At 38.2% G+C, this 144,179-nt stretch overlaps 2 protein-coding genes and 1 long non-coding RNA gene across 4 annotated transcripts; 1 reads left to right on the top strand and 2 right to left on the bottom strand.

The window, feature by feature from the left end:
* Window positions 1-2,991: 2,991 nt before the first annotated feature.
* Window positions 2,992-87,580, bottom strand: LRRC69 (leucine rich repeat containing 69). Its single transcript, XM_049632681.1, has 10 exons — window positions 87,401-87,580; window positions 87,197-87,338; window positions 81,677-81,897; window positions 67,438-67,564; window positions 63,482-63,554; window positions 56,810-57,005; window positions 54,031-54,102; window positions 24,705-24,806; window positions 12,909-13,088; window positions 2,992-3,272 (listed from the first exon to the last, which is right to left on the bottom strand). Exons 1-10 carry the CDS (start codon window positions 87,578-87,580, stop codon window positions 3,162-3,164), a joined length of 1,404 nt encoding a protein of 467 aa, XP_049488638.1. The 3' UTR covers window positions 2,992-3,161.
* Window positions 87,581-96,770: 9,190 nt separating this feature from the next.
* On the bottom strand, window positions 96,771-113,378 carry OTUD6B (OTU deubiquitinase 6B). 2 transcript variants are annotated; one of them, XM_049633596.1, is made up of 7 exons: window positions 113,084-113,378; window positions 112,307-112,458; window positions 109,511-109,591; window positions 104,418-104,730; window positions 102,526-102,587; window positions 99,910-100,016; window positions 96,771-99,116 (listed from the first exon to the last, which is right to left on the bottom strand). In XM_049633596.1, exons 1-7 carry the CDS (start codon window positions 113,163-113,165, stop codon window positions 99,032-99,034), a joined length of 882 nt encoding a protein of 293 aa, XP_049489553.1. In that variant the 5' UTR covers window positions 113,166-113,378; the 3' UTR covers window positions 96,771-99,031. The 2 variants fall into 2 exon arrangements, with proteins under 2 accessions (XP_049489553.1, XP_049489554.1); XM_049633597.1 differs by lacking the exons at window positions 112,307-112,458; window positions 113,084-113,378 and adding an exon at window positions 106,713-106,850 and having other exon boundaries at window positions 109,511-110,619.
* Window positions 113,379-113,380: 2 nt separating this feature from the next.
* On the top strand, window positions 113,381-115,438 carry LOC125924815 (uncharacterized). The gene is made up of 2 exons (XR_007458587.1): window positions 113,381-113,638; window positions 113,751-115,438. It is a non-coding gene; the product is annotated as an uncharacterized LOC125924815 (long non-coding RNA).
* Window positions 115,439-144,179: the final 28,741 nt, after the last annotated feature.

Here is a 144,179-nt window from a genome sequence, read left to right on the forward strand (position 1 = left end):
ACTCACGGACCGTGAGATCGTGACCTGGCTGAAGTCGGACGCTTAACCGACTGCGCCACCCAGGCGCCCCTTCCCACATCTTTCTGAGGCAAATGGGAGTAAACCAAAAAAATTCCAGAGAGCACCCATAGAAGAGACAAAAAAGGGAAAAAAAATTGAATCCAAATAATTCACAAAACATCAATGTTTCAGCTGCTTCAACTTCACCTGAATAAATAAAGGTTGGTTGTAATTGTTAGGAAATAAAACTATTTGGCAATGTTTCAGATTCCGATAGTGTCGAACGGGTTACAGATTGGCCAGAAGAGATCACCAACTCATGTGCACATACACACCCATGTACACATGGAATAAGATGAACTAAATTTCTGATTTAATTAACCAATGAACCAGAACATGGGGTGGCCCCACAGGGTAGAAGCAGATGCATCCTTCCCCAATCTGGTTGCCATGCAGATATTTGACACATGACCATGCATCCAGCAACCCTAAATTTCCTGACATCAGAACCGTGGTTTTGCTTTAGCATGCCATTGGTTACTTGGCACTTTTAGCATCATCCTGAGCTTTTTACCTTTCAAACACTCAACTTATTCTGAATCATTATATTCTATCTGTAGAGCTCAAGGTACATATCACCGTATTACTTGCCTATTTACACTTGTTTGCCTCCCCTGCCCCATTAGAATATAAGCTTTCTGAGAGCAGGGGCCCTGCCAGTGTGTTCTATTACTAGAACAACAACAACAAAAAAGACACACACAAAAAACAACAACAACAAAAAACCCAAAAAACAAAAAACCAGTGCCTGGCAGACAGTAGTGCCTCAATACATATGTGTTTCCTACATGAATGGTTTGACAACAATTTGTGAAGAAAAGAATCCGGCCTATTTTAGAAATGTTGAAGTGGCAGAGCTTGGAAATATCAGGTAAAACTGAAGAGACTGAGTGGCTACTCATGCAGGGGTGATAAATGAAGCTAAATGAAACTGGTAGGAATAGATGAGCTCCTTCAGGTAAAGACAAAGCACTAAGAGAGAAGAAAATGGTACTGGGAAGAGACTATCAGAGTCTTTCTCTTGGGAAGAAGATACAGAAGAGAATTCAGCTAAAGGTATGGGGAAGAGGCCACCAGAGTAAGAATGAATGAACCTACGGCATATAGTCCCAAGAGGCAGAAGATGGTCAACCGAGCTCAAACCTGCAGGGAAGCCCAGCCAGATGAGCAGCAGCAGGACTGGAAGGAAGTCACTGACAACCTCCAAAAGACCAGTTTGGGAATAGAGGGCAGAAACCAGATCTCAGGACCCTGACACATGAAGAGGATGGGGTGAAAAGGTGGAAGTGGAGAGTTACCATTCTGTTTTCATGTCACCCGGGCTTCAAAGGTACCTGAAATATTTGTTGAACAAATGAGTACTCAGATGAATGAATGCATACAATGTTCTCCCCAGAACCAAGATGGCACATAAACTGTGGCTGAGGTCATGAGACTCAACTGGTAAACAAAACACTCTTTTGAACAGCACATGCTGCACAAAAATATTTCCTTAATCAAAATCAATTTTCTGAGTGGTTTTCCCTCAATAAACGTGCAGTTTATTCCTGTAACTCATTTTTAATGAGCTCCTATGACTTTCGTTTGTACTTTGCTTTTTATCTTTGTTTAAAAATGCATTCTTGATTAATGGAACCTTTAGAAATTTACCTTGAGGCTCCATCTCTGTCTCAGTGGGGCCTAACTCTTGTATTCTTTAGGACTGAAGGCCTTTCAGCTGCGCTCCATTGATTTGGCTTCCCAGGTATGCCAAAGGCAACTCTGATTCATAAAGGATTCCATCCCGAAGTGAACTAATAAAAGGCCTAGTTAGGAAAGTGGCATGATAATAAAATATATGAAAGATGAGAACCCGCTCAGCTTTCCACCAGAAGTACCATCAAATACTTACATGAAGAAATGTATTTCTAGTGGAATGTCAATATCAAATTATGATTAAGTTTCTTGCTTTTCTGAACCTACAGCAAATTTCTCTTCGTCAGTACCTATGGTTCTCAAATGACAGCTTGCCTTGAAAGCACGTGGGGGATCTGTTAAAACACAGATTACTGGGTCATACTCTCCCAGTTTCTGATTTAGTAGGTCTGGGGTAGATAATTTGTACTCTAACAAAGTTCTCAAGTGATATGGCTGCTGCTGGACAGAACCACACATCCAAAGACCACTGGTCCGGGGCACCTGGGTGGCTCAGTTGGTTAAGAGTCCGACTTCGGCTCAGGTCATGATCTTGCGGTTCATGAGTTCCAGCCCTGTGTCGGGCTCTGTGCTGACAGCTCAGAGCCTGGAGCCTGCTTCTGATTCTGTGTCTCCCTCCTCCTCTGCCCCTCCCTGGCTTGTGCTCTGTCTCTCTTTCTCAAAAATAAATAAACATTAAAAAAAACTTTTTTTAAGAGACTACTAGCCTATGTTATGCTGTACATTTTCGTAATTTCTTTTTCTACTTTTCTGTTGTCCTTCAGAGAAAATGAGTCAAATTCTCATTTCAGTGCTACTGCCCTGGCTTCTGTAGGTTTCTTGTGAAAAACAAAAATAAAGATAGAATAAAACTTTAAAAGTGGAAACAAAGGGATGTTAGGAGTAACCAAGCCTGAGTTTCCAGCCTTCTACTCCGTTTTAAGTGGAATGGTTTTATTTTAGTCAATAAGACGTTAGTGCCTCTTAAAAAATAAGAGCTCAGCTGAAATCATACAAATGGGATACAACTGTCTAACATTAAAAAGTAATTCTCTTTCAATTGCAAAACATGCATAAAATAAATCCTTGTCCCCATCACAATCTCTCAACACTTATCTAGAAAAGGAGGGTGGTGGTCATAAAATGACAGGGAAGAATGACACTTGCCACACAGACCTTTATTTTTCCCTTCTTTATTTTGTTTTTAAGTCAAAGAAGAAACAGCACACCTAGAGTCTAAACAAGCTAACGGTAGACTATAGTGTTTAAGTTGGGATCTTTATAAGTAAATTATTTTTCTTCCTTTGCTTAATGTATTGGCAAAGAGAGGAGAGACAGCACGGTACCATAGTAGGGCATAATCTGACTTTGTGTGCAGAACTGATGGGGCAAGTCATGTGAGTCTCTAAATGAGCTTCTCACCGGCTCTACACTTGAGCAATTCCAAAGAGGTTAGGGCCGCGTTGATTAAAACATGTGTAAGAACAAATTAATATTTGAAGAGGTACCAGCTGTAGATTTCTGCTTATCTTCCATTTCTAAAAGGTAAAGATTAAAAATAACATTAAAGCAATATTCCAATATTTTTGAATAAAATAAATATTAGCTTTCCCAGAGATTTCACAGCATTAATTTCTAAAGGGCACAGTGTTCTATTTATGCTTGATGTGCTCCTTTCTCATGCACGAATAAACAAATTAACTAGCTAAGAAAGGCATATTCAACACTAAACAAAATTTAAATGGTAAAGGATTGTCTATGCTCTTATCCAAATATATTATTATACTATCTAGCAATAAAGTGTCTGTAATGAAGGTAAAAATACAGAATCCACACAAACCTGACATCTGTCCTACAGGATGTTAAATTGATCAGTCAGCAGACATTTACTGAACTCCCCAATGAATGTCCTCGTTTGGTCTGTCCATCACCCATTTCCCATGGAAATTAGTATTCTTTGCTCACTATCCATAATGTTGATTTTCATTGGCTGGATTTCATCAAGTTGCCCACTGCGTGATTTAAGTTTTTGTACTTCAAATCTCTGATTTTCATTCTCCATGCACAAAATAGGCAGTCAGAACTCTTAGCCAACTTAGTATACATGTCTTGAGCACGAATACTGGAAATAATGGCAACTTCAAAAGCTTGCCATTTACATTCTTTATAAACAACTTCTGAAGTCAACATAGCTATTAGTAAGAGAATCCAAAACAGAGTCACACAACTAGTAGTTTAATTGGTCAACAATGCTACTTTTATCATGAGCCCACTGGGCTGTCATCATCACAAGCCCCAGTGAGAGATTTCATTACTGTTTTGTTCACTCTTCCACAAAAGAACTGAGGGCCCATTTAAACGTTCAAATACCTAAGCACATTTATTAATCCATCCTTGAGAGAGTAAGAGCCTTTCAGCTTTGGTGGCAAATCGGTGGGGAGTCCAAGTCATACATCATATCACCTTCACATCCACCTCCAACCGTGACTATGAAGTGCTCAGAGGATACAGGGCACTATTCTAATGATAAAATATTTTGGATGAAGGTAGAAAATGGTATAGAATCTCTACAAATCTGACTCTATTCCTAGAAGGAGGTTTAGTTGATCAATCAGCCAACATTTACTGAAATCTCCAATAAGCATCTTGTTTTTGTCTGGCCAGCATCTATTCCCCATTCTGCTGTCACAAAAGCCCATCTTTTCCTTTTGGGAACCACCTTTTCACTGATTTCAGTGCGTATGTTATGAAACAGAGAAGACAACTGATCCCACTCCTTGGCTGAAGACTTAGCCACATAATTCAAGCTGGACACATAACCCAGGACAGTCCAATGAAGCCAATGAACATCAGCCCCAGGGCTTTGCTGGATCTACTGAGGGAAGCTCTCCCTCTACTGCCAGAAGGCATAGTTTAGCTTACAATAAGTGCAAAATGGAGACCAAGGAAAGCAGACACAATACACATAGAAGGAGAGATTCCTCATGATAACTTTGGGTTACCTGATCCAGCATGACTAAATATTCAGCCAGACCCATTCCTAAGCCTTCTTTATCACTTGCTATTAGTAAGTTGGGTTTCACTAGTTTGCAACCAAGAGTTCTGAAAAATTATAAGCAACCTAAAACTTGAACCACATTAAGCAACATGCCAAGGATACAGAGATAGAACAAATAATCTCTGCCTCAAAGAATCTTTTCAGCATCTAGTTGGAAAGCTAAGACATAAACACACAAAAAAACCTAGAAACAAAAGACTCGATACTATGATAGGTTCTAGGATATTTCCAAGAAGGGAGACACCACCATAGGCTGCACATTAAGCAAGATTTCACAGTATAAGAAAATAGTGAGCTGAGTTTTAAAGGATGACTAGGATGTGACTGCCTAGAAAGGACATGAAGGACATTCAGAAAGAGTGAGCTGTGGGAGCAAAACTTCAGGAATGTGCATATTGTATTGGGGAAACAACACAGTATAAACAATAAATAGACCATAAAATGTTGAATCATGGGATATCAACAATGTGACTACATTAGTCTAGGGGAAGAAGAATTCATAATCAGTTTTCTAATGATACACACATTATGTACAGTATTTTAAATAGACAAGAGATCCTACTGGTCGATTAGATTATAATGACAAAGTGTTGAAACTGCACTCAAAAGCTAAATGTGTTTTTTCCCTTTGCATATGGTAGACAAGCCTCTCATGCCACCAGCAACCTTGGCTTACTACTGAAGTACCTATCATCTAGAACTAAGGGCTATCAAAATAAGCCATGCTAACACACTTCACTTAGCTGCTGTTTAAGAAGTTAGAACAAAGAGTAGAGCCATGAGCCAAGAGGAGGTTATAGAAAGTCAAACATCTACCAAGGAAACAAATGGAGCCATACAGTTAATCTGATTTGCTTTGTCCAGTTTCTCCATGAGATACAAAGTTTACAACAGAAACGATGGATGGTATTTTCTATTTCCACTGTGGTTTTAGCCATTTCCCTTGTGCCAATACGAAGTGTCTGTATCCCTCTTTCCCCTACTTGGGGGTATTACTGTTTAGTTAGAATAAAATGTTTTATTTAACTTTTTAGAAGTTTATTTTACCAAGGGCCATTATCAGTTTTGTACTGAATGTGAAACTTTGTAATTATTCTGTAACTTAATTATTACTATTTCTGATAAAATATTTCTCAGGGCTATAAACTGTTTCCTGGAAATTTTACTGAGAAAAATGAACTCAACATAATTCCTTGGCCATATACTTTTCCACCTAGAGTCACTGGACTCAGTAATGTTTTCATAAAAAAAGAAAGTCTCGAATACCTAGCCTGTTGATAACCATTTAAATTTTTATGTCCACTTGTGGGATCATGATAGTGCTTTCTGCCAGTATGACACCTGTCCATTTGACATGAGCATGTCACGAAGGAATAATCACACACCCTCTTACAGAGGACCTCTCTTCACAAACATCAGTTAACATAACTTCAGGACTCTGTAAGATAACTACTGCTTTGGTCGCTGTTTACAGATAGAAATTGAAACACTTGAAAGCCCCTTTATGTCAAGTTGAGGTTAGGAAAGGAAAAGGAATTGGTCTATGATTAGACATACTTTTATTCTGAAATATCTTTGTAGCAAAAGCTTTAAAATGTAAAAAAGCTATACTACAGGCTAATTTTTCACTCTTTATAGTGAAATGCATTCTTTCATAAAGCAAATGAATATATGATTACATCTTCTCCCTATTTTAGGAAAAAGTAGCTCTGTACTTTAAATTTAAAAACATATATTCACTAAGTTTTATATTTATTGAATGGTGGAATTGAGATTTTTTTAAAAAATCATTCAACACATGCCTTATCGGTGATAGTCACTGTCATCTTTTAAACTGAGAAATAAAAAATTATCACAAAATATATATGTATAGCACACAGTATAAACTAAAGCTTTGAATAAGGTTTCAGTATTACATGAAGCATACAGAATACGAAAAAAGAGTAAGATGGTTTCCCGTTTCTTGGGAAAAGTATCATAGAAGGCAGAATAATATCCCCCCAACACTTCACAAAGATGTTCATGTCTTAATCCCTGGAAGCTGTGAATATGTATGTTACCTTACATAGCAGAAGGGACCTTACAGGTGTTGTTAAGATAAGGACCTTGAGAGACCCATAATTATTCTGTATTATCTGAGTGGACCCAATTTCATCAAAAGGATTGTTTTGTTTTGCTTTGTTTTCATCACAAGGATTGTTAAAAATGGAAGAAGGAGGCAGAAGAGAAGATCCAAGTGATGTGACATGAGAAGGACCAGATCCGCTAATGTTGCTGTGAGGATGGAGGAAGGAGCCATGAGCCAACGAACGTCAGTGGCCTCAAAAAGCTGGAAAGAACCAGAAAATGGATCCTCCCCTAGAGCCTCCGGAAAGGAATGTAGCCCTGCTGACACCTTGATTTTAGCTCAGCGAGACTCATGTTGGACTTCTGACCTACTTAAACTGCAAGATAATGAATTTTTTTAAGACACCAAGTTTATGGCAATTTGTTACAGAAACAATAGGAAACTAATACTGGTATCATGTTCCAAATTAGCAGGACCACTCTGACCCTCCCCCATTCATGCTCTGTCTCTCTCTGTCTCAAAAATAAATAAACGTTAAAAAAAAAAAAAAATTAAAAAAAAAAAACAAATTAGCAGGACCATGAAAAGCATGACTGTGACAGCCCCTCGGTCACTCTGGAGGTAGAAGAGACTTTGGTCCCATCTCTTCATGGTCCAGATAAGGAAATTAGTCCAGATATAGTGAGAAGGAATGTGGTTTACCTTAAGCCTCAGAGTTCAAGCTAGAGACCAGACTAGAATCTAAGTTCACCGAACTCTCGATCCGCGTTAAGTCATAGCGTGCCTCCCAGCTTCTTTTACCAAAGGAGGGCTCTGATTATGGTTTAATAACAATGTGCAGAACTCTCTGAAAGAATGAACAGTTGTTGAAAAGCGCACACATTTTCAGATAATGCGCAGAAGTGCGCTGCTTCGCTGTTCTAACCTGTCTCCACCTGGCTAAACATATTCACTTGAATTATCACACATCACTTGTAACAGTATATCGGAGATAAAAACTGGGGTCTTGCTCTCACAGAAAGCTTCCTCTGGAGTTTTCTGGTTTTCTCTTTTACACCCTTCTGTGGCTTCCCTTATCCAACCACTCAAGTCCTGTCATGCTTCCTTCCCCATGGAGGTTCCTTTCCTTGCATTTCTACTACTACGTCTTACACCCACGCTAGACAACCACTAATAGATCTCTTTTCTTCAGCTTCCCTCCTCTTCAACTTCCAATTAATCCTGTACAATACTGCCAAATGATTCCTTCTAAAATACATCTTTCTTTATATCCTTGGTTTGTCCCCACATATTCAGTAGGACTCCATTTCCCAAATGGGATCAAATTCAAACTCCTTATTCTATCCTTTGACAGCTTCATAGAATTTGACCTCATTTTTTAAATAATGTCTCCTCTTCCCATTTCCATCTATGAACCAATTTAATTGATTCACTGCCCTATGAACAAGATTCATTCTCCTCCATGTCATTCTCTTCTCCTAAAATATCCCCTGTGCTTCCTTCTCCATGTATCTGAATTCCACCTGTATCAAGGTCTTGTGAAGTCCCAGAATCTTTCTGGCATTTCCCAGGCCAGACAACCTACAATTATCTCACCTTCCACTTTGAAGCACTAAATCTCTTACCACTCATTTTAGTTTTTATTGCCAGTGTCTTCTGCATCTCTAGAGTTTAAACTCTTAGATTTTAAGCCATTTGGGACCAACCAGCCCCCCCCCCCCCACCTATTGGCACTGTACTTAGCACCCAGAGTTTCCCTTTTAAAGCAGGACCTCAAATATGTACGGAGCCACCAAAAACAATTTGAAAATTTAAGATGAACATTCAGAATGACAACTCCTCCACATCAACAGTGATAAAAGCCAGCAATGAGCACTACTCTAAAGTTAATGGCACCATTTAAAAAGTATAGCCATACATTTGAATTTGTCCAGGACAGTCCCGATTTCCTGCTGGTTTTCCAGTTCATGGATAATGTTCACTTCTACTCTCAAAAGCATCTTGGCTTAATTAATAGATTATATGGCTGTTCCACCCACAGGGCACTTTGAACTACAGTAAGGCAGAAACCAGAAAGAAAATCCTGCTCATGTTGCAGCCACCCATCCAGCTAAGCAGCATTCTCTCCTCTCCAGAGCGACCCTGCTCTCAAGCACCACCTCTGCGTAACCAATGTCCTTTGAATTTCACGTGGGAGGTTCAAACATTTTGGTGACACATAGCTTCAGAAAAATGTACTGAAGTTGAATGCAATTTGAGATTCTTTAGAAGAAAAAAATAATCACAGAGATTGAAGACAACTGTAACTCTACCCAGCAGTTTAAGAACAAAAGGGAGGTCAGGATTCAATCTCAGGATTCAAGCCCCACTTCTCCAAGCTGGGTGTGGAGCCTGCTTAAAGATTCTCTCTCCCTCTCCCTGCCCCCCACCCTCTCTCAGAAGAAAGAGAAGGAGAAGGAGAAGGAGAAGGAGAAGGAGAAGGAGAAGGAGAAGGAGAACAACAACAACAACAATGAGAGTTTTCTAAAGAAAAAGAGAATTCAATGAGTTCCCCTAGAAGTAATCAAGATACAGTGTGTGAGTTAATTTATACTATAATTGTTTTGTTATTTTCTGAATAAAATAATAAGGATCATTCACACCACTTCAATTTTTCTGAACAATAAATACATATTACTTTCACGACTGTTTAGAATTAGAAATGTGATGCCTTCTGATCCTCTTAGTGCCTAATGTACATTAAATTGACTAACCACTGCATAAATGTTTTAAAACCTACATTCATTTTCACAGTTGGCTGGTTGAAATGATCAGTTTCATAAATGAATGTCAGTGGTATCTAAACAGTAATAACTTTTTACTGCAAAGTAAGATTTTTCTCTATAAGTAATGAATAAAATTATTAAATGTAATCTTATATTATGTTTCATTACTGGCAGCTTGTCATAAAAAAGGAATTAAGGTTGCAAATTTTCATTTATTTTCATAAAGTAGATCAGCATTTTCATTCATTTGTAGTGAAACTTACTCAATCTAATCTCTTTTGAGGGTAGTTTTAATTACATTACATCATTCTACACAGGGTTGAGAGTTCATGTTCCAAACTGTTCCCTCCCTAAACTCTTCAACTTTAAAGGTATCTGGGGAAATGTTAAGTTCAACTAATGTAACTATACAAAATGAAAACTATCAAATGCATATCTTGGGCTCAGGATCACTCTCAAGTGTTTGGAATGGATTTTATAACACCATTTAGGTTACTTCTAAGTCACTATGGCCCAAGTTGGTAGTAACTAAAAAGGATTAATTTCAAAGATTTATATCATTAGCAGTTAATACTTAAATATCAATTACACTGAAATTATTGATAATTCTATCACTACTAAGGACTCACTGAACTCAGATGGCAACAGCTATAACATTTGAAAAAAGACAAAAGCATCTGGATGAATTATGGTAAAGGTTAATAATATTCGATATCGAGCAAACTCTTCAACTATTTTCCTCACCTCACTACTTCATAAGGTAAGTACCACATCATTTCACATTCACCTAAATAAAAGCAATTACAATTTGATATTTGGTTGTTTCTAGTTGTTTTATGTCAAGAATAAAGACCCATTTGTCATCACGTGTCACCCTCCTTCAACTGTGCCTTCAGATGGCAAATTCCATCAGAGACAGAACATTCTGTAAGGCACAATAGAGCGACCAGACGTTGGCATTATCAAATGGGCTCTCCCGTCATGATGAAGTATTTACTCTAAAGGTCAGCATTCTCTAAGTTTAGCTCCTTAAAAGATAATTAAGATATTAAAATTTTTTAATACAAAAGGAGGCTTCTAGGCAAACTAGTTTTTGTATAATCTCTTTCTGCTTAACTGGGAAAAGCAGCACAAAATCCTAAAAATATATGAAAGCAACTGTTTGCCAACATGGTTAATCTGATTATCATCCCCATGTATTTTGTGCACGTTTTCACTCCAGAAACAGGGAACTAAACAAACCCATGAAAATACCATGTTTCAGTTGCTAAGTACCTGGTAATGTATATTCCAATCTAAATTTTATTTTTTTGTTTTTTGTTTTTGGTTTTGTTTTTGTTTTTGAGAGCGAGAGAGAATATGAGAGAGGGGCAGAGACAGAGGGGGACAGAGGATCTAAAGCAGGCTCCTTGCTGACAGCAGAGATCCCAATGAGGGGCTTGAACTCACAAACCATGAGATCATGACCTAAGCCAAAGCCAGATGCTTAACCAACTAAGCCACCCAGCACCCCTCCCCAATCTAAATTTTCTGTATCCAATTTTTAAATATCTTTAATATTTTGGCATAATTTATAAATTCCTACTATACACTTATTCTAATTCCATGCTACATACTTTTTCACTATCACATACTTACTAAATGTTACTTTTTTAATTTTTTCAATTATTTTAATAAAGTTAGGATCAGTGGTTGTTTCAATGCAAAGCAATTTTCCTTTTCAATTTCTTTCTTCTCACAAGTTTCTGACACTCCCAGGTTTTTTTTTTTCTCCTTCCAAGATTTTATTTAAATTCAAGTTAGTTGACATATAGTATAGTATTGGTTTCAGGAGAAGAATTTAGTGATTGATCACTTACATATAACACCCGGTGTGCTTATCACAACAGTTGCCCTCCTTAACGCCCATCACCCATCTAGTCCATCCTCCCACCCACCACCCCTCCAGCAACCTTCAGTTTGTTCTCTATAGTCTCTTATGGTTTGCCTCCCTCTCTGTTTTTATCTTATTTTTCACTTCCTTCCTCTATGTTCATCTGTTTTGTTTCTTAAATTCCACATAAGAGTGAAATCATATGGTGTATCTTTCTCTGACTTATTTTGCTTAGCATAACCATTGCAAATGGTTCAAGATTTCATTCTTTTTGATGGCTGAGTAATATTCCATCATGTATATATACCACACCTTCTTTATCCATTCATCAGTCAATGGGGATTTGGGCTCTTTCCAAACAATTGGCTATTGTTGATAGTGCTGCTATAAACATTGGGGTACATGTGTCCTTCAACTCAGTATTCTTGTATCCTCTGGATAAATACCTAGCAGTGTAATTGCTGGGATATAGGGTAGTTCTATTTTTAACTTTTTTAAGGAATCTCCATACTGTTTTCCAGAGTGGCTGCACCAGTTTGCATTCCCACCAATGGTGTTAAGAGGGATCCCCTTTACTCTGCATCCTTGCCAACATCTGTTGTTGCCTGAGTTGTTACTTTTAGCCATTCTGACAGGTGTGAGATGGTATCTCATTGTGGTTTTATTTACATGTCCCTGATGATGACTGATGTTGAGCATCTTTTCATGTATCTGTTAGCCATTTTTATGTCTTCTTTGAAGAAATGTCTGTTCATGTCTTCTGCCCATTTCTTAACTGGATTATATAGTTTTTTTGGGTATTGAGTTTGGTAAGTTCTTTATAGATTTTGGATACTAGCCCTTTATCTGATAGGTCATTTGCAAATATCTTCTCCCATTCCAAAGGTTGCCTTTAGTTCTGCTGATTGTTTCCTTCACAGAAGCTTTTTATCTTGATGAAGTCCCAATAGTTTATTTTTGCTTTTGTTTCCCTTGCCTCAGGGAGATGTGCCTAGTAAGAAACTGCTATGGCCAAGATCAAAGAGGGTGCTGCCTATGTTCTCCTCCAGGATTTTGATGATTTCCTATCTCACATGTAGGTCCTTCATCCATTTTGAACTCATTGTTGTGTATGCTGTAAGAAAGTGGTCCAGTTTCTTTCTTCTATATGTCGCTGTCCAGTTTTCCCCACCATCTGTTGTTTCCCAACACCACTTTGCAATTTATAAATGTAGCAAATCCACATGCTTTATGCCTTAAACTTACATAATGTTATGTGTCAATCATATCTCAACAAAGCTCAATAAAAACCATTATACTATCATACAAGTCAATTCTTAGATAAAAATCTAGTTAGTATTGGCTCACTTAGAGAAGGACAAAGAAAAAGAGGAGATATTATGCTCCACTCACACAAAAAGCACTATTTACCTTTGATGGAGGAACAAATTCAACACATTCCAGCCATATTGTTAAAAAGTACTTTCCACATATTGCACATTTTCTTCTCTGAGACATTATGTTCTTGACCAGTGGGTGCCATGTTATAGCTTGCATTACAAAAGGATTCTTTTCTGAGAGCTCATTCATTATAAATCTTGATGTTATTTCCTAGATTAAAAAAAATTATATTAATTATATTAATTTATATTTTTGGCTTATTCTTCACAATTTCTGTTAAATTAGTTTTCCAAAATCTATATAATGAATTTTATTGCCAATGATGGGCATTATAAATTAGTTTTCAATAATATAAGAAAAGAGGGGTGCCTAGGTGGCTCAGTCGGTTAAACGTCCGACTTTGGCTCAGGTCATGATCTCACGGCTTGTGGGTTCAAGCCCTGCATCAGGCTCTGGGCTGACAGCTCAGAGCCTGGAGCCTGCTTCAGATTCTGTGTCTCTCTTTCACTCTGCCCCTCCCTCACTCATGCCCTGTCTCTCTCTCTCTCTCTCTGTCTCTGTCTCTCTCTCTCTCTCAGGAATAAAAATAAATAAATAAATAAATAAATAAATAAATAAGAAAAGGAAGTTACTTCCATCTTAATATTTCTATGTCTCTTACATAGAGGAATCCAAATTATTAAAAATTTACATAATTGGGGTACCTGTGGTTCAGTCAGTTAAGCATCCAACTCTTGGTTTTGGTTCAGGTCATGATCTTACAGTTCGTAAGACAGAGCCCTGTGTCAGGCTATGCACTGACAGCATGGAGCCTGCTTGGAATTCTCTCTCCCTCTCTCTCTGCTCCTCCCCAACTCACACCTGCTCTCTTTCTCTCTCTCAAAATAAAAACAATAATAATTTTTTTTAAAGATAAATCCAAGATTAAAAAAAATTACATTATTAAAGTTTAGGTTCAAATTTTATACCTCTCATTACAAGCAGCAAGGACTGTGCAAATATTCATACTGGACTCAATAACTGAGTCTGTCATATTTACTAATGTCTAAATCCTTAGAACTTAAACTGTGACTCAAGGACCAGAATCTGCATCATCTGGAAACCTATTAGAAATTCAGACTTCCAGCTACATTCCAGACCTACTGGATCAGAATCTGCAATTTAACAAGTTTCTCCAGGTAATCAGTATGCCTGTTCAACTTTAAGACGCACTGGTCTAAGTTACCTACTTCAGTGAGTACCTGAATAGTCATATTAGCAAAGAGCACTGATTTCTATTACTCAAATGTCTGAATTCAATCTGTATTAAACCTATCCACACAGCCATGTCCAGAAACTTAACTTTTGGTAGTAATTATAATATTAAATAACAAAAGGGTGGCTAGAAAATATAAGCTGGCTTTTGCCATGCCCATCAACAACGTCGTCATTTTACAGTAAAATACTATATAATACATAAAATCAAATCTTCACTGAGCAAGCAAATAAAACAAATATTTGATTTACTCTGCTAACTGAGCCTCTTGTGCTGGTAGCACGGAAGCCTTGTATAAATGTTCCACAAACATTGCATGAATTTTAATAATTTATGGAACTGTTTTTTTCTGGCCAAAGTGAAAGATTTCCCACTGGTGTTAAAATGGTCCACAACAGGCTCTAACAGGAATCTTTGGAAATACATACATACATATGTACATACATAATCTTCACTCATGTGCCCAATTAAAATCTTAAAAAATAACAACAAAATCCTATAAGTTGCTGTCTCCCTGTTCCTTATTACTCTGTCCATTCCACCTAACAAGCATCTGAGAAACTGAGAAAGCTGCCTTTATGCACAGTCTCCCTAACTTCAGCAGAATAACCTCCTACTCATTTTAGCTCTTTTTCCTGAATGGTGACATAAAAAGATTATCCTTTCTGAAAGAATTACTCTTTCACACTAATATTACCAGGACTTCTAAATTAGATGTCTATTATCACCTTTTCTTTAACTACTTACACACAGCATAGTGTGTGATTGAGAGTGAAATAATGATTTTAGAGGTTAAGTTTTTAGCTACCAGAACTCAAAGGCTAGGTCTCACTATAAAGCAGAAAACTAATAAATGAGGATTCACTCCCCAAAACAGCAGATGGTAGAAAAATTTGTTGGAATACATGGGACCTATAAAAAGGTCACAATTCATATAGTTCACTTTTTCCATTTATGATTTCTGGAACCAAACATGTTTGTTGCACTTGATATGTCTCTTGATAACTCTTATATTACCCATTAATTATATTATTCTCCTACTTGCTGCCAATACGTTACTTTGGAAGAATAACATATACCACTGAAATATAAAGTTATTACTTGGAACTGCTAGTATATATAAAGTAAGATACTATCGGCATGACCAACAGTATTTTTTAGGACATCTCTTAAAAATGAAGGTCTCTCTATTAAAAATAAATAAATAAATAAATAAATAAATAAATAAATAAATAAATAAAAATAAAGGTCTCTCTCCCAACTTGTGCACTCTCTGTCTCTAAAAATTTTAAAAAAAAAAAAAAAAAAAATAGAGGTGCCTGGGTAGCTCAATTAGTTGGGTCTCCGACTCTTGATTTCGGCTCAGGTCATGATCTCACAGGTCGTGAGATTGAGCCCGGCATTGGGCTCTGCACTGACAGCACGGAACCTGCTTGGGACTCTCTCTCCTCTCCCTCTATCTCTCTCTCTCTCTCTCAAAATAAATAAATAAGCTTAAAAATAAAATCCTAACCAAGGCATAGCCTAAATCAAAGCGCTAAAATTCTTTGACAGATAAAGTACTTAAATCAGGGCACCTCAGGGGCACCTAGGTGGCTCAGTTTGATTAAGCATCTGACTCGATTTCGTCTCAGGTCATGATCTCATGATTTGTGGAGACAGTGCCAAGTCTACTTGGGATTCCCTCTCCCTTCTGCTCTGTCCCTCCCCCACTCCCCAAAATAAATTAATTAATTAATTTTAAAAAATACAAACTGAATGGCTCAGTTGGTGGAGCATGTGACTCTTGATCTCAGGGGTTATGAGTTCAAGCCCCACACTTGTTGTAGAGGTTACTAAAAAAATTAAAACTCCTAAAAAAAATTTTTTTTTTAAAGTAGTTTAAATCAGTAACATTACCCAAATATCCAGTAAAAAGGAATAAGTACAAATATGAAATGTATAATAAATTTGGCACATTTCTAAGAAAAAAATCTTAGAGATACTTTTAAAAATACCCAAATCATTAATATATTATAAGTAAAAATCATTTTTTCTACTAAGTACAATTGACCCTTTTAACTTTTTTTTTTAACGTTTATTTATTTTTGAGACAGAGAGAGACAGAGCATGAATTGGGGAGGGGCAGAGAGAGAGGGAGACACAGAATCGGAAGCAGGCTCCAGGCTCCGAGCCATCAGCCCAGAGCCCGACGCGGGGCTCGAACTCAGGGACCACGAGATTGTGACCTGAGCTGAAGTCCAACGCTCAACCGACTGAGCCACCCAGGCGCCCCCAACTGACCCTTTTAAACAACACGGGTTTGAATTGTGTGGATCTAGTCATATGTTGATTCCTTTCCTCTCCTCTCCGCTCCTCCCTTCTCCTCTCCCTCTCCTTCCTTCCTTCCTTCCTATTTATTTTAAATTCCAGTATAACATACAGTGTTATATTACTTTCAGGTGTACAATATAGTAATTCAACAATTCTATCCATAACTCAGAGCTCACCACAATAAATGTACTCTTAATCTTCTTCCCGTATTTCACCCATCTCCACCTACCGCCCCTCTGGCAACCACCAGATTGTTCTCTATATTTACGAGTTTGGGTTTTTTTGTCTCATTTTTCTTTGTTAATTTTTTTAATTAAATTCCACATGAGTGAAATCATGCAGTATTTCTCTGACTGACCTACTTCACTTAGCATTATGCCCTCTAGATCCATCCATGTTGTTGCAAATGACAAGATTTCATTCCTTTTTAAGGCTGAATAATATTCGACTGTGTGTGTAGACACGTGTGTGTGTGTGTGTGTGTGTGTGTGTGTGTGTGTGTATTTCACATCTTTTTATCATCTATCAATGGATCCATAATTTGGCTATTGTAAATAATACTGCAATAAATGTAGGGTGCATATATCTTTTTGTTTTAGTGTTTTTGTATTCTTTGGGTAAATATCCACTAGTAGAATTACTGGATCATAGGGTAATTCTATTTTTAATTTTTTGAGGAACCTCCATACTGTTTTCCAGAGTGGCTGCACCAGTTTGCATTCCCACCAACAGTGCACAGTTTTCCTTTTTCTCCACTTCCTCACCAACAGATGTTGCTTCAGGTGTTTTTGATTTTAGACATTCTGACAGGTGTGAGGTGGTATCTCATTGTGGTTATGATTTGCATTTCCCTGATGATGAGTGATGTCGAGCACATCATTTCATGTGTCTCTTGGCCTTCTGTGTATCTTCTTTGGGAAAATGTTTATTCATGTCTTCTGCCCATTTTTAATTGGATTATTTGTTGTTTCAGTGTTGTTATAGAAGTTCTTTACATTTTTTGGATATTAACCCCTTATCAGATATATTGTCTGCATGTATCTCCTCTCATTCAGTACGTTGTCTTTTTGTTTTGTTGATTGATTCCTTTGCTGTGCAGAAGCTTTGGATTTTGATGTAGTCCCAAGAGTTTATTTTTGCTTTTGTTTCCCTTGCCTTAGGAGAAATATCAAGAAAAATGCTGCTACAGCCAATGTCAGAGAAATTACTGCCTGTGCTCTCTTCTAGATTTTTATGGTTTCAGGTCTCACATTTAAGTCTTTAATCCATTTTCAGTTTATTTTTGTAAATGGTATAAGAATGTGACTCAGTTGCAATCTTTTGCATGTAACTATCCACTTTTCCCAATACCATTTGTCTTTTTCTCATGGCATATTCTTGCCTCTTTTGTTGTAGATTAGTTGACCATATAATTATGAGTTTATTACTGGACTCTGGGTTCTGTTCAATTGATCTATGTGTCTATTTTTGTGCCAGTACCATACTTTTTGATTACTATAGCTTTGTAGTGTATCTTGAGATCTGGGATTGAGATTCCTCCAGTTTTTTCTCCTTTTTTAAGATTGCTTTGGCTATTTGTGGTCTTTTATGGTTCCATACGAATTTTAAGATGTTCTAGTTCTGTGAAAAATGCTGTTGGTATTTCTATAGGGATTACATTTAATCTTTAGATTGCTTTGGGTAGTATGGCTATTTTAACAAGATTTATTCTCCCAGTCCATGACCATGGACTATCTTCCCATTTGTTTATGTCATCTTCAATTTTTTTCATTAATGTGCTATAGTTTTCAGAGTATAGGTCTTCACTTCTTTGGTTAAGTTTGCCCTACGTATTTTATTATTTTTGGTGCAATTATAAATAAAAGTGTTTATTTAATGAATTTCTATTTCTGCTGCTTTGTTATTAGTGTATAGAAATGCAACAGATTTCTGTATATTGATTTTGTATCCTGAGAATTTACTAAATTCATTTATCATTTATAGCAGCTTACTGGTGGTCTTTAGGGTTTTCTATATACAGTATCATGTCATCTGCAAATAGTGAAACTTTTACTTCTTCATTACCAATTCAGATGTCTTTTACTTCTTTTCTTGTCTGCTGGCTGCAGCTAGGACTTCTAGTACCACGTTGAATAAAAGAGGTGAGAGAGGACATCCTTGTCTTGTTTCTGATCTTAGGGGGAAAGCTGTCAGTTTTTTCCCATTGAGTATGGTGTCTGTTATGAATTTTTCATATATGGCCTTTATTATGTTGAGGGATGTTCCCTCTAAACCTACTTTGTTGAGAGTTTTTTATCATGGATGGATATTGTACTTTGTCAAATGCTTTTTCTGCATCCATTGAAATAACTATATGGTTTTTATTCCTTACCTTGCTGACGTAATGTATCCTATTAATTGGTTTGCAAATATTGTACCACTCTTGCATTCTAGAAATAAATCCCACTTGATTGTGGTGAATGAATTTTCTAATGTATTTTTGGATTGTTTGCTAATATTTTGTTGAAGATTTTTGCATCTATGTTCATCAGAGATATTGCCCTGTAGCTCTCTTTTTTTTGTAGTTTCTTAATTTGGCTTTGGTATCAATGTAATGCTGGCCTTATAGAATGAATTTGGAAGCCTTCCTTCCTCTTCTATTTTTTTGTAATTGTTTGAGGAGACTAGGTACTCTTCTTTAAATGCTTGGTAGAATTCACCTGTGAAGCCATTTGAACTTTTGTTTGTTGAGAGTTTTTTTGGTTTTTGTTTGTTTGTTTGTTTTTTGATTACTGATTCAATTGCATCACTGGTAATCAGTCTGTTCCAATTTTTTATTTCTTCCTGATTCAGCTTTAGGAGGTATGTTTCTAGGAATTTATTCATCTCCTTTGGGCTAATTTGTTGGCTATAATCTTTCACACTCTTCTCTTATAATACTTTGTATTTTTGTGCTGTTTGTTATTTCTTCTCTTTCATTTCTGATTTTGAGTTGTATCTCTCTGTCTCCCTCTCTCTCTCTCTCTCTCTCTCACTCTCTCATCATGAATCTGGCTAAAGGTTTATCAATGTTGATCTTTTCAAAGAACTAGTTCTTGGTTTCATTGATCTGTTCTATGGGTATTTTTATTGTCGTTTGTTTGTTTATTTGGTTTTGGTTTTCTTAGTTTCTATTCCATTGTTTCTACTCTAATCTGTATTATTTCCTTCCTTCTACTGCTTGGGGCTTTTGTTCTTTCTTTTCTTTTTTGTTTTGTTTTGTTTTTGTTTGTTCTTCTTTTTCTTCTTTAGGTTAGTTTGAGATTTGTCTTGCTTCTTCATATAGGCCTGTATTGCCATAAATTTTCCTCTTAGAACAGCTTTTTCTGCATCCCCCAAATTTTGGACCATTGTGTTTTCATTTTCATTTGTCTCCATGTATTTTTTTTATTTCCTCTTTGATTTCTTGGTTGATCCACTCATTGTTTAGTAGCACATTAACATCCATGCATTTGTGTTCTTTCTAGATTTTTTATTGTAGTTGATTTCTAGTTCCATAGCATTATGGTTGGAAAAGATGCATTATATGACTTCAATTTTTTTTTTTAATTTTTTAAGACTTCTTTTATGGCCTCATGTGATCTATTCTGGAGAATGTTCTATGTGCACCTGAAAGGAACGTGTATTCTGCTGTTTAGGATGGGATGTTCTGAATATTTCTATTAGATCCATCTGGGCCAATGTATCATTCAAAGCCTCTCTTTCCTTATTGATTTTCTGTTTGGATGATCTGTCCATTGATAAAAGTGGGATGTTAAATTACCCCCCTATTATCGTATTACTACTGATTACTTCATGTTTGTTAATAGCTGCCTTATATATTTGGGCGCTCTTATATTGGGTGCATAAATATTTACAATTGTTATATCTTCTTTTTGCATTGCCCCTTTTATTATTATTATATAGTGTCCTTCTTTGTCACTTGTTACAACTTTTGTGTTAAAGTCTATATTGTTTGATATAAATATTGCTACCCTGGCTTTATTTTCGATTAGCATGATAAGTGTTCTTCCACACCTTCACTTTCAATCTGCATGTATCTTTAGGTCTAAAATGAGTCCCTGGTAGGCAGCATATAGAAAGGTCTTGCTTTCTAATCCATTCTGACACACTATGTCTTTTGATCAGAGTGTTTAGTCCATTTACATTCGAATTAATTGCTGGTAGGTATGTATTTATTGACATTTTGTTACTTGTTTTATGGTTGTTTGTGTAGTTCTTCTCTGTTCCTTTCTTCTCTTCCTCTATTGTCTCATGGTTTGCTGGCTTTCTTTAGTGATATATTTGAATTCCTTTACAGGGGCAACTGGATGGTTTAATCGATTAAGTGTCAAACTCTTGGTTTTGACTCAGGTCATGATCTCATGGTTCATGAATTTGAGCCCCACAGCCGGCTCTGTGATGATGGTGTGGAGCCTGCTTGGGATTCTCTCTCTCCCTGTCTCTCTCTGTCTGTCTGTCTCTCTCTCTCTCTGCCCCTCCCCCACTTGTGTGCACACACACTCTTTCTCTCTCTCTCAAAATAAATAAATAAACATGAAAAAAATTAATTATTGGTAGGCATGTATTTATTGACATTTTGTTACTTGATTTATAGCTGTTTTTGTAGTTGTTCCCTGTCCCTTTCTTCTCTTGCTCTCTTCTCTCATGGTTTGCAGGCTTTCTTTAGTGTTAGATTCCTTTGTCTTTTAAATTTTTTGTGCATCTATTACTGGTTTTTTGTTTTGTCATTACCATTAGGTTTATATATAACATGTTGTGCATATAACAGTCTATATTAGGTTGATGGTCACTTAAGTTTGAACCCATTCTAAAAGCACTAAATATTAACTTCTCTCCCCTCCATGTCTTTTGTATATAGTGTCATACTTCACATTCTTTGATTTTATGAATCCTTTGATTTTTATAGATATATTTAATTTTGCTTTTATCCATCCTACCTTTCTTACTCTTGCTTATATTATAGTGTTTTCTTTCCACTCAAAATTCCTCTTTAACATTTCTTACAAGACTGGTTTAGTGGTGATGAATTCCTTTAACCTTTGTTTGCCTGGGAAACTCTTTAACTCTCCTATAGAGTATTCCTGATGGAAGGTTTGTTGTTGTTGTTTTCCCTTTCAGCACCTTGAATATAACATGCCACTCCCTTCCAGCCTACAAAGTTTCTGCTGAAAAATCAGCTCGTAGATTTATGGTGTTTCCCTTCTATGTAACTGATTTCTCTTCTCTTGCTGCTTTTAAAATTTTCTCTTTATCACTACTTTTTGTCATTTTAATTACAATGCTCTCGGTGTGGACCTCCTGGGGCTGATTTTGTTGGGGGCTTTCTGTGCTGCCTAGATTCGCGTCTCGTTTCCTTCCCCAGATTTGGGAAGTTTTCCGCTATTATTTCTGCAAATATATTTTCTGCCTCCTTTTCTCTCTCTTCTCCTCTGGTATCCTTATAATGTGAATGTTATTATGCTTGGTGGTGTTGCTGAGTCCCCTTAATGTATTCTCAATTTTTACTAATCTTTTTTTCTTTCTCCTGTTCAGCATGTTTACCTTCTATTACTCTGTCCTCCAGGTCAACTGATCCATGCTTCTGCTTCCTGTAATCTATTCTCTATTTCCTCTAGTGTATTTTTAATTTCATCTTTTGAATTCATCTCTAAATGGTTTTCATTTTCTTTGTCTTTGTTGAGGTTCTCACAGAGATCTTCCATTCTTTTCTCAGGCCCAGTGAGTATCTTTGTGACCATTAATTTAAATTATCTACCAGGCATATTACTCATCTCCATTTTGTTTAGCTCTCTTATGATTTGTCCTGGTCTTTCATTTTGGACATATTTCTCTGTCTTTTCATTTTGTCTCTTTGTATCTATGTGTTAGAAAGATCAACTATGTCTCCTGCTCTTGCAGGTAATGGCCTTATGAAGGAAATGTCCTGTGATGCCCTGTAGTGCAATGTCTCGTGTTCGTCAGAATCTGGAGCTTCAAGGGTGTCTCCTATATATATTTTGTGCACCCTACTCTTGGGGCTGAGCTGCATTTGTCTTCAGTGGAATTGCCAACAATGGCTCACTTTCCCTGTTGTTGGCAAGGTTTGGTCCCTGTTGTTAATGGACCAATCTGGGGCTGCCTTGGGCAGAGATGCAGTTGCACCAAACTGCAGGATACTCTCCCTGTGTTGTCCCCCAGGAGGCTTTTGCTGCTGGAGCTGTAGTTCAACTGGTATGTGTGGTTATCTTCCAAACTTCCTGGGACAGAAGTCACTTTGGAGTGGTGCTGGCCCCTACTGGGGCTGCTTGCACATTGCCACACTTGTGGCACACCTCTGGACTCCTGTGGAGGACAGGTTGGTGGGGGTGGGTCAATAGGAGAATGCGAGGGTGGGGTGCACAGTGTTAGCAAGTTTTGTGTAGGTCCACTGTGTCAGGGGACCTGTAGTCACTTTGGAAAACTCCCGGGGAGACTGGGGCAAGAGGGGTGAGTCTGCAGAACTGCATGGGTATGGGGTACACTGTTAGCAAGCCAGGTAGTGTTCACACTGTACTGGTTCCTGCAGGTCTCCATGTATCTAGGCTAGGGGGTGGGGGAGGGAAATAGAGCTTGTCAGCTCTTTTGTTCTTAGAAAAGTCTCCTAAAGATCCCTGCCCCTGCTGCAGAGGCTCTGAGATAAGTAAACAAATAGCTTTCCCATACCCCTGGTGTTTTTCAAACCGCAGCTTCTATGCCATATCATTGGGGCTGTTTGTTATACTGCAGTCTCTTTAAGGGCAAGGAACCAGTTTTCTACCACCCTTTGGTTCCCCCAGACCCAAGCTGCTGATTTTTAAAGTTCCAGGAGTTAAGCCCCACTGATTATAAAAACTCACAATGTTAAGTCCCTCTGCTTTTCAAAACCAATGATTTTTTTTCAATAAATACAACATAGTAGTATAAATGTATTTTCTCTTCTTTATGATTTTCTTAACCTTCACTTTTCTCTAGCTTACTTTATTGTAAGAATACAGTACATAATACATATATACATTAACTCCTATTTGTTATGTGTTAATATGTAAATCAACTCTTTATGTTACTGGTAAGACTTCCATCAACAGTAGACTATTAGTAGTTAAGTTTTGCAGGAATCAAAATTTATGCATGGATTTTTGACTCCCTGGGGATTTGTGCTCCTAACCGCCATGTTGTTGAAGGGTCAACTGTGCGTGTGTGTGTGTGTGTGTGTGTGTGTGCATATGCACGCACATGCCTGCATAAAATTCTTGTGCTCCTGGGACCTTATAGTTTTAGAAAAGGGGGAAGAAATACTGCTCTCTCACTCTGCATCTTCATGCTGGACACACAGCAACATTCTTGCCCTCAAGGGATCCCAGTGAGACTACTGCCACATTGGGTTGACTGCTCATTCTGTCCCGTCCACAAACCAGACCCTCCTCCAGAAAGGGACTAGCCCTGTTTCCCTTTCCCTCACCTTCCAGCAGACTCTTTCTAAGACAATGGAGCTTTCCAAGCATGGAGTCTGAAGCCCAGCTTTTAGGTTGGCATCATCATACTAACACATACTAGCTCTGTGAACATGGACAAGTTATTTAACTTACACTGATCTCAGTTTATCAGTAAAAGGGGGGCAATAATGGCACTACTTTTTAAGGTTATTGGAGGACTAAATCATAAATTAGTTCATTCCTGTTAAATACTTAGAATCTGAGAAGTCCAAATTCATGATGGAGACTCATAATCAACTGTGGGAAGATCTGCAATCTTAATTCATCTGTCACTAAAAAACACACAAAGAGAGTCCTCTAATATGCTTTTCTATTCCATATTTTAATATCATCAATTTGTCTAATTAAAGTGAACATGATTTCTGGGTCAGATTCATTTATCCACTAGAAACAGGGACAAGTGAAAATGGGAAGGAAGAGGCAAAAACTTATGGTAAAAACAAATCAAATACACCCTTTAAATAATACTAAAAAAATACTTGGAAGGTTAAAGTGAAAACAACTTCCTCTCTTTTCTTTTCATCCAATAAAATGTTTCCATTTCTCCAAATTTGGTCACTCTAGATATCAGTATTACATTGGATTCTATAAGCCAGTCAAAGAGATTATGTCTAGGATCCACATTGCCAATGGACTAGGGTTGCTGTAATCATTTACCAGTTGGCAAGAATGCTTTAAAAGAAAACTCTTTAAAACTTAAATCATAGCTTTAGTTTCAAGAGCTGTGTGAATGGTATAAGGCTTCACCTGTAGACTCCAGACATCATCCTGTTGTACAGCGGTAACTGGCTCCTTCAGGAACAGAGGGTTTCCTTCACAGTAGAATTCCCTCAGCTTCAGGTTCTGAAACTTTCAAAACAAAATAAAAACTTCATTTCATCATAAAATAACAAACTTCACTTTTGAGGCTCATCTTACTTTATTTAGAACTTATATTCCATGTTAATATTTTCACATGGAAATACTCTATTGTTAAAAGCATAAAGGTCTTCATGCTGGAATGAATGGCATTGACCTTAGAGGTCCCTGGTGGCATCCCCAATACTAGACAGCAGAGAAAACTTGTTGAGGATAACAGAACTGATTAGTAATAGAACAGGGGTTAGTTAAATAATCAAATGCTGGGAATATTTTGCAAATAATATATTTGTTAGAAAACCAAGTATGATGAAAAATAACGTTCTAATTTACACCAAAATGCAGGTCTGAAAGACTGTGAACCATGACCCATTTATGTTCAGTAAGAAAGGTAAGAGAAACAAAGGAAAATCAAAATGCCCTATGAATAAAACCTAACTTCAACTGGACTCTACCATTTGAGTAGAAAAATAAGGGATTCTCTCATACTAATACTGTGCCTTGCCTCCCAGAAACTCATGCAGTTTTCAAAGTTAAACTCACTTTAGGGAATTACTTTCCTGAACTTCAGTTTCAGCTTTGAAATGGAAAAAAAAAGAAGACCCATCTTTGGTGGTGTGCTGGTAAAACAGTTCTCTGGAAAGAATATAATTTTTTTAAAGCCCTGATTTGTGGCATATTTTGGTTCCTTATTCCTTAGTATAACTACTTCTACCATGGCGATTACAGTCACAAAACACAGAGCTGGGGAGAAATATGGAAAATTGGTTCTTATGAGCCAGGATGCGCTGACATCATCACACCGCTGTGTCTCACACTTACAGGAAAGTTACAGATAGTTCCCTGAATTCTGCCTAGGGTTTGAAACATAGCAAGCATTCAATAAACTAAAATAATTGATTTAAAACATCTTTCCAGGGTGTCATGTCACTAGGTCTCAAAAGTCTCCAGAAATCTCTACAACACAGACAAGATTTTGAAATAAAACACAGAGCTCAAGGCCATGTTGGAATCACCTTGTCTCCTGGTCCCACCACAGACATTCTGCCTTTCCTAACGCAGCTTCCTATGTTGCCCACCATGAGGGAGCAACCTAGACAGTTGAATCCAATGGTAGCCCCCAGTCAGTGCTGAGTGTGTTGAAATGAAGAAAGCACTCCCTGTGCTTAACGGAACCATGATAGTTTCCTTTCTGTCCTAAAGAACAACAGTCCATAATTTATATCAAAACTCATAGCCCCTTTTTTCAAAACAGATACAAACTTGAATATCTTGGTATATGTAAACATCATTAACATCATTTCAAGTTGAACTGTGCTTCAAAGAGCATACATTTCTCTATATGGAATCATGCTTTTCTTCCTTCAAATCCTGTCACTACACTTCCATCATACATGGTAATGAGTTATTCAGTTTGCTAACTTACCACACATATTTCAAAAGGAGGTGATCCTAATGAAATTAATTACTGAAATTCATTAGTATGTGTTTTGCAAAGTGACAAAATCTCTCAATGTCCACTCTGAATATTCCCCAGAATATTCAGAAAAATTTTTTGTACCCTCTCTCTGTTCACTACTGGATTTCCTGTCAGCCTAGTAACTTAATAGAACAATATTTTTGTCCAGTAGCAAAATCAGTTACATTATCTTCTATTAGTAAAATGTTGTTACAGCTTGTCAGAGTCTCTTTGCACGCGCTTACTCAAACATTAAGAGCTATCAGTTTTGGGGCACCTGGGTGGCTCAGTCAGTTGGGCAGCCGACTTCAGCTCAGGTCATGATCTCGTGGTTTCTGAGTTTGAGCCCCAGCTGGGCTCTGTCCTGACAGCTCAGAGCCTGGAGCCTGCTTTGGATCCTGTGTCTTCCTTTCTCTCTCTGTGCCCTTCCCCCACTCATGTTCTGTCTCTCTCTGCCTCTCACAAATGAATAAACGTTAAAAAAAATTTTTTTTAAGGGGCGCCTGGTTGGCTCAGTCAATTAAGCATCCAACTTCAGCTCAGGTCATGATCTCACGGTTCGTGGGTTCCAACCCCGCGTTGGGCTCTGTGCTGACAGCTCAGAGCCAGGAGCCTGCTCCGGATTCTGTGTCTCCCTCTCTCTCTGCTCCTCCCCCACTCATGCTCTGTCTGTCTCTGTCTCTCAAAAATAAATAGACACTAAAAAAAGTATTTTTTAAAGAGTTATGAGTTTTATCCCAACTGGAACAATTTTGCCCCTCCCCCACAACAGAGATTTACAGACATTTTTGGTTGTCATAACTGGGTAAGGGGAAGTATTGCTGGCATCTAATTAGCAAAGGCCAGGGGTGCTGCTAGGCATCCTACAATGCATAGGACAGCCCCAACAACAAAGAATTACCAGGTCCAAAGCAGTGGTGAAGTTGGAACATCATAAGCATTCACTGACCTGTCATATCTGGAGAAGGGACTGGCAGCTACAGAGGAATAAAGGTTAAAATGAGGGTTTTTTTTTTTTACTTTTCTAAGATAAGGGTCACTTGAGCATGTAGAAGGTAAATGCCAACATAGATTAATGTAAAGGAGAAAAAAAGGATAATTGAAATAATAACGATCAGGTGAACACAGAATGACCTTTGAATACTAACATCTTTGCATTATTTCCTCCTCTGTGGCCACAGGAAAGGAGGTATAAATGCAGGCATGGATAAGTTTGAAGGTGCAGGTTTGGATCACTGAAGGAATCAGACATGATGCCTTCAATTTTGTCTTAAAAATAAAGAGTAAGACCATCTGTTAACTGAGTTGTGAAGCAAGGTGTCATTGTGGAAAAAGGCATGAAGAAGGTGGTGAAAGCTGGGACTATGCTACAGGTTTTTGAAGAGAAACCTGGCCAGAGACAGAGGTGCTGAGGGATGACCTACTGGAATCAACACAGTTGTGGTTTTTCCTGTCCATATATTTTGTGCTTCCATTTAGCACTTAGTAGCCCAGATCCAACACTGAGAATTTACAGAATATGTGCATCAGAAAGCAAGGGAATGAATGCATTGCATGTACTAAAGAGCAAATGATTCGGACTTTATGATCTAGACTAGATAGAAAAAGAAATGATAGTACAATGTTTCAATGAACCAGGAGTAAAAGGAGAAGTAAAGGGATGTGAAGTCTCAGTGACCCAAAAGAAAAGATATGGCTATAAAGCAATAGGGAACTGGAACATAGAAGGAACCAGTGCTCAAACTGCCATCTTGGACTTTAATTCTTCCAATTTAGAGCAGATGAAGATGATGTTAAGATCCAGACATAAGGGGCACCTGAGTGGCTCAGTTTGGTTAAGTGTCCCACTCTTGGTTTCAGCTCAGGTCATGATCTTGCAATTCGTGAGATCGAGCACCACATAAGGCTCTATGTTGACAGCGTGGATCCTACTTGGGATTCTTTCTCTCCCTCTCTCTCTGCCCCCCTCGTTGTCTCCCCCTCCCTCTCTCAAAAATAAATAAACTTTAACAAAAAAGAAGAAAAGATCCAGACGTGAGAGTGGAGGTGGTTTGTTGAAATAAACACTGAAAAACTCGTTAAAATCAAGGATTCAAGGTGCTCTGTGCTGAAGATTCCTTGTTTTTTTTAAAGTTTATTTATTCATTTTGAGACAGAGAAAGTGTGAGTGGAGGAGGGGCAGAGAGAGAGGGAGAGAGAGAATCCCAAGCAGGGTCTGCACTGTCAGCATAGAGCCCAACATGGGGCTCAAACTCACAAACCATGAGATCATGACCTGAACCAAAACCAAGAGTTGGTTGCTTAATTGGCTGAGCCACCCAGGTACCACAAGCTGAAGGTTGCTTGTATCAACCACCTTTACAAATGAACTTCCTGAGTAATTCTCTCAAATATTTGGGTGTCTATGAAAAATCTCCTGCTGGAAGTCCCACAATGACTAAAAAGTCTAACATCTGAAACTGAACTCATGTTTCCTCCAAATTTTCCTCTTTCCTTTTCCTGATCAGCCACGTCAAATCTCCCGCCATGTTCTGTCAGTTCTACCTTCTTGAAACTTCTGGAATCTATCCTTTCTTTCCATCTCGCTCTCCTACCAACCTCCTCACTACTTCTGCAGAATCTCCTCCTACCTTCCGACCCCAGCCACTAACACTCTGCCTTGATTAAAGCCTTCACCCTACATGAATTATTGCAATAGTACTCAAATTAGTCTCCATGCAAACCTCTGCTGCCAAAATTGTCTTTTAAAATAAGAATTTGATCATAATACAATCCTGCTGAAAAATTTTCAATGTTCTCTTTTGTCCACAGAATGAATTCAAAATCCTTAGTATGTCATAATTGGCTCTCCTCAGCTGGTTTCTCCAACCCTATATCCTGGTAAGCTCAACCTTTGCCCTTACATGCCAGCCATCCCAAGGTACTTAGGGGTCTCACAAGAGGCCTGTGTCTTATCTCACAGTTATTACTAATGCTTTGCCTTCTTCTCACCCCATTCCTGGAACACTTCTTCAAAATGAAAATATCACCCACCTAAGCTTCTCTGGCTTCTGCCAAATGTTTCCACGTCCACTCCTTGGGCCTTATATATAAATCATACCACCTACAAACACTATGAAATAATCATTGTTGAAAAGTATCTTCATCTACCAGGCTTTTGTCTCTTTAAGAACGATATCTTAAGTGCCTATAAATGCAACTTCTAAATTCAGTACTTTGAGCATAGCTGATGACCAGTAAATAATTGCTATATTAACAAATGTCTTCTCAGATATCCCCAGGTACCCACAGCTCTCCCTGGAAACTCAAAATTTTCAAAGGCCTCCTTCTCCACAAGGGGTCAATTGTGGTAACTGTTCCTCCAAAGCCCCATGCCTCAGGAACAATGTATACGTTCAGCAAGTCCTTCTGTTGCTTCCACTAGCCTAAAGTAGTGAGGGAGATCAGAAGGATCTGGTTTAGCAAGAACACCATTAACGTAAACAAGGAGAAAGGAGGCTGAGATTTAATAATAACCAAACCAGAAGTGATAAGTAGGCTAACAGCAAATTACTATGGACTCTTCAGACCATTTCAGAACTCATGGGGTTACCCATTAGGAAGAACTAGAATTTCTAAATAAGCTAAAGCCTAACTTGCAAAGAGGAAAAGATTTTAAGTGTGGGGCTATGGCATTCAAAAAAATATATGTTAACAATTCTAAAAGGGACATGAATAAGATTTGTGACCAATGAGAAATTCAAGAAAATAAGTGATACACTTCATATCTAATCAGAATTGTGTAATGAGTAGGCTGATGATATCATTTGAACATAAGAAAGCCAAAAACTCTCTTCTGGGAACCCTTGTCTCACACACCCTGTACAAGTGGGAGTGAAAACAGGCACAAAGTGACCTCAAGTGAGGATCCTTTAGTATCTGCTGGTTACTTGTCCCAAGAGAAGACCCTTAGAAGGAGTTGAAGAGAGGAGGCCAAGAGAAGCCTGGAAGGAGGGAGATAACTAAACTCCAGGCTCTAAACACACACACACACACACCCCTTCCTCAATTCTGGCCAGGGAGAAGCGACCAAAGGTCCCCAAGCTCAAGGCCCTTCCTGCCTGCCTTCACTACACTTGGCCTTAAAGCTGATGGGACAGTGGCTCCAGAGTCCTTGTCAGGCCTCTTGGTCTAAATATCACTGTAAAATGAACAACTGGTCTGCAAGGGCTTGTTTGTATCTTCTCACAATCCCCACCTCACACCTGCTTTAGACCCCACTTTTGTCCTCGTACCACCTGAGAACCAGCAGGGAAACAGGATTTTGTTTCCACGAGGCCCTGTGTGCTCCATCCCCAATGGTGTGATCTCCTTACAATGGAAATTAGATCACATCACTCCCTTGCTCAAAACCATCCAGGGGTTCTCACCTCACTCAAGATGAAACACAAGATTCCTGACACTGTCTTACATGATTCTTATGATTGGACCCTGCACCATCTTTGACCCTGAGCATTCATTCTCTCACTTTCTCTATTTCTCCCTCCACTCTGGCAATGTTGGCTTTTTTTCCAGAAATTCTGCACCTCTTCTTGGCATTCTGGTCTCAGATTTGTCCATACCATTAAAATTCAGAATAAAATGGAATCATACATTTAGGAGTTCAGATGCAACAGCCAGAAAAGTTTTCATTAATGCACAAACACAATGGAAAGGCATTCTCACATGCATGAGCTAACTACCTTAACCAAAAAAATTACTCAAGACACAAAGCAACTGAAAGAGAGTAACAAAAAGTAAAATTTTGGGGAATACATTTATTCTGCCTGCCAAAATGCAAACAATAAAAATTAGGAGGTGGGTGGGGAGGTGGGTGAAATAGATAAAGGAGATTAAGCGTACCCTTATGGTGATGAGCACTGAGTAATGTACAGAATTGCTGAATCATTATATTGTACACCTGAAACTAAGATAACATTGTATGTTAATTATACTTCAATGAAAATAAATAAAGTAGCTTCTTAGATCCATCTACAGAAAAAATTAAAAATTAAAAATAGAACACCCACGGCCCAATGTAAACAAGATTGGGGCAATCCGTTTGTGAGCAAATTTGCAATGTCATCAAAAAGCCTAAAAGTTATTCTTACTCTTTGTTAATTCTACTAGTAGGAATTCACCCAAAATAAATATTTGAAATGGGAACAAATGTTTATACACAAAGTATGTTTCTCAGAATTATTTAAAATTTAAAAATCTTTTCCCACATTAAAAAAAAAAATGACCTGGTAAGTTATAGGACATACCTGAATCCTCTGCCCTCTGTCTTTTAATTCCCTGTATTTAGGGAAACAAAACCCTGGGTCATCCCTGCCATCAGTTTTCCCTATCTCTGCACCCAAATAAAGAAGTCCCATTTGCAGAGTCACACATTAGGGTACACAGGAATCATAGTCACCAACTTCCAAAATGCTCTTAGTGGTTGCCAGAAATTCTCCTCTATTCAGTATGCTAGCCAACATTAATTCTATTTTTTCTTTGCTGGCCTATCATTCTTTGCCCAACCATGAAAGAGTCCACCATAGAGCTCACCACATTTTCTTTTCACTTTATTTTCTCTTCCCTAGGCAATTTTACCCAAATCCACAATTTCAATTAAATCTCTGTGCCAATGACTCTGGTTCCACACATGATAGCCAACTGCCTACTCAAAATCTTCACTTGAATGTCTTAAATACAAGTCAAACTCACCATGTTCAAGATTGAACTCATGATCTTCTCTCCTGAGGCTTGTCTTTTTCCAATGTTTTCTATCCCAGACCACAGAAAGCTTACTAGCCCATCACCATTTCCAAATTTACCTCTTAAACATCCCATGAATCCATTTAGGTCTTTCCACTCCTACTACTACCACCTTAGACGAAGTTACCACAATTTTTTTTACTTGGCTTTGGTAAACAACTACCAGAAGTCCACCCAACGTTCCCTCTGATCTCCTCCAGTATGTCTTCCACACTTCAGACAGAATGATCTTTTCAAAATGCAAATCTGATTATGTCACTTCCTCCCCCTTTGAGATTTGTGTTGCTCTTCAAATAAAGATCAAAATCCTTACCATATCCTATATTCTTTGGCCATGGCCTCCTCTCATCCAATCTCTGAGCTCCAGCCACACTAAATTATCTCCAGTTCCCTGAACATCCATGTTCCCTCCAAGCCCTTTTCACATACTTGTCACTCTGTCTGAAATATGTCTTTTCCTTTCACTTAATTGATTCCTATTCACTCTTTAGCTCTCAGCTGTCACCTCCTCCAGGATGCCTTCCTTAACCAATCTGTTGGGTCAGGCTTCTGTTTTCTCTCACAGACCAGTGGGTTCTTTCTTTTAGTGTACTGATTTCAGTTTGTAATTATACATTCATAATGTTAATTACTTGATTCATATGTCTCCCACTATACTGCAGCTCTGAGAGAGCAGAGATCCCATCTGGTTCGTCACTATTATATTCCCAGTTCCTAGTGCAGGACTTAGTATATAACATGTATGGGTTTAGGACGACAGACTTCGGAATCAAACTGCCTTATTTAAATTTCAGCTCCACTGAAATTTATACTGGGACCACCAAACTTCTCCTACTCTGCGGATGCTTCCCCAACACCCATCTTCCACCACTACCCAGGGAGTCCGCTACCTACAGATTTTACATGGTATGGTTTTACTACTTGGACATTTGAACAGGGGCTTGACTCTTGAGCCAAAGAAAGCTAATCATAGGCCTGACCCAATCATCTGAAATCCAACAGGCTTGCCTAATCAAATACTCTCTTGGGAATTTAAACCAAGAAATATGGAAATAATTTGCAATTGAGTTCTGGAAGCTAAAATAGAACAGTTATTACGTCAAGGACCTGGAGACTCCACAGTAGGCTATGTGTATGTTGAATTTATAGGAGACTGGAACCAAGGTATAAGCAGAGCAGCATTTGGAATATGGCCACATTATTCCAATATTATACCAACCAATTGCAACAAGTGTGATGACCTAATAGTTCATGCCACTGAAGATCCCAGATGCTCTTTGAGCTGAGAACATTCATTCCAATACCTTTGGGCTCTGCCCAGCCTTACTGTAGCTCCTTCTTAAATACCTGTGAAATTCTCTTCACTACATCTTCTCTATGTAACTTTAATTTCTATTTATGTTGTAACCGAAGAGCCAAAATAAAACACATATACCAATTTCAACATGTCATAGAATTTTCTTGTCCCACCTTCAACAGATAAATGATTCTCTCCACTGTTTCTGAATTGCTCCAACTAACCTTCTTGGGTACTTTAATGCGAATCCTTCTTTGTAAAACATAAAAATTGACTTCTCCCTCCTCTCAATCTAACTAAGACTTTCAAACCTTAGTTACTCTTTAAAAACAGTTTCAGGCTTTTGAAAGAAAATTATGTAATTAGTATCTCTCCACAGGATAGGGAAGCCGTATACCTAGTGATGTTCTTTCACCCATAATTGTAAATCTCACAGACCTAGTTACAGATAAAAAGCAGTAATCAGCAGTAACTAAACTATAAAAGGCACTTTCCTTGGGGAATAACAAAGAAATCAAAGTTCCCAACCTCTGCCCTGAAATATTCTACAATTTAAACTGAAGAATTCCATCTTAAAATTTATTCAGACCAGGCAACAATTCAGAGTAGTGAACCAGAAGAAAGATATTCAAAGATTTTGTGAAAGCTGTTTATGGTTTGAAAACCAATTGTGAGATCTTTGGTCTTCCATTTTTTTATTCTGACAGGAAATTAAAATTTTAGTGGCCAAATTCTTGATGAGAACTGAAGAAAGAATGCCAATTTGTAGCTTCTGCCTTGGTTTCCACGCAAGCCCCAACGTGGTTTTAAGTAAAGCTCCTCAAAGGTGTAACACCTTTAATTCCACTCAACATACCTTTGTTCTTTATTCATATTAGATATCAATGTTTCAAGAATTCTTGACTGCTTTTCTTTACCTTCTCTTAAGTCACTGTTATTTTAACTAAAACACTCTTTCTTTTAAGCTCTTCATATAACTCAATCTATATGTAGTAGTAGAACAGAGAAAGCATTGTCCTCAAAGGCCGGGAACTGGTTCAAATCCAAGTCCTCTACACAACTTCTTTGTATAAGTCATTTAAAGTATCTGAGACTGTTCTTAATGTATAAACATAACAATACCCCCCTCAATGACTGTGAAGATCAAATGAGGAAGTATAAAATACTTAATAAACTTTAAAGCATTCTAGAAAAATTAGGTACTATACCAACATGTAGTCCATTCAGCAAGTCACGTTTATTGTTTTTCTGGCTTGTTAGGATCAGCCAGTATTTTGTCTTCCTTTTTTACCCCCAATACTTTGCTTCATTTAAGCTCTACCAGGCAAGAGTAAAGGCATTTCACATGCTGCAAATGTATTAGCAAACTGATATAAGTACTTCCAGTTTCAAGATGGTAAGATAGCACAATCAGCAATATCCTTCTCCCACGACAAATCCTAGAAATGACACAAAGATACCTTCTAAAATAAAGAATAAATAGCCACTTAAATACAGGAAGAGAAATCCTCATAGGAACAGAAATCATGTGTAGATAGTATCATTTGAAGAAGGAAGTATCAACCCAGGATGATATGAAAACCCCAGAAAAAATTCCCTCCCCCCCCCACACACACACACGCACACGCACACGCACAAATAGAAATGAGGGAACTCAGTACACAAAGGCAGTAGAGGTCTCCAGAAAAGAATGGGTAGTGAAACAACAGACAGGAGGATTACTGTACTCTCTCAGAAGCAGGTAGACACTGGGCTCATTCACCCATTCTTATCCCACAGCCACACTCCACCTCCTATCCCCTAACTTCCTTTCCCTGAATCCTGCACACCTATACCCTAATAGGAGCAGTGCTTTGAATAGAAAGAAGTAAGAGGGACCCTGAGTGGCTGGCAACACAAGGGAAGAATAAGCAGCTATCAGAATGCATTATACCTGCTGGAATATTTTTAAGTATTTCTGTAGTGTCATTGACCACTACAAACTCCTGTAATAACTTTATCTTGTCCCATAACGTGAACTGCAAAGACAGCTGCCAGCTCTCAGGAATCTTGTGTTCCAAATTCAAAAATAAGATGAAAGTTTAAAAATAAAATTACCTGAAAATAAGAGGTAAGAACTTATACCAGAAGAAATAGAGCTAATAAAACAAGACTCTAAAGTAATTAGTATAATTAATATCTTTAAAGAGGTATGTGAAATATTGCTTAAAGCAAGAATAAGAACCAATTTTAAAACTTGGAAATGTTGGGCTTTCTGAAGCAAAATTTGGCAACATTCATCAAAGCAGTTAAAGTATGCATAATTTTGATCTAGCAATTACATTTCAAAGAATCCTTCCTAAGGGAGTAATTAATGGTATGTACAAAGATTAGCTACAATGATATTCATTGAAACATCTTAATTGTGGCACACAGGTTTAAATCTCCTACTTGTCAAAAAATAGGAGACTGCTTTAATATAAACAATGTCAATATGATGCATCCATTAGAAATAGAGAGGTATGGTTGAATCACTATGTCATACACCTGAAACTAACATAACATTGTACACCTGATACTAATGTCAAGTGTAATTCAAAAAAAAGTTAACACAAACTAGGCCAAGCAAAAAAAATTCAATAATTAAGTCAAATGTCCACAATAAATCTAGATACCCAATGGGGAAAAAAAAGAAAGAAAGAAATATAAAGGTAGGGAAATACTTTAAGAAATGGGAAAATTTTTTAAATAAAAATTGAAAAGGCAGATTATAAAACATGTATATATAATACACTAATATGCATGAGTAATACTAATAATAACACATTAGCGTGTATGACTATTCCATTAAAAAAAAATCTACATGTGCATGTACACACATGCATTCACAGACACCCCTGTCCCTCCTCCCCCCCCCAAAAAAAAAACAAAACTGGAAGAATAGGAAAAAAATAAACCAACATGTTAATTTGGTTTCCCTGGCGCTTTCCCTTGGCCCTAGTATGCTTGCATTATAGGTCATTTTGCTTTTCTTTTTGCTTATCTCTATTTTCCAAGTAATCCACAGTGAAAAGATATTTCAAAAGTTTTTTTCTGAAATGATTAAACTTACATCACCCTAATTCTGATTTCTGATCTGCAAACTTTCAGAAGATGTGTTTGGGAATGGCAGCAATGGGAGATAGATGCCTCCTGTACTGGGTTAAAGGACTGAAAATACAGCTTCCCAAAGTAGACAGAATTTTCCCAGGGCTAAAAGTATTTCAAGGATTTCAAGAAAGCTATCTCAACATCTGTGCTGATTCTAAGATTCTCTCAGAAGTTTGAAAACTCTCCCACATATCTGGCCCATGAAGTATAAATGTAAGAATGTAGGAAGTATTTTTTCAAGTTCTCTGCTGGTTCAGCTCATGCATTTCAATAGTGAAGGCTGTTATGATCCCTAAGGAGGTGAAAATTGGTTTATGGAGGAGGCAAAACAATCTTAGATATTATAATTGCTTGCGGCCCTCACAACTCAATCCTACTTGACAATATAAACATGTACATTCTCTCTCTAGTGCTAAAATTTAATGGGGTAGGGGAGGAATTATTAGGGGGAAAATATCTAAAAATCTCCTAGTAGGAGGAGGACAATAATGAAAAAAAAAAAAAAGGAAAAAAATAGTGAGAAATGTTGGTTCAGCTATAGGAACAAAAAACCCAAATTCTTTTTTTCACATATATTCTCTCAGGTTGCTTAGAGCATTCACTACTTTTATTTATTTTTTTATTACACACATACTCACACATACATGTATGCACACATGTTCTTTTGTTTTAAAAAACTCAACCAATTGACTCTTCGACAACTTGCCCATATACTCAAATGTGTAGACAAAAAATTATAAAATGCTAGATTTTTTCTAAGCATTGTGTTACTTTCTGTTTTCAAATATAAGTGTTCAAAGCTTTGAAGAAGTGTCAACTGACAGCTATTGACATTAGTTAATATTAAAACAATAATAAAAGTTTTTCCAGAAACCCCATCCAAAAGATTTTCTCTGATCAGAACTGTGACACATGGCCACTCTCCACAAAGGAGTTCAAAGGTAGAGGGTTTGAGATGGAGCCATCAACCAGCTTCCCAACAGCACCTGCCACATAGGTTCATTCAAGTCCCTCTGATCATATGAGTAGCAGACTCTCTTTTATACTGTGATTTGTTCTTGCAATGTTGTAAGCCTGCAAACAGAGCAGTGCACAAAACACACAAAATCTGCCCTCCAGGACATACAGTGCCCTGTGTGCTTTCTTCATGAACTACCTAAAGTTACATTTTAGGTATTTGCGTATTATGTCTCCCCCTCTAGAATATAAGATTTAAGAGGGTAAGGAGTTTATTTTATTCACCTCTGTATCCAGAATGCCTAGAACAATAGTTCCTAGCCTACAAAAGACATGCAAATACATACTGAACAAATGAATTAATAGTAAAGAAATGTGACTAACGGAACTGTAGGATCTCTACCCAAGATTAGACAGCTTATAAATAACAAAGCTAATGTTTTATGAATCTCTGACACAAAAGAAAGACATACCATCTCCTTAAATTCTAAACCAGTGGTGCCAAGGTGACTGCCATTGATTTGCTGACTGGTACAAGATCAGGAAAGCCAATTATGAGCATCAATGTTCAACTTGGCTTCTGGTGATATCATGTTGGTAACCTGAAACGGACTATGGTGGGAGTTTTTACCCCATGGTAATCGGTAGATGTCACAAAAAGAGCTGGTTGTCAAACACTTACCGGCACATCACTGGATATTTCCTTCCCATCCCACTTCCTTATCTATTCATTCTGAAAGCACTTAGATGAGCTACCCTTCCTTCTCTCCCTAGGAGCTGTCCTTACTTTGTTGCTTCTGTGGGACTCTGAGTTTTCAGCATGGTGCCCTCCTCTTGCTTTCTCCACTTGCCAAATCTCAAAATCTTTGAATAAGGATCACAGCCCAACAAGGGTGGGCAATACAGTAACTAAAAATTGTGACTATTCAACAAGCCAATCAGGCAAGATCATCAGGTGTAGGTGGGGAAAGAGAAGAGCAGAATTTATGACCAGCTCTCTGTCTATGAAAAGGGGCAGGGGCAGAACTTTTACTGGAAGACAGCGCCTGGTTGGCAGTCCTGGTCTTACTCTGAAGACGCATAAATCCTCTTGTTCCTTTTATGGGGACAGTTAGTGCTGGACTGACTCTACTTGTTATTCCCCAGAGGATATTCAGTGGAACTTGTACTGCAAAACAGTGAATACCTGAATAAAAATTGCATGGGAGTGTTGTAAAATAATTTCATAAAGTGGCCTCTTCCACTGTAATATTAAACACAAGCTACATGTTTGTTTTGTTTTGTTCCTGCTTTGCAGTGCATCTTTGATCCACGAGCATAAACTATAACTGTTCTTCCTGCCATCCAGTTAAAAAACTACTAGCACTAATTAGATTTCCAACAATACACCTCAGGTATGCATAGGTTATATTTTTTTTCCTCCAACCCCATTCTTCCATTATTCCTCCAACCCCCTGCCATCATTCGTCTCTGGCTCAGACTGCCCAAGGGGCACCTAGATATGTAAGGGATAACCTAGGGGAAAAAGTGAGGGGTATCTTCTAGCATAACTTCTCTAAGGCCTTGACGTCAATGATGGCAACCCCATGGCACTGTAACAGTGCTTGGGCTTTGAAGGTGAGAGGCAAAGACAGGAATCAGGACTAATGTAACACAAAGCACTAGCTAGGTTTCTAATGACTTACACTTGCTAGCTCAGGCAATTACTACAACAGCCAGTATTATCCGTATTATTAAAAGCACAATGTGTGTATTCTGAAACAAAAAAAAAACTACAGTATCAAAAGCCTCACGGTCTCCCCACAGTGACACACTCAGCTTTTCGTAATGTCACCTACTGTCTCCCCATCTGTGAGTTGGTTCTCTGATATCCACTGCACTGCTTAGCTGTCTTAAGCCTTGTACAAACCCAGTGTCTTCTGTCTGGAATTATTTCCTTGATTTATAGCACTGCTTTCTCTTTAGTCTACCCTCCTAGAGAGTCCACCTGCAGTTTCTTTGAAGTTCCCCCTTTAATCCAGGAATGCCAGCAACAAACTCTCTGACATGTACCTAAAAATATGTTCCAAACTCAGTGTGTTTTCTTACCCTCAGCAGTAAGGTTAGAGGTTCCGTTTGAGGGAGACTTCAGATGTTACCAATTGTTCTTCGTAATTACTAGGCACAAAAAGCCCATTGCAGCAAGAGCTTGCAGCATCAACTTCCAATCTCCACTCCTTATCTCAAATGAACCTATTTCAAGGGTCTTGACTTCAATTTTGTAAAGTTAGCCAGAGCTTATAGGAGCATAGGGAGCTAGGCAGCAGGGGCAGAGGATTCAGAGATCAGTCCTATCTCTGGCTAGTTCAACTCAGCCATGCCTTCCACAAAAATTAAAAGAACATACAATCGTGACAAACAGGAACCATCTATGATAATCAGGCATGGTATATTTATATAAGTTACTACCAGTAATTAAGAGTATTTGGAATTTGAAGTGACCTAGGTTTGAATTTCAGCTCTGCTATAGGTACATTAATCTCTTCCCAAGACCTTGGTTTTCTCATATGTAAAATGGGAAAAGCAATAGTACCTAGCTCGTAGAGCTATATGAAGATTAAATAAGATGGTGCTTCTAAAGTACTTAATACAAAACCAAATATATAGTTTTCAAAGAATATTAGTTATCATTGTTGGTTTTTATGCAGTAACTTTTATACATCCTCCTTAGCATATTAGTATTTCTGGCAATCATCTGTGACCTGGGTGGATGAAATCCTTAATTACCAACAATACAACAATATATCACAAACTGAAGAGCACCCCTCCTATGATGGCATTTGTCCACCCTGATGGTTCTGCCCCTATGCTCAGACTCAATCTAGTCTATGGAATTTTCTTTCCAGAATTTCCTAAAGGAAAGCTGCCCAGGTACTAACAAGAGAAAGAACTACTTTCTGGGCCTACTTCCCTGACACTTCTGGGTAGCTGTCTTCTTGATAAAGGTGGTTTTTTCCCCCTTCATTATGCTCTAGAACGTTGAGTCTTTACTGTCACTAATCACTGTACCTATCTACCATTATATCTCCTCTACACATCAGTGTAATTTTTTGCATATGGGCAAAAAAACAAAAAACAAAAAACTTAAAGGGGCAAAAAATAAAAAAACAAGAGAAAGCTAACATTTACACATGAGTAATTTTCCATAAATTTATTTGATCCTCGCCACATAAAAATCTTATGAATAATGAGAAAAGTGGCCTCCTTTCCTCCTACCCTCACTACTGATTATAAATAAAATGTTAAATGCCCTGCAATTTAATATAGGGAGCTTTGGAAGTCTCCTGGGATACCTACTCAGCCAGGGCTCAGGTTTTTATTTTTGCTTCGGTTTGTATTTTAATATAGTCTCAATTATCTTCCAAGAACTTTAGATGATTTATAGTAGAAGACTTATAAATTGTGGGCAATATAATTAGAACTCAAAAATATAGAAAAAGATGATCATTCTAAAATTGTAATCTGTCAGGGGTGCCTGCCTGGCTCAGTTAGTACAGCATCTGACTCTTGATCTTGGAGTTGTGAGTTTGAGCCCCACAATGGGTATGGAGATTACATAAAAATAAAATATTTAAAAAGTAAACAAATAAGTAAACAAACAAACTTCAATCTCTCAGTTCTGTTCTGAACTTCTTGGCACCCAAGGCAAAAAGAAGACTAGAACTTGTATAACTTTAATTATCTCTTAAAGTTAAAAAGCAAGTATAACTATAAAAGAAAAGTAACACAGCTATTAAACAGAAATTTACCTTAGAGTTGTCTTGTAAGACTAAGGAACACAGAGTCCTCTAAAGAAAATGGAGCAGGAAAGCAATATATGACCAAGTAAATAAAGTGGAAGATGTAGGAAGTAGGGACAGACTTCAAAGTCAGAGAAGAATCTTGAGACCCTCCCAATGCTTGTGACTTTTGGGCATCAGATGAAGAGTAGGGAGTAGGGAAATCAAAGGATGGCTACGATCAGGCCATCAGCCATTCATTCATTCAACAAATTCATATTGAATGCTTACTACCTGCCAAGCACTCCCTTGGGCAATAAGAGCATAACAATGAATAAACAGACAAGTATCCTGCTGTCATGGGAATTTATATTCCCTTGGGCATAAAAGAATGGAGAGTAGATAAAGACAGACAAAAAGCAGGTAAACAAATAAATAAATGTTTATAACAGTGGTAAGTACCATAAAGAAGTTTTTTTTTAAATTGACATAACAATGAGATGGCTACTTTGTTCGGGTGTCCAGGGAAGGATTTCCTGAGAAGTTGATATCTACCCAGAGACCTATAATGATACAAAAGAGCCAGGCATGGGGAGATGAGGGAAGACTATTTCCTCAGAAAGGCAGGAAATAAGGAGACCATAAATACTACTTAACCAGAGAACCAGATCTAGTACCTGTGCATCAGCAAGAGAATGATCTGACTGAGTCACAGTTAGAGTGCTTTGTTGTTTCATAGTCTGCTACCTAGAAATGAGCAGAGGTGAATGTTCATTAAAGAAAAGGAAATGTGTTGCTTGCTGAAGAAGGCAAATGAGGTTTTCAGAATAAAGTCACTCAAGTTTTCTCACTGTCTTAATGAAATCTATCAAAAACTTCCAAATCCAGTAATAGAAAATAAGGTAATTCAGACAAAATACCTCAATAAACATGAATATATATTAGAAATCTTCAAGGTATCAAAGAACTAATATGACCAATAGAAAAACCAAGACATGATCTAGGAGCAGATGGATATTGAAAGAAATGAGTCCCACATTTAAAACCACTTTTGTTCCCTGACACCAGAAAGAAATTTTCATATTTGAATAAGGGTAAATAAAAAAAATATCCACCCCATATAGATAGCAGCCCTACTTTGAATATTCTAGGTAACTCTTAAGCATTGAAACTAAAGTGGTACCGTATTATTATTTCCATTGTATTACAGTGATGCCATTACATTACTGTAAAAGTGGCCAAAAAAAAAAAAAAAGAAAAGAAAAAAGAAAACAAAACTTCTCCAGGAAGTTACATCATGTGGACCTCAAGCTATTTCAAAAATGATTTTTCAAATACGATGTCCTGGATATAATCAAATATAACCAAGCACTGTATATACAGTTGTCATATCACTATGTTATATACCTGAAACTAATGCAATATTAAATGTGTGTGTGTGTGTGTGTGTGTGTGTGTGTACACTTAGAGAGAGAGTATTGATCCATATCTATATATCACTAAGCACATAAGAAGAAAAGATGGTGCATTGGGTTGAACAGCATCTCTCTGGAGAACTCTGAGTGATACAGATAAACTACACAAACAACAGAAGTCAACCCAAAAGTACTTCCCAATACTGAGTTTACCAGACTCAGACATTAAAACAACCATACTTAACATGTTCCAGGAAATAAAAGCTAAACTTAAATTTTTTAGTAGACAACTGAAAAATATGGAAAATAACATGGTAGGTTTGACGGGGCGCCTGGGTGGCTCAGTAGGCTGAGCGTCCGACTTCGGCTCAGGTCATGATCTCGCGGTCCGTGAGTTCGAGCCCCGCGTCGGGCTCTGTGCTGACAGCTCAGAGCCTGGAGCCTGTTTCGGATTCTGTGTCTCCCTCTCTCTCTGACCCTCTCCCGTTCATGCTCTGTCTCTGTCTCAAAAATAAATAAACGTTAAAAAAAAAAAAAACATGGTAGATTTGAAAAAGAACCAACCAAAAATTGTGCCACTGAATAAAATGGAAATAACCTAATGGATGGGTTTAAAAGTACATTAGAGGGGCGCCTGGGTGGCGCAGTCGGTTAAGCGTCCGACTTCAGCCAGGTCACGATCTCGCGGTCCGTGAGTTCGAGCCCCGCGTCAGGCTCTGGGCTGATGGCTCGGAGCCTGGAGCCTGTTTCCGATTCTGTGTCTCCCTCTCTCTCTGCCCCTCCCCCGTTCATGCTCTGTCTCTCTCTGTCCCAAAAATAAATAAAAAAAAAAAAAAAAAAAAAAAGTACTATAGATTAAACAAAAGAAGAAAAAATTATCACATTGTAAAATACAAAATACAATAGGAAGAAATATCTAGAATGAAGCACAGAGAGACAAAAGGAGAGAAAACAAGGTAAGACAAAAAAAAAAACATAAAGTGAGAGGTTGTGACATATAGGAAATTAGAGTTACCAAAGAAGAAGGGGGAGACAGAAGCAGTATTGAAAAAGACAATAACTAAGAATTTTTCAAAAAACAATGAAAGATAGTAATTTACATACTTAGGAAGCCAAATAAATTCCAGGTCGGACAAATTAAATGAAGTTCACACCTAGACACATCATATTTGAAATGCAGAGTATGAAAGACAATGAGACAATGTTTAAAGCTTCCAGGAAGAGAAAAACAGATTGCCTGAGGGGGAACAACAGCTACAGTTTTCCCAGACCTCTAAGCAGCAACAATAGACGCTAGAAGCTGGTGGAAGGACATTTTGAAAGTAATGAAATATAATACTGTCAACTTAAAATTCTATACCCAGTAAAAGTTATTCGTCAAAAATAAAGTTAAAAGAATGAGAGTTTTAACTCAAACTATCAAAAACTGGGAAACTGAACAAGTAGACTCATTCTCAAAGAAGACTAAAAACTGTGATTTGAAGCTGGAAGCAAATATAGAATCCCAAAGGAAGATGCAAGATACGTGGGGAAATGAACAACAACAAAAATGTGAAACCCGCAAATAAATCTAAATGAATACTATCCGTGTAAAATAATAATAAAACCTTTTAAACTAGAAAGTTACATTTAAAATACGATTGTATTTATGTATTTATTTGTAAAGTTATCCAGAGAGAGAGAGAGAGAGAGAGAGAGAGAGAGAGAAATACGCACAGACACAAGTGGGGGAGGGGTAGAGAAGGAAACAGTCACAAGCAGGGTCTACACTCCATGCTAAGCCTGACTCAGGACTCAATCTCAACGACCATGAGATCATGACCTAAGCCAAAATCAAGAGTCAGATGCTTAACTGACTGAGCCACACAGGCACTGCAAAATACTATTTTATTTAATATACGAAATTATAATACATACAAAATATCTAAGAATGGAGGTCAATAAATAGATTTAAAGTATCCTAAAGTTTTGCACAATTCTTTGCCTATTGTCTAAGAGTAGGGTGTAAGTATTAATAATACACTTTCATAAAGCAAGTAGGATTTTTAAGGTAGTAAATCAAAAGAATAACAAAATTGTATACAAACTCTTTACAAAGAATTTTTAAAAAATGGAATCATAAAAATCTCTAATCGGGGTGCCTGGGTGGTTCAGTAGGTTAAGCGTCTGACTTCAGCTTCAGGTCATGATCTCATGATTGGTGATTTCAACCCCTGCATTGGGCTCTGTGCTGACAGCTTAGAGCCTGGAGCCTGCTTCAGATTCTGTGTCACCCTCTCTTTCTGCCCCTCCCCCTGCTCGTGCTCTCTCTCCCTCTCTCAAAGAATAAATAAATATTAAAAAACTTTTTTTAAATAAAAAAAAACAATCTCCAATCATTTCAAAGAAGGGAAGGAGAGAAAAAGGAACACATTACAAATATACAGGAAGATACTGACTCGGCCCCAAATAAATCAGCAACTACATTAAATTTAGATGAACTAAATGCTGCAATTTAAAGACAAAGATTATCATGTTGGGCTTTTTAAAATAAAGAGTCATGTGCTATTTATAAGAAACGTATCTAAAACCTAAGGATATAGAAAGGCTGAAAACAAGGAATTATAATAGATATATTCTGCAAACATGAATCAAAATACATGTAGCTGATACGGCCACATTAATATCCAACTTTAAAGCAAAAAAAGTATTATTAGCCATAATTCAGAATACATAGGCATGAAGCCAAGACATCAAAATTGTAAGAAGCACCACTAATGATTCCCATGCACTCTAAAATCCGTATGATAAGGCTACACACTTTCTAAGGAGTATGAGCCGGAACCCATAGAGGAATAAACAGTAAATCCTTAAAACCAGGGTTTCCAAACCAAGACACCAACATTTTAGACCAGACAGCACTTTGTTACAGGAGACTGCCCCGTACTTGACAGAATGTTTAGCAGGATCTCTGGCCTCTACCTACTAGATGCTAGCTAATCATACCACCACAATTCCTCAGTGGTGACAACCAAAAACACCTCCAGATATTGCCAAAAGTCCCCAAAGGGCAAAATCTTCTCTGGTTGAAAATTACTCCCTTAGCGCAACTTTTTGGTTACTCATTCTCACACAGGAGTTTTGATTTTTCGGGCAACACAAAGCAGATAATGTTTGTTAGGTAAAGTCCATATCCACCCAATCCATCCTCCTATCCACCATCTGTCCATTTAGCAAGTATCTACTGGGTGCCTAGTTTGCATTAGAGGCACTGTTCTAGGTGTTGGGAATATACATCATTGAAAAGACACAACAATCCCTGCTTTCAAAGAGCTTACATTTGGGAGTGGTGATCGGGGGTGGAAAAAAAGTCATCATCTAAATAAAAATCAATGCTTAAATAAGCTGCATTACTGAATGTCAATCAAAGTCTCCCTTTAAAATTTTTCTCATTTTTTACTACCCTTGAAAAGTACTGGCCCTCATTTTGAAATCATTTAAAATCAGCTTTTATCACAAGGCAAAAAAATAGTACCTCTCACTCTGACTCTATGAGCAAATAACCCTATGCTCCCTTTCTCTCAACACATGAGGTGGGTGTTACTTAAATTTGGGGATCTCCATTTCGAAGTTAAACAGCATCCCTTTTGTCTCCTCAGTGTCTTTAGCTACAGGGGTAGAACAAGAAAATTTCCAAGAGTAACAAATGAGAGTTAAACCTTGTCCACCAACCACCCCCACCATGTGGAACAGGGTACTCTGTGGCACTTACAGGAATCCAAGGCCAGCCCGTCTTGAATTCTGATACGCACACGTACAGAAGTAAAAAGGCAGAACTCAGGTTATTTACTTTAGCTAAGCAGGGAATATCAGTTATACCTATAACTTAATTGAGCCCTCGATTTTTGAACCAGAGTTTTCACAAAACCCTCACTGCTTCCAGGGCAATATTTTATGAATTTTCTCTAAGCTTTTCATTTCAAAAAGTCTATCTCATGAAATTTTAGAATTAGAATGGTGAAAGAAGAATCCCATATAATTCGACACCCTCCTTTTTGCCTTCCCCCATATAAGAAAGAGCAGAAAACATGATCTCATTCTCGTAAAAGTAGTGACAGGCAAGGCATTTAGTCAAGTTTTGGAACTCACTAATTCTCTATTAGCTAAGCTTACATCACTTACATAAAACCACAGAGGCCACAAGGGGTTTTCATTAGGCAAGCGTTGGCCCATATCCCATTTTTTTAAAGGTCACTGAATGTTGTTTTAAATGTATATCTCCTAATAAACTGAGCCACTGCAGGCAGCACCAACAACCAAAGAAAATATACTATTTTCAAATTAAGGTCAAATTTTAGAGAGGATTTTTTTTTTTTTAACGTTTATTCATTTTTGAGACAGAGAGAGACAGAGCATGAACGGGGGAGGGGCAGAGAGAGGGAGACACAGAATCGGAAGCAGGCTCCAGGCTCTGAGCCATCAGCCCAGAGCCCGACGCGGGGCTCGAACTCACGGACCCCGAGATCATGACCTGAGCTGAAGTCGGATGCTTAACCGACTGAGCCACCCAGGCGCCCCTAGAGAGGATTTAATGAGCTTCAAGGATACGGTAGACCTTTCCTTAATATTCAACAGAGACAGAAAATAAACTACAGATACGGCAACAAGAACAAAGCAGGTCTCTAATGTTGCTGTTCAAGAGGCAGAAAAGCAAAGAGGATGAGGTAGACGATTGAAATTTCTCATGGGCTATTGAACAAAGTGAATACCTCAAACCAAAACACTAGATGGTGGAGACATTTGGAAGTGTCCTTGAACACAGCTTCATGGATATTTCCCTGATTATCAGTTTTAAACTTTTAGGCTGCTTTCTAATCATCTTGCAAGAGAGTTTCAAAAGTTTGGATAGAAGTTTTGATTTAAGGAAACATCACAACTTCATTTTCCCAAGCATCTCCTTTCCCACGATTGCACCGCACTTTTGACCACTCAAGGACACTTTTGATCATGGACATTTTGAAATTTTATATAACCGTTCTCCACATGTTCGGTCAGTTTCACAGAAATATTTCTCTTTATCCAAAGCTAAATGGCCTCTCTATGTGTAGTGCACATATGTGTATGCACCTGCTCATATACAGAAATCATTCTCCTGAAGGCAGGTGATCTTATTTATAAACAATGAAAGTCATTCAACAATAACATGGCTTTCGGGGAGCCTGGATGACTCAGTCCGTTGAGTGTTCGACTTTAGCTCAGGTCATGATCTCACGGTCTGTGAGTTCGAGCCCTGTGTTGGGCTCTGTGCTGACAACTCAGAGCCTAGAGCCTGCTTCGGATTCTGTGTCTTCCTCTTTCTCTGTCCCTCCCCCTTCATGCTTTGTGTCTCTCAAAAATAAAAATAACCATTAAAAAATATCTTTAAAAAAAATAACATGGCTTTCTTCACTTGATATTGAATTAACCACAGAAAAGTAAAACAAAAGACAGTGGAAGCATTTGTGAAATATTTAGGCTTTATGGGTTAGACAGATATGAGGCTGAAATGACACTAAGCCAGGATCTGTGCCATGTTAGATGTAAGGCAAGTGTCTGGAATCAAGAACACTACAGCAAGACATGCTTAGACTGGCATGGATCAAAATCAATCAGCATTGGCTATACGTAGAGAAAGGTTTTTTTGTTTTGTTTTGTTGTTTTTCTGTTTTTGAGAGAGACAAAGAGAGCTGGCAGAGAGAGAGAGAGAGAGAGAGAGAGAGAGAGAGAGAACCCAAGCAGGCTCCACACTCAGGGTGGAGCCTGATGCAAGAACTCGATCTGGGGACTGGGAGATCATGACCTGAGCTGAAATCAAGAGATGCCTAACTGACTGAGCCACCCAGGCACCTCTAGAGATACCATTTTAAACTGAAAGTATTTGAGCAAAGAAAAGACCTCAGGATAAGTAATAGACAACAATTTGAGAAAAGGGTCTTAGAAAAAGGGAGTTCAGTGATGAGGGGTCCTATTTTCAGCGTAATCCGGTGTGACAATCAGAAAGCAAGTGAGCCAAGAGATAGGGTGAAAGGATGAGACAGAAATAAACAGAATCACAAGTGAAGATCGAGGGAAAGAAGGACCATCTTCAGGGAAATCATCTGTTGGTTATGTTTTACTGCTTCAACAAGGTAGGTCAGAAGACTGTAAATGGGTCTACAGAGGAAAATAACTTGGAACAGCTATTCAGGTAAAGAACACACGGAGAACAGGAAGCACAGTAAACTGCTAATAAACCTGTATCCCCCTAGTATACCCGCACATACAGATCAACCATTACCCTGCTATCTGAAATAGTTAAAATCATCAGGTGCTCTCAGGACTTTAAAAGCATGTAGGGGCACCTGGGCTGCTCAGTCGGTTAAGCGTCTGACTCGGCTCAGGTCATGATCTCACAGTTCAGGAGTTTGAGTCCCATGTCAGGCTCTGTGCTGACAGCTCAGAGCCTGGAGCCTGCTTCAGATTCTGTGTCTCCCTCTCTCCCTGTCCCTCCCCCACTTGCATGTGTGCCTGTTCTCGCTCTCAAAAATAAATAAACATTAAAAATTTTTAAAAATAATAAATAAATAAAATAAAGGCTTGCAAAAATGTCCCTATATCTGGGATGGATTCAGTGGCATGTAGCTCAGACCCAACTTTAAAATAAAAAGAAAATAACATTTGCTATCTATCATGTGCCAAGCGCTAGTAAAAGATTTATATGTATTATCTCATTTAATCATTCACTCATTCTATATTTGCTGAACACCAAGTGCTGTGTCACCCCTTTCCCAACAATGTTGTAAGCGTTATTAATATGCCCAACTTCCATAGGGGAAAAAAAAACGTAACACTAAGTGATTGAGTTATGTGCTCAAGGTCACACAACTGATAAATTACTAACTTGGGCATATTTAATTTTTGTTTGGGAACAGTGGATTTGAATAGTCCCTTTGCCATTCAAATGATTTGTGTTTCTGGGAAAGTTACTTACATTTTTTTTCCCTCCTATGTTTCTCATACTGTGAAAGGGGAAAGTGTTAGCACTGTTCTCAAATATGATTTATGACGACCGAAGAATTCTTCAAGGAAAAAAGGGGGGGCACTGATAAAATGGAATAGGTGCTATAAGTATTATCCATCCCATAAATAGTCCAAGCATATTTTTCTCATGACAACACCGCTGCATGAAGCTCTTTCTCCTTGTATTTTTTTCTTATAAAAACACTATATGTCTACAGACTTTAGGGATATACAAATACTCAAGATTCTTAACTCCAACACAGAATCTGTTTATGGAGGCCACAGCTTCAAATGAATGCTAATATGATGAATTTGAAACTGAAAGCAATCAGCAACTGTGGAAAATGTAGCATTGGCTATGGTTTACATCTTTTAAAGCATATTTGTTCAATGTCTATGCTCAGCAAAGCACCTTCCTGTAAGTTTCATATTTATATGTGTCCTTGTAAATATTGTAGCTAGACCTGAGCCTCACTTCCAAATACAACCACCTGATGTAAATGGGCAACTTTATAAAGACAAACCTCAGAAACAATTAAAAGTTACATGATGATGGTTTGACCAAACTTTCTCCAAAAATAAAATTTAGTGTTTAAAGTCACATTCTAAAAATCTCTTTGATGTGTAGATTGGCTGATGAATAACCGTTTAGGAAGTTACGTCAACGGCACACATGCTCCAAATACATCCACGGGGTGGCTGAAGAGGAGTAAGTAACATAAAAACCTCAGCTTCCAACTTTACAGGCATTCCTTGTGTCTTCCAGAATATACAAGAATTGTATTGTTCAAGGCATGTTCCTTGAGTATCATTTTCATGGAGGGCACAGGGAAACTCTCAGAACCCAAACTCCCAGTGAGATGAAAGAAATGTCTCATTTATTTGTGTAGCGTAACAGAGACGGCCCTGCCTGTCACTCCTGAGACAAAGAATTTATTCCTCAGCATTTCTTTTTTTCTCAGAGGCAGCATTCTATTATGGGAAGAGCCCTGGGCTTGCAGCTGAAAATCCGGAGTGCAAGTTCAAACTCTCTCACTGCTCTATACTTCAGGTCAGTGGTGCTCCAGGTGTGGTCCCCAGACTTGCATCAATATCACCTGAGAACTTACCAGGAATGCAAATTCTTGGGCTCCCCAACCTACTGAATCAGAAACTCTCCAAGTGTGGCCCAGCCCTCTGCCTTTTCACAAATCACCCAGGGACTCTGATGCCCTCTCAAGTCTAAGGGCAACTGCTGAAGCCAAATTAATTCTCCAGAGCGCTGAACAGGAATAATAATACCAGATCTGTCTTCTTCAATGGGCTATTCAATATCAAATTGTTACAAGTATTTGATAACATGCAAAATTGCTTTGCAAATCTGCAAATTACTAATAACTGCAAAGAACTGCTTTAGAAATATAACTTTTTGGGAATGCAAACTGGTGCAGCCACTCTGGAAAACAGTATGGAGGTTCCTCAAAAAACTAAAAATAGAACTACCCTACGACCCAGCAATTGCACTACTAGGCATTTATCCAAGGGATACAGATGTGCTGTTTTGAAGGGACACATGCACCCCCATTTTTATAGCAGCACTATCAACAAAAGCCAAAGTATGGAAAGAGCCCAAATGTCCATTGATGGATGAATGGATAAAGAAGATGTGGTATATACAGACAATGGAGTCTTACTCAGCAATCAAAAAGAATGAAATCTTGCCATTTGCAACTACGTGGATGGAACTGGAGGGTATTATGCTAAGTGAAATTAGTCAGAGAAAGACAAAAATCATATGACTTCACTCATATGAGGACTTTAAGAGACAAAACAGATGAACATAAGGGAAGTGAAGCAAAAATAATATAAAAACAGGGAGGGGGACAAAACAGAAGAGACTCATAAATACGGAGAACAAACTGAGGGTTACTGGAGGGGTTGTGGGAGGGGGAATGGGCTAAATGGGTAAGGGGCACTAAGGAATCTACTCCTGAAATCACTGTTGCACTAATGCTAACTAATTTGGATGTAAATTTTAAAAAATTAAAAATAAAATTTAAAAAAATAAAAAGAAATAAAAAAAAGAAATACAACTTTTAGCATCACTTCTCAATCTGAAAAGTACAGTTATGATAGTTCAGGGAGTTTAGATTGCTAATGGAGGGTTCTGATCAAGAGTGTTACATCTCTGTCCCAAAAATAAATAAAAAACGTTGAAAAAAAAAATTTAAAAAAAGGGGCGCCTGGGTGGCGCAGTCGGTTAAGCATCCGACTTCAGCCAGGTCACGATCTCGCGGTCCGTGAGTTCGAGCCCCGCGTCAGGCTCTGGGCTGACGGCTCGGAGCCTGGAGCCTGCTTCCGATTCTGTGTCTCCCTCTCTCTCTGCCCCTCCCCCGTTCATGCTCTGTCTCTCTCTGTCCCAAAAATAAATAAAAAACGTTGAAAAAAAAATTTAAGAGTGTTATAGAAATGTGAAGTTTTCTGTTAGGTCTGCAAATGTTTTATAGACGATATTTTGTTACAATGCCCCCTGGTGATGATCATTAAAACTTTATCTCAGTTTTATCAGGTCAACTTTTTCTTCAAATAAATGAAAAATAACTGTGCTCTTAAGGGAGAGAGGAGTTACAGAAAAATTTTTGCTTAAAAGATTTTTTTTAGTTTAAAAATATTTAAAATATTAAATATTAAAATTATAAAAATTAAAATATTAAAAATATTTGTTTCAAGGAACTAAAATACTCAGCAATTTAATTAGCTTACAGCCTAATGGTAGCTTTTCAAGACAGACTTGAAAAGAATTATTCTACTAGTGGTACAAACTATAATGGTGCTTTGGGAAACAGGGAAGGCATCACAGGGCAGAGACAGAGTTGAACTAAGACTTGTAAGATGATAAAAACTTGGTAGCCTTTACCAGGTCAATATTAACAACATCCAATTATTATTAAACATTCGAAACTGTGTATTTTTGAAAGACAGCTTGGCAATTCCTAAGGAGTGCACCTGTTATGATGAGCATCAGGTTTTGTATGGAGGTGTTAAATCACTATACTGTACACCTGGAATTAATGTTACACTGTTAACTAACCAGAATTTAAATAAAAACTTAAAAAAAAAAAAAGAAGTAAATGTGCAATTACCATACGATTCAGCAATCCCACTTCTAGGTATATACCCAAAAGAAATGAAAACAGAAAATCAAACAGATATTTGTATGTTCAGGATCATAGCAGCATTAGTCTCAAAAGCCAAAAGGTGAAGCAACCCAAGTGCTTCAGATGAATGAATAAACAAAATGTGATGAATACATCCAATGGAATATTATTCAGCCCTAAAAAAGGAAGGAAATTCTGACAAAGGCTATAACATAGATGAACCGTGAAGACATGTTAAAAGTGAAATATGGTCACAAGAAGACAAATTATGGTATGTTTGTATGATGTATATTGTTCTTCAAGGAGGTGGCCAGAGTTGTCAAATGTGTAGACACAGAAAATGGCAGCTATCTGGGGCGGTAGTGTTTAAGGGAAACAAGGTTTTAGTTGGAGATGATAAAACACTTCTGGAGATAGATGATGATGGTTGTACAACATTTTGAGTACATCTAGTGCCATAGAACTAAATACTTAAAAATGATTAAAATGATCAATTTTGTGTTATGTATATTTTAACACAACAATAACTACATTTTTTCTAAAATAGACTTTATACTTATTTTTCATATTTGAGTCACCTTCGGTACAAACAATTTCTCTAAGGGTAAAAAGCATTGAAATTTCAATTTGGACTTGATCAGAAAAAAGATTTAATAGATCAAAAACTATTTTATTGTACACCTTGTGGATTGATGGGCTTCTAATTATTACCTTGCATGTGGAATTATACTTGCTCAGATATGAAATGTGATATCAAAAACTGCCATTTCTTTCCCCAAATTCAAAACTTGTCAAGACCAACTGTTTCTCAGTTCTTTGAAATACGGTAAAGTCAAAATTCATTTATAAATGGGAAAAAAATATTTTTTCATTGTTTATGGCTCAAAAACAACTAACAAAAGTGTCACCTTGGATAAATTACAAAGGATAACAATTTATGTTTTGAAAAGTCATATTTTCAAAAAGTCTGAGGTGACTAAAAGCAGTATATAATAACAAAAAACACTTAACCGTAACTAATATATTAAAATATTTATGATAGCAATCAGAGTTCACTTAGTTCAAACAGTTTCATTAGGCAGAGAAAACACAGGAAGGAATGGGAGAGAACAGGTTTTGAAATTCTAGAACGAAGCAAATCTTTGAGTCATTTGTATAATCCAAGGTTCCAGTTACTACAGGTTTTAAGGCTATGCATATTTCTCTAATCTCAATAGCATAAGTGAAGTCATGTTCTAGTTATAATAGAAGTAGGCTCTACTTACTCCTGATGGAAATGTCTGAATAATATTTCCAGCTATGTCTAGGATTCTTAGGTTTTTAAGACGACAAATTCCCTGTGTCAGAAAACAAGAGAGATTTTTAAAAATCTAATATGTAGAATCATAAATATTTCTTCTAAGTTCAAACTTGATAGGACTGACCATCTTTCCTAATTACCTGATCGGTTCTTCAGTACATCCTCCCTGAGGAGTTACTATGTCCTGGGGTCCCAGATTCTCTAAGGTCTCCATTACCTCTGACCACTCCAGGGCAACATAACATGGTGGCCAAGAGTTAGACTATTTGTAGGCTCAGATCTCCAACACTATGTAACTACAGACAAATTTCTCAATCTCTTTGTACTTCATTTTCTCCATTTGTAAAATGAAAATGGTAATGGAAGCCCTTACTTTGATATGGTTATTGAATGGATTAAATAAGTTACTGATCAGTAAGTGCTTACTGAAAGGCCTTATAGTGAGAGAACTCAGTAAACATACTAAAACTAAAATAGAACCTTAGAGAAACAGAAAAACAGATGCAAAAGGTCTATCAACAATTCCAAAGGCATTTATTTCACATCTACCTTTGGCTTAGCTCTGTGCTCACTCAATCCTTTCCTTATACAAAAAAAATTAAACTTATTAGTGTCTCTATCTACATGTCCAATGTGACTGAATAGGCATATACATTCACACACATATGCAGACACACACATAATTTATAATGTACCAGAAAATGATTCATAATTTGCTCACTACCAAAACAAACTAGTATTTTCTAGAATACCTTACGTATAATGCAGACCAAAAAGCACAATGATAGACTGAATCAGATTAAATGTACAAAAACATAAATAATCATAGGCAGTCTTTACATAATAACTTAGGACAGGACTTACTAGGATTTAAATTTTTAGAGTCCAAACTCCTCGGGATTAAAAAAATAATTGTAGTAGGAGTATTGATGGGAAGTCCAGACTTTTAAGTCAGACAGACATGGATTTGAGCCCTTTCTCTGACCTTTGTAAAGTGTGTTTAAGTCGTCTAACCTCTCTGTTCCTTATTTTAGAGTGGGTAAATAAGAAGAGCAACATACCAGAGTTATGAACACTAATAATATAATACTTCATGACCATGATCCTGTTACTACTGTTATTATTTTTCCCTCAAATAAAGGAGTTACACTTCTAACAGATTTACTTTGTAATTTCAGGAAATATTCTTAATTACAGAAATTAGGATTTTTAAGGAACTTAAGAAAAAATTTAATTTTTTAAAGTTTATTTATTCATTTTGAGATAGACAGCATGAGTCGAGGAAGGACAGAGAGAGGGGGAGAGAATCTCAAGCAGGCCCTGTGCTCTCAGCACAGAACCCGACGAGGGGCTTGAACTCATGAAACCACAAGATCATGACCGAAGCTGAAACCAAGAGTTGCACACTTAACCAACTGAGCCACCCAGGCACCCCAAGAATGACATTTTTGAAATATACCTATTTAAAGCCTACACCTTGCTATATTTTTTAAAAATTTTTTAATGTTTACATTTGAGAGAGAGAGAGAGAGACACAGTATGGGCAGGGGAGGGGCAGCGAGAGAGGGAGACATGGAATCCGAAGCAGGCTCCAGGCTCCACGATATCAACACAGAGCCCAATGCAGGGCTCGAACTCACAAACTGTGAGACCATGACCTGAGCTGAAGTTGGACACTTAACCGACTAAGCCACCCAGGTGCCCCATACACCTTGCTATATTTATCACGTTACAGTGTGCACAGAAGTTTTAAAGGGAATATTATCCTCTTGAGAGAAAAATGAAACAGTAGGAATGGATCTACCTTTTGTATTCCTCAATTTACTGTATGACATGCATTCCCTCCTATCAAATTAATTTTAATTTGCATAAGGAAGGAAAGTAAACCCATTGACAGGTTCCCAGCAAGAAACAGTACTCTCAAAATGGGAAATTTGAGGAGAGTTTAATAAAACCACCATGTATAAAAGTTTGGCAAGGTTCTGACAAAGTTCCCCCAAACAGCAGGGAGTTCTTTACTGCCACAGGCCTGAAGAGCCAAGGGAGGTAGTAATGGTCCATATGAGTATCACCTTATAGTTACTAACTACGGTCTTCCAGAAAAGTGTGCAGGCAACTTACAACATCCTATCAGGGAGGGTACCAGGGGAATACCATCTGGTACACACTCTCCTCCTCCCTTTCACATCCTACTAGTGGCTATCATTGGCCACATCCAAGAGGAAGTCAGAGGACAAAGAAGCTTACTGATGCCCATGAGGTCAGTCTCCCAGGCACAGAACAGTTTGGAAGAGGATGAAGAGTAGCTGTGTAGGAAAAATGGAAGACAGCACATATTCCAAACCTAAAGTGTACTTACATACTATGCCATACACAGGGTTGCCCGATAAATCACAAAAGGTTCACTTAAATAGAAATTTCAGAGAACAATTTTGTTTAGTATAAGTACGTCCCATGCAATATTTGGAACATATTTATACTAAAAAATTATTCATTCTTTATCTGAAATTCAAATTTAAGTGAGCATCCTGCGTCCCTATTTATTAAATTTGGCACCCCTACTATGTAGAATAATCCAAGTTATTACCCTCCTATGTCATAGGTCTTTGGGAACTAACTATGTCTAACTGGAGGGAAAGCAAATGATGGCTTGTATTGAGATGTCCAAATCTATTCCATAGCCACTCCCCATCATGTGGCAATGAGTTCTTACCCATGAAAATTTGGTTCCACGTTTTGCTTACCTTTGGCAGAACTTCAATATTGTTCCTGACCAGAAGAAGCTTCTGGAGCTCCTTCAAGAACTTAATCTCTTCAGGTATGCAAATGAGCTGATTGTAGTTAAGGTGAAGTTCAAAAAGATTCTTAAGAAAACAAAGTTCTTTAGGAATGCTGGCTAGCTGGTTATGATTTATACTCAAATATTTAAGGTTTTTTAATCTAAAAAAAAGGATATGAATGATATTCATGAAAATAAGAAAGTCCATTGAGCATACCACTTATCAGAAGTCATGTGTCAATTCATTCTTTTGTAGCTCACCTGAGCCTTACTTTAGTCACAGGTTCTCAACTATTACAAATACTTTGAGCATAAAAAATCTTTTCTATAATTTAACTTTTAAAGCTATTTTTAATTGGATAACTTATGTTAAAAGTATTTTTTTATGTTTATTTTTGAGAGAGCACAAGCAGGGGAGAAACGGGGGGGGGGTAGGGGTGGGGGGAAGGGACACAGGATCTGAAGCAGGCTCTGCACTGACAGCAGAGAGACTGATGCAGGGCTCAAACTCATGAACGGTGACATCATGACCTGAGCTGAAGTCTGACACTTAACTCACAGAGCCACCCAGGCATCCCTTATGTTAAAAGTATTTTATAAAATCAAAATGTAGATTTAAAAAAGAAGAAACTCTATTTTCACTCTTTGTATGTATACATTGGCTATATTGAAGAGGAAGCCAGAGGACAAAGGAAGACATACATATGCACAAATATACATATACATACATACGTAGATGTAAATGGATAGAGGCAGAGATAGAGATATAGGTACAGATTAAATGTCTTGCACCAAACAGATATAAGCACTCTTAGCTGCTATGAAAGATGCAAAGATGAATCAGCCACACATTCTGCCCTTATATATGTCAGGGTCTAGAAGGAGATATCAGATGGAGCCATAATATGAAGATAGGAAATGCCATCAGACCTGGGGAAAGAGATTAAGGAAATTTGAGTTTCTAATTGCAGATATGGAGCATGATGTCTATCACAAGCATTTTGGAAGAACAAACATTTTGAATTTGGCTTTGAATAACAGAACTTGTAAAATCGGGGCAATGGTGGGCACAATAAGCTGAGAAAATACTAATATTTTGAATAAAGGAGAAAGACATTAGTAATGTTGAGCACCAACTATGCACCTATGCATTAAATTTAATCATCAGTACAACCCTAAGGTTGGAATTATTACCCTTAATTTACAAATAAGGAAAATATGGGGCGCCTGGGTGGCTCAGACAGTTAAGCATCCAACTTTGGCTCAGGTCAGATCTCCCGGTTTGTGGGTTCGAGCCCCGCATCAGGCTCTGTGCTGACAGCTCAGAGCTTGGAGCCTGCTTCATATTCTGTCTCCGTCTCTCTCTCTGCCCCTCCCCTGCTTGTGCACTATCTTTCTCAAATATAAATAAACATTAATTTTTTTTTTTTTAATGTTCAAGAGAGGAAATACAAACAAACCTACTAGAACCAAAAGCAGGGTCATAGACTACAAAGTCACTATTGAAAAATCTATTGGATTTCTATACTGTAGCCACAAACAATTGGAAAATAATAGGTCTGAAAACTCCATTTACAGTAACATAAAAACACCTATAGTTAGGAATACATTTAACAAAGGATATGAGAGACTTCTACACCAACAACTAACTGTAAATCATGACAGAAAATTTAAGAGAGCTCTAAATAAAAGTATAGATATGTCTTATTCATATATAAAAGGAAACAATATTGCTAAGATGCCAATTCTCCCCAAATTGATCTACAGTTCAACTCAGCCCAAATAAAAATCTTAACAGTCTCTTTGTGTAAAAATTGAAAAATCAATTTTAAAATTTATATGGATATTCAAAGTAACTAGTGTGGCCAAAACTATTATAAAAAAGACAAAGTCAAGGGGAGCCTAGGTGGCTCAGTCAGTTAAGCACCCAACTCTTGATTTCGGCTCAGGTCATAATCCCAGGGTTGTGAGATTGAGCCCCACATTGGGCTCTGCACTGACAGTGTGGATCCTACTTGGGATTCTCTCTCCCCCCCCTCTCTCTCTGCACCTCCCCCACTCATGCTCTCTCTCTTTCTCAAAATAAATAAATAACCAAAAAAATAAAAAAGTTTTAAGAAAAAAATGACTCTGTGTGTCTGTCGCCTGGTTCTCTTATTTTATTTCATACTATATGTCAGCTGTAACTGACTCTTAGTAATGTTTCTTTCAGTTTATAACTGAGATTTCTCTCAGTTTATAACATGATCTCAGGCTTGTGACATCCAGCCCCAAGACCAGCTCCATGCTGGGTGTAGAGCCTGCTTAAGATTCTCTCCCATCCTCTCCCTGTACCCCTCCCCTGCTTGTGGGCTTCTCCAGTGCCCTACTCCCCTCAAAAGGCAATCTTTCAACAAATGGTGCTAGAACAACTGGATAAACATATGGGGAAAAAATCAACTTTGACTATTGCCCCACAGCACACCAGACATTAATTTGAGATGAATCATAGACCTAAATATAAAAACTAAAACTATAAAGCTTGTAGAAGAAAATATAGGATAATGTGGGAAAAAAAGAAACTTGGACTATTACCCCACGCTATGCACAAACATTAATTTGACATGAATCATAGACCTAAATATAAAAACTAAAACTATAAACTTGTAGAAGAAAGTATAGGATAATATCTTGATAACTTTGGGGTAGGCAAATATTTCCTTAAAAGGCCACAGAAAGCACTAATCTGAAAATAAAAATATTTATAAATTGGCCTTTATCAAAGTTAAAAATTTCAGTTCTTCTCTAAGTACTGTTAAGAAAATTAAAAGGCAAGCCACATAATAGAAGAAATATCTGCAATACATACACTTATGAAAATACGTGTATCCAGAATACATAAAGAACTCTGTTTTTAAATGTTTGTTTATTTATTTTGAGAGAAAGAGTGCATGCATGTGCACAGGGGAGGGACAGAGAGAGGAGAGAGACAGAGGGTGAGACAGCCAATCCCAAGCAGGTTCTGCACTGTCAGTGCACAGCCCTAGGCAGGCCTCCAACTCACTAACAGTGAGATCATTACCTGAGCCGGACACTTAACCCACTGAGCCACCCAGGCGCCCCTAAAGGACTCTTACAAGTCGATTCTAAGAAAGAAAAAAACATAATTTTTTACATGGAAAAAACATTTGATACAAGCACTTCACTAAAGAAGATACATAAATGGGCAATGAGAACATGAAAAGGTGCTCAACTGTCATTAGACATTAGGGAAATGCAAACTAAAAATACCCTAAGATGTGACTTCATACCCACTACAATGGTTAACATTTTTAAAACTGCTGGGGATGTAAAATGGTACAACCACTTTGCAAAACAACTGGCAGTTCTTTATAAATTAACATATACACCTACACTCCTACTCTACAACTTTACAACTCTACTCCTAGGAATTGAAATGAAAAGTAAATTAAACATATGTCCACAAAAAGACTTGCACAAGAATATTTATAATAGCTTAATTCATTATAGCCCCAAATGGGAAATAACCCAAATGTCTATAAACAGGAGAAAATAATTTGTGGCATAATTCATGCAATGAAATGCTACTGGGGATAAACAAAAAACAACAAACTGCTGACAAATGCAACAATAAGGTGAATCTCAAAAAAAACATATGCTTAGCAAAAGACAGGCACAAAAGAATATATACTGTATGATTCCATTTCTTTAGTTCCAGAACAAGTAAAACTAATCTGTAGAGGTAGAAATCAGAATAGTAGTTGCTTATGAGAGGTAAGAATTTACTGGACGTGTAAGAGGAAATTTGTAGGTTGAAGGAAATGTCTGATACCTTACTGGTGTGTATACATTTGTCCAAACTCATTGAATGGAACACTCACTATTTTTGTGTAACGTGGTATTCAGCAGAGAGAAAAGGCCATTAGACTTGATTGCCCAAAGGACATTAATGAACTTTGAAAATAATATTCAGTAGAACGAAGAGGGAAAAAACAGAATTTCAAGGGGTTAAGTAGGAAACAAAAGCAATAGATGGCAGTTTAGAGAACTCTGGTTATGGAGAGACCATGAGGGAGGAGAAAAGGCAAGAAGTAGACTTTGTCTTAAGGTCTACTTAAGGCAAGGTAAAGAGGCTGAAAAGAAAGGAATGAAGGGAGTGCGAATTTCTCAGTAAAATAAGGTTCAAAGTCATTTGCAGAGAGGATATAGAGTCAAAAATGGACGACCTAGTGTTAAAAGAGTGAAAATGTGTGGAGTAGGTCCTGTGGAGAAAGGGACAAGGAATTTTCTTCATTAATCATTGTTATAATCACTATTTTAATTGATTCTACTCTGAATTAATATTATGGCAGTTGGCTTTTCATTTTGTCATTATTTCAAGGCACTAAGCTGGGCTCAGAGGCTACTGTAAATTAGTCATCACTCATTGGTTGAAAAAGAGCAGAAGAGAAAACAAGGAATGGCCATGTTGCCATTTCCAGGAGCAGGGAGACCTTCCCTACTCTTCCAAGAGAAAACCACAGGAGGTACACTTGCAGCTTCTCCCTGCCCTCTTCCTCTCCAGTGGGCCAAAGAATAATTTCACTGACTGGCGAGTTTGGAGGAAGAACTGAGCCTACTGGTTTCGTCTCTTCCTTTCTCCCTCTTTCTTTCAGAGACATTCTGTTTCCAGGATGCCCCACGTTCTCGTTTTCCTTCTGTGGTTGTGCCACTCTGCCCATATAGAGTTGTTTGGGGGCAAAACTCTAACCTGTCCAGGTTCCACTCCAAATCCATAAACCATTACTCTGTAGTTTAAGTAAGCCAACAAACAGAACGTTCCCCCTCCCAGGTTCTAAACAAATTGAGAAATGAGACACGAGATTCAGAACGAAGGTAATCACACATCAGCATAGAGCTTCCATGAACATTCTCAGACTTCCTACCAGCCCTCCACTGAATTAACCACACCCATCCAGTCACAGCCTTTCCTCCTAAGGCAGCTGCTTACTTGATGGCAGAGTAAAAAGAGGATGCTGAGCCATGTATGCTCAATGCTTTTCCCAAATTCACCACTAAGTCAATCTTCCGTCTAAAAAGGAATGAATGGGAGGAACAGAAGGGAAAATAAAAATAACAACCAATAATAATAAAAGTTGGCATCCACGGAGCAATTTACTACGTCCCAGGCTCAACTCTAAATATTTTTGGTTAATTAGAATATTTAACTGTCAAGACTACCTTATGAACAGGCACTATTATTGTTCTCCTGTTTCAGTTGCAGACACTAAGGCATGAGAAGGCGAAGAAACTTTCCCAAGGTCAGAAAATGGAAATACTGCTTGAGGAGATGACCAATCAGCTTACATAAAGGACACAGCCAGAATACAGACAATCCAGAATTATCTATAAAATAGCATCGACCTATATATTTTGTAACCCCACTTTCTTCAGTAAAAGCTTTCATTTCATTGCAGTTTCTAACATATCGCTATAGATTTATATAGTTCTTTGAATATGACACTTAGTACTCCAAACAGAGCTAAGCTGAATTGTGAAATCATAATACATTATAGCTGCAAAGGTTCTGAAGTTCATCTGCTCAAAATTTTTCCTTTAGAGGTAAGAAAGCTAAGGTGCAGTTAAATTACTCGCCCAAAGTCATAAGGCTAGTTGCACAAAGATATGACCTAGTCCACCAGATCTTCCCTTTTTTTGTTGTATCATTGATACACAAATCCATTGAGAAGCTGAATAAATGAAGGAGCAAATGGACAGCTATTGGCATTTTCATCATTATGTTCCTTGTCTTCAGAAAGTAGAACACTTAAAACTTTTTTCTAGTTACTCTGACTAGAAACATTACTTTCTCTGTGAAAATCTCTCTGGGAAGCATAATATATTGGCTAGAGGTATAGACAAGTGAATTGGAATAGACTTTAGGGGCTGCAAAAATCCCTTTGTTAAAGACTGTTCATAGTTTTGTATCCTTCAAAAATCTGGATGCTCTTATGTTGTAACACATCTGTTTCTATTCAACAGGCAATAAAGAGAATCTCCAAAGTCAAGTAAACTCAAGCAGGGTTTTTTTCTCCATCTGTCGGAGGAAAAGCCCAAGAGAGCATTTTGCCTGCAGAAGGACAAGGCCCTCAGCTGGCTCCAGAAAGCCACTGTAACGGCAGCCCATCTGTGCAGATGTGCAGGATAAGATGTGCAGCATTTTGTTGCTGTTAATGATAATAAAATGTGGGGTTTTTTAATATAAATGATTATCTTGATTTTCAACACCTTGCTTTTCTATTACCTTTTCTATCAAGCTGAAAATGTTTTCCAATATTTATATGAAGTAAAATTTCAAGTCCCCAGTCCCATATCAGGGCAGACTCCAAGAACCCCAGAGTTAGGAAATCAATATTACAATCAACTTTAGAACTTTAATGTTTCGAACCCTCACCCTTACACCAAGACCACCAAGTTATGCTATTTCTCATTTCCCTCAAGTGTTCAAAGAATCACCTGCTTAAAATTAGCTTAAAATTTTAATCACCTGCTTAAAATTAAAACCCCACAAGGACTTGAGGCCACTGAGGCACAACAGATGACCACGGTGGGGCTGGGGAAGGGCTGTTTAACCAAGTCTCACTATAAACAAAATTACCTGCTGATTTCTTGAGGAATCCATGCCAGCTCATTGTTGTTCAGATTAAGCAGAATCAAATTCTGTAAGCCATCTGTCAGAAAATCATTTTAATCACGTTAGCCATCTCTTACAAAATAACTTGCAGCCACTTTTCAATATACCGTTGTTTTCCTTCTGGTTTCTTGCCTTGGCTAAGGCTCTTGGGGTTCCTGGTGACAGATACCCTCTTAAACTAGCTTCAGCTAAAAAGGGGGGAATTTATCACATCTTCTTCATCCATTCATCTGTTGCTGGGCAACTGGGCTCTTCCCGTACTTTGGCTATTATTGATAGCACCGCTACAAACATTGGGGTGCGCATGCCCCTTAGAAACAGCACCCCTGTATCCTTTGGAGAAATAAAGGTTATGCTTTAGTTTCAACTCACAAGGGTTGTCCTATAAATGCTTGTTGAGTGAATGAATCATTCCAAAGGTTCCTCCTTACAGGCCACACTCACCCGTCCATCAGCAAGACTTGGGGAGAGCAGTCAAATGGGGGGGGGGGGTGCCACCCCCTCCCCCCGCCACGGGAGCCACCCCCCACCCCTTCCCCCTGCAGCGGCCGGGCTGGAGTGCCCGAGTCGCACGGGCAGTGCGCAGAGCGGCCTCCCAGACCTCCGGCGACTGTGCTGGCACGTGTGCGCATTCATGCGGGCACACGTACCTCAGTCTCTCCGCACATGCGCACGCCCGTCGGGCCGGTTCTGCGCCCCCACCCCCCCGCAGCCCCGCCGCTGCACGTGACCGCCGGGGGGCGGCCCAGGGTGGCGCTCTCTTTGGGGCTGCGCCCGTGAACCTGCCCAGTGAGGAGGACCAGAAGTGGACGTACCGTGTGCACAAGTGCCCACGGAGCTCTAGGGCCAGCGTGTCCTTGAAGCGGGGAGGAGTCGACGTGCGCTAGCACGTGGCGGGAGTACTCCCGGATATTCTTCGCCCCGGGCCGGAAGAGGCTGACGCATTCTCTGTCGCATTTCCTGGGGGCTGCGTCCTCCTCGGCCACCAGCCTCTCTGCACTGAGCTCAAGGCCAGATGGACGGACTGGGGGCCTTCGCACTTGTCCTCCTTGCCGGCTCGTTGAACCGACAGCACTGCGTGTCCACGCAGCGTATCAGGCGCACCTCCCCGGCGCAGAATTCTCAGATGGCGCTGTCCTGCAGGCCGCCCAGTGGGAAAATTTCCAGGTATGCAGCTTGCCAGCCTCTCATTGAGGCCCATCTTCCCAGGCAGCACCACCAGGCCCTTGAACTCCACATCTGTGACTCCAGATGTGGTGCACGGTGGCTCCAGGTACGTCTCCGCGGTAAGCTTCTCCCTTTTGGGCTTGGCTTTGAACTTCTCTGAGAACCAGGCCATGGCTGTTCCTGCCTCCCAATACACTGGGCCCTCAGCCCTCGGGATGGGGGATGAGGGGTATATCATATTAATATAAATATATGTGTATATATACATAACCTATATGTAGTGCTATGTAATTATAGGCTCATATAGATATGTTTGGTTGTGTATGTATATACATAGGCCTTTGGTTGCTCTTGGTAATCACAGAAATGATCATGCCAGGGTTTCTTGGGCTTCTCATGCTTCTTCTGAACCATCGAACAAGGTTGTGATGTCCAAAGACACCATACCACGCTGTAGGCTAATGCTGTCTTTCCCAGGAGCTGCTCAAAGTCTGGGGGGATATACTCTCCGGGAGTCTCTGCAGAACGTAGAGTTTTATTTCTCATTACAGCTTCTCTCAGCTTCACATTCATATTGTCTCTCGCTACTCCTTTCTTTGCCCCATTCCCCAGGCTTTTCTTTTGAACAGATTTTCTCTAATTTTCCCTATATCGATAGCCATCCTACAGCTCCTGCGTTTGTATGTTCACAGACAGGGTAGACAGTTCTTGAACTGAAATGCCTGCAGGAGCTGAGAAGTTAACTGAAACGGTAGTAGTGGCCCTGGCCAGAGTGTAACTGGCAGGAGTGTGCTGAACTGGTGAGCACTGGCCTTATCTAACAGGCCAGCTGCCATTCAGCCAGCCCCTGGCCATTGCTATCATGTAGGAATATGCTTCCAGTATTGCCTTGTCTTTCTTTCTTAAAACAAGCGGATGAAAAAGATCCAGAGAACCAGATTTTTTTCTTTTTGTGAACTCTTTTGATTTGCAAGTTTTGGTACCCTAATTCACATTTTTTAAAAGGCAGTCAAAATAGAACCAACTTATTGGTGAACCAGTTTCAGCCCACAGGCCACCAGTTTGCAACCTCTGCCTTAGTTCATATGATTAGCTCAGACCGATTAAACTGTTTTGGATTCTATCGTAATTCCCAAGAAAGAGACAAATACTGGCCCACCATGGGACACAAATCTAGCTCTGGCCCAGCCCCCTGGTCTGGTGAGGGGGGACAGAGTCATGTAATACATGCCAGATAATGCTCAACTACCTGACACAAAACTGCTTCTGCCCTTGGTTAATAAGAACATGCCATAGAACATAATTTCTGCCACTCACATGGGATTTCCAAAGTTCAACAGCCCAAAGCCAAGAAATCCAGAGACTACTATACAGAGATTACATATATTTTATAAACCTCAAATTTATGGGCACACAAAACAAAATTTTTCTTTAAGAAAGCCTTAAATTAGCATCAATTAGGTTGCGTAATATTATTTATATGTATCAGGTTTTGCCCATGTTTGTCCCCAAAGTAGAGTTTGTAAAATAGTTCATAAAATTCTCTGCTTGTTTTCATGCCCTTAATTTTTTCGCATGTAAACTGTTTTCTTCCTAAGTAGATTGTAATTGAACCCTGAATCAATGGCTTTGCATATATAATGTGCATGAACATTAATAAGTGTTTGTTACTGTTCTTATTTTGAAAAAAAATATTTCTCCAAGATACATGATTTAAGATCTTAAAGTAAAAAGATGGTACCAGAGTCTATTAGTGCTGTTTGCCAAATATACCCCTAATTTCGCCCCCCCCAATCATATCCTTAGTAAATGCTGCTTAATGATGACAGGGATTATATATAGCACCCATATCTCAAAAGTCCACAGAACCTTATAAATTTCATAACATAGCTTTAGTTTTATTAGTAGGGTCAAAGCCTTACAATGACAAAAGTGTTGTACACGAGTATATGAAGCTATAAAAATCACCTAGATCTCTTTGTCATATGTTTTGTCTTTAAGCCCACTCTACCTGTATTCAATTGGAAGAGTCTCCTATTGAATGGAGAAGTTATAGTTTGAAAGGAAACACCAAAAAAAAAAAAAAATGCCAATTATTGGATCTCATATTTTTTCTTTAAAGTCCTCCTCAAATTGATTTCAGTCTTAACATCTTGATCAAAGATTGTAGCTTAAAATTGAGACAAAATAAAAAGTGTAAAAAATAAGGAGAACTTTTTTTTTTAATTTTTTTTTTAACGTTTCTTTATTTTTGAGACAGAGAGAGACAGAGCATGAACGGGGGGGGGGGGGGGGGGGGGGGGGGGGGGGAAAAAAAAAGAGAGTCGAGGCTCTGGGCTGATAGCCCAGAGCCTGACGCAGGGCTCGAACTCACGGACCGTGAGATCGTGACCTGAGCTGAAGTCAGATGCTTAACCGACTGAGCCACCCAGGCGCCCAAGGAGAACTTTTCTTGATTTGATTTTCAACTAGTCTCCTCTTAGGTACAGAGAAAGGGTGCCCAGATTCAAGAGTCAAAATATACACTGATTCTGAACACGGGATATTCATTAATCTAATACTAACTTCTTTTCTTAGATCCACCTAGTACAATAGTTGAAAAAAAAGTCCCAAGAATTCCTTAATTTCAAGAGCAATGTGTAAATAACTCCAACAAAAAATTATTAAAAGGTAAAATTTTTTACTTTTGCATTTGTTCAATATAAGGATATTAAGTTTGGCCTTATAATATTGCTCTTCTATGACTAACTTACCACATGCTCCAGATGCAAATTTACAAATCTTATTTCCAAATAAATGAAGCTTCTTCAGGGATGTAAGGTATTTCATCTCTTCTGGAATTTCTTCTAAAAGATTATTTCCCAGATTTAGTACTGTCAACTGTAAACATACATAAGTTTAATGAATTCATGTATTATTCACCTTCAAAGAAAAGACCCTGAATAGTCAGAGCAACCTTGAAAAAGAAAAGCAAAGATAGAGGCATCACAGTTCCTGACTTTAACGTATATTGCAAAGCTGTAGTGATCAAGACGGTATGGTACTGGCACAAAAACAGACACATAGATCAATAGAACAGAATAGAAAACCCAGAAATGGACCCACAACCATAAGGTCAACTAATAATTAACAAAGCAGGAAAGAATATCCAATGGAAAGAAGACAGTCTCTTCAACAAATGGTGCTGGGAAAACTGGACAACAACATGCAAAAGAAAAAAACTAGACCACATTCTTACACCATACACAAAAATAAATTCAAAGTGGATGAAAGACCTACATGTGAGACAGGAAACAATCAAAATCCTAGAGGAGTACACAGGCAGCAATCTCTTTGACCTCGGCCAGAGCAACTCCTTAATAGACATGTCTCCAGAGGCAAGGAAAATAAAAGTAAAAATAAACTATTGGGACTTCATCAAAATAAAAAGCTTCTGCACAGCAGAGTAAACAATCAACAAAACTAAAAGACAGCCTTCAGAATGGGAGAAGATATTTGTAAATGACATATCTGATAAAGGGTTAGTATCCAAAATATATAAATAATTAATAAAACTCCACACCTAACAAACAAATATCCAGTTAAAAAATGGGCAGAAGACATTTTTTTCAAAGAAGACATCCAGATGGCTAATAGATACATGAAAAGGTGCTCAACATCAGTCATCATCAGGGAAATATGAATCAAAACTGCAATGAGATACCATCTCATACCTGTCAGAATGGCTAAAATTAGCAACACAGGAAACAACAGATGTTGGCAAGGATGCAGGGAGAGGGGAATCTGCACTGCTGGTGGGAATGCAAACTGGTGCAGCCACTCTGGAAAACAGTATGGAGGTTCCTCAAAAAGTTAAATATAGTACTACACTAAGACCCAGCAATTGCACTACTAAGTATTTATCCATAGTATGCAAAAATATTGATTCAAAGGGATGCACCCCAATGTTTATAGCAGCACTATCAGTAATAGCCAATTATGGAAAGAGCCCAAATGTCCATCAACTGATGAATGGATAAAGAAGATGTGGTATATATATATATATATATGGAATGGAATATCACTCAGCCATCAAAAAGAATGAAATCATGCCATTTTCAACAATGTGGATGGAGCCAGAGAATATTATGCTAAGCAAAATAAGTCAGAAAAAGACAAATACTGTAGGATTTCATTCATATGTGGAATTTAGGAAACAAAACAGATGAACATAGTGGGGAAAAAAGAGAGCGGCAAACCATAAAGCAGACTTTTAGCTATAGAGAACAAATTAACATTTGCTGGAGGGAAGGTGAGCAGGGGGATGGGTTAAATGAGTGATGAGTATTGAAGAGGGTGCTTGTGATGAGCACTGGATGTGGTATCTAAGTGACGAATCACTAAATTCTAAACATGTAACTAATATTACACTGTATGTTAACTAGCTGGAATTGAAATAAATACTTGGAAGAAAAAAGTTAAATTTAAAAAACAGTCTTTTGGGTATGTTGCATGAAAAATTGAAATGATAAGACACAAGAAAAGTGCATGTCAGAGTAAAAATATTGGAATAGAAATGAGAAATGTTAGGAAGAATGTTCTGAAAATAATATAGTAATTCAAAACAAGGAAAGGCCAACTAAATTGACTGCTATGAGGGGCGCCTGGGTGGCGCAGTCGGTTGGGCGTCCGACTTCAGCCAGGTCACGATCTCGCGGTCTGTGAGTTCGAGCCCCGCGTCAGGCTCTGGGCTGATGGCTCGGAGCCTGGAGCCTGCTTCCGATTCTGTGTCTCCCTCTCTCTCTGCCCCTCCCCCGTTCATGCTCTGTCTCTCTCTGTCCCAAAAATAAATAAAAAACGTTGAAAAAAAAAAAAAATTTAAATTGACTGCTATGAAAAATAGCATCATTATTCTTGGTTATTGTTCTATAAAAAATTCTTTCTATTCAAAATTTATGTCTGACAATGCCTTACACATATGTGATACCTTACAATTTCAACATTAAAATTATTTTTATATATATTTTAAAAAGGACCTTTGTTGAGATTCATGTAACCTAAGAAAATGTCAGCATAATCTTAAACAATTATTTCACATACACATAAAATGAGCTTTATAACTAAAGTTTATTTAATCTTCATGTTCAAACATCTTATGTTAATTAAAGCACAATTTAATTTTTAATTAAACCACTGAACTTTATTAAAATTGTAATGCAAACCATTCCAAAGGCATTTAAAAACACAAATAATGACTCATTCATAATTCACTTGAGCATCTCAAAGAGTATCCTAATATTGCGACCCACAGAATCAAAACCTTTAAAAAGTTGGCAAAGGATTTATCAAGATAAGTGTACTCTTAATCCCCTTTATCTGTTTCACCCCCCTCTTATCTTGTAGACTTATCTTGATAAGCACTGAGAAATATATAGAACTTAAATCAGTATATTGTACACCTGAAACTAATATAGCATTGTCTGTTCATTATACTTGAATTAAAAAAGAAAAAACTCGGCAAGGGGCTAATTTCTTGAAATTAGAAATATGACCCAGGATCTGAGATCCTCCTATCATATAATGACTGATTGGTGAGATGTAGGAAGAACCGCACATAAGAAAGAAAGATACTCCTTGATCTTCTAATCCAATATATCACTGATACAGGATTGGTCCCTAAAAAATTATAATTTTTTTTATTTGAGATCTAATTGTAATTCCCAAGATATAAAAAGAGTCTTTTCTTTCACTCCCAAACAGAATTTACCATTCATATTTCAATACCAACTCCTGGTTTCAATACTAGCCTTCAGAGTTTTAATATTAAAAGGTATAAAAAAGGAATCACAGGAGTCTTTAGTCTTTTTTTTTAATTTTTTTTTTACATTTATTTATTTTTGAGAGCGCACAAGTGGGGGAGGGGCAGAGAGAGAGGGAGACACAGAATCCGAAGCAGGCTCCAGGCTCTGAGCCATGAGCACAGAGCCCGACGCGGGGCTCAAACTCACGAACCGTGAGATCATAACCTGAGCCGAAGTCGGACACTCAACCGACTGAGCCACCCAGGCGCCCCTCTTTTTTTTTTTAAAGTAAGTTCTACACCCAAGGTGGGGCTTGAACTGACAATACTGAGATCAAGAGTCACATGCTCTACCGACTGAGCCAGACAGGTGCCCCAGAATCATGGGAGTCTTGACAAATTAATGACTTTAACATAAGACAAGAAAAATAAGAATTTTTAGGCAAATTATGGTTTATATTTCAATATCATCTGGTATTTGATACGGATGTATGTTAACGATTTAAAGTAATATAAAGCATAGTATATTTACAATGAAATTCCATGTCCTGAGAATTCATGGAAAAGGTTTTGCTTTTATACCTGCCTTCCACTGAGAATGACCATCATATACCATCTTGAAGGCTTTATTCTTTTGTAAAGGTGAAGTTCAAATATATTCATGTAGCCATTCTAGTGGAAAGACTTAATCCAGAGTCTATGCTTATATTACTTTTCTATTGGACTATAACAAATTACCACAAACTTAGCGACTTAAAACAAGGCAAATTTATTATCAGATGAAATGAAATGGGTTTCACTGACCTAAAAACAAAGGGTTGACAGGGCTGCATTTCTTTCTGGAGAAAAGTAGACAGACAGTTATAAATGCAAGTCTAGAATTCTCTGCAGTAGTCAAGACCAGAGGGTGAAATCTGAGCTTTTACCAGGTAAAAGGTATCATGTGGGATGGTAAGAGATCAGTGAGGATGAGGGTGTGAGGAGAGGATTGAGACTAGCAGAGGAGGAGAAGGAATGGCCAGTGAGGTAGACAGGGATGGTGCGACACCTACAGCGTCTGGTAGAGCAGATCTGCTTTATTGAGACAGTGTTCAGTCTTCAGGACCTGGATTTTTCCTATGGAGGACTTTCTCCTGCATCCTTCTGTGAAGAATTTCCTTTGGTTACTAGGAGACACTTTACCTGGAAATGCCTGGAAGGTTATGCCTCTACTCCATCCTCCTATGGTGGCCTATATCCCATAATGGATGCAGGGATGTAACAGCCAGCCCCTTTGCCTCTGTGGTGCAAGGCATGTTCCAGAACTCTGATGGGATAAGGCTGAGGCTAAATTTCTCCTGAAATCACATCATAACCTTAATTCTTTCCCTGCCCTGTTCTGCTTCCTCACACTTTTACAGGTTTATTCTGAGAGCACAGCCTCAATAAATGACAAAAATCTGTGACTTAGGTTCTCCAACATACGTGGTGTCACAGAAGCCAAGGGGAAAGAAAAGGAAAAGAAAGCTGTTTTTAAAAAGAAGATACAGGTCAGATCCCAAGGGAAAGTTAAGTAAAATAAAAGCATAGAAATAACCACAGGATTTAGCAACATGAAAATCATTAGTGGCCTTCGCAATAGGGGTGAAGTGTTGGGGAAGAAATGCTGATTGAAGTGGGCTATGGAGAAAATGTGAAAAAGTGAAGATAATGGGTAACAGACAATTCTTTTAAGAACTTTTGCTATAAAGGGATCTTAAAAACTTATCAGGGAGCTGTAGGGTTTGTTTCTTCAAAAATAAAAGATAGTATAGCTTATTGATATGCTGATGGAAATAATTCTGCAGAGAATGAGAAACTAATGATATAAGGAGAGGGATCATTGCAGGATCAAAATCTTTAGAAAGTGAAGGGCACCTGGCGGGCTCAGTTCGTAGAACATACGATTCTTGATCTCAGGATGGTGAGTTCAAGCCCCACATTGGGTGTGGAGCCTACTTTAAAAAAAAAATCCTTTAGAAAATGAAAAAGGATGTGATCCAGAGTACATGTGGGTCCTGGCCCTGCATAAGAGTAAGGACTCTTCACCAAGGTTGTATGAAGGAAGGTGGAGAAGGTACATGCAGATCAGGGCCATGGATGGATTGGGTGATAAAATAGGAGGGAGTTCCTGACTGACAGTATCTATTTTTTCAATGAAATATGAAACAAAACCATCTGCTTGGAGGAGGAGATGTAACGAGGTTTGAGGAAATGTAATTTTGAAGAGCAATCTGAGCAAATGTGGTAGGGTAGCTGTGAAAATCACAGCTGGTTTTCTGATTGAACAGCTCCAAAGATGATATAAAATGGATAGATGACCCAGGAAAAGTCACCTGCTTTGGAGGACACATTAAATACATGGCCGTTTGGCTAGAAAAGGCTACCGTGTGAAATTCTGAGCTCCATACCAAAACTGTGACATGAAAACCTCAAGATTTAAAGGATTCCAGTGTTAACATTAAGATGGAGTGAATGGAACTGGAATTATTCTTGATAGAATAGGGTAACTAAAAGATTTGGTTATGACCTTTAAATTCATAAAGGTATCTGAAAGACTGTGGGGTTACACTCTGTCATCAGAACAGATATGTCAGAAGTTCAGCCTAGATTACATAAATTATACAGAAGTTCCAGAGACACTATAACAGGACTGAATTACCTGTGACAAACACCTCAAGACCCAACCTAAATGCTCTATTAACTCAATCATATTTATTATGTGTCTATTATGTGCGTGGTGTTTTGAGTGCTAGAGTGACAAGGACACCCACGGTCCCTCTCTCATAGTGCTTATATGTTGGGAAGCGAGACAGGCAACAAATAAGTAAACAAGTAATTTCCGTTAGTGTTAAGGGCTTCATATAAAGGAAAGAAAACAGGATAATGGGTTGGAAAGTACTCAAGGCCAGATTGGGTCATAAGAGAAGACTTCCCTGAGAAGGTGATGTTTGAGCCGAGCTAACTGGGATTTCTTGACAAGTTGTTTGAGGTGAGGTATTTGAGATACCTTGACAAGGCTGTTCCAAATGGTATTCAATTCACAAAGGGTTTCAAAAATACCAGGCACCCAGGGGTGCCTGGGTGGCTCAGTCAGTTAAGCGCCGACTTTGGCTGAGGTCATGATCCCTTTTCAATGACGTTTTCAGGGAAGAGAAAAATGTTGGCCACAGAATAATGACTTTCTGTTAAATTGTCAATTTTGTTGGGAAAAAAATTTTTATTGTTTCTAGTGATAATGTGTTTCAGGATTCTGTTTCCATTAAACTATCACTATACCTTAGTTCTCCAATTATTGTAATAGGTTTCTGTATTTACTGGTCCCCCTTGGCATAAACCATCTTCTCCAGGAAGCCACCTTCCTTTTGTAGTTTTATAGCACTGTGTCCTTGCTTGCTTGCTTTCTTGTTTTTAATTTTTTTTAATGTTTATTTATTTTTGAGAGAGACAGAGAGGGAGAGACAGAGGGTGAGCAGGGGAGGGGCAGAGAGAGACAGAGACACAGAATTCAAGGCAGGCTCCAGGCTCCGTGCTGTCAGCACAGAGCCCAACACGAGACTCAAACTCATGAGCCATGAGATCATGACCTGAGCCAAAGTCAGAAATTTGACTGAGCCACCAAGGCACCCCAAGCACTACGTGCTTTCTATGACCAATTATTATCTTCTGCTCTATGTTGTAGTGATTCATGTATATGTTATACCTTTACTATTAAGTTGGAAATTTTGCAATGACAGGGTCTCTTTGTGTTCATCTAGCATCCAAAGAACAGTGTCTGAAATAGAATAGCTTCTCAATAAACATTAGTTGAATGCTGCCTGCTTAGATCATTTCTGCAAGCTAATGGTTCATACTGTGGGTGGAATACTCATATGGCTCTATATCTTTTTTTTTTTTATTTCAAAATCAAGTATCTGTTGAGCTCAATCCGCTCCAATCTTCCCATCTTGGTTTACTTTCTTCTAAGGGGTTGCCTGCTTTCCTTATTCTAGCCATCTGCTCATTTTCACTAGCCCCTATACTCATTTCAATGCAAGACCTATCATATGTATGCCTAGAACTTACACCAGGAAACTTCTCCTAACATTTAATTATACTGTGCTTGTAGCTATTAATTACCACTGGAGAACTTTGTGCTATTTATTGTGTCTTTCAACTGTTTATTTGATGTTTAAAATGCTATCTATGACTACTTGGATAAAAACATTTTTAGAAGTGTAAAAAAACTGAGTTCAAATGTCCATTTTATCTGGACATCTTTTTGAACTAAATCATGCTTGATGATACCACTTTGGAATAAGCTGTTCGATCACTTGCCTATAACATGTATATGTATATGTATATGCTTGATCTAGTATGTGATTATTAATCCTTAAATTCCTTAAGGACAGTGAATGTTCCCATTTGCTATACCTAAGTAGTGCATAATATAATGTCAAGTTCTGTAAGCTCTTTAATAAAAATAATGTAACCAAATTAATGAGAGAAGACTAACAGAATTTTTACATTTTTTACTAGCATGTATATGGCCAAGGCCTATCAGGGAGGGTGGCATTATGGCTCACTCTGCTAATTCTTATAAATGCTTTTTTTTTTTTTAAAGGAATCTGTGGCATCTTTAAAACCACAGTTTAACACAATTGCCAAATGCTTCTTCTAAGTCCAGCTATTTCTGAAAGAATTTGTTTATTTGAATAAGTTTACAGATTTCAAAACTATTATTTAATTTCACAGAAACTTCTTAGTATGCAATGTCAGATTTCCCAAAACAATTGTAATTTCATTGGAAAGAGAGGCAAAAGTTCTAAGGTCCAGCATGGCATCTAATCTCTAGAGATCCCTACAACCTTTAAGCCCTGTCCCCTTAGAGCCCAGGGTTAAATCCAGTGTCATGGAATGGGCAAGTCCTATTCACTCAGTATAAGAAGGGCTCTCTGATTAGCATTTATACTAAAATCATTAACAAAGAATTACCTGTTAGCATCCTGTCAGAAGCTTCTTAAGGAAAGAATACAGAGGAAACAGACAAGAGTTTCAAACTATCAGAAAAGGGGAATTACAGCACAAAACTGACATTCAATTAAAAATGTAAAACCTGAAGTATTTGGAAGAATGGAGCGTTTGGATATCTGAGGGTAGGGGCTAAAATTTTCTAAGTAACCAGTAGGGTAAGGCATTCTATACAAGGTAATGTTAATACCTTATATTTAGGTACCTTTGGGGTAGGAGCTAAAACTTCCTAAGTAACCAGTATGAAGGCACTCTATACAAGGTAATGTTAATAGCAACCTTAGGCACTAAGAATAATGAAGCGTGTTTTAGAGATGAGACAGGCAGGGCACAGAGATAATGTGAGTTGTTTCACATCACCCAGCCAGCAAGTGAGAGAAGAGGCTTAGTCTCTTCTAGAGGCTGACTGCTTCCAGCAGAGGATGCTGAAGTTCCAGAAAGGGTGTAAGAGGCTTAACACAGGCTTGGGCAAAGAAGCAGATGCAAAGGAAGAGTAAAGAAGCTTGGAGAGAAGGAACTCCTAGGTGCCTCTGTACCTGGACAGATACAGGAAAGCAGGATAATCAATCTCTGTTTGATAGAAAAGCCAGGCTTAGAAAACAGAGGCCTTACCTATTGAGGGAAGAAGAAGAGATTTCCAGTGGATAAGGACAGAAGAAAGGATAGCACTGCTGACCAACAGGACAGATGACATCAGCTCCCTCTGTTCTACTAAGCTTAGAGAGTGAGACCCAGAACACCCAAGGAGGGAGAGAGGCGAGTCCTTGCTTGTGCCATCCCTCCTGTGTCCCTCTGCATAACCCATCCTCCAGGTCTTAACTCCGTTGCACTTCTCAGGACCACCTTCTCTTAATTTTCTAACTAGAGATGCTCCTAGCACAGTATAATTCTCCCTCATGGGACTTTTCACAATAGTAATTTTACATCTGTCTGTATAAACAGACCTGAGAATTGGGACACATGAGTGTTTTTGTTCCTTTCTTTGTTGCCCAAATCCAGCACGATGCCTCATCCACTGCAGGCACACATAACTATTTGCTGAACATCGGAAGGAAGGACAGATAGAAGGAAGCAAGCTAGTAAGCGAGGGAGGAAGGGTCGGAGGCAGAAAGGAAGTTGATTGTGTTAGGGGTCATCAAGGAGGACAGTGAAAATAGAAAAAGGAGAGACCAGGACCACAATAACAAATTTACAAACTACCCAACTCTGCTTAGGGTTGGCCTTATTTACTGTCAATTGTTTATGGTCAAATAAGAAACTGGTAGACTGTATCTTTGTTCTGGGCAGCCACACACGTGAGCCTCATAAAGGAGTATTACTGTACTGCCATTGGACCTTATGATGCATGTCAACACTGCTACACACAATTAGAGATGATGGCTATTTGTTTCTCTGGGGATTTTGAAACTATGACTGATTTACCTATGAGGGAACTTTGTTCCTAGATGATGCCATAATTATGGTAACACTGTGTTTGGTTAAGCTGAACTCTGAAAATGGCTTACATCCCATTCCACTCAAGTCTACATTGTATGGTTTACTAGGTGCCAGGCACTAGGAACAAGACAAGGTCACCGCCCTCAAGAGTTATAAAATGCTTCTTTGAAAATTGTTGATATCCCAGCACTTCATCAGTCACAGACCAAATGCATTCATCATAAATTATAGGGCATCAACTCGTATTTTTCATGTCATTAGAAGTGATTAAAATTTTCCAGTTTCACTAGTCAAATAAGCAAAGAAAGAAGAAATACGATCTATATTTTCTAAAGAAACTCCTCCCACTTTACCCTTGTTGCCAGTTACACTATAATGGTAATACTAATTATAATAGCAACTATAACTTATTTGAAAAGTTCCTATGTACCAGGCCTTGAGCTTCACATATGTTAACATTCAACTTAATCCTCAAACAAGGAGATAGGGTCCATGTGTTTTTCACATTTATATCCTTGGAACCAGCACAGACACAAGAAGATGAATGGTAAATATTTGTTAAACAAACGCATACGTAAACAAATGGAAAGTGGGGACAATCCATGTAGCATTCAAACCTGCAATTTTTAGGCAACCCAGTTTTTGTTTTCAGAAACTACAAATTGAACACCACACCCTGGTAAATTTCACACTAAATATATAAATAATGAACCTGGACAGCTGAAAGCAACCTTGAAAGAGACCTCATTTTATAGATGTAGTCACTGATTGAGTGACCTCAACAAGTGACTTAACCTCTTACCAAACCATACATGTTATTTAACAATATGAGGATACTAACTTCCTTGAAGAGGAACGGAATTCCTAGCGTTGTGCCTGGCTCTCAAGAAATGATTTATGTTGTTATTCTATTCGATAGCATTTTATGGGTGCTGAAATTTAAAAGTATTATTTTTGTTTCAGGAACTTAAAAAATATCAAGACTATTTTCATGTTTTTTATTTTGTAGAAAATATGACCAAAAATCAGAATACTGGGGCAAAGTGGACTTCCTACGATGATAAAATAAAAAGGCTAGTCCAAAAAGCAAGCACAGTATAGACCCCCTCAAAAAGTGGTAGGGAGATACTTTCAATAATTACTAATAAAAGGTAGGCTCTGAAGCAATACAAGAAAGAGTTCAAACTAACTTTTGAAAAATACATTCAGGGGTTTTGTAGAAAATGGTTAGAAGAAAAAATCTGATCTTAGAACTGTGACATACATATCACCAGGTTATAAAGATCACAAGGACACTTTGTGGCTTAGATCATTCCTCAACGTTTGGGCTTGAATTCCACGACATGCCCTGCCTGCCTTCTCTGCTGTGTTCTTCTCCTTAGCACTGATCATTGCCTCACGTCCTGTTTGTTTTGCTTGTTTGTTTCTTACAGCCCTTCTCGTTGGAACGGAAGCTCCATGAAGGCAGGGGTTTTCACCTATTGCTGAATCATCAGTTCCAAACACCTGACACACAGATGGTACTCAATACTTCTGCATGGACTGAGTAAATGAAGGCAGAAATTGAGACCCACGGGGATTAAGCTTCTTTTATTTAGCCGGTAAGTGGCTGCACCAGTTAAGATATCCAAGGCTCCCAAATGCTCCTCCAGGGCCAGCAGCCCCTCTTACCTCTCTTCTTTTCAGAAACTATCGTCTGTCCTTGCCGTTAGAAATCGTGGGAATAACTATGCAGTATTTCTGAACCGTATGAACAATCTATATCTTTGGAAGGTATCTAGCACATTTTATTCGAGCTACTTCTAGAACTCCCATTATAAAGGGGAGATTGAAGGGTGCCTGGGTAGCTTAGTTGGTTGAGCGTCTGACTCTTGGTTTCAGCTGGGGTCATGGTCTCAGGGTTCATGGGTTTGAGCCCACATTGGGCTCCTGTGCTGGCAGCTTGAAGCCTGCTTAAGGTCCTCTCTCCCTCTCTCAGCCCCTCCCCCACTCGCTCACTCATACAGGTGCATGTGCTCTTGCTCTCAAGTAAATAAATAAATAAACTTAAGAAAAATAAAGGAGAGATTGATTTTTTTCAAAATTCCACAACCGTGGAGACTCAATCTGAGAAAACTGCTAACTCATGAATAGCTAAACAATGGCGTTAGCCTGAATCTGACTTGTATAGTGCTTTAAAGGTTGACTGCAATAGGGGCGCCTGGGCGGTTCAGTTAAGCACCCAACTCTTGATTTCAGCTCAGGTCATGATCAGTAAGGAAGTAAATAAATAAATAAATAAACAAACAAACTTAAAAAAAAAAAAAAAAGAAATACAAAGGAGACCACAAGAAACCTAATTTCTAAGGACTGAGTTTTGCCAGCTCCCTATTTAAGGAAATTGTGAGTTAACAGAAGTCAAAATTTTAGAGGCTGTCATAAATAAAAGGATAAGGAGATAAGTACTGGGAGAGCCACAAGAAGACAAAGTAATGATAATCAGACCCAGGCTTTTTTTTCCTGAGGAAATGTATTTTACAGTCTGTAATTTTTGACTAAACAACTACTAAGCAAACATGAAGGAAGAATACATGTTTTCAGATACACAAGAGTTCAAAAAATTAAACTACCACATACCCAGACTCGGATGGTATCTGCAGACTTAACTTCTACAAAATAACAAAGGAAACCAAGAAAGAGGAACATATGGGCCACAGGACACAGTGGGTCCAATTCAGGAGAACCACAAAGGGATGCCCTAGACTGACAGTATCCAGTGAACCTGTGTAGTAATCAGCTTAGACTGGGGCAGGAGAATGGAGGCTCCTGGAGGGAAGACACTCAAGGAAAAAGCATATTTGATAAAATATGCAACATAATCAAGTTTGAAAGAAAATGAGGCCACAACAAAGGCAAAAGACACAAGAATGAAAGGCAATTGGAAACTCCAAGGGAGCAAAAATGGTATATAAGGAAGAAGATATCCTAATACATTAATTGATTCTGTGTGAATGATATTTAATTATTAATGACACATATTTTAGAAGTTTAGAATTCTCCAAGAGACAGAGATTTAACCACAGTTATAACTGACTATATTGTAAACACTCTACATGTTATCAAAGTAACAAGTTTAGGGGCACCTGGATGACTCAGTCAGTTAAATATCTGACTCTTGATTTTGGCTCAGGTCATGGTTTATGAGTTCGAGCCCCACATTGGGCTCTGTGCTAACAGTGAGGAGCCTGCCTGGGATTCCCTCTCTCCCCCTACCCCGCTTGCTCTCTCTCTCTCAAAATAAATAAATAAACCTTAAAAAAAAATTTTAAAGTAACAAGTTTAAAATTTTTGGTGGGGAAGAGGGAAGGAGAGCTGACGATGGAGTAGAGATGCTAACATTGTCATCTTACAAAGTGGGGACTAAAAAGAGACTGTAGTTGGGAAAAGCAGAAATGAAGGTGCAGTAATATTAAGTTTAAAAGATAGCTATGGAGAAACTAAATATGTTGTATTTGGAAGAATGAAGAACAATGATATCTAAAATGCACAAATCAAGGGGAAAAAAGATGAGTGAAAAATGGTTATATATGGAGATCAGAATTGGAGATGGGGGAGAGTGGGACAGAAGGTAGTAGCTTTTTCTTACAAGGTTTTGTGGTTTTTGATTATCTTCAGATAATGCACTGTGTTACTTTAATGGAAAAAAACAATCAAGTAGGGGGGAGAAAATTAGTTCATGGCTCAGTCAAATCCTAAATTCTTCTGTATATAAACTCCTCTCTCCTATCAGAAAAGTCCAAATCCTCATCCTATAACCATATATATTCACTTCTGGAAATTATCATTAAAGGGAGGAGTTTGTGAATATTACTCTTATTTTTGGCAAAGACTCAACCACAGATTGCAAGTTCAAATGATTTTATGAGCCTAAAAGGAAATGAGGTAGGTAAGAAAATAGACAGTTTTTTTGTCTTTTGTTTGTTTGTTTTGTAACTCTGAACTCAGAACTAGTGAACTGCAATGACTTTACTGTTTATACGTTCTTTTAGTGCTTGGTAACAGTTTAGAAGTGAAAAAAAGAAAACTACAAGTTAATATCCCTTGCTTTCTCCCAACCTCAAGATTTCTAGCAGCTGAAGTTTCACATTGTTGGGCAGAAATATTTAACATGAGCATCTGGGATTCATTCATGTCAACTGTTGCTCTTAAAAAGGGTATTCTTTATTTAAAATACTAACCTTCTCTAAAAGACTGCTTCAGAAGAAATGAATGTCTCCTCCTTCCCATTCCCTGCCAGCACTCCCATTTCAAAGTTCAGCCTGCTCTAGGAAATTGAAAAGGAACCCCTTTCCTACAACCCCAAAGCCTCTTCCTTCAATATGCAAAAGCTTCAGGATAGTCCCCAAGGTGAACAACATCTCTGGGATCCTCAACCTCACTTCCAGATGGAGCCCCCAAGGTAGACAAGCAGATCCAGTTTCCCAACCCTTTTCCAGATGACAGCCTCCAGAAAGATGAGTGTGTCAGAGATCTAATCCTCTGATTCCAGATGTGGGCCAAAGAGCACATGAATAAGTTGAAACATCTTCTCCCCTACCATATGTAATCCCCTAAGGGAGAAAGCTTTTTGATGCCTCTCCAATAACACTCCACAGTAAGTCTCCCCAGAGCTACGTCTCCAGAGATCAAAGCCTTATTTTTCTTTCACCTCTTTTCTCTCTTCCTGTTTTCCAACCTCAGTCCAAAAAGATACGCTATTTATTCCTCACCTGGGTCAAGGTGCTTATCTCTGAGCACACCTTGGAAATTCGGTTATTCTGAAGGTTTAAGGTCTTGAGACCAGGCAGTTTATCTAATGATGAGGGCATCTTTGTAATCTTCTTCCCACTCAAAGTAACAATCTTAGTATTTTTACCACCTTTCAGTGCCCTTACTAACATCTTTTCAGTGATGGCCTTAGAAAAGAAATAGAAAAGGGTGAAGGTAATCACTAGGGATTAAGTTACTTATTGTGCATCTTTAGGACCTCTAATGACAGAATTAGGGTGTCATGGAAACAAAAACATTCTGAGATGTACCATGTTGAAGACGGGAGACATCAGATAGTTTCCTGTGTAAAAGGTACAGATAGGAAATAGCTGACTCTTCATTTAAAGCAGTTAATGTATAAGATGAGCCTACGATACCTTATGCCAGAGACATGGGTGTTATCAGACTAATGAGATCACATCAAAAGGACACAGAAATCAACTTCTAGGGACTCCCATTGGTCTAAAATGGAAAATTTGAGGATCATAAGGAATAATCTAGAGTGAAACACGTAAAAATACATTAAAATCTGAGAGTTCATAATGGTATTTTAAAAATAAATGTGTTTGGGGCACCTGGGTGGCTCAGTCGGTTAAGCGTCCGACTTCGGCTCAGGTCACGATCTCGCAGTATGTGAGTTCGTGCCCCGCATCGGGCTCTGTGCTGACTGCTCAGAGCCTGGAGCCTGTTTCAGATTCTGTGTCTCCCTCTCTCTCTGACCCTCCCCTGTTCATGCTCTGTCTCTCTCTGTCTCAAAAATAAATAAATGTTAAAAAAACATTTAAAAAAATAAATAAATAAATGTGTTGATTACACAGGGATTGCTAGGGAACCAACTCATTCATAAGTCTGAAAATTGATAAATGAAAAAAAGGAAGCATTCTGCTTTTTCAGCACAAAGTTCATTTGAGCATAATCTAATAGTTAACAAAATTCCTATTCAAAGAAAAATTGAAGCTAATAAATGAGGAAGGAAAAATTGATTTAGGAAAATCACAATTTTTGCAGATCCTAGTGAAATAACAGATCTAAGGAAATATGATAATTGGATGCTAAAAGCATTAGGTATGAGGTTGATGAGAACTTCATAAATAAGAAATCAGGCTATAACTTAAACTCGTAATCAATTTTAGCATCGTTACAATTGAGACAGTCACGTTATAAGTCTCATGGACATGATACAATAAAAAGTACTCCGCACCACCTATGAAATATTATTGCCTAAAAATTGAACCTGAACCTAATCACGTGTCCAGACAAAACTACCATTTACAGAAAATATGAGGATGGGAAAACAAGCTAAATTCATCTCAGGGAAGCAGTGAGCCAAATCTAGAACACAAGGAATTCTACGGGGCAAAATGACACGAGGTCTGGCCAACAAATCCATGGTATTAATAAAAGGGAGGAGAAACTGTCATGAAATAACAGCCAAATGCAGTATGTGGACCTTGTTTGGATTCTGATTTGAATGAAAATACTGTGGAGTTGTTTGGGGAAATGTGATCACGGACGGGTTATTAGATGATAGGAATTGCTAATTCTGTTATCTGTCATAATGCATCTGAACATCTAGAAATGCATCTGAAATTTGCAGGTGAAATGACATGATATCTTGAACTTTCTTTAAAATAACTTGGGTGTGGGGAGTGAGTGAAAACAAACAGATCTAACTTATTGGTGCTCCATAATGGGTACATATGAGCACATTATACTATTCTCATTACTTAGAGAAAAGATTAGGACAAAGACAAAAATAACAGGAATGGGGAGGAGCTGAAACAAGTGGTATCTGATTACTATTAGAACTCCACTTGAGGGGTGCTGGGGTTGCTCAGTCATTTAAATGACCAACTCTTGGTTTCAGCTTCGGTCATGATCTTGCAGTTCATGAGTTTGAGCCTAGAGTTGGGCTCTGCACTGATGGCGTGGAGCCTGCTTGCAATTCTCTCTGCCCCTCCCCCACTCTCGTTCTCTCTCTCTCTCTCTCTCTCTCTCTCTCTCAAAAATAAATAAATTAAAAAAAAAAACACTAGATTTGAGTCCATATGAGGTTTGGAGGCATTTGGGTTATTTGGGTTATATAAATAAATATGCCTATTTTGGTTGTTGATTTCCGAAAACTTGAACACTATAAAATATATACTGTATTGAAAGTACTCAGGACACAATTCAATCTTTTCTTTGTAATTCACAAATCACTTTATTTATTTATTCAACAAATATTTAAGGAGCACCCACTATATGCTCAATACTGTCCCAGGCACTGGGGAAAAAAGTGAATTTAAAAGACAAAAATCCCTCTGTCAGTGAATTTACATTTTAGTAGGGGGAGAAGATCAATCAAGATAAATAAGTAAGTCTAGTATGTTAGATGGCATTAGGGAAGGGGAAAAGGAACAAAGCAGATAAGGAAAAGAGGGAGTGTGAGAGTGGGGAGTTGGCAGTTCTAGACAGGACGTCCAGAGAAGGCCTCACTAAGAGGCTGCTATTAGGGGAAAGAGCTTTTCCAGTAAAAGAATAAAGCAATGCCCAAGTCCTAAAGGAGAATCATTGAATTTTTAAAGAGTCTTAGGTGCATCAGTATCATCATAACAGTAAAACAAGAGGTGCTGATTAATAGTGACTTCCAGTTGCTAGAGTAAAATCATTTTTCAGCTACTTAATCGCTGCACTTTGGTTTATCTCTTCCAAACCTATCTTCCAGCTTCATTACTCTGACACTTAAACGTTTCCTAGGAACAAACATGTTACTATCTAAACAAACTAATCATGAGGCATAAAAAAAAAAATCTTATGGACACTCATCTCCTCTGAAATAACTCTGTGTGGCCAGGACACCAGCTGACACTACCCAAACACGGGTAATTTGCTTTAAAGGGGTAAAACAGGCGACTGCAAGCTGATACTGCTATTAATTTGCTTAACCTAGAAAATCTGGTAAGAATTCTTGATTCCTCCTCCTCTCTTCCAACATGCAGTCAGCCCCATAAATGCCACCTGTTCTGGTTATCCATTGCTAGGTAACAAACCACTGCAAAACATAATGGCTTAATACATTTATTTTATTCACAAATGTAGAATTTGGGCAGGGCTTAGTGGAGAAAGTTTATCAGTGTTGCTCTTGGTGACATCTGGGGTGACTCAAAGGCTGAGGTGGAGATCATGACTCATTCACCTGTATCTGGTGGTAGGTTCTGGGACCTTCAGGCAATCAGCCAGAACACCCCCATGTAGCCTATCCAAGGGGGCCTGAGCTGCCTCGCAGCATGGTGGCTTAGTTCTGAGAGTGAGCATCTCAAGCGAGAAAGTGAAATGGAAGCCTTATCACTTCATGACCTAGCTTCAGTATCAGGTAGCTTCACTTGTGCCACATTCCATTCATTAGAACTCAAGTCCCTAAGAACGGCCCATATTCAAAGGAAGACGAACTAGACCCCACCTCTTGATGGTAAGTGGACATATCTTAAAATCCACCCCAGTGGGCCCCTTTCTCCCAAGAGCCCCCTTCCCCAAAACTTTGATCTGTTGAGAGCATCAGATTACAGAATCTCGTCATCTAAATCAAGTAACAAGGGTGGATGCAGCTCCTTAAAGGCAGTTCTTTGAGTCCGTTTCAGGGACAGTCCATCTTGATCTGAAAACCTAGGAACTAAAGAGACAAGTTATCTCATCCTCATGTACCCAGAAATTAACAATGGGTGAACCATAGGACAGGCAATAGCACCACTCAAAAAAGGGAAAAGTTAGAGGCACAAGGCAGCCCTGGTTTGTAACAATTCTGGAACTCAACTGGGTACATGTTGTCAGGTCCCTGATTAACGTTCAGCCCTACTGCCTGGGACTGGTTCTTGGTCTTCTCTCTGGGCTCTTGAATTATCTTTCCTTCTTCATAGAACATAGCTCATGTTTGCTATTTTTTTCTCAGATTTTACCCTGTCCATAGAAGTTCAAGGCTCCAAAGGTCTTCTCATGGTTTTTTTTTTAAGTATATTCGCCAAGTTGTGCAGCCATCACCACAATCAATTTTAGAACTCTTATCGCCCAAAAAGAAGCCATGTGTCCTTTAGCAATCATCCTCCCATTTTTCCCGCCCACTCCAGTCCCAGGCAGCCACTGACATCCTTTCTAGCCCTGTAGATTTGCCCATTTTTGACATTTTCTATAGATGGGATCATACACATTGTCTTTGCGACTGTCTTTCACTCAGTGTTTCTGAGTTTCATCGTGTCACAGCACGTACCAGTACCTCGTACCTTTTTATTGCCTAACAAGATTACATCGTAGGTCTCTACTACTTTTATTTATCCACTTACCAGTTGATGGACATTTAGGCTGTTTCTACTTTTCAACTATTACAAATGATGCCATGGACATTTGCGTGCAGTTTTCTTGAGTGTCTATCCAGAAGAGGAGTTGCTGAGTCATAGAGTACTTTTGAGGACCTGGTAGACGGTTTCCCAAAGTGGCTGCATCAGTCTACCTTCCTACCAGCAGCGTGTGAAGCTTCATCCTGTCATTTTATGGTGTCACATTTGAGCCAAACTGATACAGTCCCTTTTAAAACTTTGTAGGCTTGTCTTGAGTTTACAATTCTCTTCATCCAACAGAAGCCACACCCAGAATGTCTTTGCGAGAGCTCCTCTCTGTTTTGGGTTCCCTGTGAGACTACTGCGGGACAAAAGCCTTAAGAACTTGAGAAGCTCTCTCATGTGTTGACTAGAAAGCATCTTTCATCTTCCTGAGGTCTCAGCAAAGGTCTCAACGTGCCCAGGGCTTCTTCAGACTTCATTTTCCTGACAGTTCCCTGATTTGTTCTCTGTCTGGAACTCATGTAATTTTAGCAACATTTACTGTCTGGAGAGGCTATGAATAAGAAAATTTTATTTTTCAAACCTCCCAATTTGTGGCTCATTTACAGTTCTTTTTGCTTGCCTTTCTCCTCTTTTACTATAGGCACCTAGAAGAATCTTATACCTTCAATATTCTGTCTAGAAATCCCCATAGGTAGATCATCCAGTTAATGAGGTATACTTTTTATTTTCCATGTTAATGCTGCCGGCATCATTGCTAAACTTCCTACTACTGTGCACAAGAGTCACCTTTCTTCCAACAACATAACAATAACATTTCCAGTAATATCTCCCTCGTGTTCTTTTAAACCCTCACCAACACCTTCCTGGGGTGGCATCAGGCTCCTGCTAACAGTCTCTTCAAGACCCGTCTGACTTACCCTGAGGCCCAGTCCCAGAACCCATTACATGGCTCAAGTTTTTTGTTACAGCAGCAAATTTTGTATCAGAGAAAAAGACCAACAAGAATTATATAGACTTTGGCCTTAGATAATTATGGAAACCGTGTAAGCCATCTATGTAGGGCTGTTGCTGATGTGTGGTGCTGTGCCTGACCCAGGATTCAGAGATGCTGAAGGAGATCTGGCAGAAGTCGGGAAAGCCACAGGCTCAATGGTTAATTCACACCAGAAGTGAGCCACAGCAGATTCGCAACAGTACGCATGTTACTGGCACTTGATGCCTTCACAAAAACTTTCCAAGCTTCCGCCAGACTTGTGCCTTCCACATTTTGTGCAAAATGTCTCTTGTGGCCAGGATTGGCCTGAAACTATGCAGGGAAGGGGATTCTGAGATATAATCTGAGCTTAAACTGATCCAGTACAAATCCACCACACCAGCACCCTTCACATCTATCTGCTTCTTTCTACTGCTGCTATCCCAGTCCAAAGTCTCCTCGTCTCTACCTGTATTACCACTTGCTTCCATTACGTATTCTGCCACTCTGCCATTACATACACTGTCGCTGCCATCAGTCATCTTACAGTACATCTTCCTCGACAATAAATCCATAACCCTAAATAAAATCTTTCAGTGGCCTCTCATTGCTTCGAAGTTAAAATCCCAACTATTGAGTTGGGACTCAAAATATCAGTCTAGCTTCAGTTTCATTCTGTGTTATTTCCTTTCACAAACCTGGTATGCTGCCGTTAGAAGACGACTAGCTATTCGTCAAAAGCATCAACTGTATTTAGTCCTTTGCTTCTGCCATTCCTTGTGCCTGTATGTCTTTGGCACGCACCTATCTGCCTAACTGTCCCTAATCCTTCAAAGAAGCTGATCAAGTATTTCCCCTATCATTTTCCTTGACCTTCTCTCCAAGCAGAATTGCTTCCATGTTTGTTTCAAGAAGACTTTGTACAAACTCTAATTTAGCACTTAATACTTTGTATTATTGTTCTTGTCATATGTCTCCCTTGCTATACCTTTGAACTGCAGTCTCTATCACCATGCTTGGCATAGAGCAGGCCAACATTTAATTTAAATGTTCATTAAATTAAATTGAATTTTATGGCTAGGGTTGTCTAAAAGAGCACCTTATGTAAAATCTATTAGTAGCATAAATCAGTGTTCATGAAAATATAGAAGAAAAGACATGTGAAGGCACAGAAGTTAAAAACACAGAGTAACAGGGAACATGGGTGGCTCAGTTGGTTGAGCATGCAACTCTTATTTTGGGTAAGGTCATGATCCCAGGGTCGTGGGATCGAGCCCCATGTCAGCATGGAGCCTGCTTAAGATTCTCTCCTTCTATCCCTCTGCCCCTCTCAACAGTTCACACTTTCTTTCTAAAATACAATACAAGGGGCACATGGGTGGTTCACTAGGTTAAGAGTTCGACTTTGGCTCAGGTCATGATCTCATGGTTCATGACTTCGAGTTCCGCATCAGGCTCTGTAATGACAGCTCGGAGCCTAGAGCCTGGTTCAGATTCAATGTCTCCCTCTCTCTGCCCCTCCCCCACTCACACTCTGTCTCTCTCTCTCACAAGTAAATAAACATTAAAAAGATTTTTTAATGCAATTAAATAAAATTAAAATAAAATCTAAAACAAAAACATTGAGTAGCTATTTGTTAGGCACTGTCCAAGATGCCTCGTATACAAATGTGAATAATAGTCATTGTCTTCAAGGGGCATAAATCTAGAGGGAAATTAGAAGTGTAAACAGGTCATTCATTCCTCAGGTATTTATTGTTTTTCAGTTTTACTTAACATTGTACAAGTTTAAGATGTACAAAATAACGACCTGATATGTGTATATGTTGCAAAATGAATACCACAATAATCAAATATTTATTAAGTGCCCATTACATGCTGGGTACCATTTTGCACTGAGGCACCTTGTTGGCTCAAGGAATATTTTCTGCTGTTGACTGCTGAGTCCAGTCATAAGGGGTTAAAAAGAATTAGCCAGTTGACAAAATACATGTGTGGGGGGGGGATGTATTTCAATAAAAGGAGTGTGAGAAAAATGTTGACAGGCATGAAATAATGGGGCCATAGGGAATATAAATAATTTGAGGGCATAATTCTAAAGAAAGAAGTGATGGGAAGTGATGCTGGAGAGGTACACAGGACTAGTCATGAAGGATCTCCCTTAAATGCCATGTTAAGGAGTGGACTTCATCCTGTAGGAACAGGGAGCGACTTGGCAAGTTTAGGTTAGGAGACAGGACTCAGATTTGCATTTCTGGCAGTTCACTTTGGCAGCATGAAGGAAGGGGGAGTTTCAGGGAGTAGCCCTGTGGGCAGGATGGCAATTTGACATTTGTGTACTATTCTATGAGAGGAAAAAGGGATAGAGAAGAAATGAGAAGGTATAATGTGGGTAAGATTGCCACTAGAACGTGATCTCATAGGTACATTAGATGGGGTGAACCACAACTTAGGGTATGAAGTGGGGCAATGAGAGTTGGGTAGTATTTGGCAGGGTGAGGCTGTGGCACAAGCACAGTTTCTGAAGACATTAAAAATCTATGAAGAGGGGAGCCTGAGTGGCTCAGTCGGTTGAATATCTGACTTCGGCTCAGATCATGATCTCAGTTTGTGGGTCGAGCCCCACATAAGGCTCTGTGCTGACAGCTCAGAGCTTAGAGCCTGCTTTGGATTCTGTGCCTCCCTCTCTCTCTGCCCCTCCCCTGCTCATGCTCTCTCTCAAAAAAAAAAAAAAAAAAAAAGAAATAAACATTAAAAAATTTTTTTTAAATCTACAAAGAGAAATAGAGTAAAGGAGATGGGGTTTACCATTTCAGACCTGAGTTTTGACCTGCATCTAAACATGCTCCCTAGAAACACCCAGCTAAAAGAGCTGTGAGTTCTGCTGTGTGGGTTGGCCCCATGGGATGTTGGCATGCAGAGTTTCCCACAACCAGAAACCAATCTGTTTGCAGGAAAATTGAAAAATCACCAATTTTTTGAGACAGCCTCATCCTGTGAACTCAACACAAGATGAGGAACCTTAAACTGAATGTTAATCTAGATGGAGCAAGTGACTTGTAAACTTCAAGTCAGTCAAACTGGCTTTATCTCTCCCCTCATCAGTAAAATAACAAGAAAGAATACCAATCTATCCCACTGAGACTGTATGGGAAACATCTAACTAATGGTTATAAAATACTTTGGAAGTATACGGTGCTGTAGGAATGCTAAAATATATAGCATCCTAGAATCTCAAGGACTTTAAAACACTCAGTAATTACATTAATACATTGATTAACACCTATAATACAAAAGAATCTGGCTCAATCCTATGACACGGGCCCCTATGACAAATTAAAGGATTTTCAAAGCTGCAAAAATGCATTAAAAACAGGAGTTCAGCAAACAGGCTATGGCAGAAAACAACACACTTACTTGATTTGTTTTGGCAATCTTATCTCGTGATGAAAACATGGTCTGAAACTTGGGATAAAAGTTTTCAAACATGAGCAGATGCTTCATGTACTAGAATCCTACTGTAGAAACCTGTCCTGTAATAAAAAAGGGCATTGCCTCTCTCTTCGTTCATTTTCTTTTTAAATATGGAAATGGAAGTTTTGATTTCAAGGGTTTTGGATTCTCAGAAGCCTGCCTTCTGAGGTCAGCCTTACCACTCACTGGCAGTGTGGCTTGCTTAGCAAGTTGCTCGCTCCCAAGCTCTTCAAGTTTCATTCCCATTATGTCTAGTACGGGGATGAGAATACCAACCCGGCCTTCTGTGAGGGCTAAATAAGTCCACTTATGTAAAGCACTTAGCACACATATAGTAAATGCTCAGTAAAAGGTAGTTGTGGTTTTTCTGGTACATTTTTCTTTTAATTTTTTATTCATTTATTTAAAAAATTTTATTTATTTATTTATTATTTATTTATTTATTTATCTTAAATTTTTATTTATTTATTTTAAATTTTTAATTTTAAATTTATTTAAAAAATTGTTTTAAATGTATTTACTTTCGAGAGAGAGAGAGAGAGAGCGTGAGTGGGAGAGGGGCAGAGAGAGAGGTAAATAGAACATAAAGCAGGCTCTGAGCTCTACAGCACAAAGCTCAGCTCAGGGCTCGGACTCATGAACCGTGAGATCATGACCTGAGCTGAAGTCGGAAGCTTAACCGATTGAGCCACCCAAGTGCCCCTGTGGTACATTTTAAGTCAAGATCTCCACCTTTTCGGAAATCTCAGGTGTGCACGTACCATTCTTGGGACTGATATATGGTGCGAATATAAGCCTACTGTTCCAAAGACCGGTCTCTCTACCGTGACCTGCACTGCGCTGTCCTCTTCTTTATCCATGAGGTTAGAAACATTGGTGGTTCACAGGCTTTAACACAGCAAGCATTTGTATGAAATTCAGTTATCAATTCTTAATTTTGCCAAGTAAAGTCATTTTTAAAAGTTCTCTTTCCTCTACTGCCACCATAATTTCATAAAAGGACATTTTAAACCTCTCTGGTAAAAAAGGAATATAAATAAATTTATTTACAGTGAGTTTGCTTTACCAAAAATTCATCATCTTATGCAAAATTTTATTTTCCAAATGGTATCAGCTTATACATCAGCATTTGATTACTAGGTTAGATGAAACTCTTAGATTCTACTTAAACACCCACATACAAATACACATATACAGATATTTTGGAAGTTTCTACCAAAAATCAAATACATTAGAAAACAGAAAGAAGTAACCATTAAAAGTAGAAAAGAAAGGATTAGGAAAGGGAACAATAAGATGAAACCAAGCCCAGTAAGATAAAGATAGCTAAACATTTATAAAATCTAAAGATAGAATTAAAGAACAAAAAGGGGAATCTAAGTGGGATGTTATAATACCAAGCCAGATTTTGACTTGAGAACAAGGCATTCTTGTATCTATATATATACACACACATGTATATTATTTTTTAAATTTTACTTAAATCCAAGTTAGTTAACATATAGTGTAGTAATGGTTTCAGGTGTAGAATTTAGTGATTCATCACTTACATATAACACCCAGTGTTCATCCCAACAAGTGCCCTGTTTGATGCCCATCATCCATTTAGCCCATCCCCCCACCCAGCACGCCTCCAGCAATTTGTTCTCTGTATTTAAGAGTCTCTTATAGTTTGCCTCGCTCTATTTTTATCTTATTTTTCCTTCCCTTCCCCCGTGTTCATCTGTCTTGTTTCTTACATTCCCCATATGGGTGAAATCGTGTCTTTCTCTGGCTTATTTCACTTAGCACAATACATTCTAATTCCATCTACATTGTCACAAATGGCAAGATTTCATTCTTTTTGATTGCCGAGTAATACTCCATTGTATGTATATACCACATCTTTTTTTTTTTTTTTTTTAATTTTTTTTAACATTTATTTATTTTGGAGACAGAGAGAGAACATGAACGGGGGAGGGTCAGAGAGAGGGAGACACAGAATCCGAAACAGGCTCCAGGCTCTGAGCTGTCAGCATAGAGCCGGACGCGGGGCTCGAACTCACAGACCATGAGATCATGACCTGAGCCGAAGTCGGCCGCTTAACCAACTGAGCCACCCAGGCACCCCTATACCACATCTTCTTTATCCATTCATTGGTTGATGGACATTTGGGTTCTTTCCATAATTTGGCTATTGCTGCTATAAACATTGGGGTGCATGTACCCCTTCAAATCAGCATTTTTGTATCCTTTGGATAAATAACTAATAGTGCAACTGCAATCATAGGGTAGTTCTATTTTTAATTTTTTGAGGAATCTCCATACTGTTTTCCAGAGTGGCTGCACCAGAGCGCATTCCCACCAGCAGTGCAAAAGTGAGAACGAGGCATTCTTGACGGAGACATGAAATTTATTTTCACAGACCAGCTGGGGGTGGTGGTGGATGAACAACGTGCAGGCTGAGTGCTGCCATGAGGAAAACCTGGCCCCGTGTTGACAGTTTTGATTTTTTTGAGAAGTGGAAATATGGATCTTAATTAAGTGAAATCTCCCAGTTTGTAAATACTATCAGCTAATTCACTTTCTAATTTTCTTTACATCGCTGCATAGGTCAAACAGAATACCTCTTGGGTCACATTCAGCCCACCAGTTCGGAAGTCTGGTGGAGCAAGAGAAAAGGAGTCAAGGAGAACATCCTGAAAGACAGTCAAGGGAACAGGGGCAGCCAGAACAGAGCTGAGGTGGAGGAACCAGCAGAGTAGTGTGGTGAACAGCAAGAGAGAATTTCAAGGAGTGAGTGGTCTACAGTGTTAAATGCAGCAGAAATTTCCAGGAGGACATAAGAACAGGAAGGTGATCACTGGCACCGCTTCTAGAAGCAGTTTCAGTGCAGTGGTGGAGATTAAACCCAGACAGTTGTGGGCGTTCTTTGTGGAGCTTACTAAAGGTGTTTCCTTAATTCACATTAATTCACCAATATCATTTAAAAAATCAGTTAAGAATATCCCAACCAAGCCTGAAAAATTCTATTCTGATCAAGAATCTTGACAGCTCAATTCCAAGCAGAATATAAATGTCAACCTTTGAGATGACAGGAAGCTAAACAAATACTATGAGAATTTTCACTTTACCATCTCCGAGCTTCCTACATGTCATAATGGCCTACAAGCTACTGAAAATTCCTCCATGCTGAATACCAAGGGCAACAGTGAAACTCCCCCTCCTTCTAGCATCTCAGGGCTCTGCTTCGTGAACCACCTCGACAATCCCAATCCCACTTTCCCAAAAGAAATCAATAGCCTTTCTATCATGTCTGCCTCCCTTTCTGGTGACATACTAGCAAAAACACCCCCCCCACACACACACACACCACAGCAAAATAATAACCATTATTTTTATTTACCATAAATTATGCTATGAGCATATGCTAAAATGCAAGATGTGTTGTCTAAACTTTCATATTTACTTTTATTGTTCTACTACGTAAATGTTATTATTCCTATTTTAGAACAAGCAAACTGGTGTTCTGAAAAGTTAAATTTATGCGCTTTTTTTTAAAGTTTATTTTTATTCGAGAGAGAGATGGAGAGTAAGTGGGGGAGGGGCTGAGAGAGAGGGAGACAGAATCCCAAGCAGGTTCCGCACTGTCAGCGCAGAGCCCGAAGCAGGGCTTGAACTCACGAACTGAGATAACATGACCTGAGTGGAAAGCAAGAGTCAGACACTTAACCTAATGAGCCGTCCAGGCACCCCAATTTATGCACAGTTTGAAAAGTTAGTTAAGTGCCAGTCAAGACTTAAATCTAGGTCTGATTCCAAATTCCAGTCTCTCCAATACATGTGAAAATCCTTAATGATGTTCACCAATTATTTCAGCTGTCTTAAGGACACATGCATGGCAGGGCTACACCTCTGGGTACTTTCCTGTTTGGGTGAGGCCATATGAAGAATTGAAGTCAACGAATGGAAACCAGACTGTTCCTTCTGACCAGAGAATTTATTTGTTGGAGTGAAACTCTCCAGAATGCTCTCTCCTAGAAGAGTTTAAGATGGTGACAGCTTGGGTCCCAGAGTATACAGACATGGAGCACAGCTCCCAGCCAACTGGCAGAAACATAGCACACACAAGAAACACTCCTTTGTCGAACAAGCCACCAAGATTTTTGAGTTGTTACCACAGACTGACTTAGTCTATCCTGACTACCACCACTGGTCTCAAAAGTCAAATACACACATCTCACTGGGTCAGGATACAGTCTGAAAATAGAAGGGAAAAAAGAAGGTCCATTGAGCTTTTCAAAGGGGGTTCATGTAAAGTCTAGCTTTAGGCAGTTGACAAAGTTACAAAAAACAAATAGCTCTAATGTGCCCCATTTTTATTCTAAATGGTTTTCCTTAAAACTTGCCAACCTCATTAGCAGTACAACTTATGATATAGTAAGTGGTTCTCATTTGGGGGTGATTTTGTCCCCAGGGAGACACTGAAAATGTTGAGAGACATTTTCCTTCCTCACACCTCCGGGGGTGGGGGGTGCGGGGAAGAGTACCACCGGCACTTGGTTGCTAGAAGCCAGCAATGCTAAGTGTCTTAGAACGCACAGAGCAGCCTTCATGACAGTTATCCAGCTCAAAATGTCTGTAGTGTCATTGTTGACAAACTCTGAGATAGGTGTAGAATGCCCTTCTCATTTCAGGGGAGAAAATATCTGATTCAAAACAGCAGTTTATTCTTTAAAACTAGATTCTTATTTTTGCTCAGCAAACTCCTACACTGGGTTCTCACTAGTCCTCAGGTTGATACTGTATTGCTTAAGATTATAAACAGTAAATAAACAGGAAACAGGGGTTTCCTTTTGTCAAGATAAGGGTAACATGGAGAAGAAAAATCAGCAGGAAGACTGGAAGTCATCTCTGTTCACAGCATTGATAGTTTCAGCAGAGGGCTGTAATCTGATTCAATAAGTTACACTAATCATCATCCTTATTATACTGAAAGAAGACAACTACAAACTTATTCCTGGCCAATATATTAACAAAGTTCTTAACAGTTTCTTGGTCTGTATACTTATAAAGAATCTTTATATTCTGTAGACTGATACATGAAGGCAAAAAAAAAAAAACCTGTCAGAAGAAAAAAGAAAAGCTCTCTTGGGTTCTATTCCTCCCTTAAATTGACCTAAAGACTTAAGGATTTATCCAAAGGGGTTAGGTAAATTAGAGAGCAGCCCTTTTGTGAGCAGACACAACACTAAGTCAATACCTCTCTGTACTTAATGGTCCATTAACCTAATGACAACTCCTTAAGAGTCCAATCTTATCCTCTCAATTGATCTTATGACTGTCAATACTTATTAATAAGCACTTACTATATAGGCCAGGCAGTGTGCTAGATAATTTAGTAAGTCAACAAGTTCTTGTTTCTAAGCATTTACAGACTAAAGGAAAACAATAATAACAATAATAATAAACTAAATACAAACAATACTAATTACTAGCGTGTGGTTACTAGAAACCAACATGTATGAAATGGGGTACCCAGCCCCGGCCAGGTGGGAGTTGGTGCTGATGAAATGGAGACCAGGGCAGTAAGCTTAGGTGAAATAGGTTGGGTGAAGCTCTCAACTCCCAATGGCAGCTCAAAGGCCTTCAAGTAGGAAGGGTGGTGAACAAGAAATGATAATTCCTACAACTTGCTTTAAAAAAAAAAAAAAAAATCAAAACCCTTTGAGTTATATTTTTTCTGCAAGATGGAAAATGGTTTTAAAGAAGATCTAAGACAGGAAAGAAGAATCGGTATGTGAAAACATATGGAAAGGAAGAAAAGTCACACTCATTTGTTCAATAAAAGTAAAAATATGATGAAATTACCAATTAAATTATCAGAAACACAATAGATCTGCTCCTTCAGCTAGTTCATGACACCTGGACCAAAACAATACATTAACAATCCTGTACCAGCATTAGTTTGTGCAAATTTCCTTCTTCAACACCCATGAGTCTTAGAATATTCTTCAATTTCATTTACCCTAAATAACCTTCATTATTCTAAAAGGTTTTAAGCTTCAACCTGATTTCTAAGAGCCATGGCTTAAATGCCTATCTCCTTATCTTCCTCTATTTTGTCTGAGACATAGTGCTATGCTTATATATTTATTCCAAAACCCTTAAAGCAAGAATTTGGGATTGTATTATTCTCAATTATATATAAGGACAAAATAAAGCCAGGATAAAATTCTAAAACAAAGAGGATTTTCCCTATTTCTAAATTGTAAAATTGTTTAAGAATAACAATTTGAACGAACAAATGATTTAATTCATACATCTTTTATTCTTCTTTTTGGCAAACATCAGATAATATGAGCAAAACTATATTGCTCACTATAGTTACATACATTCTTTTTTGCTTTATATAAGTTTGTAAACATATGTAAGTGGATAAAATTCTTGGCTAAAGACATATTCCAAAACTCTGACATATACTTTTCTGAATTAAGAGAAAAGAGAGCTTATGAAACTTCCATTAGACCATAATCATACAGCAAACTAAATTAGTATATACTGTTTTTAAATTAACATCTGCCATTGTTTAAAGACTTCAGTTTTTGGTTACAGCTAAAATGATTTTTATTTGAAGTTTTATGGAAGAACAGAAGCTGACCACACAAATCTTACTCATAACAATATCTGCCCATTTAAAAATAAAAAATAATAAAAATAAACCTATAATCAAGAAGGTTCCATTCATCTTATTAAGAAAAAATAATTACCAAGAAGTTATTTTAAATATAGATGGCATCTGTACTAACTAGGTTTATGATACTTTTTTATTACTTCTTAATGCTTATCTTTTGATTTTAAAGTAACAGATCATTTCATAAAAAAAGGTCAGCCATTTACCATTTTATAATTTAATTCTTTTATAATTTCAGACCCCAAAAATTTCAGATCAAGGATTACAAAACAGTCAGCCTTCAGAATATACTTTGTTAGGCAAACAGAACAGTTTTTCATCATTTGAGCTAGAACACCTTCGTGTAGTACTTGCTATAGCTGACCACAGTCCCTACCAGCTTCCCACACTGTCATCAGGTGGGCATGTGAGACTAACAACTGGTTTTAATATCATAAAACCCAATATTTACTTACAAAAATTAGTTGCGCTCATGGAGCAAAAATTGAATTATAAATTTGATGCTGAATCTTAGTATTTACTCCTAATTTGGGAAAAACAGATGAAACCAAAAGTTTCATTTTCATTAATACTTAGTTACATAACAAATTATCAGCGAGACATGTTTCTACATACAGATACTATCTTCTTAGAATAGTGTTAAGAATAATCTGAAATCTGAGCCAGATAAATCATTCATATCAGAAAGTATTGTATACTGATTTTACTATTCAGTCTTAGCTCCCAAACAGTGGCTTTCAACTTGATCCCTACATGTAACATAAACATTCTCACGTATCTGAAATAAATGTAGGCTAACTAACTTTCTTCTAATCCTGGAGAATGAAACAAAAACAGAGGTCTGGTAAGACAAATTGAAAGTGAGGAGAATTTGAAGTAAAGTTGGCCTTGGACCCTTTTACATTGCTACTCCTTCAGTGTGTACAAGTTAAAAAAAAAAAAAAAAAAAATGAGAGGCCACAAACTATTTCTGAGTGGAAAAGACCACAAGGAAAGCAAAGCAGCTAAGTGGTGACGAGGAAAACATAACGAAGAATATAAAAATTTGCAGTTTTGAATATGATCAAGAAATGATGGTACTAGAGCTTCTGGCTGGTTCACTTGATAGAGCAGGCAACTCTTTATTTATTGTGGGGTCATGTGTTCAAGTCCCCATGTTGGGTGGAGACATTACTTAAAAAATAAAAAAAATAGAATAAAAAAATAAAAGACACTAAAAAACTGTAAGAAAACATGATGGTACTTCTTTAGAGGTCTGATCTGATAGGAACACCTATTTACCTTTAAATTTCTCATTTCTTACACTTAACTGATTCCCATGTGAATAAATATTTTAAAATTTTTAGTTATTAAAGCAAGCTTTTTAGCTGCACTTTGATGGGGTTATATAAAAAGCTTCATAGTATTAATTCCATCAAATACTAGGGTTACTGAAATCAGATGCATTTATAAGCATTAATTAGATTTGCTGTCACCTTTACCACATTTTTGCAATGACCAAGTCATTTCATTTCTTCAAGAAAGTTACATTAAAATGGTTACTGAAAGCTTTTAGTAATAAGGAGAAAAATCAAATTTATTTCAACGCATAACAGAATGTTCAAGACCCTATATTAGTAAAAATATCAGCAAATAGGTACTATCTTGGTCTGTAAATGATGTATTCCACAACGATTCACAAGTGTTTTTAAATACCACAGAGGGAACACTGGTTAAAGTTTATCTCTGGCATACTTTAAAAAAAAATCTGTTAGTAGCTTTGCCATAAAACTGATTTAAGGTAGTTGTGTTTTTCAGTAATGTCAGAACAATCCAGCACTTGTAAGAAGACTCAGATCGGCACACTGTACTAAAACATAATTGTGTAACATTTTGTAAACTAGCTGCAATTTTCAGGAGCTGTGTTCACCAACTGTGTAACAGAATTGTAATGTTCTCCTAAGCCGTATGCATGTCTCATATATCTGAAATGAGAAAAGGAGAAATGAGTAGTTTAGACGAAAGTAATTCATTGTATATAAATGTTTATTATGTATATAAAACCAAACACTCAATGAATCACTCCACAGGGGTATCATTCAAAGACTTCATTGACATATTACTTAAAAGTTCAAACCCATTTGAAAAGCTTCAGCAGTCAGTAAAATCTGGTTCAATAACTCTGTCTGCTGAGTTTAAATCAGGGAAAACACAATCATTAGGGGGCAAAGGAAAATTACTGAGATGCTGAGTACTCAATAACCTTAAATTTTTACCTAAATCTAAGCCATTAATGATTACCTTGGTAGTTTGGCTAATAAACACTAAAGCCAACAGCAAACTCTCCATGCTGTGTTTCAGAAAAGAATTCTCAATCATGTAAAATACTTTGACAATACGAAGAAAATCTCTCTAAGGAATAACCAATTAGGCAACATGAATATATTTCCGCTTTTGTTCTTGTTGAAACTTAGCATTATTAATGTCACACTAAGACAGTATGAAAACTAATCCTAAAATCTGTAATCTTTAGAAATGATTTTATTCTTAACTCATACACAAGAATAAACCACTAGAAGTTTAAACAATTATCTAAATCACATACTGACTGACAATGCTTTCTAATTTTATAATTGCCTTTAACATAAAATAAGCGTAATTAATGCAACCGAAGACATATTTTTTCTAATTAATCAACATATACAACCTAACATCTTTGAATAATTCTTTTTGTCTTAACTATGAAAAATGTAACAGTAGAAATTTCCAGGTACTTACACAAGTATTAATGGGTTTTTTTGATATTCTTCACCAACTACAATAGGAGGAGAATCTGCCTGTATTATCTCTATTGGTGTTTGTAAAATATGAGACAAGGCTCTTAGCTATAGGAAAGAAAATGTATTAGTAAGGAAAATAAAAAGGTAAATCTTACTCAAGTCATAAACTACTGAGTATGCATGAATAGGGCAACCATCATCCAACAGAGATCTACTCTGTTCCTCACTATACACCAAGAGCCTGCTTGCCACATAGTAGACATTTAATACAATTTGTTGAAAAAAACAAATGTAATACTTATTAAATCAAACGCAGAAATTTCAAGCCCTGGCTACACAACAGCTTTTTAGAAATAGCAATACCATAGTTAATGAAGTAAAGGTTCATTATACTAGTCCCTCTACTTTTGAATACTGCTTGAAAATTGCCAGTTTTTAAAAATACTATCACTCAGGCACCAGATCAAATCAATTACAATTTGGGAGGGGCTGGGAGAAGGAGAGAAAGAACAGGAAATATTAGGAGGTTTATTCTTTTAAAAGCTTTCAGATGATTCTAATGTACTAGTGCTGAAAACCACTGTTCCATAATATTCAAGGCATGAGTAGGTAAGTTATGTATGTGAATTGTACTATCCTTTCATGGATTTTCCACATGATTAATACACAATGTTAATTTCATACCATACATTATAAAAATAGAGTTTAAAGGCAGATGAATAATAGTTAATAATAAATATTGGTAGTAACACTGTTTAGACCTACTATGACCAGGAACACTAAGCATTTTATGTATATTAACTCATTCAATCCTGAAAATAATCCTATGGGATAGGTAAAGACCTAGAATCTAAAGCGAGTGGTCAAGATGCCTGCCCAAAGTCAAGCGTATAGAAATAAAGTGACCTGCAACTGAACTGAGAAGTCTGACTCTGGAGCCCAAGTTCATAAATTAATCATTCAACAGTCCTCAATCTTAGTGCCCTCACATCTATGTATTTGCCCAATTATAAGAACATTTTGTCTGGAACATGGTCCTTTTAGGATGTTTTAAAAGAAGGTTAAGAAATTTCAAATATATGGAAATTCTGTACTGCACAGTAGCAAACTTAATCCCACACTCTACCTCATAAAATGTTCCTTTGAGGTATTTTTTTTCTTATACCTGAAATTACATTTTTAAAAGCCAGCACAGAATGGAGAGTGTGAAGCAAGCTCTGGAAATCTTAACATCCCTTCGAAGTCTTTAAAAATCATATAAAGAATTTCTCTTGAATAATTTAAATTTACCCCATTGTAAAAACAGCAATTCCTATGTCAAATGAATTCACAGACCAAAAATTTATGAGTAAATGTCCTTCAAAAGATGTTGTAAAGTTTTTTTTCTCTCTTTAAAAAGACTTGCTTAGGTCTATAGTTCTATTAATTTGTGCTCCTCAAGAAAGTTCAAGCACCTTTACTCCTAATGTAGTCACAAAGCTACTATGACAATTTCCTGAGTTTCAGAGACCCAGGAGAGGCATACAAAACGAATGGACACAGTTCCCTCTGGTGGCTCAGAAGAGGTACAAATATAGACTTACTGAGAAAAAGACGTTAAAGAAGCATTCACGTCATTTCTCCAAAAAGTATAGTTCTTGAATCTATAGAACTAGTTCAAGATCTATAGATCTTGAAATACTCAGATCCACAAACCATTCAAGGTGACTAATTACCACTACACAATATTAATTCTGCTAGATTCATCCATCTGGCACGTTAGCTTACAAAGTTCTATGCATACACTACTTGTCTTATTTAATGTCCACAAATGACCTACCAAGTACACACAGGGGTTTTATTATCCCTATTCAATTAGGACACTCGAGCTCGGGAAACATGGCGGACGCCCCGCAGGTCACAAAACTGAAGGGTAGAAGGAAAGCCAGGACCCAAACCTAGGACTTTCTCTCCTATCCCCTGACTTTTGAATACCCCAGGCTGCCTTATCACCACTTGGAACTATTAGATGTTTATTCTGTTTTAATAAAACAAAGTTAAAGTAAGATAAAGCTTTAAAAAAATCCTGATGAACTCCCTACAAGTGGCTGAACATACTGTCTTCCTACATGTGAATTTTGATGCATCAGATACTGCTCTGAAGTCAGTATCAACTGGAATTCCAATTATAATGTACTGTGGCAGGATCTGACCCATAATTTCACATAAAAATACGGTTTTCTCTTTATAATAGTGATTTTCATCAGCTGAGCCACTAGGCTAAATCTTACTATACTTGAATAAAATCGTCACTTTCATAAGTCCAGAAAATCAAATATATTGCCAGGAGCAGCATCACAAATGGAAACACCCAAGAGTAACATTAGCCTTACCAACCCACAAATCAATCACTGGGCTATTTAAAATGAAATAGTGCTTTACTTCCCAAAGATACATACTTAACGGCCTAAGAATGTTAACTCCCCATTTCAATGCTTCATGAGTAGAGAAACGGCAAATACGTAACAAAAAGGGATACTCAAAGAGAAAGTGGGACCATCTGAAAAATACATCTGATATGGGATTTAGAAATAATTTAACAATCCACAAATACTATGAATAATTACAAACTTACCTCAAGCTGACCTCCCCATGCAGCTGTGTTGACGATATCATCACAGTACTTCCTAAACTCTTCTGTAGAAAAAATGAGAATATAGCACTTAATAATTTTCGTAACTCATGTTACCAGATCCCTTTTATAGCTCCCACAATTCCTGATCATTACTCAAGTTGTAAACCTACTCCTTTCTCTACCTGCACTCTCTAGAATTTAATCCAATTCCCAGATCCAAACTTAACTCGCTCCAACTTTCCACCACCACTCCATCTGAGAGGAAAGCAATTCATTTCTGTTTCTCTCCCTCACGCTGAGGCCTAGGGACCTTAATTACATAGCAAGCCTATTCTTCTCTCTTTAGCTAAGCAACCCTCAAAACTGCCACCATACTCAATATTTTGACATGTATTTTAAAATCCAAACCTGCATCTGAAAAAATACACTGAACTAAAACACTGCAGCCTTAAATTGGGTCCACTGTAAGACCCCACAAGAGATGTGAGAAGAGGGGCACCTGGGTGGCTCAGTCGGTTAAGCATCCAACTTTGGCTTAGGTCATGAGCTCACGGTCTGTGAGTTTGAGCCTTGCATCAGCCTCAGTGCTGACAGCTCAGAGCTCAGAGCCTGCTTCAGATTTTGTGTCTCCCTCTCTCTCTCTGCCTTTCCCCAGCTCGCACTCTGTCTCTCTCTCTCAAAAATAAACATTAAAAAAAAAAAAAAAGATGTGAAAAGAGAATCAGGGTAAAACTAGAAAGGAGGTGAAACTCCTTTGCCAGAAGTAGCATCAAACAGTGCCTCTATTTGTTATTTTTAAAGCATTTACCTTATTTGCTTCAGTATCAGTTCTAGCCAAAGAAAAGACTTCCTGGACTAGTCATGAGAGTAGGACCTAAGTGCAGTTTAATGGCACATCTTGAGCATACACACCTTATACAGAAAATTAAAAATGGGAAACTAATACCCTTCCTGTTTAGAGGAAAGGAAAAAAAATATGGACATGTACAGAAAAGTATGTCCTGTGTGTTTGCCTCATTCACTGCTATATTCCCAGCGCTCAGGATCCTAGAAGTGCCTAGAAGAGTCCCTGGCACATAGTGGCTTTCGATAAATATTGACTAAATGAATAAGAAATTAAGTCTTTTGTCTTTTTTTTAAATTCAGCATGCTGAGTTGCCAACTCTTTTCCACTGCCCTGCAACTAGCAGAGTCAGGGACTCCATTAAAGCAAAGTCAACCTTAACCATCCCTTCTCCTACCCCTCCTGGTCATTTGACTTGCCAATGGATACTGCCACACCTGCAATCTTCTCTTAAGGACGAACTTTCCTCTATTATATCTCTGACTCTCCCCAACACTCTTTCAGATTTTCACCTGCTCTCTCCTTTACTGGCTAGTTTTTCTTTTTTCTTTCTTTTTTTTTTTTTTTTTTACCTCCCCATAAATATTCTATCTTAATTGTCAAAGGTATTAGAGAGAATAATAAGGCAGGTTATTAACTCATTTGTTTTTGGTTTTGCAGAGTCAAATTTTGCCTAAGTATTGTGGCTTATTGAAAGTAAAATTGAATTTCCCAAAGTATAGGATAAAAGGATTTGGTTTTCTGATCATTCTCTGCTTATGGTCTTTGGACCCTATACTTCCACAGACTAGTCAAAGCATACCTCCCTCTATGCCTACTTTGTGACATGTGAACTCAGAAACATAATTTTCTCAGTAATAATAATGAATCCTATTCCACTTTTGCCTTAAACAATATACTAGTATCTATTATAATATAAAAAACAATTCTGCCTAAATTTTGAGACTTTTTCCTCCATAAGAACTATAATAGGTTTTTCTTCTCCTCAATGCCAGGAATCACTTTATTTAACAGCAGCAACAAGACATAGTAAAGAAAAATAAATTACCTAGAGTATACATATCTCCCGTATTAGGGTTTGTTAAAAATGGCAGAAAGTCTTCCACATGGCCTTTTATATATTCAGCAGTTTGACTTCTCAAGGCAGCCACAGTCAAAGGGCATTTCTGTTCTTTGAGTTGATCTTCAATGGCTCTATACATACAGTGGCCATCAGATGGAATCTGTTTAATTTCCAACTGTCTTGCTGCCAATATTTGAGCAAGTTTTTCACTTTCTAAGTGTCTGGCTCCAGATAAGTTCTCAATTTCAGCTTCAGCTATCCTTTCTTCCCGCTCCTTTTCCAATGCAGCTTTTTTGTCCTAGGAGGAGAATATAGGAAAGTTAATTCACAATAATGAGGACTATTTTACATTTATTAAGGGGATAGAAATGTAAGACCCTCAAGACTTTTGCCATTTTTGTCCCTTCTCCCACAAGCATTATCATATTGATGATCTCATCACTTGTAGAATTTTCTATACTGGGAACTCCTTTAAGGGCAACTATCTTTCTCATCTGCATGTACCCAGCACCGAGCTCTATACCAGGACAGAAAAAAAAAAAAAAAAAAAAGCCTTCAAATTTTTCTTTAAAGTCTACTTAAAAACTACATGAGGGGTGCCTGGGTAGCTCAGTCGGTTAAGCATCTGACTTTGGCTCAGGTCATGATCTCACGGTTCATGAGTTCAAGCTCCGCATCGGGCTCTGTGCTGACAGCTCAGAGCCTGAAGCCTGTTTAGGATTCTGTGTCTCCCTCTCTCTCTGCCCCTCCCCCACTTGCACTCTGTCTCTGTCTCTCTCTTTCAAAAATAAATGAACATTAAAAAAAAATTTTTTTTAAATACGTTTCTAAAAGCTTTAGTTACTGATTTCAAAGTACTGCCTTAATACTATGTTGTGCTAGGCCTTAAAGCAACATCATTATCATACTTATGCCAAGCTAATCCAAGCTTTTTAACTTATCACTCCACTACTGAGGCATTAGCATGCTAAATCACCTGTGCAGTATTAATATGCCAAAGACTTTAGAAGGGTAGGGGAATTCTATTTATCTAGCCTAAAGAAAAAAACGGTGCATGTGTACATACACACACACACACACACACACACACATACACTTAACTGAAACAACAGATAAAAACATTCTTATAAAAAATTAAAGTATCATGATAGACAAAAGTTCCTCTAATGACCAATGCCAATTTCAGTGCCTGCTGTAGAAGTCAGGTGTGTATCTTTCTAGATTTGTTTCCTAAGCGCTTTAACAAATATTGATGTACTCAAAGTATAGAAAAAATACTTTAACAAAAATGGTATCACATTATATTCTGCAACTTGCTTTCCTTATTCAAATGTCAGAAGAGTTCTTCCCATGGCAACATATGCAAGGATTAGGTATGGGTGGGGCATGAGATCTATGACATGAAGGATGGATGAGAAGTAGAGTGGGAAGGCTGGGGGGAAAGAAAGAAATCCTGACAGTTGGACTAGCAAGGATCAAAGCCAGAAAGCACTGTTTCATAGCTGAACACAGTTCATATAGCTAGGGTACCACAGAAACATGTCAAGAGCTGAGGCTGGGGGCAGAAAAGATATGTATATAGCTAATATATACTAAATCTACACATACATAGTTAAAAATTAGAAAAATATACACAAAATATTCATAGTGCTTTTCTCTGGATGGTACAATTACAAAATAATTTGTTTGCCCCCCCATGCCCATTCCCCATCTACCTCCCCTCTAGCAACCATCAGTTTGTTCTCTGTATTTAAGAGTCTCATTTTTGTTTACAAAATAAGTTTTGTTTTGTGTGTGTGCGCACATGCATGCTTTTCTGCATCTAATTCTCTACCATGAATACGTTTCATTTATATGCTGGTCATGACTGCTTTTCAATTTAAGAGAATAAAAATCAAGAAAAAGTAAGAAAAGGTAAAGACTGTCATGTCCCTAGCTCTCATTCCTCCTTAGGGCAGAAAAATTAATGGAAAGGCAAATTTCAATGTAACTTACTGTCACACATTTGAACTACTTGCCTGGTAGGTGCCATACTAGAACCTAAAGTGATTTGTAAGTTACCTGAATCAAAAGCAGTATTATCTTCCTAATGAAATATACACCTGTTTAAGTTTATTCCACCCAAATCCAACCATGCCAGGAATAACATGAACAAATTTATTTCACTGCATACCTACAACTGTGCATCACAGCGGCATAAAAATCTTAAAACACAAGATGGCACTGTTACTTTATGAAAGTCTAAAAAACATTTTCAGAGGGGAGAGGGAGGATAAGCACCTTGGATATCATCTAATCCAAAACCCCTCATTTTCCTCTGAGGAAACAGCACGCAGAAAGATTTCCAAAGGCCATACAGCTGGTTTAGAAGCAGAGTGGGACCAAGGACAACACAGAGCGCTCCTTCTATCCAGGCACCTAAATCAGAATAAAAGTTGGAGCAGATGGGAGCTGGAGTTAATGATGTTATGTACTAGTTACTGGAAGAGTGGAATTTTATACTAAACCGTTTAAGCTTCTAAAATCTAATCCAAGCATTTCACTTTTGTCCTCAAGCTCCACTTTAATGTTACACAGTAACTATGTTTCCTTTCCAGGGCACAAGGTGGGAAATTCACTGGATTCTTTTCCCAGCCACTAATAGTTTCCCGGTGGCACTAGGCACTGTGGTTTCTACAGCCCAAGTGCTGGAGACAGAATGGCAACAATTAAGCCTAATAAAAGCATGTATGTAAGATGAAAACAGCACTTAACTTCATAAATATATTGTCAGTAAAACTAGAGCCCTGTCAAAGAAGTCACGCAGCAAAATCAACTCTGAAGAGGAATCTTAAGAGCTGGGTACCAGTCCTGGGTTGGTATCAAACTTTCAGTATGCCATTGACAATTTTGAAAAATGAAGAAATTGAACTAGAACTCATTCTGGCTCTCAAATTTCCTATTTTTGGAACCCAGTTCTCCTGAGTTCTACTTAGGGCTCTTTCCAGCATACCAAAGAGCTTCTTCCATTCAAGTCTGCTGAATTAAATAAAATACTCCCCTTTTTTTTCTCAATTAAAAATAAGAGATTTGTTCTACAATACTCCAATAATAAATATTTATAAATTTTTGTCATGTTTTTCTAAAAGAGAGTTGTATCTCTCCCAAAGACAAACACCATTCTTTTTATTCCTTGGTGCCTTTGTCTAAAAAAAAAAAAAAAAGTTCAAGTTTCATTTTCTTATATAAACTTTTAAGTGTTTTCAGTTCCAGAATCTTATTAATACTATTAATATAACAAAGCAATAAAAAAAACTTTGGGAATTACTTCTAGGATGTTTTCTCTGCCAAGTATTTAAGCAGCTGACTACAAAAGATACTAAATTTTTTGAGGGTATAGTTGAAAAGGTATGCATTTTAGCTATGCATTATTTTAGGAGAAAAGTAACAAAATGTTTGAGAAAAGGGAGTTTAATTTTTTGTTTTGGTCCAGCTGGGGTCCACCTGGGGTCCAGCTGGGGATGAATAAGATTAGATACAGACAGGAAGGAGTTGGGGCCTATGTTTTCCAAAATTAAATAGGCTACTCCAAGATGTATCAATTACTAAGTAGAGGCAATTCCAATAAATATTTTGTTATGCTACTGCCAAGCAAAAACTCTGCCCTTTGCTTTTGATCTATAGCAGCTAGATGATAACTATAAGGCTATCACAAAGAGAACATGTATCTTAAGTAGGGAGTTAAAACAGATAACCTCCAAGATACCATAAAATCTAAGTTTCATGATTCTGTGAAATTCACAATCATCATATTTACTCAAGAATACAATCTTATATAAGCATGAAAATGTTTGACAATTTGCAACTTAATCAACTTTCAAACAACAAAAAACAAGCTACTGGTCTTGGGTTGAATTTGTAAGAGGCACGCTACGCAGGACTGAACACAGTAAACATGCTATCATTTGCTGACCTGCTAGTTCTCCAGGCACTGTGTTAGGGCTTTGGCAACAGTACATTACTTAATACTTACAATAACTCTACAAAGCAGGTATTATTTCACCCATTTTATACATATGAAACTGAGGTTTAAAAAGGTTGAGAATCTTACCCAAAGTCACAACAGTAAGTAGGATTAAAACCTTCATAAGTCTGATACCAAATACCATGCCCAATTAAACTGTGTACTACTAAATTATAAAACGCTTAAATAACTTAAATATAAAACGCTTAAGTATAAAATACTTAAAAATAAGTATTTAAATCCTATAAGACATCAAGTGTTAGTAAAACAATATTAGAGTTAAACAGACTGTTTTTAAAACCCCTTTTTCTTTTCCCAGGTGAACAGCCCTTACTTATCTAATCTCAGTCCCATAGTTTTGATTTCATGAACTCACTACTTCCAACAAATCAGTTTCCTTATAGCTCTCACCATGATGCAGAATTATTTCATGCCCACATGCATGCTATTTATCGTACTTCAAATATCCTCTTTAAATAACTATTTTCTTAAAATTCTAACTCATTTAACACTTGTCACAATGAACTTTTCCTTCTCTGAATTCCCACTGCAGCTAACCATTACATAGGTACCCGCATAAACCTCAGAATTTTGTACACCTGTGTATCTTGCTTAATTTCTAGATTCAAATCCTTGTTTCACCACTTAATACCATAGTTTTTAACCAAAATTGTGCATCAGAACCATCTGGGCCCACACTGTGTAGATTCTAAATTATTAAGTCTGGGATAATGTATTTGTAAAAAATATTCTTTGCACACTCCCCTTCTATGCCCACTCTCTTATGAGAACTAGAAACGGAACATGTTATTTTATACTGGTTAGGCCTATTTTCTTAAAATGAGATTAACAATCTACTTCACAGGATTATAATCAGGAATAAATGAGATTTCATATAATCTATAATAAGCCTAGCATTGTACCTAGCAAACAGCAAATGCCTAATAAATGTTAGCTCAGGTCCTTTGACAAGGAACTCCACCATTTTTTTTTCCTACTCCCTTCCTACACAACACCTAAGAGAGTAATAAGCATACAGCACTAACTTAAGTACTTGGTGACATGACATTCATACCCGTCTCTTTTGTGCTTTTGATATCCGAGGTGGCTGATTCTCAAGAACCAAGTTTGAAATGTTAACAGCAACAGAATCTATCTGAAGGAAACAAAAAGCATTAAAGAATTAATGAAAAATACTTTTAATTTATCAAAGTATTAGACTATTAAATTATTGAAAAAAAATCACAAATGCATGTAATCCCACAACTCAAATTTGAATAATACTACTAGATACGTTATTACAAGACATGGTTGTGTCTCCTTTCTCTATTTTTAAGGGAGAATTCGTCCGATTCCCAAAAGGTTTTCTTACAGCTCTCCAAAGATAATGCTCATCCCTGCAGGCTTTTCCTTCTTGCTTCCAATTCCTACTCCATTAACCCAAATACTTTCTGTATGGGCCAACTCATTCAGCAGTCCACCCTTCCCTTCTCTAAGTGTTGACAGTACCTATAGGATACATAAGGTCCTGCACTGGCTCAGTTCACTACTGCCTTCACAAGCTCAAATGTGGCAGGAAAGGCCATTCTCCATCTTAATTAGCCAGAACCTGATGAACCCTGCTTCTTGACCGTAGTAACATATTGAGCTTTCTCTATCCTTTCCCATTTACAAACTGATAACTATAGGCAGAAAAGGTATTGTTCAGATAGCACAACCAATCTTAATTATCAAATGGCTATCATGTGTTTGCTAAAGAAGATGCTAGACTTTTAACGATCAGGATTAGTAGCTAGCATTTTATTATTGCAACTATAGCTTAAACCAGTTTTTAGTAGGATACATACATAATGCATATAGAGACCTCTAGTAACAATAGAGCCAGCACTCTTCAAGGCTATGCCCAAATTATCAAAATATCAAAACCAAATTAAGATTTCAAATAATAGTTACATCAACTTTAATAAAATGAATATTGTTATATTTTTCAGAGGAATCTGCTAAAATCTACAAACTGCCATGCTGACAATAGGCAAGAAACAGAAAAGCATCTGGAAAGCAATGACCTAAGAATTCATATAGCATTCGGAAAGAAAACAAGCTTAAGTCAATGAAAAAGACAATAGGTCAAAGTAAAATGGGAGCTTGTATTTTAACAAACAACATGTAGCTTAAGAATCAAACATTTTTTAAATAAAAAAAGTTGAAAAAAAAAATTTAAAAAAAAAAAGGGGGCGCCTGGGTGGCGCAGTCGGTTAAGCGTCCGACTTCAGCCAGGTCACGATCTCGCGGTCCGTGAGTTCGAGCCCCGCGTCAGGCTCTGGGCTGATGGCTCGGAGCCTGGTGCCTGTTTCCGATTCTGTGTCTCCCTCTCTCTCTGCCCCTCCCCCGTTCATGCTCTGTCTCTCTCTCTGTCCCAAAAATAAATTTAAAAAGTTGAAAAAAAAAAAAAATTTAGAATCAAACATTTTTGTCCTTGGACACCTAGGAAAGCTCAAAATTGCAAATGAGAAGATAATTGGAATACCATGATTGTGACAGCACAAACACCTGGGCATCATACTAGGTTACTTGGGAATAAAATATGCTAAGACACAGAGGCGCCTGGGTGGTTCAGTTGGTTGAGTGTCCGACTTCGGCTCAGGTCATGGTCTCATGGTCTGTGGGTTCGAGCCCAGCGTCCGGCTCTGTGCTGATAGCTCAGAGCCTGGAGCCTGCTTCGGATCCTGTGTCTCCCTCTCTCTCTGCCCCTCCCCCACTCTCACTATGTCTCACTGTCTCTCAAAAATAAATATAAAAAAAATGTTTTATTAAAATAGGTTAAGGCACAGAAGGCCAGGATCTTGATGACTAGCTAACAGGGCTAAAGAAAATGAGACTATGTTTAATATAATGACCACTGTTAATCAGTACAGACAAGTTGTTTTCCCTGTCAAGAACAGACCAAAAATAAACTTAATAAAACCACATTACGGTAGATAAAACTTTGCACAGACATAACAACATTCTAACTATCGAAAATGGAATAATGTTATGGAGGCTGTGATCCTTGGTATCCAAACTCATGCAATAAACTACCACACCATACAAAGTTGTAACAGAATTCAATATTCACATCTTGGGAGTAAGACCATCCTGATTTTGAATTCTAGCTTTGGTACTTAATAGCTGTTCAGAAGGAAGTTCTTAATCTCTCTGAGTCTATTTCCCTCTTGAAAAATGAGATTCTTTACATTCACCTCATGGATAATATCTTAGTATGTTACTATAAAAATTACATGAGATAATGCAAATATGTTGAAGTGCTTGGCACACAATACCTATTAGCCACAATGATAAGTATTAGTTAAAATGACAGTATGCTCCAATTTATCCAAGAAACGTAAATTTTCACTCATTACAACTTGTTCATAAAGCACTTTATAATCTAAAAATGATTTCATATTTGCTGTCCCATTTGATTCTTACAGAATCTCGTGCTTAAGCAGCAGAAGTATTTATAACACATTATATGTGGAGAAGTTTATGCTCAGGAAGTTTAAGTAACTTTACCAAGGTTACAATACTATTTAATGGCAATTCTGGGAGTAGAAGTCCTAACTTCCATTTGGCGAAGGTTCCTCTAGTCCACTTTATCAATCTGTTCATCTGTGGGGCAAGTAAATAGTTGACGCGTACTTTTTTTGCTGACCTCCCTTACAAAAACACATTACCATGTAAACCTGGTCACAGAAATATTAATGAATGGTGACGCATGATTGTGACTTCCGTTCCCTCTAACTGTACGATGTCATATAGTCAATAGCTTAATATTAGAGATGGGCAGTGGCTTTCAAATGCTGTAGGCAAAGGGAAACATTACTTTACATACTTTACTTTCCTTAGAAGTCAGCCTCAGTTGCTCCAGTTCTTCTTTATGTTTCTGTTCCATTTCTGCTTCCAACTTAGCAACATCTTCGGTGAGTTGCTTCCTCCTCTTTTTGTCATTCTTGGGAACCGCATTCTTCATACCCTGAATTTTGGCTGAAAAGCCACCAAAATCATGAAGTCACCAATTCAGGATTGAGAGGAAATGAGAAATGGGGACAATAAGGGGAGAAAGGTGGAAACAAATAATGATAGAAGAGTAATTGCGTTATTAGACATTTACAGATAAGAGCTCAGATGGAGACAAAAAGAAAATCCTCAAAACTGTACGTTTGTTTAGTGTGATAGGAAAAGGAAAAAGAAAAATGACTCAAGTTTTAAATCTTTTAACTATCCCTTTTGAGTCCTCAAAATTGAGGTGAGGTATTTTAAGACGCATCCATTAGATCCAAGTGTCGGTAACAGGTTCAGGAACGGGAAAGGGAGACAGGGGAGGGGGCGGTACAGTCTGGGCCCAACATCACGGCTTGGAGGTATTCTCAGACACCAGCACCCAGGCGGTGGCATGGGGAAGCGGAGACGTGGCGGATCTAAGAAAAGGAAGCTTCTGAAGATCTGGCGGATTAAGGGACCACCGGGATAGGGGATTAGGAGGGAAGAGGATACTAGCTACTTTGGGAAAGTCTAGGAGGAGCCAGATCAGAAGCCTCTCAAGATTCCACAGAACCGACCCGCCACGCGCCCTTTCCTGGGTCCGGGACACTTCCCACCCCCTGGTCACCTTGCAGCTCCTTCTTCTCTTTGCGATGCCTTCTCACTAGCTGCTCCTCCTCAGCAAGCTCTTCCGCCAAGATTGCCTCCATGACGACCAGGTAGCCCAGCACACGCGCTGGTAGCTGCACCACGAGCTCACAGGCACCTTCCACCCCTCACCCTCACCCGGGGTGCCATTGGTCGCGGCTGGGACCCAGTCCCGCCTTCGAGGCGGTACCGGATCTAAGCAGAGTCATTGGGCCGAAGAGAAAGGAGATGCGATAGACGCATGCGCACTCCCGTGACTCTGGTCTATGGAGGCGAGGCGGGGGGGCGGGGGGGCACGACAGCGCGTGGGGGTGTGGCTTGACCGCTGCAGTTTGCTGCTTCGTGACTGGCTAGCGCGCTATAGCTCCTTCAGGAATAAAGCTACGCGTCAGGCTACCGGCTCTGACGTGAGGCGCGCAGTGATGACGTGACGGGAGCCATTTTGGAAGTTCGTTATCTTTCGTTTGGTCTTCAGACGGGCGGCGTTCTCTAATCGTTTCTTTTGGTCAAATTCCTGAGAAGTGCTGTTCAAAAGGTAAGGAAGAAAAAGAAAACATAGAAGTAAAACTGTTAATAATTATCAATGGGAATCTTTGGGCTGAGTCATTCAAACGGTAGGGAATTAAGTTTTGTTCATTGTTTTAAAGGTCGTAATACCTGAGTTCAGAAACCGCTTACAATTGAGAAAATGCCGCCTCTTGAAATGGATATAGAAGTGGAAACCGAAGAGGTTTTAAGGATGGACCATCATATGGTACAGGAGCTTACAGACCTATGCTCGAAGATAAAGAGGCTACTGTCAGAGCACTTGGAAAAGTATAAGAGAATTGAAAGAGAACGGAAACATGCAAACCCTGTCGGCCAGAAAAACGAATTACAGAAATAAATGAAAAACAAAAGAAACTAAGCATGAGGAAAAAAAGGGAAAAGATAGAAGAGACAACTAGAGAATCTGTCCAAGAGATGCAATCTACGCATAATAAGACTACCTGAAATAGATGACAAAGCAATTGAAGCAGAGACAAAATTTAGGAACCGATAGTAGAAAATTTTCCAGATTTGAGGGACTAACTAGATCGGCAAATAGAAAAAAGCTCATAGGCTACCAGAACTTAACGAAAAGAAAGCAACACTTAGACATACCCTAGTGACGTTAAACTGGAAGATAAAGAAAAAATTCTACGAGTATTTAGAGAAAGCACGTTACTCATAAAGGGTTAAAAGACTGACCCGAAATTTCTTTTGCAGCTCCGAATGCCAAAAAGACAAGCAATGTCTACAGAGGTTTAAGGGAAAATAATTTTGAGCCAAGAATTCTGTATCCTGCTCAAGTTATTTCTATACGAGGGCAACTGGAAGACATTCACAGATACTCAGGAGTTAAAGTATATTACCCAAATGCTGCCCTTGAAAAATTTGTTAAATGATGTTACTGCAACCCATAAAAACCATAAGTTAAAACAATTCAAGAGTAGTGAAGCAATTGTATGAAAAAAATAGGGTAAAAAAAAAAAAAGTGGGTAAGCATTAAAGCTAGTTAAACAGCCTTAAGATTAACTTGTTAGATGTGGGGTTATAAGACTAAGTGCAAAAAATAGATTTGGAAGTTCAATGTAAAATTTCACTTTCTCTCATTTTAAACTGCAAAGGTGTGGTAAATGTTTAATTTAGAAAGCAAGTAAGAGCTGTTATTTTTAGTATGCATTGTAGACAAAGATATGCAAGTTCTTCAGCTAAACATAAGTAAAATAAAAGGGCTTTGTCAGTGTGGTCAGGACACAGTAAAGGTATTCCAAGTGTTAATCTGACAAAATGGAAAATCGGTACAGTTTTGTGTCCTCTATTTTTAATTATAGACGGGAAAAAAGTAGCAATTTTATCTGTAATGTGAATACTGTGTAAAAAGAAAATTTCTAAATCCTTGGTTGGGGAGGTGGTAGATGAAAACTTTGTTTTGTGTACATCTTGTCCAGAGAAAAGCAGTAGTTCCTGCTTCAGGTAGTAGTTCATTATAAGTAAATTTGACACTGAGATAAGGTTATGGGTAAATTAGAATATACCAGCTTTATGGATTGGAGAGGAAGTGTGAAAAACAGCAAGGAAACAAAGTCCTAGAAATTGAAGTAGGAGCAACGTTCTTATCAGAATTTAAGCTATAACAAAGTGTAAAGCTGTAGGATGTAATATTTAAGCTTTATGTGGTAAATAATGTGGCATTCATATGTAAGATGTTCAGTATCTGAGTGGTAGTTTTACTGATGTATACATAAGTCATTTTAAATGTAGACTTAAAATTGTTGTGTTTGATGTATTTAATAAAGTAATTCTTAACATACATATGGCAAAAACTGATGGACTCTTGACTTAAACATTTATAGTCCTCAGTAAAGTAAGTGAAAGGAGATAAAGTAATTAAATAGGAGTGTGTGTATGTATGTATAGTATGTATTACTTTGCTACTTCATTTGTATTTTCAGATTATCCTGAAACATGTCTAAATGATCTAACATTAGGATACAGAGAAAACTTTAATGTATGATCACATTGCACAAATGACCACATTGCAAGACAGCCTTGAAGCTAAGTTTAGATGTTGGAAAATCACACACTTGGAATTTTTGGAATGTTCTTAAATAACTTGGGCAAAGAGAAAATTACAGCAAACACTGGTAATTCAGGAAATGCTACAATAAGGATGTTCTACATTACCTGTTATGGGATGGATGCATAAAAGGCAAGGAACAAGGAACATTAGGTGAAGAGCGGAATATGCACCTAAGATAGACTTAGTAACTGGAGTTTCTAAATTTAGTTACCTTCCGGTCTAAGTCTTACCACCACACCTGCCCCCATACAAAAACTTACTAAAGTGTCATCTCTTTCTTAGACTTCCATATAATACTTCCTGCTTTGTGGTCTCTGTGAAAATTATGGTCCTCAGCATTGCCTAGGAGCTTGTTAGAAATGGATCTCAGGCTAATAACGTAGGATTAGATTATAAAATATATTAAGCATCTATAAAGTTTCTCACTGAGGGGCGCCTGGGTGGTTCGGTTGAGTGTCCGACTCTTTGACTTGGGCTCAAGTCATGATCTCACGGTTCATGAGTTCAAGCCCTGCATCAAATTCTGTGCTGACAGCTCAGAGCTTGGAGCCTGCTTCAGATTCTGTGTCTCCCTCACTCACTCCCTCTGACCTTCCCCCCACCTCAAAAATAAACAATTTTTTTTTTAAGAAAAGACTGTCAGAAAAGACAAATCTCAAATGACTTCACTCATTTGAGGACTTTAAGATACAAAACAGATGAACATAAGGGAAGGGAAGCAAAAATAATATAAAAACAGGGAGGGGGACAAAACATAAGAGATTCAAATATGGAGAACAAACAGGGTTACTAGAGGGGGTGTGGGAGGGAGGATGGGCTAAATGGGTAAGGGGCACTAAGGAATCTACTCCTGAAATCATTGTTGCACTATATGCTAACTAACTTGGATGCAAATTAAAAAAAAAAATGATTGTTGTGAGGGTAAACTTCTGGTTTATATGATAAGTAAGTTCATTACTTCAGATGAGGTATATACACAGAAAAGAATGGCTTATGGAGGGGAAAAAATGAGTTTTGTTTGTAACATTGGGCATGGTTTGTAACGGAAATTTGTGGATATGTCACACAGGCATTTGGAATACAAATCCAGAGCCAGAAAAAATGTAAAGATTAGAAATTTAGGTTTGAGTTTTCTGATTGGAAGAGAGTATTTGAGGCCATGAGCAATTATCCTGGAAAGGATGATAAGAAATAGGAGGAAAAAGGAAAGGAGGTGGGTAGGTGTTACAGAGGATTAGAAGATTGAGATTTATATTTCAGTTGAATTCAACATCAAAAACAATGCACTACAGTCAGCCATATACTTAGAGATGAGTAATAATGGAGTAATACGATATTTTTTGTATGCAGTCCTTTAAATTTGTAATTTTAAAGCTCCTAAATGGCACACCCATTGTCCTAAATATTCTAATTTCTAGTTCACTACTATGTAACTGTATATAGTTTATTTTTATTACTCGCAGTTATTTCTATAAAGTCAAACACTGAATTAGTGAATATTGTAGCATTGCATCTGGGAGGAATCTAGGATTGGGTTCCTGTGAACCTCTGGTCACATTTTCATCAATTGATCAATACATAACCTTGTTTTAAGATATTTAGAATCTGTTGTTGATTCACTAACATTAAACTCAACCAACAGCACGTGGCCTGAACAAATACTACCTAACATTTTCTCAGTAAGGTACATCAGTGCCTTCTTGCATTTAGGAACAACCACTACACAGCACTACTTAGGGACCATTTTAAACAGCAAAATCACCAACAAAAAAATATACCATGCAAAAATATATAATGCAAAAAATATATACCATGAAAAGGGCACTTGTTTACAGTATGAGAGCAGATATAAGACACTGTCACCTGGTCTCACTTCATTTGGGCCCATACATGTCTGATGACAGATTTGCTGCTACTCTGCAACATACACATGCCCATGAAAGCAACAGAAGTTCTGATTTGAGGGTTACTAATAAATTGTAGTAAGCAATTTCACAAACATAATCTGCAAGAAGTGAATTTGGACTGTAATTCAACATGTTTTTGTTAAGTATCTTTCCAACTGGAATTTGGGAAGCCATAGTTACACTAATAATGCCAAAGAATGCAGCTTTGAGAAGGTGCAACACCGATGACTCCCAAGGAATTAAGGATTACTGCAAAGGTCCTGAAAAACTTGTGCATGGTTATCAAGAACTCAGAAGGGTTTGCTTCTTTCCTTTCTCCCCCCGCCTTTAAAAAAAAAAATTTTTTTTAATCTTTATTTTTGAGAGAGAGACAGAGTGTGAGCAGGAGAGGAGCAGAGAGAGAGGGAGACACAGAATCCAAAACAGGCTCCAGGCCCTGAGCTGTCAGCACAGAGCCTGACGCAGGGCTCAAACCCACGAACCGCGAGATTGTGACCTGAGCTGAAGTCAGACATTCAACCGACTGAGCCACCCAGGCGCCCCATCCCTCGCCTTTATTTTTTTTTCTTTTTGATGTTTATTTTTGAGAGAATGCAGGCAGGGGACAGAAGATCTGAAGCAGGCTCTGTGCTGACAGGCTGACAGCAGAAAACCTGATATGGGGCTCGAACTCACTGTGAGATTATGACCTGAGTGGAAGGTGGACGCTCAACCAACTGAGCCACCCAGGTGCCACAAGCTTCTTTCCTTTCTGTTAGCACTGAGCCAGCAGGTCTGGCTTACTAGCAGCTGTTATTTTGCTGTCCTGTCTGGGACAGCAAGAGAATATTCCCAATATGGAACAGAGCAAGTTGAAATCTAGACTGCCTGTCCCAAATATTAACTCTAATTAAGACTAATTGTTAGTATAAATCTCTATGCCAAGAGAGTATAGGAAAATTGAGTGTGTTTTTGTTTGACCAAACTGCATATTTGAGAGAGATCGTGCATCCAATTATGAAATGAGATTGATATTCAAGGGTCACACTCAACTGCAAAGCTCCTAAGAGTTACATGCACTGCTGAAGGAAATTGAGCCTTGGTTTTAATTAGTTGGTGATTTTGAGCCTCTTGTCCTAAAAGCTGCCATAATGATAAAAATATATATGTGTACACACACACACACACACACACACGTTTCTTAGTCGCTCAACCAACTAAGCCACCCAAGCACGCCTGGATGGTAGCTTTTTAGAATAATTCCTTATTCTTCATCATGTGTCATGTTCACAGCAAAATAAAAACTTTTTTTTTTTTAATTAAAAACATCTCTGCAGAAATTTTGAACATGATAGAGATAAGTGTTGCCCGTTATCCCACCATGCATAGATGCCCTCAGAACAGGATATTTCCTTCTGGAAATTATTTTTTAATTACTTTTCAAATTTAGGTTAATACTACATATAAATTTCTGCTTTTTATTCACTTGCAATTATAATACAGACATTTCTCCAAGTCATTTATTCTTCAAAAACATTTTTAACTGCTGCATATTTTCCCATCACATAAACCAGCTGTCAAAAATTACCACTTTTCAGCTTATAATTTGCTTCTCAGCAATATTAGACACTACTGGCTATCACTTCTGCCCACATTTCTATTCAAATGTCAATGAAGCCTGCCTTGTCCCACCATTTGAAAGGAAAGAAGAAATGTGCTCTCCCCACCCACTTTTCCTATTTCCCTATTTACCTTGATTGATTTCTCTCCATAACAGTTACCACTATCTGATATTATTATGTATATCCTTGTTAAATTGAGTATTATCTATCTCCTCCCTTGGCTTCTGTGACACACCCTCTCCTACTTTTTCTTCTTTGGTTCTAACTGCTCCTTCTCTCTCACTGAAATTTGCTGGGTCCCTTAGGACTCTGTCCCAGGCCTGTTTTTCACTTTATACACTCTCCCAACTTCCAGCTCCCATGGCTTCAATTACTACATCTGTGTGCCAACTGGACCTTTCTCCCAGGTGCCAGCCTCCTGGGTGACTTCACTTGGATTGCCCCACAAGTACTTTGGATTTAACATGCTAAATGGTTGGGTTTTCTCTAAATTTGTACTCCAGGTTTTTTGTTTGTTTGGGGTTTTGTTCTTTTTTGAATAACATTTCTGCATTTCCAGAATTTCTTTTTAATCTCAGTAAATGGCACCACTCCACCTCATAGAAGACCCCACATGTTTTTGTTCCTTCATCTCTGATTTCATCTACTCCCAATCCCAGAACTTCAGCCATCTTGGTCTTTTTTTCTGTTTCTAGAAAAACCAAGCGTCTTGATGCCTAAAAGTTTTTCACTGGGTGCTTCTTTGACTTGGGAAAAATATTCTGTAATGCTGACTTTTGTTATCATTCAGGTCAAAACTGCTATGTTTCATTTATCAGAGATTCATCACCTAACCAACGAGCTACCTGAGACCCCTGCCAGTGGGGGGGGGGGGGGGTCCCATGATAAGTATATATCACTTATCTCAAGGCACTGTCAATCACTTTACCTTCTGCATAAGATCATGACCCGAGCTGAAGTTGGACACTTAACCGACTGAGCCACTGAGGCGCCGCTGAAGTTTATTCTTTATACACAATATAAGTGATCTTTGTAAAATTCAAACCAAATTTACGAGTTTCAACTCTGTTTTTTCCTATATGTTTATTTATTTTGAGAGACAGAAAGAGCATGAGAGCATTGGGAAAGGCAGAGAGAGAGAATCCTAAGTGGGCTCTGTGCTGCCCGCAAAAAGCCCGACACAGGGCTTGAACCCATGAACTGTGAGATCATGACCTGAGCCGAGGTCAGATGCTTAATTTAGACTGAGCCACCCAGGCGCCCTAAAGTGCACATTTCTTAATATGCTCCTCAAGGCCATCTCCAGTCTCATCCCATGCCACATTCTGTTATAATCTGTTTAAGCCATTCTGGACTGTGGTACCTTGAACTCACACTTTCTCTTCCCTCAGAAATGGAGTGCCTTTGGAAGTAGTGCTTTCTCACCACTGGAAATATTGATCTGCCATCACTCTTTGACCACTGTATCTAAAGTAATGCACAATTTTTATTCATTCATTCCCTATTGTAAGTGCCCTAATCTTCCCCCTTACAATACTTTTACTTTTTATCTTTTTTCTGTATTTGAATATACTTCCATGAAGCACAGATATGTGTAACTAGATCTGTCTTCTTCACATTTTTGTCTTCATTACCTAATATAGTACTTAGCACACAAAAGCCATTTAGTAAACATTTTAATAAATCAAACATGGACTAGATGACCATTTAGCAATAATAAAGACAAAAAAAGAAAATTTAAGGTCCCTTTCATCTTCATACAGTTATGAAAACATTGTCCTACATTTTATTCTCAATATTCTCAGACTCAAATCAGTCATCAGTGGTAATTAGAAGACAAAAGATCAGATCTTGTCTCTATACTGAGGTTTTACCCAATGGTAATTAACAGAATACCAGTAAGTGAAAAAGAAACACCTTATAGAACTTTCTCTTTTGGCCTTTTAACTTTCTAGTGTGTGTCTTAATTTATATTGTATTTCAGCTTTTTCAAGTTTTTTCAGTTGCAATTTTTTAAAATCTTTCATTTTTGTTTCCTTGCCCATTTTTAAATCCTTTTTGCTAAGTTATTTTTCTTTTTCCTTCATGATACTTGTTTTTCACTTTCGACCTTTGCTTTTCGCTGAACAATCACGTGGCATTTAAGAGTCCTAACATGGTGGAGCCTGGTGTAGTGACTTGACAACTGGTACTCAGCATCCAGTCCAAGTTCTTTCTGAAGTTGAAAGAAATCTCAAAGACTGGAACACTAAGTACTGTGTTCTGTCTCTTACAGGATTCTGGATGGAAATTAGTTTCCATCATTTATAGGAACTTGCCCAAGATGAACTGAGCCGGCTGGTTTTTCTGTTATTTCAACTGTCACCACTGACGAGGACATCTGTGGAGACTGCGCGTGGCACTGAGGCAGCATTCCAGTGTCCAGTGCCTGACACCTCATTTCTACATGTCTCTCTGTCTCTGATCAAAGCCACGGAGATGGGTTCTTGAGATCCACATGTCTTGTGGCAGCCTCTGTATTAGCCCCTTTATTCCTCAGTTTCCAATTTAAAACTGAGGGGGATAGAACGATGAAAAGCCATCTCTTTATTTTTTACTACAAAACTATTTTTTTAAATGAAATCTAATGCAGAAGTCCAGTATACGAAACAGATCAAAGCAGAGCCAATGAGACTGCCAGGAACGAGCGGCATGAAGTCCGACCTACTCTTCCCTAAATTTGAGGCACTTCTGAGGATCCTCTAAGAGCTTAGTTTGACTATCACTGGATAATCTGAGGCAGAAATTTCCATCCGGCTGTATTTTGGAACCATCTAAAGAGTTTTGATTAGTTTTGTTTCTAATGCTGATGTTGTGGTCTCTTTCTCAAAGAGTCTGCCCTTGCAACCAGGCAGGAGTCTTTTTTTAAAAACTTCCCGGATGACTCTAATATGCAGCCAGGATTCAAAAAAAACTTTTCCAGATAGCTTTTTTTCTGATTCCTAGCACTCCACTTTTCATTGCTTTTGATTAAAGTGAGTCTTTCGTCCCATTCTGGGGCCTTGTGTTTTCCTTCTCAACCTACAACTTCTCCAAAAGTCCTTGGATTTTTCCAAGTTCTTACCTCGTATTATATCTCTGTTCTCTTAGGTTACGTAGCTGATGCAAAAACCAGTGTCAGTTTCCAGAACAAAACACTATTTGTTTCATAGGTCTTTATTATGTTATGGTTGTTCTTTAATACAAATGAACATGGAATAATAATTAAGTGATTGATACTTGGGACTTGGAGTCAGAATTAGATTATTTTATATCTCTTCCCTTTAATAACTCTGTAGCTTACTAACTCTTTGGACGAGTTAGGGGAGTTAGATAGTCTTACTACACAGAATCATCATAATGATTTAGTAGGGCAAGACCTCAAAGTACCTAGTACATAGAAAGTGCTCAAAATTGTTCACTGTTACGGTTATCAAATATGTAAATACATTTTTATTATTCAATTTTTCTCACTTCAGAGAAATTAAATAACTCTGACTTTTGAACCACATTACAAAGTGTGAATGATTTCATTCAGTCAGTCTACTCAACTAATATTTTGTAAGTACCTGTTATGTACCGTGAAAGGAAGAAATAGAAAGTTATCTGCCTTTAAATGTCCCAAGTGTTAGCAGTCAAAGAGTCTTATCAGTTGAAAATGAGAAATCCTAATGAACATTAGGATGGAGGAAACAGACATCAAGAGGGCTGAATATGGTCTAACATCATATTTGTTTGACCTGCCCGGTGTTGCCACATTTCATTTAATTAGCCCTCAAACAATTTAAAAATCGGATACTTTAATATAAATAAAATCCAACCCAGACTTCTAGCTTCTCTTGAAAAACTGAGCTCTCACAAACAGTGAAATTACAGAGCAGCGGTGGTGTGGCACCCTTTATTTGGGGCATGTTTTCTCCAGCTCCCCACGTGTTTCCATTTCCTGTTGTGTCCTCATCACAGAGACCAGGGATCAGTTGCTATTTACATGGCACTTGCACAGGGTTTTCTCATAACAGAGTTAAATATGAACTGCTTTCTGTATCCATGTCTCTACCACAGGTGGTAAAATAAAAACCAGGCCAAGAAGACCCCATGTATCAAGAAAAAATGAGAGAAAGCACAGTTACCTGTGGAAGTGAAAAATATTCTTTGATTCTAAACAGGCAAAAAAGTATGTGTATATAAAAAAAAACACAATTTATGGGTGCCTGGGTGGCTCAGTCAGTTAAGTATCCAACTCTTGATTTCAGCTCAGATCATGATCTCTTGGTTCATCAGTTCAAGCCCCACATCAGGTTCTGTGCTGACGGTGTGGAACCTGCTTGGGATTCTCTCTCTCCCTCTCTCTCTCTGCCCCTCTTCTGCTTGCTCTCTCTTTCAAAAATAAATAAATAAACTTGAAGCAAATACAATTTAAGTGGTGCCTGGCTGGCTCAGTTGGTAGAGCACGCAACTCTTAATGTCAGGGTCGTGAGTTCAAGCCCCATGTTGAACATGGAGCCCACTTAAAAAAAAAATACAATTTAAGTTGCAATTATTAAACTCCCAGTCAGTATTCACTAATATATTTTCAGCTTTAATAAGGAACTAGGTTTGGCTTGTGTCCCATTGATCTCTTGTGCTACAAATATTTCTTGAAATACCATAGGTGCTAAATAAATATTTGCAAAATATAAACATGAAGACCACTACAAAGGCATATTCTTTTTATCAAGGCTTATTATTTACTTGTACCAAACAAGATAATATTTTATATACAAGTAAACAGATGAGTAGACAAGTACAAGTTGTATTAAGTACTATAAAGAAACCAAGTGCGCTATTATAGAGAATTATAGGGTGGTTGGGATGGGGGTGGGAATCTGTTCAGATTTGTCCAGGATGGTCTAGATCTGAGAAGGTAGTAAGCAGGCAAAAATCTGAATGAAACATAGAATAAGTGGGCCAGGCATTTCCAAGAGAAACAGCGTTTCCCAGGCTGTTTGCTTACCGGTGTGACCTTGAACAAGGGTTAGCCATCTCCTACCTGTGGCACATGCCACCCCCAGTCCCTTGCTGCCCAGAGATTCTGTACGATGCATGATTTGAAGCAGATGTAGGTAGGTTCCTGGTCCGGATCTCCTGTGGAGGGAAAAATCCATGGCAAATGAAACGAGCCCATTAGCTCCGATAGAGTCAACTAAGGATGATACTTTGTTGTCATTACATGAGTAACCCACCTTAGACAAAACCGTGGAAAAAGAGTTTCTTTTCAGTGCCCTCCTGTCTTCCCTTCCAGTGCCCCTCCCACCTTTTGATACTCTTTCCCACAAGCCGCAGGCAAATCAAACATTTATGCTCTTCTCTCTTTATCCAGAGTTGTTCTCTTCGCTTATACTAAGCAGATCGGACCTCACAATTATATACCTCTACCCCATCCTCCTACCCACGCCATCAAAGAAAAAAAGAAAAGGAGGGAGAGAGAAACAGTTGCTCCTAAGCATCTCAGTCAGGTGTTGAAAACAATTGTTTATTAAACTTACTTGAGACAAAATGAATGACCATAGTTAATAAATGCGTCTTAAGCTTTTCTAAGATTTTCACATTTTGAGAACTATTGTTAACCTGAATATCTCCATTTGGTAGAATTTGAAGAATTTATTTAAATGAAGAGTTTCACCATGGGTAAGGAAAATGATACATTAGGGTGGCTTCTGACCCTTCTCCTCCTAAATGTTATTTTTACTATTCTAGAACAGAGGTAAGAATATTGACAGTGATGACTTTTGAAAGTTTGATAATCAATGAAAAAAAATAACAAATCCTAATAACGTATTTTGGGTTAAGTATACTTTGGGTCAACTGAAAATATTATTTGCTGGATCTCAAGATTTGCTTCTTGGAGCACCTGAGTGGCTCCATTGGTTAAGCATTGACTTCAGCTCAGGTAATGATCTGAGTGGCTCATGAGTTAGAGCCCCGCGTAGGGCTCTGTGTTGACAGCTCAGAGCCTGAAGCCTACTTCAGATTCTATGTCTCTCTCTGCCCATCCCCTACTCACGCACTCTGTCTCTCTCTCTCTCTCTCTTTCTCAAATATAAATAAACATTTTTTTTTAATTTTTTTTAACGTTTATTTATTTTTGAGACAGAGAGAGACAGCATGAATGGGGGAGGGTCACAGAGAGAGGGAGACACAGAATCCGAAACAGGCTCCAGGCTCTGAGCTGTCAGCACAGAGCCCGACGCGGGGCTCGAACCCATGGACCGTGAGATCATGACCTGAGCCGAAGTCGGACACTTAACCGACCAAGCCACCCAGGCGCCCCTAAATAAACATTTTAAAAAATTATTTGAAAAATTTTGCTTTACTTATCTCCTTTATAAAATGAATTTGGCTTCATTTTTCTAAATGCAGGATTTTCTCCTGACGTCTCTTCCATTTTTAAAATTGTTTCCCACCAGTGTACAAGGAATTGGTATCAGAGACACTTCATTGGGTTGCTACTGTCAAAGTACTTAGTATGTTAACAGAGAATAAACAGGAAATAAAAGGTGAAAGAGAAGTTAGATTTTAGAGGAACCTGAGAGTTTGGGAATCTAAGTAATGAGGCAGAATGCATCAGAAGATAATACACAGTTTTCAACATAAGTAGCAAGAGTTCAAATAGGAAACAGAGAGGGAACTGCTGTTGAAAATCAACTCCATTGTTTGTTGTAATTACTCACTCCCCCCAGCCAACATGGTTAGGATAGTGCACTGGGTAATGTAATTTTCTTGGCAGGATTGTTATTGTCTCTGAAGGAATTCATGTAATATCCTTAATCTTGTTTTAAAAAATTAGATTTTAACTTAAATCAGCATTATCTATCACGGTGGGGGAAAAATCAGATTTTGTCATTGTGATGTTTATATCAAGGAAGTCTTAAGACGTGATTAAAGTACTTTATTTCTAGCATTTTGATTATAGTGAAATTAAGTAATCAGTGGTGCCTGTTTGGAGTAGAATGGTAAATAGAATTAAGAATGAAAAGCTCTGGGAAAGGAAAAACAAAAACACATCGAAGATTTCCAACACTTTACTCTCTTAGATTTTAAAGAAAAATTAATTTTATTTTGTAAACAGCTACAAATTATAATAATTTACCTTTTAAACAAAAGCTATAAATTATCAAGTAGAAAAAACAATGAAAAACTACATGTTTTTTTTAATGTTTATTTATTTTTGAGATAGCACTAGCAGGGAAGGGGCAGAGAGAGAGACGGAGACAGAGGATCTGATGCGGGGCTCAAACTCAGGAACTGTGAGATCATGACCTGAGCCGAAGTCAGACACTCAACTGACTGAGCCACCCAGGCGCCCCTATATTATTTTTTAACAGTATTGAAGTTTCAGCTATAACCATTTGTCTGGTTACTACTGCTCTATTTACATATTTTCTCAGACAATTCCATTCTTTTATCCTTATATAGTGATTACTTTAATTTTTCAACATTTAAGTCATTCTTCAAATATTACATGGAACTATTTTACCATATAGTAATTATTTAACATTTATTTATTTTTAAAAACAACATTCATGATTTTTTATCAGCTTTATTGAGGTATAATCGACAGACAAAATCGTACATATTTAAATTGCATGATGTAATGATTTGATATATGTATATATTGTGAAATGATCATCAGGTTAATTAACACATCCATCACTTCACTTATCTTTTGTGTGTGGGTGGGTGTGTGTATACGTGTGTGCGTTGAGAACACTTAAAATGCACTCTGCAGATTTCAAGTATTCGATACAGTATTACTAACTGGAGTCACCATGCTATATGTTTTATCTTTTTTTTTTTTATTTATTTCGAGAGAGACAGAGAGAGAGAACATGAGAGCAGGGGAGGGGTAGAGAGAGCGAGGGAAAGAGAGAGAACCTCAAGCAGACTCTGCAGTCAGTGCACAGCCTGATGTGGCGCTCTAACACACTAGCCGTGAGACGACCTAAGCTGAAACCAAGAGTCGGACACTGACCGAGCCACCCAGGCACCCCGATCTTATTTTCTCAATTCAAGCTACTGTCTAATTTCTCCTTTGAGATTTTTGATTCATGAGTCTCTTAGAATGTGACTTTTAAAAAACTTTATATTTTCATTTGATTTTAGACTCACTTAGAAGTTGCAGAAATAATAGAGTTCCCGTGTACCCTTCAGCCACTTCACGGTATTTTATCAAAAGCAAGAAAGTGCCATTGATAAAATACCATTGACCATAGATCTAATGTGTATTTCACCAGTTCTACAAGTACTCTTTTTGTGTGTTTGTGGCATAGTTCTATGAAATTTACTCCATGTATGGGTTCATGTGACCACCACCACAATCAGGGCACAGAACTGTCAAAAAACTCCCTTGTACTGCTCCTTCCTAGGCACACACCCACCCTTACCCTAGCTCCTTCCAAACTTCTCCTCCTGGAACATGTTGTATTTCTTTTTCTACACAGCCGTTTCGGCCCTTTTATTTGTTTATATTTTAAATGTTTATTTTTGAGGGGGGGGGGGAGAAAGGGGGGGCGAGGATCTGATGAAGGCGGCGCTCTGACATCAGAGAGCCCTCTGTGGGGCTGGAACTCACAAACCAAGAGATCATGACCTGAGCCGAAGTCTGACACTCAACTGACTGAGCCACCCAGGTGCCCCTGTTTTGGACCTTTTAAATGCTCTTTAATAGGTTTTTCTTTTTTTTTTTTTAGACTATACATTTTTAAAGTAATCTCTACACCCAACGTGGGGCTCAAACCTACAACACTGAGATCAAGAGTCACTTACTCTGCTGACTTAGCCATCCAGGCACCCCTCTTTAATGCAGTTTTAATATTTTGTTAGTAAGGGTTTAGGCTCTTAGGTACTGTTTTGTGAGATTAATTTTTGTATATTTTTTGCTTCACTGGTAATGTGAAAGTAAGTTTTTCTATTGTTTCCTATCTTGTTATCGCCAGATCACACAAAATTACTGGTCTTTCTAGTTCCTTTCTCTCTTTTGTGGCTTCTCTCTCTTCAACTAGTTTATTAGTATTATTATTCTTTTCCCATCTCTTTGTCAGAGGGAAAAGCATGTCTTCCTTTATTCATGAAGAGCAATTTTCTGATTTCTTCGGATGCCTTCCACCTCCTAATAGCATTCCTGCAAAGTGTCACCCACCATTAATTAGCAGGCTCATCACAGTAAATTCCCAGACTGATTTCTGCCTGACACAAATTCTCTCATTTTGAAAAACTTTTAAGAAAATAGTTTTGTCTGGAAAACTATACGTAAATTTACAGTTAGTGGAGCAGAGATTTTAACAAAAGAAAAACATGAAACATCACTAATACTAAAAAGTTACTATAAGGCAGCAATGGATGGAACAGCAACTATTATAGTTATGCATGAAATTCTTATAACTGAATGATGATCCTACTTTTAAAACTTAAAATTCAGCACTGAAGTTCTGCATGGCTTAAAGATAGTAAGAGGTTGTAATCCACACTTCTAAAATTAAATATATATATATAGAATTAACCCTAGGGGAAAAAAAGTTAATCGTATTAAACATAATGCATTTTAATTATACGAGCTATTTTCAAAAGTTGTGTTTTTAGTGATGATAAGAATCTTTATCATGTTAATGTTCAATAGGGAGAGACCGAAATAAATGATTCAAATAACAGGTAAAAAAAACCTTTGGAAGAAGAGGACAAAGAAAGGGAAGGCAGCTAAGATAAATGACCAGATGCAAATAATCTCAGGGTTAAAAGTAAATGGAGGAAGAGTGGTACAAAATTGAGGTAGATGGTCAAGTGAAACACTTAATTTTCAGATTCAAGAGCAGATCATCCTAATAAAATTGAAAAAGATAGACTTTGGCAGACAATGGCTAAAAATAATTAGGCTAAAGGATTGTAATAGATACTTCCATCTGTATATGGCTTCATATTTCCCAACATGTCCAATCTCTCTATAAGGAAGGCAGGTATGTTTAAAAGCAAAGAGTGTGGGATTAGATGACTTGGGTTGAGATTCCAGTTCTAATGCTTAAGGCTAGTAATAGGGTAAGTGAGCAACCTGATCTCTTAGGGTCTCAGCATCTGCCTCGGTAAAAGTACCTGCCTCAGTAAAAGGTATAAAATGGCAGTACCTGCTTCAAGGGTTGCTTTGAGGATAAACTGGGGTAATTCACATAAAGCAGTAAGCCCTCATTTAACAATATTAGCTACTGTGATTAACAAAGATAACCCACCTTATTGTTAAGAAATGTCACTTGAGGTAGAAATAAAGTATGCCAAACCCTGGCTTCCCCAGTGGGCTCAGTTTTGTGTCGCTGCCATTCCTGATCAGGACAAGAAAAAAATCAAAATCCCCATTTCCACCAGGGCATGGATAGGATATCATCTGGTCTCTGATTTGAACTCTGAGCTTATAAACCTGTGTCCTCCAAGCTGTAGCCTTTCCCTATATTTGTCCATCCCTATGAATGGGTGATGCCCCCACTTGCCCCAGCTCCTGTTTTCTGCTGCTCAGAAATCATGGCAGCCTCTCCTTAAATATAAGCCTATTTCATTGATATCCAGCAGCCTGTGGAGAGCCTATGCTAGCCCCTTTCCACAGAGGTTAGATCTGTGCCTCCGATTATTGGCTTCTAACTCTTCATCAACTGGATGACTGCTTTCCTAATGTTGATTTTCAGTTCCTCCTCGATTCCCTTGCTGCTATACCTCAACAGCTAAATCAGAAGCCCTTGAGTACTGATTTGTTCTGGAACAAACTTCAGTTTTCCCTGACTATTTGGACAGTGCTAACTTGCTCCTACAGCCTGCCCTATGCTCCCATCAATTCTATTTATTCTTGCTTCTGACACCTCACCTTTCCCTTTCAAACTAATTAGTATTTCCCAGGATACCTCAAAGCCAAGCTAGTATGAGTTGTGGTATAGAAACCCGGATGGGTGCCTGGCTGGCCCCGCTGGAAGACCATGAAGCTCTTGATCCCGAGATTGTGAGTTCGAGCCCCATGTTGGGTGTAGAGATTACTAAAACTAAATAAATATAAAAGAAAAAAAAAAGCATGGACATATAAGATAAGAAATGTGGGGTTGATATCATATGGCTCAACAGTATTAACTATCCTACTTATTTGCTGCATGTATTTACTGTGAAATTAGAGTCTGTACACAAAGCATATTTTAAACTATAAATCGTAACACTATGATAGTGGACAGAGTTCCTCTTTTGTTGTCAGCTCTCCCTTCCTTTTCCTCTCCGGCCCTGTCTGTTTCCTTGACATGGCTAGGTACTTCATTGTATGTCTCCTCTCTCACTTTTTTTATTCCCTTATCTTCCTTCTTGTTTTTTTTTCTTCCAATTTTTTATGTATTTATTTTGACAGAGAGAGCAAGTGGGGAGGGGCAGAGAGAGAGGGAGAGAGAGAATCCCAAGCAGACTCCACACTGCCAGCCTGGGGCCCAAGGTGGAGCTTGATCCCACAAGCCGTGAGATCATGACCTAAGCCGAACCACCCAGACACCCCTGCTCTTTCTTTCTTATCTTCTGCTCCTTCCGCCCTCCCATTTCTCTTATACTTTTTCATCCAATCGGCTCCTGTTTCTCTCTGGGAGGTCAGTGCCTCTCTGACACTGGGTTTCACACTAGCTCCCATCTTCTACCTGATGATGAACTTCTGTGCCCTCCCAAAAGTACTTGCTCATGATGGGATGGGACAAGTCAAGGCTTGGGAATTCATACAATGGAAATATTCATACAATTCATACAATGGAAATAAATGCTAATCTAAAAAGAGTGAAACTGATCTTTATGTGTTGATATAGAAAGATCTCCAAAATAAATGAGTAGGTAAAAACATGACACAGAAAAATGCATGTAGAATTATTCAAGTTATGTAAATAAAAAAGATAGACAAGTTCTTATGTGTTACATTTGGTGTGGGGAAGGCTGGAGTAAACAAATTGACACCTTTTTAAGAGACTTTTGAAAGAGTCCAGGTATTTTGACCCAGAAATTCCACTTTTAAAGTAGACATTTTATACTGAAGAAACAAATTTTGTATAATTATTGCAAATTAATTATTGCAACATTTTTAGCAGCAAAATATTGGAAGTAATACTGGTGTCTAATATTAAGAAATTATGTAAATAAATCATGGAATATCCACAAAAAGATATAAAGTACAGTTATTAAAGATATATTTTTAAAATCTATTAATGACATGGGAAATATAATAACACATTTTTAAACAGAAAAGAAATTTACAAAACAAAGTTTACACAAGGATTTTAATTTTGCTTATGGGTAAGATACATTTTCATAGACAAATAATGAAGCAAATGCAGGTAAATTTTTGAGTGGATATCACTGGGTAATGAGATTAACGGGGTTTCTATCGTCTTCTCTGTCCTCTGTCCATTTTCCAAGTGTAAAACTATGAAAATACATTCTTCTATAATAATAGAGAACGTAGAAAATGTTATTAAAATAATACATTTTGGGGGGCACCTGGGTGGCTCAGTCAGTTAAGCATCTGACTTTTTAGCTCAGGTAATGATCTCACCGCTTGTGAGTTCAAGCCCCACGTTGGGCTCTGTGATGACAGCTCAGAGCCTGGAGCCTGCTTCAGATTCTGTCTCCCTCACTCTCTGCCCCTCCCCTGCTCGCTCGTGCTCTCTCTCTCTCTCTCTCTCAAAAATAAACAAACATTAAAATTAAAAAAAATAGTAATACATTTTTTGAAAAATGTGTGGGTTACAGTTGAGCTCAGTTTTTCAGAACAGGAAGTTTCCCCCTTCCTTTTTTACCTCATGGCTCACTTCTATCTTTATATAACTCCATCTGTGTATCTATCTATCTATCTATCTATCTATCTGTCTATGTATTTATCTGCCTATCTATCCATCATCTGTCTTTACTTTCCTCACTGGAACTTTTTTTTTTAATTTTTTTTAATGTTTATTTATTTTTGACAGAGAGAGAGAGACAGAGCGTGAGCCGGGGAGGGGCAGAGAGAGAGGGAGACACAGAATCCAAAGCAGGCTCCAGGCTCTGATCTGTCAGCACAGAGCCCGACGTGGGGCTCGAACTCACAGACCGCGAGATCATGACCTGCGCTGAAGTCGGACGCTCAACTGACTGAGCCACCCAGGCGCCCCCATCAGTGGAACTTTCTAAACATGTTTGTTCTGTTTTCTCTTGTTTAGTTAATAGTCCTTATGATTATAAACGACTGCTGCCGGTCTTGTTGAGTAGACTTGGTATGTTCTAGACTTGGCATGTTGGCACATATCATTTTTCCAATAATAAGAGTATCATTATTATCGTTCCTTACCTCTCCAAGTGTAAACTGCTTCATACAGTATTTTGTTTAAATGTAGGGCCACTCTTACATGCTTTTGAGTAATGATGAATTAGAAGGCACATTTAGCTTAGAATTTCAAATTGTGAAAGACAACCACGCAACTACCTGCACTAAGAAATTCTTTTCCCAATAAGTAGTTCATATTTACTGAAATTAAACAGAGAAGTTAAATTCAGTCCTGGAAGATAAATTCTTCCTCTCGTCCAGATTGGTGTTAGTGAAAAACATTTGGAAGAGAAATCTGCTTCTCAAAGAAGCCATTCTATTTTCCCAAGAGAGAGAAGATTTGTAATCAAAATATTGGTATCTATAACAATAATTTTACTGCAATCTGTGCTCATAAATCATCTTTCATTCCTAAATACTCCTTTATTCCATTACTTGTTAATACATCTTGTCTTTCGGTTCACTGTTCTTTTACCTTATTAGTACTAGTATTTTTAGCTGAAACTAAGTACATTATTTTCTAAAGTGTGATTGCTTAAGAATTAGATGCTCCCAGGGCACCTGGGTGGCTCGGTCGGTTAAGCATCTGACTTCAGCTCAGGTCATGATCTCACGGTTCGTGAGTTCGAGCCCTGCATTGGGCTCTCCACTCTCAGCATAGAGCCCACTTCAGATCCTCTCTCTCCCTCTCTCTCTTCCCCTTCTCTCTCTCTCTCTCTGTCACAAATAAATAAATATTTAAAAATAAAAAATAGTTAGATGCTCCCTTACCTGTGTTTTCATGGTGTTTTCTTCATATAACCATTAGTGCAGAAATGGTTTGATTTTCTAAGTTTTGTCACACTGGACTGCAAAGTCCAAAATTAGAAGCCACACTTTATTCATTTTTATGTCCCCACACTTAGGATAGTGCTTGTACAAAGGAAGCAATCAATAAATGATTTTTATATTGAAGAAAAGGGCAGATGATAAGAATAGCCATTTGGAGAAAACAAATCAAGCAGTTGAATCTGAAACTCTAATATTATTGTAATGAAAGAATTTCAAATATTGAAAAATTTTATGTTATCTTACTGACTAATCCTGGGAAGCATTTTGTATTGATTCATGTTTTTAATCCTCTGGTTCATTTGAAATAGGAGAAATCTTGGGGCACCTGGATGGCTTAGTCAGTTAAGCATCTGACTTCAGCTCAGGTCATGATCTCACGGTTCATGAGTTCAAGCCCCACATTAGGCTCTGAGCTGACAGCTCAGAACCTGGAGCCTGCTTTGGTTTTTGTGTCTTCCTCTCTCTCTGCCCCTCCCCTGCTTGCACTCTGCCTCTCTCTCAAAAATGAATAAACATTTAAAAAAAGAAATAGGAGAAAACTTAAAGGTAGAAACATTTGTTTAGAGCTTATGTTTTATTTTAATCAATTTTGCCTAAATGGAAATTCATATTATTATCTTCAAGAGATATTTTCAACTTTGAGAAACAAAAAGCAAGTCACATATAAATGTAGATCTTTTTTGTATCAGCCCCACTAAAAGCTACCTTTTTATCTCTGATTGTTACTCTGAGTATTTCTACCAAGGGATTATAGATTTCTTACACCATAAAGAGTATCACCTTTATTTGTATATATTTTACTTTCTTCTAGTAATTTTTTTACTTTGTGTTCATTAACACAAAGTAGTTAAGAATTTAGTTAAGAAGTGAGATTTTTGTCTGCACGGCGTGATCCGTGACCAGACATAATTTAAGAGTCAACTTAGGACCATTAAGAGGATTTGCCATTGTGTTACAGTGTGAAGAAATCCTTCTGTGGAAGGTAGAACGGTGGCCCACCACATCCTAAGCCCTGGGAATATGTTACCTTACATGAAACATGGGACTTTGCAGAGGTGATTAAGTTAAGAATATTGACATGGAAAGAATTTCCATATGAATAATCACAAAGGCCCTTCTATGTGAAAGAAGGCAGGACAGGCAGAGTCAGAGACTTGAAGGGGCTGCACTGCTGGCTCTGCAGATGGAGGAAGGGGACACACAAGGGGAGGTGTGCAGGTAGTCTCTGGGAGCTAGAAAAGGTGAGAAAACAGACTCTTTTCTGGAGCCTCCACTGAGGAATGCAGCATTGCTGACAGCTCAAGTTTAGCCCAGTGAGAACCATTTTGGACTTTTGAGCTCCAGAAATGTAAGATAGTAGTTTTGCATTTTTTTTTAATTTGTAAGGAAAATATTACTCGCCATCCATAAAAATGGAGCTTTTGCACTCGCAACTAATGATCAAAATCCTACACTGCCCTATGTGCATGTGGTAATTTGTTACAGCAGCAAAGCAAACTGATACACTCCCCTTGTATTATTCTACATACATGATATTATTGGTAAATGAAAAGCCCCTCCCGTCATGCAGGCCAGAGACAGCTGCATGTGATCCGTCTCGCTAGTCTGACTAGTGTTCACGAGTGTGGTCAGGGTGATTGGTGACCAGTGAGAATACATAACACATAAGGCCGGTGGCAAATTGACTCAGGCAGACAAAACAAGATGCCTTCGAAAGACTCAGTGACCTGAGGCATATCCTTAACAGTCAGATGACCAAGACAGTAGTCTTGAGAGTAAATGCCCAGTAAGACATGAGAAGGACAAGGCAGGAAATTGTACTCTGTTAACTCATGTACCATATATTCTAGGTTTAGCACAAAATGAGAAAGAATGTAGATAGAACTTCTATGAGCAAAAGAAGACAGTTTGCTATTTCATGGGCTATAAATTACAGAGCATATAAAGAAAGATCATATCCAGAAACAGAATATATTGAAAAATTAGACAGCCATTAAAAATATTTTCACAGACAAAATAGAAAGACAATAAACCAAGAAAAAACATTTGCCTTATTTTTTTATATGTGTTGAACTTTCAAAAGCTGACTGCGAATCAAGGGGATAGGTATTTTATTCAGGCTATTGCAACAGAGAGAATATCCAAAGGCAGTGTTTCCTGGAAAATGGGAAACGAGATATTTTATATAGCAAAGAAACAAATTGGCAGAGTCCCAATTACAAGTTTGGTAAGCAATCAGGCAATCTTTCAGAAAAAGTGCGCGCATGCGTGTGTGGGGGTGGGGGGAAGAGAGGGGGAGAGAGAGAGGGAGAGAGAGAGAGAGAGAGAGGAGTGGGGAGAGAGAGAGATAGGGAGAGAGAGAGATAGGGAGAGAGAGAAAGAGGGAAAGAAAGAGAGATAGGGAGAGAGAGAAAAAAAAGAGTGGTGGCGTAGGAAGAGAGATTTGGCCTGTTATAGTCCATTACATCCTGTTCTTGGAGTTGTTAACTCAAGGAATTTAGAGGGATGGATTAGTCTCTCAGTACCAGGGAGCACCAGGGTCCGTGTACCTTCAGAGAAGAAAATTTTACATTTCTCCACACAGGCAAAAGACAAGTATATTTGCCTATCTGAAGATAAAGAAATTCTTTATAACTCTTTCTATGTATTTCTTGATTAGGGAAAACACCCCCTGCTGTAATAAATAAACTCTGAAATCTCAGTGGCTTAACACAGTAAAGCACATTTCTCACAAAACTCTCCAAATCCAGTGTTCTTGGTGGGTAGCTCTCCTGTACATAGTGATTAGTGTCTCAAGATCCTTCTTTCTTGTACCATTTTCAACAATGTGACTCCCACGGTCTCCTTGGGGGTTATTCCCTGCCATCTCTCTTAGAGGAAAAAAGAGGGTTGCAGGATCATGAAAGGAATGTTTTTATGGGCCAGGCTAAAAGTACCTCTGTAATCTTCCATTGGCCAGAATTTGGACATATAACTATTGTTAAGTGTAAGGATGGCTGGGAAATGTGGTTTAGCTGGGTTTTTAGAAGGAAAAGGGGATGGATTTTGTCAATCAATAAAATTTTAAATTAAAGTTATAAATAAAAATTTTAAGTGATAATAAAAAAGGTGAACTTCCCAGTGGAAAAGTGGTCAATACCAAGGACTACTAAAAATATTCAAGAATATTAAGAATCATTAAGGATAAAGTTAAATAAGTCACAAAAAATCTACTTTTCATATTAAGCTGTCAATATTAAAAATAATGGTCCATGTTATTTTCCTAAGCTACTGAGAAATGGAGAGTCTCCATCACTACAAGTGAGGGTATAAAATGGTTCCAAGTTCCAGAGGGCAATTGACAATATATGCCCCCAAATTTTTACATGTGCATATCTCTGATCTGGCCTTCCATTCAAAAAAATTTATCCTAAATAAATCTCAGAAAAGTGTTCAAAGACTGACCGAAGTCATCCTTGACTTCTGTTTTTCATACACTACATGAAATCCGTTAGGAAATCGTGTTAGATTTACTTTCACGGTATATCCAAAATCTGACTCCTTTTTTCCACCTTTAGTCCTTCTATCTTTCTTACCTAGAGTCCAATTTTAACACAAGCAGCCATTGTGATTCTTTTAAAACCTGTGTCGTTCCTCTACCCTAAAAGCCTCCAAGAGCTCCAAACTTTTCTCATCTCAGAGGAAAAGCCAAACCGGCTGCATATGATCTGCCACACCCAGGTCAATGGCAAACTTCTCTGATCTCGTGTTTTACTCCCCCACCCCACCCCCACTCCCCAGCTCACTTTGCTCAGGCCACACAGGCTTCCTTGCCATTCCTGCATGTGTCAAGTGTGTTCCCTCCTCGGGACCTTGCCGTTCACTGTCCCTATCTCTGCTCAGATATCAGGGAAGCCTACCAAATTCCTCCATGCAAGAAAGCAATGTGTCCCCTCTACCTCTCTCTCTCCTATTTCCCCTTACACCCCTTGATTTCTCCCCATCACATTTATCACCACCTGATATATTACATATCCTTGTTCACCTGAGTGTTAGCGGTCTTCAGTTGTAATGAGGTCAGGGGTTTTGTAACTCCTAGAAGAGTGCCTGGCACATGGAAGGCATTCAGTAAGTGTTTGTTGAATGAGTGAATAAAATATTGCAAAATTTCTGAAACATTAAAAAACAGGGGACTGGTTAAATAAACTGGATGGTGCACTTGAGGGTCAGACAGACCCTCTGTCTGACCTTCTGCTAAGACAGAATCGAAAGCCTAGACGTGCAGAAAATAAAACTAGAATGTGTTTTGTGTCTCCTAGGAGGAAATTCTGGGAATACCAATTTCTAAAGAGGTAACAGTTACTTTTCTTACCCAACTGGTTTCTGAAACCATAGGAAAAGGAAGTTTCTCATCATAAAACGTGTTTTTGCGTTTATCAACTGCTCCTCTGGTCTCAGATAGGTTTCTCTGTGAAAATGGGTGTTTCCAAGGGCAAAGAGGATTTTTAAAAAGCAATCTTATTCTTTGCAGATTGTATGAGCGTGCTGGAGTGTCCATAGGAAAATGCCTGCAGACTGCTTGGTTTAAAGAGCAGAAATTTATTTCCTCACAGTTCTGAAAGATGGGAAGTCCAAGATCAAGGTCCAACAGGGCTGCGTTTCTGATGAGGACACTCTTTCTGGCTTGCAGATGGCTGTCTTCTCACTATGTCCTCAGTTGGTCTTCCCTCAGTGCAGATTTATCGAAAGAGAGAGGCTGAGACAGAGCAAGCACGTGTGTGTGAGCACAACCTCGGGTATCAGACCATCAAACCTATTGGATTAGGGCCTCACTGTGATGACCTCATTTAACCTTAATTACCTCTTAAATGCTGTATCTCATCTTTGTAGTCACAGCATTTAGTACTAGATACTTGTATTTATTCATCAAAAATATTTTAGCCAAGGAAAGCTTGAATTTGGGGCAGCAGTCATATATATTTCTCTATCTCTGTATCTTTCTGTCTATCCATCTATCAATCATCTATCCATCTATCCAACTTACTAAACAAATGTAACTCAGTAAGGTACAAATAAGAAATGGTTATAGTCTCCTCCAAATACTGCCCTTAAAACAGCCATTTTAAATCCCGCCCCCCCACACCCCCACCTCCTGTCACAGATATCTTGTCACATCTGTAGGTTCTATAACTTCTTGGTCAATTTCAGTGATTAAAAATCCATTCAGTCTATAACTCCAATTTCATACCCAAATAAAAGATTTCTTTTTTCTGTCATCTGCTAGCATGGTGGTTTGGAGGACTAGAAATGGGGAGAGGGTATGGCCTTCTCTTTACCTCTTTCCCATTTTCTACCTTGGAGGGAAGAGTATAGTTTACTTCTGGGCTGTAGGTCCTTCCTTCCTTTTCTGGTTCCTAGCTTCTCCAGGGAGTGGACACGGGGAGGAGCCAGAGGGATTAAAGGGGTCATCATCGTCATCTTCCTCAGGCTGTTTGGCACTCACTGTTGGACCAACACCACCCCGCCATTGACAATGGTCTCTCCATAGCAGGTATTCAGATACTGGATTTCCAGAGGAGGCACAAATAGGAGTTCTTTAGGGGCCTTCCCAGTCCACAGTGTCTCGTTTAAATTTTTCCAACTCTCCTCAGCTCTTGCACTCAGTGGCATACTCCTGAACTTTTGTTTTTGTGGCCGGGGGACTTTTTTGCCTAGTAGTTAGTTTTGTGTGTGTGTGTTGGTGCGAACATGATGGCACAAGCCCAGCTTTGTGGTACTCACTTGGCCTACCAGAAACTCACATTCTCATCAAAGCAGAAGTGATAGCTGGGCTACACCACAAGCCTTCCTGTTTCTCTTACTGACATTCACCAATTCCTTTTTTCCTGTTCACGTAGACTTTAGGAAGATGGACTGGCCTGTGTCCTAATTTGAGGTACGAGTAGAAAACGGAGTGCAGGCACCCCCAGACTTTGCAAGTAATTCTCTTACAGCCCTTCTCACTTGGCCTTTTGGAAACGGGTAGGGAAAAGCCACAGTAGAACTTTGTTAAGCCAACAATTTATGACTCCAGTGATTCTCATTTTTTCTCCTCCTTCTCTGGCTTATATGATTTGGGGTAATTGTGGTTATTGAGGGCCCAGTGCTGCTGATTTAGTATGTGCAAATACTTACTGCTTCTTTATCTTCAGCTTTGGACCCTGGCTGGCAGTTTTGGGTCAACAGGGAAAGTTCTACACAAGTTCAGGTCACATATCCTCTCTTGAACTTCATTTCACTCTTCTCTTTTGGAGGGTGCTTATAGAGCTTGTGTCTTATTTTACACATATTAGCATACTATGAGATGCAGGACAGCTATCCCCCATTTTGCTGATGAAACTGAGATAGTGACAGGCAATCCAGGACAAATTAACTGAAAACTCTTCTGTGACCACAGTCAAGCCTGCACCCCTCCTCGACTGTTTCTGCAAAACGTAGCACCTTTTTCAACTCCGGAACATGGCATTGTTCTTTCGGGCTTACAAGTTTGTCTGCTGGAGAAGCGAACAAAAGCCCTTGGAGCTGAAGGCAAACCTCTTTACCCTAGACACGGTGGAGTACCCATCCTTCAAGTTTCCCTCACCAAACACCCAGGTTCCTGCCTTCCCAAGCCCCACAGTGATGAAGGGGCACTGATACTTCATTCTGCATGTGAAATATAAATCCCTGTTTCCTTCGACCTGACAGTGTTCCTCAATGTTTCTTTAATAGGAATTTCCAAAGGACCCGGGAACCTTTATGCTTAAATACAACCCCTTCAGGCCTGCTGAGATGCTCCAGAGTTCTTGCATTGAGCATGCAGGCTACACACTGAGATGCTACCCTGTGTAACTATAAGTTAAGTATAAATGAATTAGTGAGTTAAAAATATAAACAGGGGTGCCGGGCTGGCTTAGTTGGTAGAACATGCAACTCTTGATTTCAGGGTCGTGAGTTCAAGTCCCACACTGGGCATGATGCCGACTTAAAAAAAAAAAAAAATATATATATATATACATATAAATATAAACATATAAAATACATATTTTTATATTTTATATATACATATAAATATATACATATATACACATATATATTTATGTGTGTGTGTATATATATGTATGTGTATATATATGTATATGTATATTTATATATACACACATATAAACATACTCAGGGGCACCTGGCTGGCTGAGTCAGTATAGCCTGCAACTCTTGATCTTGGGTTATGAGTTCAAGCCCCATGTTGGGCCTAGGGGTTACTTAAAAAAAAAAAAACAATAAACAAACAACCAAAAACATATGTGTGTGTGTGTGTGTGTGTGTGTGTGTATGGATTAAACATATATATATATATATATATATATATGGATTAAACACATATATATGGATTAAACATATATATACACATATATATACACACACATATGTATATATGTGCCTTACATTTGTGCCTTCTCTGGAAATCCGTATATATATATACACACATATATACATATATATACACATATATATATATACACACATATGTATATATGTATATATGTGTGTGTGTGTATATATATATATGTATATATATATGTATATATGTGTGTATATATATATACGGATTTCCAGAGAAGGCACAAATGTAAGTTCTTTAGGGGCCTTCCCCATCCCAGTGTCTTGTTTAAATTTATATATATTGTACTCCTAGTATATACAAGACCATTGTACTCCTAGCTTAGTTCAGTGATGCTTATCCCCTGGTTTCCCTTCTAATAGAGTTAAAAAGAGAGAGCAGTAAAAAAAAAAAAAAAAAAAAAAAAGCTTATATTTATAGCAAATCTATGTGCCAAGCACTGATAATTATTTATATTCCATACATTTTCTCATTCAATTATCATAAATACCCTATGAGTTGGTATTATTTTTTTTGTTTTACAGACTAATTCAACAAAAGAGGTATAGAGAAGTTAAATTAACTGAACTAAGATCACTATTTAGAGGTACTGAATTCAAATTATATACAATCATATTGAAATATAATTGATCTCCAAGCCTGCCCCCCCCCCCCCAGCACAGAGGAGAAAGATGGAGACATCAAGGTGACCAAGTGGAGGTAGCATGTGGTTATGCGCCAAGGAGAGAAATTATAATCCTTACAATAACATATTTAATATGAGTATGCTTTACGTTGCACAGATATTAATAAAACATACTTCTTAGATGGACTTTAATGTTTCAAATTAAACTTCTTCCCCAAAACATGATGTTTCTTGAGGAACTCTCCTTTGCCTTTCTCACTGCTTTTCTTATATCAAATACTGTTTTAGCTGTGATGGGTCATTATACAGTGACCTCCCTGCATTCATGCCCCTCTGCATGTGACACTGCCACACTTCCCATCAAGAGACTGAATTTATCCCTCTGCTCGCTTGAATGTGGGCTGGCCTTATGACTTGCTCTGACCAGTAAAGAGTGGTAGAAACAAGCTTGTACCTGTTCCAAAATTGGGACCCATGAGGCCTTGGCAGCATCTGCCTCTGCCCTGTGGGAGCGCTATTCTGAGAGTGAGTTCAACAAAGGTGCCCAGGATGAAAGCGAGTTTGGAGAGCGAGGATCAGCCAATCCAGCTTTCTCAGCTGAGTGCAGTCAGCAGCGCAACCACCAGCTGAATGCACCTTTCTGAAAAATAACGCATTGTTATTTCAGTCTCTAAGTTTTAGGATGCTGGATTCTTCCAAAGCAATAATAGGTTAACCAGACAAAGTGGGATGGACCAGAAGTACAAAGTAATAGATTAATTCAACAGGAATGAGTAGTTAAAGTACAAAGCAATAGATAAATGTAAGAGAAATTAGTATTGCTCCAACAAAACCCAAAGCACATGGCAGTCTTCAGGCCAGGCAGCGGGTGAATGCTGGAAGGGGCAGAGACGAGACTGTCGGTGAAAGCTAGAAAAGCAGGGAGGAGATTGCTCCTGGAGACCAGAGGGCAGAGAGTAGACCAATTAACTCTTGTCTGTGGTACCTTGTAGGTAGTAAACATACCTAATGAACTCGTTGATCTCACTAATGTCATTTCCATGTAGAACACAGAAAGTAACAATTAGCTTCTTTTAGCTCTCTTTGATGGGAGGTGGCATTTTCTATCGCTGCCATAAAAAATTACAACAAACTCAACAGTTCAAACAGCATACATGTATCATTTTACAGTTCTGTTGAAATCCAGAGGCAGTAAAAATTAAAACCAGATGAGTAAAATAGTATTTAGCTAGAGTTTATTGTGCACAAAAGAATAGCTCACGAACTAGGTCTTCAAATCCAACACTGAGATGAAGCTTAGAGGCAGGATGTCATAGGATGGCTTATAAAGTGAAAATGAGGAAGTTGTTTAATCTTTACAATGACTGACGATCATAATAGGGGTTGATCATGAAGAGAGGCCTCTGAGCCTCTAACTTTCTTTGGACAGGAAGCAGGAGGCAGGCTGAGGGAGATACAAAAATATGGTAGAAGTGACATTATTTGAGACGCAGAGCCTAGATCTGGAAAAGGTGCCATAGCTTCCGCAGTCACCCTCTCACCCCTCAAATACTGCCTACCAGGTATGTGAAGAAGCCTGGAATGACAGACTTTGAAGAGCTGAAGAGAGACAACCCGCCCCCACCCCCCCCACCCCCATCCAAGCTGCCTCAGTTGAGCTAGCCCCTAGCCAATCTGCCAGATGAATGCAGCTCCCTGAATACAAGCCCAGGCAAGACCAATAGAATAACCACACAACTACCTATAGAGTCATGAAAAATAACAAATCATGTTGTTTTAAACCACTGGATTTGGGTATGGTGGGTTGCTCAGTAGTAGGTAACTAAAATTGTAGTGTAAGTAGCTTCAGTAAGTAGTAAGATACAGCTTTTACTAGCTCACACATTATCTATTTATATTGTACTTGTATCCCAAAAGAAACATTACCTTATTTCCTGAGTAGAGATGGAAAAATACTATCATCATAAAATGCCTTGGATTGATAAGAATTATTTAATGTTTATTGAGTAACCATAAACTATAGTATTATTTTTATTTTATTTTATTTTATTTTAATTTTTTTAACATTTATTTATTTTTGAGACAGAGAGAGACAGAGCATGAACGGGGGAGGGTCAGAGAGAGAGGGAGACACAGAATCTGAAACAGGCTCCAGGCTCTGAGCGGTCAGCACAGAGCCCGATGCGGGGCTTGAACTCACGGACGTGACCGTGAGATCATGACCTGAGCCGAAGTCGGACGCTCAACCGACTGAGCCACCCAGGCGCCCCTATAGAATTATTTTTAAACTAGAATGAAGTGATACCTAATAAAAGTTTTTTGTTTGTTTGTTTGTTTTTGTTTACTTTTTACGAAACTTCGCATTGCTGCAAATATACCCTTGGTTTACCCTCTACCTTGTATAGTGTGAGAAGAGTGATTACCACTAGCTGTGTCACCCTCTAATGAATTCTGAAATAGATAAAGAAGCCATATAAAGAAGGAAAGAAGGAAAGAAAGAAAGAAAGAAACAAACAAACAAACCTTTTTACCTGGACAATAAAGGGACCCTAGTTGAAGAGAAAATAATGGAACAGTAAAAACGGTGGTCAGATGGCAACGCTGTCATCTTCATCAAAAAAAATCACAAGATGCTCCATGTTTTTTCCGCTAACAATTTGCTTTAGTAAGATTCTGGCACTGTGGAGGATTTACTCATACACTCGTTTGCTTATTTATTTGGCAAATATTTATCGAGTGCTTCTTAATGAACCAGGCATTGTG

Source organism: Panthera uncia, chromosome F2, assembly GCF_023721935.1.
Source record: "Panthera uncia isolate 11264 chromosome F2, Puncia_PCG_1.0, whole genome shotgun sequence".
In the NCBI taxonomy this organism is placed as follows: Eukaryota; Metazoa; Chordata; class Mammalia; order Carnivora; family Felidae; genus Panthera; species Panthera uncia.

Coding starts and splice junctions, on each gene's coding strand:
- LRRC69 (XM_049632681.1), bottom strand. CDS start 87,580: ATGGATTTATTGTCGAGGAAGATGTACTGTAAGATGACTGATGGCAGC. Junction 87,339..87,400: donor ATGTGAAGGGTGCTGGTGTG/GTGGATTTGTAC, acceptor TTCCCTGCATAG/TTTCAGGCCAATCCTGGCCA. Junction 13,089..24,704: donor ATGATGTCTGGAGTCTACAG/GTGAAGCCTTAT, acceptor TTTTTAATCTAG/GAAATAACATCAAGATTTAT.
- OTUD6B (XM_049633596.1), bottom strand. CDS start 113,165: ATGGAGGCAATCTTGGCGGAAGAGCTTGCTGAGGAGGAGCAGCTAGTG. Junction 104,731..109,510: donor CAAAAGCACAAAAGAGACGG/GTATGAATGTCA, acceptor TTCTCCTCCTAG/GACAAAAAAGCTGCATTGGA. Junction 100,017..102,525: donor CATGGGGAGGTCAGCTTGAG/GTAAGTTTGTAA, acceptor TCTTTCCTATAG/CTAAGAGCCTTGTCTCATAT.